This window comes from Mustelus asterias, chromosome 11, assembly GCF_964213995.1.
Source record: "Mustelus asterias chromosome 11, sMusAst1.hap1.1, whole genome shotgun sequence".
Classification (NCBI taxonomy): Eukaryota; Metazoa; Chordata; class Chondrichthyes; order Carcharhiniformes; family Triakidae; genus Mustelus; species Mustelus asterias.
In genome coordinates, this window is record NC_135811.1 from 102,664,537 (window position 1) to 102,786,771 (window position 122,235).

Here is a 122,235-nt window from a genome sequence, read left to right on the forward strand (position 1 = left end):
TTACTATAAATAACAAATAACAGTGGATCCAGAACTAATCCCTGAGGCACACCACTAGTCACAGATCTCTAGATTTAAAAACAACCCTCCACAAACACCCTCTGTATTCTGTTGTCAAGCCAATTTTGTATCCAATTGGCTACCTCACCCTGGATTCCGTGAGATTTAACCTTATGCAACAACCTACCATGTGGTACCTTGTCAAAGGCCTTGGAAAAGTCCATGTAGACAACGTTGACTGCACTGCCCTCATCTACCTTCTTGGTTACCCCTTCAAAAAACTCAATCAAATTTGTGAGACATGATTTTCCACTCACAAAGCCATGCTGACTGTCCCTAATCAGTCCTTGCATCTCTAAATGCCTGTAGATCCTGTCTCTCAGAATACCTTCTAACAAGTTACCCACTACAGACGTTAGGCTCACTGGTCTGTAATTCCCAGGCTTTTCCCTGCAGACCTCCATAAACAAAGGCACAATATTTGCCACTCTCCAATCTTCAGACACCTGTGGCTGTCGATGATTCAAATATCTCTGCCAAGGGACCCGCAATTTCCTCCTTAGGGATACATTTCATCAGGTCCCACAGATTTATCTACCTTGATGCGCTTTAAGGCTTCCAGCACCCCCTTCTCTGTAATATGTACACTCCTCAAGACATCACTATTTATTTCCCCATGTTCCCTAACATCCATGCTTTTCTCAACAGTAAATACTGATGAGAAATATTCATTTAGGATCTCACCCATCTCTTGTAGATCCACACATAAATGACCTTGTTGACCCTTAAGAGGTCCTACTCTCTCCCTAGTTACTCTTTTGCCCTTTATTTGTTTGTAGAAGCTCTTTGGATTCTCCTTTGCCTTAGCTGCCAAAACACTCTCACGTCCCCTTTTTGCCCTCCTGATTTCTCTCTTAACTCTACTCTGACAACCTCTATACTCTTCAAGGGATCAACTTGATCCCAGCTGCCTATGCATGTCATGTGCCTCCTTCTTCTTGACCAGGGCCTCAATATCCTGAGTCATCCAAGGTTCCCTACTTCTACCAGCCTTGCCCTTCACTGTAAAAGGAATGTGCTTACCCTGAACCCTGGTTAACACACTTTTCAAAGCCTCCCACTTTATCAGACGTCCCTTTGCCTGCCAACAGACTCCCCCAATCAACTTTTTAAGGTTCCTGCCTAATGCCATCAAGATTGGCCTTGCCCCAATTTAAAATGTTAACTTTTGGGCCAGACTTATCATTCTCCATAGCTATCTTAAAACTAATGGAATTATGGTCACTGGCCCCAAAGTGATCCCTCACTAACACTTCTGTCACCTGCCCTTCCTTATTCCCCAAGAGGAGGTCAAGTTTTGCCCCCTCTCTAGCCGGGCCATCCACATACTGAATGAGAAATTCCTCTTGAATACACTCAACAAATTTCTCTCCATCCAAGCCCCTAATGCTATGGCAGTCCCAATCAATGTTGGCAAAGTTAAAATCCCTTACTATTACGACCCCATTTTTCTTGCAGCTATCTGTAATATCCTTACATATTTGCTACTCAATTTTCTGCTGACTATTTGGGGGCCTGCAGTACAAAGCTATCAAAGTGAACTCTCCCTTCTTATTTTTCAGTTTTACCCATATAGACTCAGTGAGTGAACCTTCAGAAATATCCCCTCTCAGCACTGCCGTGATGTTCTCCCTAATCAAAAACGCAACTCCCCCTCCTCTCTTACCTCCTGTTCTGTCTTTCCTGTAGCATCTACCCTGGAACATTGAGCTGCCAGTCCTGCCCCATCCTTACCCATGTTTCAGTAACAGCTATAATATCCAAGTCCCATGCACGCACCCATACCCCTGAGTTCATCTGCCTTACCTGTCAGGCCTCTTGCATTGAAATAAATGCAGTTTAATCTAGACTTCCCTTGCTCTCTGCCCTGCTTTCTCAGACCATCTGTCCGGCCATGTTTTGTACACTCTCCCTGTGTTTTATTTCTCTTAGCCTTGCTGGACCCATTCACTGAGTTCTCCACAGTCTCTGTACTCTGTACTGTGGCCCTTTTTGATTTTTGACTTTGGTTTCTCTGCCTTCCACTTTTCCCTTTACTGCTTTTTCTTTCTGTCCCCACTTTACTTCCCTCTGACTTCCTGCATTGGTTCCCACCCCCCTGCTACATTAGTTTAAACCCTCCCCAACAGCACTAGCAAACACTCCCCTTAGGACATTGGTTCCAGTCCTGTCCAGGTGCAGATCATCTGGTTTGTACTGGTCCCACCTCCCCCAGAACCAGTTCCAATGTCACAGGAATTTGAATCCCTCCCTCTTGCACCATCTCTAAAGCCACGTATTCACCTTAGCTATCGTGACATTCCTACTCTGACTAGCATGTGGCACTGGTAGCAATCCTGAGATTACTACCTTTGAGGTCCTACTTTTTAGTTTAACTCCTAGCTTCCTAAATTCAACTTGTAGGACCTCATCCCATTTTTCACCTATATTGTTGGTGCCTATATGCACCATGACAGCTGGCTGTTCACCCTTCCCCCTTCAGAATGCCCTGCAGCCACTCCGAGACATCCTTGACCCTTACAGCAGGGAGGCAATATACCATCCCGGATTCTCGTTTGTAACCACAGAAACACCTGTCTATTCCCCTTACAATTGAGTCCCCTATCACTATCGCTCTGCCACTCATTTTCCTGCCTTCCTGTGTAGCAGAGCCAACCACGGTGCCATGAACCTGGCTGCTGCCACCTTCCCCCGGTGAGCCATCTCCCCCAACAGTATCCAAAACGGTATATCTGTTTCAGAGGGAGATGACTGCAGGGGACCCCTGCACTGCCTTCCTACTCTTCCTCTGTCTGGTGATCACCCATTCCCTATCTCCCTCAGTAATTTTTATCTGCGGTGTGACCAACTCACTGAACATGCTATCCATGTTTTCCTCAGCAACGTGAATCCATCCACAGCTCCAGAGCCGTCAAGCAGCCTAATAGGAGCTGCAGTTGGACACACTACTTGCATGTGAAGGAGCCAGGGACACGGGAAGGGTTCCCGAATTCCCACATCGCACAGGATGAGCTTGACACAGGACTGGGATCTCCTGCCATGACTTAACCCTTAAGTTAACTTACATGAACTGACTGAGAACATTAAAGTGTAAGATATATTCTGTAACTTGTGTAATTCTTATAAACCTGTAATATATCTGTGAATGTGTAGTGAGAGTGAAGGAGTTGTGTATTTATAAGTAATTATTTTCTTGTTGAGTAAATGTTTTATGCTTTTGTTAAAAGTTAATCAGCAGTCCTGTGACTCTGTGCATCCACATCTCTAAGACAAAAATATAAAAGTTATGGTCTAGTGAGCTGAGGTTCCACTCTGGGGCCTGACTGTCCAGTAATACCATCAGTTGGGACGGTAACACTGCCCAGAGATCCCTCTCCTACTATATTAGGCTATAACTGGCTCTAGTCAGAATAGTTGGGCCAACATTGCCTTATTATTTATTCATGGTGTAATGTGTAAGCCCCATTGATGTTTCTGATTGTTCCTCTTTTGTGGACTATCTAAGTTTCACATGTCTGCTGACATCAACCATTTCCCACAACTTCATGTTTTCGCCACATCGGGCAGCACAGTGACACAGTGGTTAGCACTGCTGCCTCACAGCACCAGGGACCGGGGTTCAATTCCAGCCTCTGGTCTGTGCGGAGTTTGCACATTCTCCCCGTGTCTGTATGGGTTTCCTCCGAGTGCTCCGGTTTCCTCCCACAGTCCAAAGATGTGCGGGTTAGGTTGATTGGCCATGCGAAGTTGACCCCAATGTCAGGGGATTAGCAGGGTAAATAAGTGGGGTTACGGGAATAGGGCCTGGGTGGGATTGTGGTCAGTGCAGACTCGATGGGCCGTTACGTGGTAATCTTGGGTAAGGATTGGTGCAAACTCGATGGGCCAAATGGCCTCCTTCTGCACTGTAGGGATTCTATGGATTCTATGGTATCTCTTAAACATAGAAAAGAAAATTAATTATTTACTCAGACAATACTCAGTCATAACATTCAAGGCTATGGATTGAGTGCTGGAAAATGGGATTAGGTGGGAGGTCAGGTGTTTCTAATGTATCGGTGCAGACTTGATGGGCCAAAGGGCCTCTCCTTCATTGTATGCTTCTATGATTCTATCAGACAAAAGGTCTAGTTTCCGTCTTGGACCAGACATTAACATAACTTTAGGTCAACCGTCTAATCTCACTTCCCATTTTACAACCATTAACCATGCTATAGCATGAGTAATTTTATGAATTTAGCCATTTGTGAACAATCTCCGTTATTGTGCTTTGCTGCTTAGCTTTTAACCATCTAGTTAACCATGAACAGATTTGTGTCATTATTAATCAAATCTGATTATCAGAAACACATCAGTGGCACAGTGGTTAGCACTGCTGCCTCGCTGCACCGTGGACCCGGGTTCAATTCCAGCCTCGGGTGACTGTGTGGAGTTTGCCCGTTCTCCCTCTGCGTACGCAGGTTTCCTCTGGGTGCTCCAGTTTCCTCCTACCATGTGCAGGTTAGATTGATTGGCCATACTAAATTCTCCCTGAGTGTCCCAAGATGTTTTGGTTAGGGGGATCAGCGGGGCAAATACATGGGGTTATGTGGTAAGCCTGGGTAAGGACTGGTGCAAACTCGATGGGCCAAATGGCCTCCTTCTGCACTGTGGGGATTCTATGACATGGATCCTACACCAACAGGGGTGGGGAACATAAAAGTGAAAAAAAAAACAGCTATATTTTCAATGTCTTGCACATTTCTACATTTGGTGTTGTGCTTCTTACTTACACATGGTGACATTGCAAGCCTGACATTAAACTGCAGACCAACCCATAAGGGTGATGTGCATCTCATAAACAAGTCAGCAAGTACCCACTGATACACAGGCAACCTGCTGCTCCATCAATATCAACACACAAAGGATTAAAATGATGGAAAAATCCCAGATAATGCTGGTGCTAAATTTTCCATTTTGATTATCAAATCAAACTTTTATTTAAAATGCAGCATAGGATCTGATTTAAAGGGACATTGTATTTCTACTTGTCCCAAAGCTTTCAGTTTATTTCAAACTGCAAATACATGAAGTGCTGTTAAACACATTAGCAAGTCACTTGATGCCTCCATTCTGTGGATAATGATTTGAACAGTTCCTCCTTTCCCAGACTGAAGGACGTTTCCAGAAGGACTCTTCCATATTTAGCACTGATGTAACTGAATTCCAGTCTTGTGAAATTATCACGTTTATGTCAGGAGAACAACAGACAGCAGAGAGACAGAGGCACCCACATCCATATGTTTTCCCCTGTTTTCAAACCCAGCTGTTTTCCTGTTCCAGTTCCCTGGACCATACTAACGCTGCCGTGCTGTCCATCTGATGTTAAATTGTGAATGGGCCAGAAATTACTCCAATCGCACGTCAGCAAGGTCAAAGCCTGCCAAAAACTTTCAACACTGACTCTATTTCCTATCCTTGGCAATCTGTCCAATGACCAAATTCACTCTGCAATATTTTCAGCTTCCAGACCTACTTTACCTACACCGCCAATGACCCCTTCATTGTGTCTGGAACCTCATGACACAATGGTGAAATTTATGGTTGTTTCTTCAGACTGAATTAATGGCTGGGGGGGGGGGGGGCGGGGGCGCGGTGGTTGGCAGGGTGGGGGGGGGCAATAATTTGCTTTAAGCCTGGTACCAGCTCTCAATGCTTGTTTCACTATGCTAGACCCCTTTACATTTTGAGTTTTCCAAATATCACAGGGCAGATTTTGTGCTTCAGTCATACAGCACAGAAACAGACCCTTTGGCCCATCGTGTCTATGCCGACTATCAAATCCCATATACTATCTCACGCTAATCCCATTTAACAGCTCTTGGTTCATAGCCGACTGAGCCTTGGCGATTTAAGTGCTCGTCTTAATGCTTCTTAGATGTTGCGTGAGTACCTGTCTCCACCACCCTCTCAGGCCACACTCAGTTCCACATTTCCACCACTCTCTGAAACCTTTTTCCTCACATCCCCTCTAAACCACCCTCACCTCCCCCCTCCCACACACAGTCTCCTCTGCTCCAGGGAAAACAAACCCAGCCTACCCAGCCTCTCCGCATAGCTGAAACTTTCCATCCCAGGCAACACCCTGCTGAATCTCCTCTGCAGCCTCTCCAGTGCAATCACATCCTTCCTATAATGTGATGACCAGAACTACACACAATATCCCATCTGTGGCCTAACCAATGTTTTATAAAGTTGGGCCAAGACTTCCCTGCTCCTCTATTCTATGCCCCGGCTGATGAAGACAAACATTTTGTATGCCTTCTTCACCACCCCATCTACCTGGGCTGCCACCTTCAGGGATCTATGGACTTGTATACCAATGAGGGGGGGGCAGCTCCCGGGCATTGCCACCTTGGCAGAACCGGCCTGGGCCCCCTGGCACTACCTGAGGGGCAAAGTGCCAATGCCCAGGGGGCACCTTGGCACTGCATCCTGGTCAGGGGGCAGTGTCAAGGGGGCAGGGCCTAGTGGGGTGAGGCTTGAAGGGGCGGGGCCTCTGGCGGGCATTCACAGGGGGTGCCACTCTGCATTTGGGCTGAGTGAGGGAGGCCAGTGATCGGGGCTGGCCATTGGAATGGAGGGGGTGTCAACCTGCTTGGGGGGGGCGGTGTCGGGACTGCAGGGGGTGGAGCGGTCAGGATTGCGGTGGGTAGGTGGGGGTCAGGGCTGCAGGGGGGGTGGGGAGGATCAGTGGCGTGGGGGTGGTATGCGGAGATCGGGGCTGCGTGGGGGAAGTGAAACATCGAGGCCTGCTGGGGGAGGGGAGAGGGGGGTTGAGGCTGGCGTGGACAATTTTGGGGGCCCAGCGATCAGGCTGTGAGGAAGTTGGAGAGGCGGCATTGCAGGGGTTGCGGGGCTTGCCAGCGATCGAGCTGGCCAACAAACGGGAGGCTGGCAGACTGGGACCACTGCGCATGTGCCAATCTCAGCACTGACAGATCGGCACATGAACAGTTGCTGCTCAGCGCTCTGCTGCCGGTCTCTCTGGTAGGAACGCACCCCGTCCCCGGATTTTTAATGAGATTTTTAATTTTTAATGAGATTCACGCTCATGCACTCTGCAGCGCACAGAGTGTGGGAGATTGATTTTGAAAATACCTCAAGAAACTCAACACCATCCAGGACAAAGTAGTCTCGCGAGCTGAAAATACCAGCGCGATTTACTCCAGTTCTTACGCAAATTTGACACTTCGAAATTTTTTGGGAGAATCGCCCCCCGCCCCCCCCCAGCCCACCCCCCTCCCCCCCCCGCCCCCACCAACAATCCATGCTGACATGCTGATGGACAATTATACTTCCTTTTTAAAAAATTCTGTCATTGGATGTGGGCATCGCTGGCCAGGTCAACATTTATTGCCCATCCCTAGTTGCCCTTGAAAAGTTGATAGATGGTGAGGCACCTTCATGTACTGCTCCAGGCAATGTAGTGTAAGTACGCCCACCGTGCTATTAGGGAGGGATTTCTAGGTTTGTGACCCAGTGACAGTGAAGGAACGGCGACATATTTCCAGGTCAGGATGGTGAGAGGCTTGGAGGGGAGCTTGCAGGTGACGGTGTTCCCATGTGGCTGCTGCTCTTGACCTTCGCAGTGGGAGAGTTTGCAGATTTGGAAGGTGCTGCTACCTAAGGAACATTGGTGAGTTCCTTCAGCACACCTTATAGTTGGCTCACACTGCTGTCACTGTGAGTCAGTGGTGGAGACAGTGAATACTTGTGGATGGGGTTCCAATCAAGTGGACTACTTTGTCCTGGATGGTGTTGAGTTTCTTGAGTGTTGTTGGAGCTGCACTCATCCAGGCAAGTGGAGCGTATTCTATCACATTCATGACTTAGCCCTTCTGGGTGGTGGACAGACTTTGGGGAGTCAGGCAGTGAGTTACTCACTACTGGATTCCTAGCCTTTGAGCTGATCTTGTAATCACAGTATTTATATGGCTAGTCTATAAGACCATAAGACCATAAGACATAGGAGCAGAATTAGGCCATTCGGCCCATCGAGTCTGCTCCGCCATTCAATCATGACTGATATTTTTCTCATCCCCATTTTTTTTTCCCCATAACCCCTGATCCCCTTATTAATCAAGAACCTATCTATCTCTGTCTTAAAGACCTGGCCTCCACAACCTTCTGTGGCAAAGAGTTCCACAGATTCACCACTCTCTGTCTGAAGAAATTCCTCCTCATCTCTGTTTTAAAGGATCATCCCTTTAGCCTGAGGTTGTGCCCTCTGGTTCTAGTTTTTCCGACTAGTGGAAACATCCTCACCACGTCCACTCTATCCAGGCCTCGCAGTATCCTGTAAGTTTCAATAAGATCCCCCCTCATCCTTCTAAACTCCAACGAGTACAGACCCAGAGTCCTCAACCGTTCCTCATACAACAAGCTCTTCATTCCAGGGATCATTCTCGCAAGCTTCCTCTGGACCCTTTCCAAGGCCAGCACACCCTTCCTTAGATATGGTGCTCACAATACTCCAAATGGAGTCTGACCAGAGCCTTGAATAGTCAAAAGCTTTTTCCCAGGGCGGAAGAGTCAATTACTAGGGAGCATAGGCTTAAGGTGCGAGGGGCAAGGTTTAAAGGAGATGTACGAGGTAGGTTTTTTACGCAGAGGGTGGTGGGTGCCTGGAACTCGCTGCCGGGGGAGGTAATGGAAGCAGATACGATGGTGAGTTTTAAGGGGCGTCTGGACAAATACATGAATATTATGTGAATAGAGGGATTTGCTCCCCGGAAGGGTAGGGGGTTTTAGTTGAGTCGGGCAGCATGGTCAGTGCAGGCTTGGAGGGCCGAAAGGCCTGTTCCTGTGCTGTAATTTTCTTTGTTCTTTGTTCTTATACAGCCTCAGAAGTACATCCCTGCTAGTTCAGTTTCTTGTCAATAGTAACCCCCAGGATGTTGGTAGCGGGGGATTCAGTGATGGCAAAGCCACAATGCCACTGACTGAAGAATGATTTGTACTGAGGCTCTGTGTATTTAGTTGATCACAGCCACAGATCTAGATTATACATTTGGTTGACACCGTTCCTGGGCAGGGTTAAAGCAAAAGAGAGATTTGAACATTTTTTAATGATTGTGTGAATATTTTCATAGTTATCCCTGCTTATTCAACAAAAATATAGGTCTGAAATCCAGACATTCGGGTTAGTAATCAAAATTGATTAACTGTGTTGAGAGTGTACATTAAACAAGGGGAGCACTGTCATCTGCTAGATATTAATGGAATGAATCCTTCAGTTTGATGAAAAGGCAGTTAACACAACAGAAAAGGGTGGCACGGTGGCACAGTGGTTAGCACTGCTGCCTCACAGCGCCAGAGACCCAGGTTCAATTCCGACCTCGGTCACTGTCTGTGTGAAGTTTGCATTTTCTCCCCGTGTCTGCGTGGGTTTCCTCCGGGTGCTCCGGTTTCCTCCCACGGTGCAAGGATGTGCGGGTTAGGTGGATTGGCCATGCTAAATTCACCCTTATTGTCAGGGGCATTAGCAAAATAACTGTATGGGGTTACGGCAATAGGGCCTGGGTGGGATTGTGATCGCTACAGACTCGATGGGCCGGATGGCCTCTTGCACTGTAGAGATTCTATGAATTCTACTCTATGAAAAAATCGATACCTTCAGCGAAACAGTAATTACTAGTTCAGTTTAAACTGACATCCAACATGCTTCAATAGTTTTCTTTGCAAGTAACTATCTAATTTTAACTTTGGTTTCTATGCAGAAAAGTGGTTTGTGAAATCGAGTGAACTCTAACCACTTCCAATGCAAAGATCTCTGACTCTTCCTGTATTTATTTTAATTCTGTGCCTGCTTGTTACTAGTTCATTGACCTGTGGAAACGATCTCTCACTGTTTCACAAAGGTTTACCAGGCTGATTCCTGGGATGACAGGTCTGTCATATGAGGAGAGATGAAGCCGGTTACGATTATATTCACTGGAGTTTAGAAGAGTGAGAGAGGATCTCATAGACACTTATAAAATTCTCACAGGGTTAGACAGGGTAGATTGAGAAAGAATGTTTCCAAGGGGGGGGGGGGGGGGGAGGCGGGGGGTGGGGGGGGGGGAGGCGGGGTGGGGGGGCGTCCAGAACTAGGGGTCATAGTTTGAGGATAAGGGGTAAGCATTTTAGGACTGAGGTGAGGAGAAATTTCTTCACCCAGAGAGTGGTGACTGTGTGGAATTCACTACCACAGAAAGTAGCTGAGGCCAAAACTTTGTCTGATTTCAAGAAGGAATTAAGTATAGCTCTTGGGACTAAAGGGATCACAGGATATGGGGGGAAGGCGGGATCAGAATATTGAATTTCACGATCAGCCATGATCAAGATGAACGGCGGAGCAGGCTCAAAGGGCCGAATGGCCTCCTCCTGCTTCTAGTTTCTATGTTTCTAAACTAAGCCTTTATAATCCTGAAGATTATAATCCATTATAATCTTATAAAGATTATAAACCTTTATAACCCTGAAGATGGTGACGCATTAGGAGGGCTGCAGTGCACCGATCCGGCGATCAGGGAGGGGGTGGAAAAACATGCTGCCAATGGGAGGCGTCCCAATGTCCGTGGGGGGAGTGAGGAGGTCTCCCAGTGCAATGTGGCATGGGGCGCCCTTTCAAAATGGCGCCTGATCGCTTTGCAGCTGGGCTCACCGGCATGTTTAGGCCCCGCCCCTCCCAGAACCGGCACGCAACTCACCACTCTCCCAATAAATGGCTAACTGTGGGGCAATGCAGTCAGGTCTGGGCTGGACAGACCAGCACGGAGCGCTCTGGTTTTCCCGCCATTATGACTCTTAGAAAATTGTATCCATTGTTTTCCCTTAACTTTCTCAGCTTTCTGCCTGTTAACATTGGGATTGTGGTCTAAAGAGAAGAGTCGGGGATAGAAAATCTGCACACTTTGCAAAGACTATCCATCAATAATGGACGGCACAGTGGCACAGTGGTTAGCACTGCTGCCTCACAGCACCAGGGACCCGGTTCGATTCCCGGCTCGGGTCACTGTCTCTGTGGAGTCTGCACGTTCTCCCTGTGTCTGCGTGGGTTTCCTCCGGGTGCTCCGGTTTCCTCCCACAGTCCAAAGATGTGTGGGTTAGGTGGATTGGCCATGCAAAATTGCCCCTTAGTGTCAGGGGTACTAGCTAGGGTAAATGCATGGGGTTATGGGGATAGGGCTTGGGTGGGATTGTGGTCTGTGCAGATTCGATGGGCCGAATGTCCTCTTTCTGCAATGTAGGATTCTATGATTCTATGACTCTATAATAAGCTAACTGTCCAAATTTCCATTTGCTACAAAGATTGGAAACATTGTTAATTGTGATGGGGATAGTCTTGAACTTTAAAGAGACGTAGACATGTTGGCGGAATGGGCAAGTGGCAGGTTAAGCCAGATGGAATTCAATGCAGAGGAATGTGAGATGATTCATTCTGGCAGGGAGAATATGGAGCAACAATTTAAAATAAGGGGAGCAACAGTGGGGCTTTGATGTGCATGTACAGTCTGAGGATTCAGGGGAGACCATTTAGGAGGGAGGTGAGGAGACATTTCTTCACCCAAAGAGTGGTGAGCCTGTGGAATTCACTACCACAGGAAGTAGTTGGTGCCAAAACATTGAATGTATTCAAGAGCCAGCTGGATACAGCACTTGGGGCAAATGGGATCAAAGGTCATACGTTAGGAACAAAAGGGTTGTCAGGGAAAAAATCAGACCTCTCAGGGACAAACGTGGGGAATTATGCTTAGAGCCCAAAGAAGTAGGGGAGATCCTAAATGAATACTTTGCGTCAGTATTCACAAAGGAGAGAGATGTGTTGACTGGGAGTGTCTCGGAGGGGAGTGTTGACCCGTTAGCGAAAATCTCCATTACAAGGGAGGAAGTGTTAGGTTTTTTAGGGAATATAAAGACTGACAAATCCCCAGGGCCTGATGGAAGCTATCCAAGGCTGCTCAGGGTGACGAGAGGTGAAATCGCTGGGCCTCTGATGCAAATCTTTATCTCGTCACTGGACACAGGTGAGGTCCCAGAGGATTGGAGGATAGCTAATGTGGTCCCGTTGTTTAAGAAGGGTAGGAAGGATAACCCGGGAAATTATAGGCCGGTGAGCTTGACGTCCGTGGTAGGGAAGTTGTTGGAGAGGATTCTTAGAGATAGGATGTATGCGCATTTAGAAAGGAATAAACTCATTAACCATAGTCAGCATGGTTTTGTGAGAGGGAGGTCATGCCTCACTAACCTGGTGGAGTTTTTTGAAGAAGTGACTAGAATGGTTGACGAGGGAAGGGCCGTGGATGTCGTCTATATGGACTTTAGTAAAGCGTTTGACAAAGTCACTCATGGTAGGTTGGTGCAAAAGGTTGGATCTCATGGTATAAAGGGGGAGGTGGCTAGATGGGTGGAGAACTGGCTTGGTCACAGAAGACAGAGGGTGGTAGTGGAAGGGTCATTTTCCGGCTGGATGCCTGTGACTAGTGGTGTTCCGCAGGGCTCTGTATTGGGACCTCTGCTGCTTGTGATTTATATAAACGATCTGGAAGAAGGTGTAACTGGGGTGTTCAGTAAGTTTGCGGACGACACGAAAATGGCTGGACTTGCAGATAGTGAGGAACATTGTCAGAGGCTACAGAAGGATATAGATAGGCTGGAAATTTGGGCAAAGAAATGGCAGATGGAGTTCAATCCTGATAAATGCAAAGTGATGCATTTTGGTAGAAATAATGTAGGTGGGAGCTATACGATAAATGGCAGAACCATAAAGGATGTAGATACGCAGAGGGACCTGGGTGTGCAAGTCCACAGATCCTTGAAGGTGACGTCACAGGTGGAGAAGGTTGTGAATAAGGTATATGCATGCTTGCCTTAAGAGGACGAGGCATAGAGTATAAAAGTTTGGGTCTGATGTTGCAGTTGTATGGAACGTTGGTTCGGCCGCATTTGGAATACTGCGCCCAGTTCTGGTCGCCACACTACCAGAAGGACATGGAGGCTTTGGAGAGAGTGCAGAGGAGGTTTACCAGGATGTTGCCTGGTATGGAAGGGCTTAGTTATGAGGAGAGATTGGGTAAACTGGGGTTGTTCTCACTGGAAAGACGGAGGATGAGGGGTGACCTAATAGAGGTGTATAAAATTATGAAAGGCATAGATAGGGTGAACGGTGGGAAGCTTTTGCCCAGGTCGGTGGTGACGTTCATGAGGGGTCATAGATTCAAGGTGACGGGGGGGGGAGGTTTAACACGGATATCAGAAGGACGTATTTTACACAGAGGGTGGTGGGGGCCTGGAATGCGCTGCCAGGCAAGGTGGTGGAGGCAGACACACTGGGAACGTTTAAGACTTGTCTAGATAGCCACATGAACGGAGTGGGAATGGAGGGATACAAAAGAATGGTCTAGTTCCTGTTCCTGTGCTGTATTGTTCTTTGTTCTTTGTTATGGGGAAAAAGCAGGATTAGGCTATTGAATTTGATGATCAGCCTTGGTTGTAATGAATGGTAGAACAGGCTCGAAGGGCCAAATGGCCTCCTCCTGCTCCTATCTTCTCTGTTTCTATGTTTCTATGTACATAATTCATTAAAGGTGACAAGGCATGTTGAGAGAGCAGTTACTTAAGCATATAGTATCTTGGACATTATTAATAGGGGCATCGAGTGCATATATGAGTAAGTAGGTCATGTTGAACTTGTATAAGAGACTAGTTAGGTCTCGTTTGGAGACTGCATTCAGTTCTGGGCATCATACTTGAGGAAGGATGTGAAGAGATTGGAGAGAGTGCAGAGCAGATTCTCAGGAATGATTCCAAGGGTAAGCAACTGTAGCCATGAGGATAAATTGAGAGGTCGGGAATGTTGTTCTTGGAGAAAAGAAGGCTGAGAGGAGATTTGATTCAAGATCCTGAGGGGTGTGGACAGGGTAAATAATGAGAGACTGTTGTCACTCAAGAGAGCATCAATAACTAGAAGGCACAGACTCAAAATAATTGGTGGAGGGAGTAAAAGTGATGGGAGGAAAATACTTTCTCTGGAACTCGCTGAGAGGGTGGTGAAGGAGGGCAGGTTCAATCAAGGTATTCAACAGGGCATTGGATTTCTATCTGAAAAGAAAGAATGTGCAGGGAATGCGGCAGGGCATTGGAAGAGCCAGTGCCCTTGATGGGCCGAATGGCCTCCATCTGCACTGTAAAGATTCTGTAATTCCGATTCTCCACATTGGTAATGTACTTGTTAACTTACACTGCTTTTATTGCTTTTATATCATTTGTGTAATGGGATGCCAGGGTCCAATGTATCCAACTAAGGGCCAGCAACAGTTTTATATAAGTTTTATATCGCATCCCCAATATTAATTGTTCCCATCTGTGGCTGTGGTTTCAGCCCCGAAATTCCCTCCCTAAAATTTCTCTGCTCCTTTGCATCCCTCTCCTCATTCAAGACATTCCTTGAAACTTACTTCTGTGACTAAGCTTTTGGTTATCTGTCCTAATATTTTCTTATGTGGCTCAGTGTCAAATTTTGTTTTATAATGATGCTGTGATGGGCATTGGGATGCTTTGATCTGATTTTGATTTGATTTGATTCGATTTGATTTATTATTGTCACAGTGAAAAGTATTGTTTCTTGCGCGCTATGCAGACAAAGCATACCGTTCATAGAGAAGAAAATGAGAGTGCAGAATGTAGTGTTGCAGTCATAGCTAGGGTGTAGATCAACTTAATGCGAGATAAGTCCATTCAATAGTCTGACAGCAGCAGGGAAGAAGCTGTTCTTGAGTCGGTTGGTACATGACCTCAGACTTTTGTATCTTTTTCCTGGTGGAAGAAGGTGGAAGAGAGAATGTCCGGGTGTGTGGAGTCCTTAATTATGCTGGCTGCTTTGCCGAGGCAGCAGGAAGTGTAGACAGTCAATGGATGGGAGGCTGGTTTGCGTGATGGATTGGGCTACATTCACGACCTTTTGTAGTTTCTTGCAGCCTTGGGCAGAGCAGGAGCCATACCAAGCTGTGATACAACCAGAAAGAATGCTTTCTATGATGCATCTGTAAAAGTTGGTGAGAGTTGTAGTTGATATGCCAAATTTCCTTAGTCTTCTGAGAAAGTAGATGCGTTGGTGGACTTTCTTAACTATAGTGTAGGCATGGGGGTTTTGCTACATTGAAGGCACTATATAAATGTAAGGTGACATTATAGTCTTCTCTTCTGTAATATTAAACTTAAAGTTTCATTTATCTTTTCCTTGCTGAACAAAAGGGACATGCGACCTAAACATTTCATCTTTCACTCATCAGGATAGCTCAGCAGAAGTTACCAAACTGGAACATGGGAAACAACAATTTATACTGTATGAGAAGAATGCGCTGATTAGTTGGCAAGTGGACTCTGATTGGTGGAGGTGTTCCCATGGAAACCATAGCCTGGAGAAGTTAGCAGCCCAGCTTTATTCAAATTCAAACCAACTCTGATTGATCGAGGCGCTGCCTTGGGGAATGAACCAGGAAATGATTGTTTTCTGAGTTTCTGTTTGGATGAAAAAGGTGCAAGTTGTGCACGTGTTCTTGCTGAGGGTGGCACGGTGGCACAGTGGTTACCACTGCTGCCTCACAGCGCCAGGAACCCGTGTTCAATTCTGGCCTTGGGTGACTGTGTGGAGTTTGCACATTCTCCTCGAGTCTGTGTGGGTTTCCTCCGGGTGCTCCATTTTCCTCCCACAGTCAAAAGGTGTGCGGACTAGGTGGATTGGCCATGGTAAACGCATGGGTTCACAGGGAAAGGGCAGGGGGTGTGGGCCTCGGTAGGATGCTCTTTTGGAAATTCAGTACAGAATCAATGGGCCGATTGGCCTCCTTCTGCACTGTAGGGATCCCATGATTCTGTCAGGACATTGTTCTGGATGTGAAGAGAACATGCTTTAATGCTTATTTACCTTATATGGTGACCTATCTAAATGCTGCTTTGTTTGTGTCGATAACAGCGTTCTGGACTGTTTGGTTGTATACTTCAATTTTAGATTGGCTAATAAAAATATATACCCGTGAGAAGATGTTCCTATTTCTGTGTATTCCTCTTTTACCCTCGCTAGACAAGGACATCAACAATATTTAAAATATTACCTTTAAAATCTCCTTCTGTTTCTCTTCCATCTGAATGTTTTACATCATCCGATTGCAAAGGATCAGTATTATGTTGCATATTTGCGTTCCAATTTGTTTTCACCCGTGACCTGTTTACTCACTCATTTTATTAAATCCCCAGAGTTAATGTGAATTATTCCATTGATTCAAAGCCAAACCAATAAGTGTTCTCATTCATTCAATGTCAGTGCAGTGTCTATTCACCCATTCAGTTTAATTCCAATCAGTGCCAGTGTTGTTTAGATGCCACTGCAATTGTTTTTGGTGCTTCCTTAGAATCTTACAAGCACAGGAGGAGGCCATTCAGCCCCTCATGCCTATATCAGCCCACTGAAATAGCAATCCAATTTGGGAGCATTACGGAGCTGCTAATGCTTCGAACTTGTTCCATCTTTAATAAGATCGTTGTTCATCTTTCATCTCAGGTCCACTTTTCCATCTGCTCCCCGTATCCCTTGATTCTCTGAGAGATCAAAGATCTATCTTGAATATATTTCCAAATATATTGAAATCCAGCCTTGGATATGCTAATTATTTAGTATAATTTTTAACGTACTATATTGTTGGGGAGGCGATGGCCTCATGGTAAAATTGCTAGACTATTAATCCAGCTAATGTTCTGGGGACCCGGGTTCGAATCCCACCACAGCAGATGGTGGAATTTGAATTCAATAAAAAAATATCTGGAATTAAGAATTTACTGATGACCATTAAACCATTGTCGATTGTTGGAGAAACCCATCTGGTTCACTAAAGTCCTTTAGGGAAGGAAATCTGCCGCTCTTACCTGGTCTGGCCTACAAGTGACTCCAGAGCCACAGCAATGTGGTTGACTCTCAACTGCCCTCTGAAATGGTTGAGCAAGCCACTCTGTTCAAGGGCAACGAAGGATGGGCAATAAATACTGGTCAGCCAGCAATGCCCATGTCCCACGAATGAAGAAAGTAAAATCAAAAATCTATCTTGAATATATTTCCAAATGTATTGAAATCCAGCCTTGAATATACTAATTATTTAGTATAATTTTTAATGTACTATAGTTTACAATCATGTCGTCCTATACCCCACACCTTTCCCCATAAGTTGGAAATTGATCCTTGTATATCTCCAATTAGCCATCGACAGTTCCTGTGGAACATGATTTTGGATAACACCTTAATTAAATATTCATTTGGATACCAAACATGTAAATCTCTTTCCAAACCAAACCCAATAAGTAAACATTTGCATTGCAAAGTCCCTTTGATTAATTTACTTCCTTCTATAGGTCATCATTTCGGTGGTAGGGCAGCAAAAATTCGAAACTATTCAATATTAATTCATTATTTACAAAATTCATTGTTAGTAATGCTCTATAATCAGCCATTATGATTTGACACTCGACCATCTATCAATAGAGATGATTATTCCTCCTCATCCTGCCACATGCATGTCATATTTTTTTCGCTCTTTCTGTCCTTCTGTGGCACTCTTGTCTGTGGCTTATGCGATCCATTACTGCATTCATGTGATTCCCTTTCTCCTGAAGTGATTTGATTTGATTTATTATTGTCACATGAATTAGTATACAGTGAAAAGTATTGTTTCTTGCGCGTGATACAGACAAAGCATACCGTTCATAGAGAAGGAAACGAGAGAGTGCAGAATGTAGTGTTACAATCATTGTCAGGGTGTAGAGAAAGATCAACTTAATGCAGGGTAGGTCCATTCAAAAGTCTGATGGCAGCAGGGAAGAAACTGTTCTTGTGTTGGTTGGTACGTGACCTCAGACTTTTGTATCTTTTGCCCGACAAAAGAAGGTGAAAGAGAGAATGTTTGGGGTGCATGGGGTCCTTAGTTATGCTGGCTGCTTTGCTGAGGCAGTGGGAAGTGTAGACAGAGCCAATGGATGGGAGGCTGGTTTGCGTGATGGATTGGGCTACATCACGACCTTTTGTAGTTTTTTGCAGTCTTGGGCAGAGCAGGAGCCCATACCAAGCTGTGACACAACCAGAAAGAATGCTTTCTATGGTGCATCTGTAAAAGTTGGTGAGACTGTCACCCATTCTCTTCTATACATCTCTCTTCATCTGTGGGTTTATAGTTCCCTTTATCTTCCTGTGTCTCTCTGTCAATCACATTACTTCTTTCCATGCGCGTATCTGTAACTCTGCCTCCGTATCCATATTAGGTCTTTCCCTCTCTATACCTGTGAACTTTGTTGTCCTGAATATCTGCAGTTTTCTCTGTCACTTTATGCACCATGGGAATTTGTCAAGTCTTCTTTGGCAACCTTTGGCTGACAATGACATGGACAGCAAGTTCACATGCGAAATGCCAACAACTCCAGATTTCCCTCCAAATCATCCTGCCTTGGAAATATTACCATTCCTTCAGTATCAAAATCCTAGAACTCCCTCCCTAATAATGAGTATACCCACACCAGAAGATTCACGTGAGGATCACTCACACGGACTTAAAACATTGGATGCAATCTTACCGGCTGTTCACACCATGCTCCCGCTGCAGAGAATTTGGTGCCCAGCCAAATTTCCGTTCACTGCAGCAGGACGGTAAAATCCCGCCGGCGTCAACGATGGTAAGATTCCAGCCATTGACTTTGTTTTGTCTCTCCACAGGTGCTGCCAGGCCTGCTGAGTTTTTCCAACATGTCTCTGTCCCTATACTTAAACCACTTGAGACTGCAGCATCTCAAGAAGACGGCTCATGGTCACTTTCTCAAGGACATCAAATGTTGCCCTTGCCAATTTGAAGGGTATCTCATGAATAAATCTGGTCTTCATCTGTTGAATAGTAAAAGTCACTCGTGGAACCAGGGTTGTTGCTCCATGCACAGCCCTTGGAGATTTGATTTGATTTTGATTTGATTTGATTTATTATTGCCACATGTATTGGGATACAGTGAAAAGTATCGTTTCTTGCGCACTATACAGACAAAGCATAGCGTACATAGATAAGGAAAGGAGAGAGTGCAGAATGTAGTGTTACAGTCATAGCTAGGGTGAAGAGAAAGATCAACTTAATGCAAGGTAAGTCCATTCAAAAGTCTGATGGCAGCAGAGAAGAAGCTGTTCTTGAGTCGGTTGGCACGTGACCTCAGACTTTTGTATCTTTTTCCCGACGGAAGAAGGTGGAAGAGAGCATGTCCGGGGTGCGTGGGGTCCTTAATTATGCTGGCTGCTTTTCTAAGGCAGCGGGAAGTGTAGACAGAGTCAATGGGTGGGAGGCTGGTTTGTGTGATGGACTGGGCTTCGTTCACAACCCTTTGTAGTTCCTTGCGGTCTTGGATAGAGTAGGAGCCATACCAAGCTGTGATACCAGAAAGAATGCTTTCTATGGTGCATCTGTAGAAGGTTCTGACTTTGCACATTTGACAAGGTGAATCAATCCACTGGTCGTTCTCTGATCCAAACAACTTTGGGATTGAATCCTTGGGACCTTTGTCTTATTACAACTCAGCATCAAGAATAGTATCAATTCTTAAGCTTCAATGTAAGAAGCAGCTTGAAAAACATTAAATGTTACATGCACTGTATGAATTCAAATTGTTGTAGGTCGAAGGGTAGCTGGGGGTTATTCCCTTCTTTTTTATGCTATGTTCAGAATTGAAAAGGTGACCGTGAAACCATTGTCAATTGTCGAAAAAAAACCTCACCTGGTTCACTGATGCCCCGTCAGGAAGGAAATCTGCCGTCCTTACCTTTGATTTGATTTGATTTATTATCGTCACATGTATTAACATACAGTGAAAAGTATTGTTTCTTGCGTGCTATACAGACAAAGCATACTGTTCATAGAGAAGGAAAGGAGAGGATGCAGAATGTAGTGTTACAGTCATTGCTAGGGTGTAGAGAAAGATCAACTTCATGCGAGGTAGGTCCATTCAAAAGTCTGACAGCAGCAGGGAAGAAGCTGTTCTTGAGTCGGTTGGTACGTGACCTCAAACTTTTGTATCTTTTTCCCGACGGAAGAAGGTGGAAGAGAGAATGTCCGGGGTGCGTGGGTTCCTTAATTATGCTGGCTGCTTTGCCGAGGCAGCGGGAAGTGGTCTGGCCAACATGTGACTCCAGGCGCACAGCAATGCGGTTGACTCTTAACTGCCTTTTGAGATGGCGTGGCAATCCCCATTAGCTCAAAGGCAATGATGGAAGAGCTACAAATTCCAGCCTTGCCAGCGATACCTACATCCCACAAAATAATTATTTTTAAGATCAAAGTGGTTAGGAAGCTGCAAATTATAGTAAAACCATTGGCCAGAAAACAGTGCACCTGGCACTTTGGTTTCTAATCAGAGTCTCAGCTTCAGTTTATTAGTTTGCCTCCTGAAGCTTAGAAAAATCAGGTGGAGTATTACTGTAACCTTGAAAGTTAAGCGGCAAAATTCTCTTGTTCAATCTCTAGGTCTCCTTATCATTCACCTAGATATTGGGAAGGTAAAGGCATAGTCCAAACAGGAGGGGACACAGGGTCGATTTATAAATGAAGTTCTACAGCTCTCACCAGCTTTTACAGATGCACCATAGAAAGCATCCTTTCCAGATGTATCACAGCTTGGTATGGATCCTGGCTTATGAGGAGAGACTGAGTAGACTGGGGCTATACTCACTGGAATTCAGAGGAATGAGGGGAAATCTTATAGAAACATATAAGATTCTGAAGGAAATAAATAAGATAGAAACAGGGAGGTTGTTTCCACTGGCAGGTGAAACTAGAACTAGGGAGTATGGCCTCAAACTAAGGGGGAGCAGAGTTAGGACAGAGTTGAGGAGAAACTTCCTCACCCAAAGGGTTGTGAATCTGTGGAATTCCCTGCCCAGTGAAGCAGTTGAGGAACCTCATTGAGTGTTTTTAAGGCAAGGATAGATACATTTTTGAACAGTAAAGGAATTAAGGGTTCTGGTGAGCGGGCGGGTAAGTGGAGCTGAGTCCACAAAAAGATCAGCCATGATCTTATTGAATGGCGGAGCAGGCTTGAGGGGCCAGATGGCCTACTCCTGCTGCTAGTTCTTATGTTCTTATTGTTGTAGGGAAAAATCCCTTGTACCAGTGCATTCAAGGAGGTCGAGTCGCAAGGCAAAGTTCAAAGAGTTTTTCTTTATTGTACAATTACTGGGAACCCAGGGAGAACCAACGTAACCAGCTCCGAAACAGTGGCTTGGCCACGTTGATCTCAATCCTTTCACATCAGCTCTGGATCTTTATAGGGATCCAAATTCGAGCGGGAACATTTGATTATGCATTTTTACAATATGTATAAAGTGGTCTGTCGGGTCAGGAAGTTCTCTGGGAGGCTTGTCAATTTGCATTTGTATGGTGTGTGTTTGTGTTAATGGGACTACCTGTTCTTGCCCCGGTGTTTTAATGTGTTTCCCATTATCCCCTCTATGTGTCCCCTTATCTGAATTGACCTCATTGTTTTGTGTCTGTGTTCCCTGCTTGCGAGATTAGGTGTTAATGTCATTTTGTCCTGCTGTGTGTAGGGAGACTTAATCTAATCTTTTATTCCTTTTACCCTAGTTTGTTAAGTTTCTTTGCCTGCCTTGGCCATTTTATTCCTGTAATATTTTATTGATAGTCTGGTTATGCCATATAGCCCACTCTCGGTCTTGACTCGCAGATATCCCGATCTTCCTTGGCCAAAGGCCGGTTTAAAATGCAGCTTCGCGCTGTTGCTGGGCAGAATAAGGGTCTTTCATTGGCTTTGAAATTTAAAGGTCTCTCAGCTGTGCAGAGGGGGTTTGAACGAATATCCATCCGGGTGTTCCCCTTTGCATTGTAGGCACGTTATGAATGGTGCCAATATGGCTTTTGGAAAATTGCCTACTTCATTATGTTCCTGCTCTGACCAAGACCGCAAGAAACTACAAAGGGTTGTGAACGAAGCCCAGTCCATCACGCAAACCAGCCTCCCATCCATTGACTCTGTCTACACTTCCCGCTGCCTCGGAAAAGCAGCCAGCATAATCAAGAACCCCGCGCACCCCGGACATTCTCTCTTCCACCTTCTTCCATTGGGAAAATGATACAAAAGTCTGAGGTCACATACCAATTCGCTCAAGAACAGCTTCTTCCCTGCTGCCATCAGGCTTTTGAATGGATCTACCTTATATTAAGTTGATCTTTCTCTGCACCCTGGCTATGACTGTAACACTATATTCTGCACCCTCTCCTTTCCTTCTCCTCTATGTACTCTATGAATGGTATGCTTTGACTGTATAGCGTGCGAGAAACAGTACTTTTCTCTGTATCCCTATACATGTGACAATAATAAATCAAATCAAGAATATCTAGTGTGAAATCTAATTGTTGTTTTAATTCAGCCCAATGTTTAACATAGGGCATCTATTCAGGGCTTAGAGGATTCAACTCTTCATTCTGAAATTAGGCTTTGGCACTACAAATGCGTGGATTGTCTAAAATTCCCAGTCTGCTATTTTAAGGCGGCCTTAGTTCACTGATTTCCTCTTGAGTGGGCTCGTTTATATCTGAAATGGGAGGAAATTTCAGACATGTGATCCTTTCTTCTCCGCAATTAACTCAGATAAATGCTCAAGTGACGAAGACGAAACTCCAGCTAAACATGTTCAGTCAGGCCCAATGGAGCCTTGGAAAACTGGAGTGCAGAGAGAGAGAGAATGAAGACCATACTGCAGGTCAGGAAATCTCTCCCTAAACTCCACCAGCTCCCTCCCCTCCTTAGAACACTCCTCCAAGCCTACCTCCTCAACCAAGCCTTTGATCATCAGCCCACAGGTCACCCCAAGTAGGCCAATGCCACATTTTATTTGATATCGCTCCTGATTTGTGATCTCTCTCTCTCCAGCAGTCCCTCAAAGTGGGGAAGATACTTTTTAATAAAGTTTATCCAGGGGTATAGGCATCGCTGGCTAGGCCAGCATTTATTGCCCATTTGTAATCATGAAGAGAAAGTGATGATTTTAAATTTTTCTTAGTTTTTAGACAGTGAAATGGGAAACGCATTAGACACTTAAACACATGTAACCCCCTGCTGACCATTATATGGGGGCTACTATTTAAATATTCAATCAACAGGATCCCGAATTCCTAGCGGTTGATGTTGATTTGGCTAATTCCCTGTTTACCCATAAATGTCAGTACTGTAAGTCGGAATATCAAAAATAAATTTAATAACATATCATTAACAGACATAAAACAGTGAGCTCTGATCTTCAACCGTTGGTGCACATATGGGGAAACTCATCCTCCGTAACACATTCGTAGATACTGATCCAGTTGGACTGTATAGTCCCCACCAGTTACTCACGACACCCACACACAGTCCAGGAGAGACACACGTGTGGAAGATGATGCCGCAGGAGGCAGAGGTGCCGCGAGCTATCCGTGCAGCAACGTAGGTCGAGTGCGCTGAATGCTGTCCTCCTCGGCAGTAATGAAAAGAACAGGCAGGGGAACGCCTGGCTGCCTCTCCCTCCAAACCGAATTCTCCCTGCCTGGAAAAAGCTCTCTCTCTTCAGCTCTCTGCCTCTCCAGCTCTGCCTCTCTCTCTGCACTCTTCACTTCCTGGCGCCCTTTATTTTTCCTCCCGCCCCCAGAGCAATCCCATTGGCCCAGCCCACATCACTCAACCAACAGCATCCTGTTCACAGCACCCGCCCGGCAAACAGGACACTGAAGCCCACCAGGGACAAAGAACCCTGGTAACTGTCTTCCCCACAAATTTTCCTCAGTCCCTTACACACATAAGACACTGACAAGGCTAACAGTAAAGGGTTAAATGATTCTTAAGACAAGAGAGCAGCTCACACACATGTGTAAGAGAATTAAACAAGTAACTATGATTTTAAAACATAATGATGATATTCTAAAAGTATTTTAAGGGTTGTATGAATCATTGGTCATTTTGGCCAAAGCAAGTTGCCGAAAGGCATGATGGGAAAGGTGAATAGTTCAGAGCCAATGGCCTGGGATCCCTTTAGTTAGCAGAGCTCATAGCAGAATCTTTCTGGTGAAGGAACACATATTGCAACAATAGTGAATAGGTTCAGTCACTGCCCAGACACAGATTAGATATGCCTCTGGACGCAGGAACATATGTCTATTCAGATTGGCAGTGAGCCGGTGGGTGCATCCACTTTGACCCTTATGGTAGCGGTAGCGTAACCTGGCAATGGGAAAGTAGTTGGAGCCAAGGTGGGAGTTAGCATCTGATTTGGATGGACGAATGAGATACCATTATGCTGAAAGGCACAAAGCAGTTGGTTGAAGTACTTGTCAGAAATTTGTATTGATGTATGCATACTAAATGAAATTAATTTTAAACTAATGAAGGGCAGGAAATCTGATAAAGAAAATGTATGATTGTTCTTTTGTTTTGCTGATAACTTCAGAACTTGTCTGAGAGTTCCGGGTATTCTGTATCTGTGACCATCGAGATACCTTCTCCCACTGATCACTGGTTTTTAATAAAAGGTTTTACCTTTTGTATTGTGACATTGGTTTCCTGAGCCTAATCGCCACCTTGTCGAAAACGCCACTAACACAAAGTGACGGCATGCTGCTGCCTTGGACAATTGCGGTCCATGAATCCATGGCAAGAGCCTGTACATGGGGTTTTGTGATTTGAGAGGCTGTTGAACTGTAGCTACGACACAGTTTTGGTTGGCCAGGGAACTCTCCAACTCTTATTGCCTGCCGAAGGCATATTGGCATAGAATGATGTTGCGAGAAAATTAAGGCAACAAGTATAAGTATTAGATAAATAATATAACAATGGCAAAGACCGATGGAATATATAGCGTAGGAAAGAACAGCTTTATTAACAATGTACAGAGCAAAATTAAGTGACTCAGTAACCTTAGCAACTGCAAATTGTGGTTAGTTGGGTCTATATAATAGAGAACAGATGAAGTTAGAGATTGGGTGTCAGGAAGCTGATAGTGGCTTTTCTATGAAACACGATGTAAGGGCGGCACGGTAGCACAGTGGTTAGCACTGCTGCTTCACAGCTCCAGGGACCTGGGTTTGATTCCCGGCTTGGGTCACTGCCTGTGAGGAGTTTGCACATTCTCCTCGTGTCTGCGTGGGTTTCCTCCGGGTTCTCCGGTTTCCTCCCACAGTCCAAAGTTATGCGGGTTGGGTTGATTGGCCATGTTAAAATTGTCCCTTAGTGTCCTGAGATGCGTAGGTTAGAGGGATTAGTGGGTAAAATATGTAGGGATATGGGGATAGGGCCTGGGTGGGATTGTGGTCGGTGCAGACTCGATGGGCCGAATGGCCTCTTTCTGTACTGTAGGGTTTCTATGATTGATCTACTTACAGATATGTGAAATACAAATTACTACAAGGCCAGATGTAACGATTTTAATCAGGCAATTGAGGTGGACCTGTTAGAATATCAACTCCCTGATTAAGGGTCAAATTGATGGGCCAATCGAGGAGCCTCTTTCTTTGTATTTAACCAGGCGTGTCAGTTCCTCTGGGACTCCGAGTGCAGACCGTTAACCGAAAACACTCTGTGTGCTGCTGTCAGACTTGTAAATAAAAAGATTTCTGTCTCCAAGGACTTATTACACCAGACATATTGGGCGTTGATCATTGTTGTCCTGTGATCGCTGTGCATATGAGTGAATAGAGACAAACGTACGTGAGAGTCAGGCTGTGTATGCTGATTCTGGCAAATGTCCACAGCATTTTACATGCTGATCACCAACCTTGTTTGGCCCATTTATGAACACACATTTTGTGCCCATCAGAGCGGGATTCGAACCTGAAATTTCTAGTTTAGCGTTAGGGAGGCTAACCCACAGTGCCACAAGTCCTGGCTTGGGAATGTGCCACTACTTTAGAGGCACAACTAAATGCAGGTTGTTGCTACAGCCGTGATGACAGCTTCAACTTCTGTCTGGCCAGGCCTCGCTCTGAGAACCTTCTGGGGCTTGGTCTACTTGTTGCAACTTTAAAATAATTACACATGTATAATTGTGTCTCTTGCTGCAGAATCGGTGCACAGGTCTAAACCGGGTGAATTTAGTGGCTGCAGTAATGCCAAGGGGCATTAGAGATAGATCCAGCTCTTGTGGCTAAAGAGATTGATGCACCATCAATCAAGCAAAGACTACTTTGTATGCAAGAACAAATAGGCTTTTATTAGCAAAAGACTTGGAGCACACCCATGCCGATGAACTGGTCCAGACTGATGCAGGGGGGTGGTGAGCAGTCGCCTTTATACCTGGACCAGGGGGGGGGGAGGAGTCCCGGGCAGGGCCGGTAGGGACGTGTCCAGGCATGTCACACACACAGACAATAAGCTAACAGTGGTTTACCACATTCACCCCCTGTTTTTAAAATAGAGTCCGGCGGGGGTGAGGTGGGTGGAACGATATTCACAGAATTACAAATTTAGTCTCTCTGGGGGCTTGATCTGCCGTTGCGACCACCGTAGTGCTGGTTGTGGTGTCGGTTCAGGTGGCCGCGGTGTTGGATCAGGCGCCAGGTCGTAGTCGCTCGAGTCGTCTGTAGTCCCTTCAGATTGTCGGGCGCGTGGCGGCGGCTCCTGGGGCTCAGGAGTGCTGTATACTGGGGCTAGAGGAGCGTGCTGTGGCCTTGGTGCTGTATGGACAACGTTGGGGGTTGGGGCTGTGGGGTTGTGGGTCGTAGTGGTCCCTGGGGCACCTGCGGGTGCCAGATCTCGAATAGAGACCGTGTCCTCCCGCCCATAGGCGTATTGGGGGTTGGCGTGGAGGAGTTGGACCCTTTCGACCAGGGGGTCCAACTTATGGGTCCTCACGTGCTTCCGGAGCAGGACAGGGCCTGGGGACATCCGCCACGACGGTAGTGAGGTCCCCGAGGAGGACTTCCTGGGGAAAACAAACATTCTTTCATGAGGGGTAGCATTGGTAGCTGTGCTAAGGAGTGATCTAATCGAGTGTAGTGCATCAAGGAGGACCTCTTGCCAGCGGGTGACTGGAAGACCTTTAGATCTCAGAGCTAGTAAAACGGCCTTCTAGACTGTCGCGTTCTCCCTCTCTACTTGTCCGTTCCCCCTGGGGTTGTAGCTGGTGGTCCTACTCGAGGCTATGCCTTTGGAGAGCAGGTACTGTCGCAGCTCATCAGTCATAAAGGAGGATCCCCGGTCGCTATGGATATAGCTAGGGAAACCGAACAGGGTGAAGAGGCTGTGCAGGGCCCTGACGACTGTTGTCGACGTCATATCCGGGCAGGGAATAGCGAAGGTGAAACGTGAATATTCGTCAATGACGTTGAGGAAGTATATATTGCGGTCAGAAGAGGGGAGGGAGCCTTTGAAGTCGACGCTTCGGCGTTTGAAAGGGCGGGTGGCTTTTATGAGGTGTGCTGTGTCTGGCCGATAGAAGTGCGGCTTGCACTCTGCGCAGACCTGGCAGTGTCTGGTTATAGACCTGACTTCCTCAATGGAGGAGGGCAGGTTACAGGCTTTAATGAAGTGAAAAAACCTGGTGACCCCCGGGTGGCAGAGGTCGTTGTGGAGAGTCTGCAATTGGTCTATTTGTGTAATGGCACATATTCCCCGGGACAGGGCGTCTGGGGGCTCATTGAGCTTCCCGGGCCGGTATAAGATGTCGTAATTGTAGGTGGAGAGTTCGATTCTCCACCTCAATATTTTATTGTTTTTGATCTTGCCACGCTGCGTGTTATTAAACATGAATGCAACTGACCATTGGTCCATGAGTAGGGTGAATCGTTTACCAGCTAAGTAGTGGTGCCAGTGCCGTACAGCTTCCACTATGGCTTGGGCCTCCTTTTCGACAGAGGAGTGTCGAATTTCAGGGCCTTGGAGGGTTCGTGGGAAGAAGGCCACGGGTTTGCCCACCTGATTAAGGGTGGCGGCTAGGGCGAAGTCAGACTCATCGCTCTCCACCTGGAACGGGATGGATTCGTCTACAGCGTGCATCGTGGCCTTCGCGATGTCTGCTTTGATGCGGTCGAAGGCCAGGCGGGCCTCTGCCATCAGGGGAAAAGAAGTGGATTTGATGAGCGGACGGGCTTTATCCACATAATTGGGGACCCACTGGGCGTAATACGAGAAGAAGCCCAGGCATCTCCTCAGTGCTTTGAGGCTGGTGGGGAGGGGGAGTTCCAGGAGGAGACGCATGCGGTCGGGATCGGGACCGATTACCCCGTTTTCCACAACACAACCAAGGATGGCGAGGCGGTGTGTGCGGAATACGTACTTCTCCTTATTATAGGTCAGATTTAGGAGTGTGGCGGTGTGGAGGAATTTGTGAAGGTTGGCGTCGTGGTCCTGCTGATCATGGCCGCAGATGGTAACGTTATCCAGGTACGGGAAGGTGGCCCACAGCCCGTTCTGGTCTACCATTTGGTCCATCTCACGCTGGAAAACCGAGACCCCTTTGGTGATGCCGAAGGGGACCCTAAGGAAGTGATAGAGGCAGCCATCCGCCTCGAAGGCAGTATACTGGTGGTCTTCCGGGCGGATAGGGAGCTGGTGGTATGCAGATTTTAAGTCGATGGTGGAGAACACCCGATATTGCGCAATCTGATTAACCATGTCAGGTATGCGGGGAAGGGGGTACGCGTCCAGCTGCGTGCAGCGGTTAATGGTCTGACTGTAGTCAATGACCATGCGATATTTCTCCCCAGTCTTAACAACTACTACTTGGGCTCTCCAGGGGCTGGTACTGGCCTCGATGATCCCCTCCCCTAGGAGCCATTGCACTTCGGACTTGATAAAAGCTCTGTCTCCAGCACTGTACCGTCTGCTCTTGGTGGCGATGGGCTTGCAGTCGGGGGTGAGATTTTCAAACAGTGAGGGAGGGGTGACTTTAAGGGTCGAGAGGCTGCAGGTGGTGCGCGGTGGGCGATCTAAGAACTGCTGATTGCAAACGGAGAGCGGGGGAAAAGGCCCGTTATACTCCATGGTGACGCTCTGAAGGTGACACAGGAAATCTAGCCCCAGGAGTACGGCAGCGCAGAGTTGTGGCAGCACGAGGAGCCTGAAATTTTTGTACACTGTGTCCCGTACAGTCAGGGTCGCCACGCAGTACCCAAGGACATCCAGCGAGTGGGACTTTGAAGCCATGGAGATCGTTTGCTTCACTGGCAGTATTGAAAGGGCGTAGCGACTCTAATGAGTCGGCAAGCGCTACAGTCTTTTGTAGGTCCAGCCCACCCTGTTCCAGCAGTCGTTGTCGGATATAGTTTGACCTGATACCCATGACATAGGCATCTCTGATTAAGTCCTCAGTGTTTTGGGCGGCTGTTATGGTCTTACAGTTGCAGGCCCTGCCAAGTGCTCGCAACGCACGCAGGAATTCATCGCCCGATTCTCCTGGCTGTTCGCTGTGAGTAGCCAGAAGATGTCTGGCGTAGATTTCATTAGACTGTTTGTTGTACTGGCCTTTTAAAAGTTCGATCGCATCCTTGTAAGTTTCAGCGTCTCTAATCATCGAGAATACTTGATCGCTTACCCGGGCGTGGAGCACGTGTAGCTTGTCGGTTTCGGTCCGGACGATGGAGGAGGAGGTGGTGAGGAAGGTTTCGAAACAGCGCATCGTGATCGTGTTCGAGGCTCCTACAGCTTGAGGGTCCAATTCGAGTTTGTCGGGTTTCAGTATCTGATCCATCCCAAAACTTTTGCTAATAAAATTGATGCACCATCAATCAAGCAAAGACTAGTTTGTATGCAAGAACAAATAGGCTTTTATTAGCAAAAGACTTGGAGCACACCCATGCCGATGAACTGGTCCAGAGACTGAGGCAGGGGGGTGGTGAGCAGTCGCCTTTATACCTGGACCAGGGGGGGGAGGAGTCCCGGGCAGGGCCGGCAGGGCCGTGTCCAGGCATGTCACACACACACACACACAGGCAACAAGCTAACAGTGGTTTACCACAGAGATCGAGTGATATGCGGCGGAGGGGGAGGAGGCAGAATCAGAATCATGAATTTGATGATCAAAATGAGTGGCGGAGCAGGCTCGAAGGGCCGAATGGCCTCCTCCTGCTTCTAGTTTCTATGGCTGGAATTTTACCACCCCGCCCGCCACGGGAATCGGAGCGGGCGAGGGGCGGACTGTAGGAACGTCCGTTGACCTCGGGCGGGGTTTTACGGTTTTCAGTATGGAAAATCCAGCCCTTACGTTTCTCGTTCCCCCAGGGCCATCCCTGGTGTGAAGGAAGAGCAAACAGACAAAACAAAACACATAGTTGCTGCTGTTGTATAAATTTACTTGTGATAATCAATCTCTTCCGCAAGATTAGAGGATTTTCTTTTTACAAAATATTTGTTTTAAAAATTGTACAGTACACTATTTACATATTAGTGCAGTGGTACATTTTTTTCCCCAGTATTTACAGGAGGTGTGGATGCATTTACATACATATGGATACACAGATGAGTAAACATATGTACATATATACCAGATATACACATTTCATTTTATATAGGCTCACGTGCGCACACAGCTACATAGCATGTGCACACTTCAGTGCGTCTGGGTCAAAATCCTGGAAGAGCCTACCTCACAGTGTTGTGGGAACCCGTTCACCACACGGTCTGCAGCAGCTCAAGATGCAGACCCACCGCTGCCCTCTCGAAGCTGAGATGAGCAACGAATGCTGGCCTTGGCAGCGGACGTTCTTGCAAAATGAATGTGAAGTGAAAACAGACACGCGCGCATAAAGCTCGGTTTTAGAGGCCAGCAGTTTTTGAAATCTTTCGTATTAATGATTGACTCGGGTTATAATCGATTAAGTGCCCCCGTCTTGATATGGCACCATTCATGAAGTGTGACACAAACTAAAAGTTTAAAGGAAGCTTCACTGATCAAATTGAAATTACATTCGCGGAGCTGATGTCCAGTCCAGTGGTTTTCTAGCGCAGAATCAGACCAGACCATATAATGGTTAGGCCACAGGCTGCCCCCCACCAGACACAGCCGGGCAGCATCAGTATCACAGAATCCTACAGTGCAGAAGGAGGCCATTCGGCCCATCGAGTCTGCACATTCCCACCCAGGCCTGATCCCCACAACCCCAAGCATTTACCCTAGCTAGTCCCCCCAGACACTAAGGGGCAATTTTAGCACGGCCAGTCCACCTAACCAGCATATCTTTGGGCTGTGGGAGGAAACTGGAGCACCCGGAGGAAACCCACGCAGGCACGGGGAGAATATGCAGACTCCACACAGACAGTGACCCAAGCTGGGAATCGAACCTGGGTCCCTGGCGCTGTGAGGCAGCAGTGCGAGCCACCGTGCCACCCAGTGGATCCTATGTGGCCCAGAGGCTTATGGCCAACAGTGGGCAAGATGGCTGCCAGGTATTCTCACGGCCACGGATGTCCTACAATCAGAGGATTGTGAGAGAGAGGTCCAAACTTTGCTTTGTGGGCTTTTGGGGTAAGAATCCTGCTCCCTCCTACATAAGCCATAGACCCAAATGAATATTAACCTATAACGTGGCGCAAAGCTGCTTCCTCGTTGCGTTTGCCTGGCAGAAACACACAGCTGCTTCCTACTTGGGCTGTTCACTTAAATTGACATCAACTGGACCCAACATGTACATGTAAAAGGACCCTGTTGCCTGCAGGTTAAAATACACTCCTGTTTACACTCTACAGTTCTCAGGCAAGTAAATAACTTGGCTAATTTTAACTTTCCACCCACTCATTTTCCAAAAATAGCTCCCACATCTACAGCCTCAGACAAGCATGCACATAGACACGTACATATATAAAAACACAGCTACAAACACACGCAGACACATACATGCATACCTACATACACATGCAGATACATACGTACCTACACATGCAGACACGTACGCACATACCTACAATCACATGCAGACACAAACACACGTACCTACAATCACACACAGATATGTGCGCACATACCTACACACGCAGACACACACACACGTACCTACGAACACACACAGACACATACACATGTACCTACAAACACACATACACATACACACGTACCTACGAATACACGCAGACACACACATACACACGTACCTACGAATACATGCAGACACACACACACGTACCTATGAATACACGCAGACACACACACACGTACCTACGAACACACGCAGACACATACACATGTACCTACGAACACACATACACATACACACGTACCTACGAATACACGCAGACACACACACACGTACCTATGAACACACGCAGACACATACACACGTACCTATGAACACATGCAGACACATACACATGTACTTACAAACACACGCAGACATATACATACATACCTACACACACAGATACATACACACATATCTACAAACACTAACAGATGCAAACGCACACCTACAAACACATGCAGATGTGTACACACACACACCTACAAATGCATAGACACGTACACACATGCAGATGCATACACACATAGCTATAAACAAACGCAGATGCGTACACACACAGCTAGAAACACATGCAGGTCCATAAACACATACCACAAACACACAGATGCATAAACACATGCCTACAAACACACAGATGCATACATACATATCTACATACCTGGTCGCCACACTACCAGAAGAATGTGGAGGCTTTGGAGAGGGTATAGAAAAGATTTACCAGGATGTTGCCTGGAATGGAGGGCATTAGCTATGAGGAGAGGTCAGAGAAACTTGGTTTGTTCTCACTGGAACGACAGAGGTTGAGGGGCGACCTGATAGAAGTCTACAAGATTATATGGGGCATGGACAGAGTGGATAGTCAGAAACTTTTTCCCAGGGTGGAAGAGTCAATTACAAGGGGACACAGGTTTAAGGTGCGAGGGGCAAGGTTCAAAGGAGATGTACGAGGCAGATTTTTTATACAGGGTGGTGGGTGCCTGGACCTCACTGCCGGGGGAGGTAGTGGAAGCAGATATGATAGTGAGTTTTAAGGGGCGTCTGGACAAACACATGAATAGGATGGGAATAGAGCGATATGGTCCCTGAAGAGTAGGGGGTTTTAGTTCAGTCGGGCAGCATGGTCAGTGCAGGCTTGGAGGGCCGAAGGGCCTGTTCCTGTGCTGTAATTTTCTTTGTTCTTTGTACAAACACACAGATGCGTGCACACATATCAAGAAACACACTCAGATGAGTACACACATACCGACAAACACACGCAGATGCAGACAAGTACACACATGAGTAAATAGTACACAGTTGAAAGAGGCCAATTTTAGGGGCTGTATTTACTCGTCATATTTTTCCCAAAGTCTCTTGAAAGGAATGTTTTGCTGCTGATTGGAATTAGTCTGACTTTAAAGAGTCTTAAACTTTGCCGCGTTCAAACTGCACAAACATAAAATACAGTTGGAAGTCTAACTAAGTCTGCTCTCAGCGTCAGACTGAAGCTCTCTGGATACCAAGCACACATTTGTGATCCAAAGCTATTCTCGTGACATCTGGATATGAGGGCTATCGAAATGTCAGGGTGAAGTCAGCAGCAGATTATCATTCTGTAAATGGAGAAGGGTCAGCACTCCCAAAGGCTGGAAATACTTGGGTGCGAAGGATTTTAACTTCCAACAGAATCTTAGTTAGGAGCTGCCTAAACACTCTCGCAGGTTACGGTGAGGGGTGGTGGGGCGGGGGGGGGGTGGTTTAGAATTCCATTAAACGTCATGAACAAAGCAAGAGAGAAAGGTATAACTGGTGATAAAATTAATTTGTCAGCTCTTGCTGAATAACACAGTGGCACAGTGGTTAGCACTGCTGCCTCACAGGGTCCCGGGTTCGATTCCCGGCTTGGGTTAGTCGCTGCGTGGAGTTTGCACGTTCTCCTCATGTCTACATGGGTTTCCTCTGGGTGCTCCTGTTTCCTCCCACACCCCAAAGACGTGCGGGTTAGGTGGATTGGCCTTGCTAAAATTGCCCCTTAAGTGTCCGGGGGACTAGCTAGGTTAAATGCATGGGGTTATGGGGATAGGGTGGGATTGTGGTCGGTGCAGACTCGATGGGCTGAATGGCCTCCTTCTGCACTGTAGGGATTCTAAGGAACACCGGCCAAACATTGAATTCTCTATTCAGGTGGAACTGCACTATCCAGGAAAATAAATCTGTGCAGTAACGGTAGTGTAGGAAACATAGCAACAGGATTCAGCCCTTGAGCCTATTCCTTGCTTTTCAATTAGATCATTATCTCTATCTTAATCCCACTTGCCCGCCTTAGTAACCCATCTCTAAATAGCCTTGCCGAATAAAAACGTATTAAATTTAGCTTTGACATTTTCCAATGACGTTTCAGTCTCAACCATTTGCCGGGTGGGGGTGGGGGGAGGGGGGAGGGGGGCAGTTCCAGGTTTCTATTACCATCTGATATTATCAGATTGATGGTATAGATTGAATTTTAAGGTTACCCCCCTTGCTCTGGACTCCTTCACCAGAGGAAATACTTTCTCTCTATCACTGGGTCCGAATCCTGGAGCTCTCTCACTAACAGCACTGTGGGTGTCCCTACGCCACGTGGACTGCAGCGGTTCAAGATGGAAGCTCCCCACCACCTTCTCAAGGGCAATTAGGGATGGGCAATAAATGCTGGCCCAGCCAGGGATGTCCACAACCTATGAACAAATACCTTTTTAAAAAACTACAAGGTTTAATCATTTTAAACACCTCAACTAGATCATCACTTGACCTTCTAAACACAAGGTTTGCATGCACTTATAATTTAATCCCTCCAACTCAGTTATTAGTCCAGTGAATCTGCATTGCATCTTACCAAGGCCAATATATTCTTTCTGTTTATACTACTGAAAATGTTAAAGGGTGAATCTTTAATAATAGAGTGCAGTGCAGGAGGAGGCCCGTTTGAGTCTGCACCGATAACAATTCCACCCAGTTCCTGTCACCGTAACCCCACGAATGTACCCTGCTAACCCCCCCCGACACTATGGGGCAATTTAGCATGGCAAATCAACCTAATCCCGCACATCTTTGGATTGTGGGAGGAAATCGGAGCACCCAGAGGAAACCCACGCAGATACGGGGAGAATGTGGAAAGTCCGCACAGACCGTGACTCAGGGCTGGAATTGAACGCGGGTCCCTGCCGCTGTGAGGCAGCAGTGCCACCGTGCCATCATGTGATGTTCCTTTCGGGAGAAGGGGTGAGGTGCCTGGGTAAGATGCTTTTTCAATGTAGACTGAATGGGCCGAATGGCCTCCTTTTGCACTGCAGGGATTCTGTGGTAAGGTGAGAACTCATTAGCTCTGACTCAAATCAGTTTTCCCAACACAATGTATGGATTGAAAGTGGGACATCTCTTGGTAACTCTGGCAGCACATTAACGTGGCAGATTAACGTGGATGGCACGGTGGCACAGTGGTTAGCATTGCTGCCCCACAGCGCCAGCGACCCGGGTTCGATTCCCGGCCTCGGGTCGCTGTCTGCGTGGAGTCTGCACGTTCTCTCCGTGTCTGCGTGGGTTTCCTCCGGGTGCTCTGGTTTTCTCCCACAGTCCAAAGATGTGCAGGTTAGGTGCATTGGCCGTGCTAAATTCTCCCCCAGTGTACCCGAACCGGCGCCGAAGTGTGGGGACTAGGGGATTGCAGTGTTAATGTAAGCCAACTTGTGACACTAATAAATAAACTTTAAAACAGATGTGGCACTTTATCCAGTTGCATGCTAGGCGTTGGCATTGCGAGCCAGGAATGGGGATTCCAGCGAGAAGCCACTCTGATGCATTTCTCTCCCTCCTCAGGCCGGCCAAAGCAAGGGGCCATTGTGATTTTAACCAAAGTGTCTCATTTCAATGCCACTCTTCCAGCCGGGTGGAAGGTACAGAGGGGCTGCCGACAACAACAGATTGTATGATCCTCACTCCCAGAAAGTGGCGGGATGGCTGGAGGGAATTGGTGCATCTGGGATGGATAGGGAGGCCGTGGACATATGTTGCAAGGAGCGTTTCTGGCCCTCCATAAAGGGAAGTTGTACCCCTATATCTCCAGATCAGCAACACAGGCCTAACATCCTACTCAGAGCCCCGGCTAAAACCAAATCAGAGTCCCAACGTAAGTAAGTTTATTAGTCACAAGTCAGCTTACTTTAACACTGCAATGAAGTTACTGTGAAAATCCCCTCGTCACCACACTCCGGTGCCTGTTCGGGTACACTGAGGGAGAATTTAGCACGGCCAATGCACCCTAACCAGCACGTCTTGCAGACTGGGAGGAAACCGGAGCACACGGAGGAAACCCACGCAGACATGGGGGGAACATGCAGACTCTGCACAGACAGTGACCCAAGCCGGGAATCGAACCCAGGTCTCTGGGCTGTGAGGCAGCAATGCTAACCACTGTGCCACTCAGGTTCAGTAATTTCCCGATTCGCCTTGTCCATGAATTCTCAGCCACTCACAGAGAATGGCAAGGATCAAGTTAAATGCAGCAAGCTCATTTTTACCTACCCAGCCACTTAGTTAACCTGGAGTTTAAAGTTATGGATAAAACTGATCGGACTTCCAGCCTGAAGAAGGATCAAGCGGAAAAGCATTAGGAATGAGGAACTGAATGGGTAAAAAGGAAAATGATGAGGTTTGGGGCAGGGGCAAGATAGGTTTGGTAACTCAGCTGCTTCTTTGGTTATCGTACTTCAGGATTACCCTCCGACCCTGAGCTATTTATTGGACCAGCCCCATTTCCAATGCTTTTGTTGAAGATCCTACTTTTCTGATTGGTTAGTTGTCAATGGTCATGTGATTACCTCTGGCTACAGTCCTATACATAAATTAAATGTCCACGTGTTTCCAAACGCAGCCAACCAGCCAGACTCAACCAACTGAGACAAGTGAATTCAAGTGACGGACAAGCCAAGAACCTGAAAACCCTACTGATTAGAATTCGAGCTCTTCATTGCTCATTTTACCCAGCCATTAACAGCAGTCTAAAGATATTTTGACTCAAATGTGCGTGTTTCCTATTTACTTCGGATTCTTCTGGCACTCAGTCATCTTAAGTTTGAGGATTCCTTTACTGTGCATTTTTAGAAGATGATGGAATTCCGTTGGCATGGAGTGGACGGATGGCTTGGGCAGCTGATTGTCAAAGTAGTGATGTGACATGACCTTGCCTTCAATATTCTTTGCAAAGGGCCAGAACCCATAAATCCACACCTCTTCACAAAGTTCCAGTGCAAGACTCACAATGATGAGGCCGGTGGAGAGGCGTTTCACCTGGATGCCCCTCGCGCCCCAAAACTCGGTCAAGTGCTTTAAGTACATGGGATTGAAAAAGACAACTTTCTGCTTGGCCTGAAAGTCCTGCAAGGTATAAAGAGCCCTGAAGCTGCGTCCCGTGTTCGTAGTGTAGGAGAAAGCAGGTAGAAGGAGAAGAGCATCATTGTAAACAATCAAGTTTGTGAAAAATGGTCTCCTCCGGTCGTGGAGTTCTGAATACCTGTTGGAGAAAACACGCGTTGTTACTTCACAACATCTTTACCAATTCAATAGGTAGCTTTCTCTTTCTTCTCCTTTTCCACCAGCATCACTCTCTGCCCGCAGCCCCCCCCCCACCCCGCCCTTCCACTCCCCTCCAACACCCTGGCATCCAACACACCACATTCCACACTCAAAGTGATAGCAATGCTAACTATTTCTAAGCCTCTATCCAAATCTATTAGACACAACCAAGAAAGTGATTCCTAGTCTGTGCACTGTGACTGCTGTGTAGGCCCTTCTACAAACAACGTCAGAGGGACCATCTTTCAGAGGAGAGATTGAGCCAAGGTCCTTCTGTCTGTGTGAAAGGTCCTGTAACACAATCCTAGTATAATAAGTAAGCTCTCTCACTCTCTCTTATTTCAATTTCATCTGTGCAGGTTAGGTGGATTGGCCATGCTAAATTGCTCCTCAGTGTCAAGGGGATGATCAAAGTAAAGGTCAAGGGTTACGGGGATAGGGCCTGGGTGGAAAAGTGTGAGGTTATGCACTTTGGAAGGGGGAATGAAGACATAGACTATTTTCTAAATGGAAATCAGAAGCACAAAGGGACTTGGGAGTCCTTGTTCAAGATTCTCTTAAGGTTAACGTTGCAGGTTCAGTCGGCAGTTAGGAAGGCAAATGCAATGTTAGCATTCATGTCGAGAGGGCTAGAATACAAGAGCAGGGATGTACTTCTGAGGCTGTATGAGGCTCTGGTCGACCCCATTTGGAGTATTGTGAGCAATTTTGGGCCCCGTATCTAAAGAAGGATGTGCTGGCCTTGGAAAGGGTCCAGAAGAAGTTCAAAAGAATGATCCCTGGAATGAAGAATTCGTGGTATGAGGAATGGTTGAGGACTCTGGATCTGTACTTGTTGGACTTTAGAAGGATGAGGGGGGATCTTATTGAAACTTACAGGATACTGCGAGGCCTGGATAGGGTGGACGTGGAGAGGATGTTTCCACTAGTAGGAAAAACTAGAACCAGCGGCCTCAGACTAAAGGATCGATCCTTTAAAACAGAGATGTGGAGGAATTTCTTCAGCCAGAGAGTGGTGAATCTGTGAAACTCTTTGCAGCAGAAGGCTGTGGAGGCCAGGTCATTGAGTGTCTTTAAGACAGAGATAGATAGGTTCTTGATTAATAAGGGGATCGGGGTTATGGGGAAAAGGCAGGAGAATGAGGATGAGAAAAATATCAGCCATGATTGAATGGCGGAGCAGGCTCGATGGGCCGAGTGGCCTAACTCTCCTATGTCATATGGTCTTATGGAATTGTTGTCATAGGCTCAACAGGCCGAATGGCCTCCTTCTGCACTGTAGGGATTCTATGATTCTATGCCAAATTTCACCCTATGGCCAGAATTTTCTGATCTCGTAAGTCCCACCACCACTGACAGCGAGACCGGAGAATTTAGCATTCAGCCAAATCTCCATTCACTGCGGCGGGACCGGAAAATTCCATCCGCGAGTGAGGTCAGAGAATTCTGGCCTATACATAAAGTTTAACATTGAATTTTTAGTGTCACAAGTTGACTTATTCTTCAATGAAATAACTGTGAAAATCCCCTGGTCGCCACACTCCAGCACCTGTTCGGGTACATGGAGGGAGAATTTAGCATGGACAATGCACCTAACCAGCACGTTTTTTGGACTGTGGGAGGAAACTGCAGCTCCCGGAGGAAACCCACGCAGACATGGGGAGAACGTGCAGACTCTGCACAGACAGTGACCCAAGCCGGGAATCGAACCCGGGTCCTTGGCGCTGTGAGGCAGCAGTGCTAACCGCTGTGCATATGCATATGCAGATGCAAGCCCAGTTACTTATACAATGCTTTGAAACCTTTATTATCATAGAATATCATAGAAACCCTACAGTACAAAAAGAGGCCATTCGGCCTATCGAGTCTGCACCGACCACAATCCCACCCAGGCCTTACTCCCATATCCCTACATATTTACCCAACTAATCCCTCTAACCTATGCATCTCAGGACACTAAGGGGCAATTTTTAGCTTGGCCAATTAACCTAACCCGCACATCTTTGGACTGTGGGAGGAAACCGAAGCACCCGGAGGAAACCCACGCAGACACGAGGAGAATGTGCAAACTCCACACAGACAGTGACCCAAGCTGGGACTCGAACCCAGATCCCTGGAGCTGTGAAGCAGCAGTGCTAACCACTGTGCTACCGTGCCGCCCTTATTGACTGATGGGATTTACTTATTATTTTACCAGCCTGAAATACTGAAACTGAATGATCCCATGGAATATTATACATAAACAACCACCAATAAAGACCCAGGTGACTCGAGTAGATCTAACTCTTCTTACTGTGTTTCTGGTTTCAATCACACAATCACCAATTAAAGGATGCCTTGTGATTTTTTCATGGATTCCTACTACTCACAAAGGCCCTCTTTGTCAGTTAGCCACTGGACAAACAGTGACCCATCCTTAAATTTGCTCCTTATTTTGAATAATGAAGGAGCACTGAGCTTATCCCTGATGTTTACTCCACGGGTTAAATCGGAATCTCTTTTGGTGTGGCAATCCCGACATCCTAATGTGTGCCAAAACATTTATTTTTCCTAATTTTCCCATGGAATGTGGGCATCACTGGCAAGGCCAGCATTTGTTGCCCAACCTAAATTGCTCTCGAACAGAGTGGCTTTTAGGTCATGGGGCAGTTAAGAGTCAACCACATTGCTGTGGGTCTGGAATCACATGTAGGCACGGCCGGGTAAGGATGGCAGATATCCTTCCCCTAAAGGTCATCAGTGTATTACCTTGTCCCAGTTACACAACCCACCAACTACCCCTTGGCCCAACAGAAACAATGACAGTATCTGACAAGAGGCAGCTGGTGAAGGTGCCCACTCACTTCTCCGCAATGATGCTTGGATTTGCTGTGACCAAATTAGTTTTTGTTCCCACGTCTTGGCTGAACACCCCATCTATAGGAGGGAGGTTGCACCTGGAAAAGAACATGAACACTCAGTTGAAGAACTCCGCAGAATGGCTGCTATTTGGGAGCTGGTCACGGTGACTCCGTCAAACTGTAAAGTTATATTCACCTCTCCGTGAGTGTCCCGTGAATGCCAACTAGCATCACGGGAGTCTTTCAGTCCCGGACCATCACAGAATGTGAATGTAACGCAGGGTGAGACAGAGCTGTTGGATGTTCAGTAATGTCCCCACCTCTCATCATCAAAAATACATCTCCACTGACCGCGCCCTCTGCAATTTCCCAACTGTACTTGGTAATTATAATTATAGAAACAGGATTTGGCAATTCAGCCTCCCAAATCCACTCTGTAATTCAGTAAGATGGCGGCTGGGCTGCAGCTTAACCCCATTTACCTGCTTTGCCTCCATACCTTTTTATACCCATGATGTGGAGCTGCCGGCGTTGGACTGGGGTGGGCACAGTAAGAAGCCTCACAACACCAGGTTAAAGTCCAACAGGTTTATTTGGAATCACGAGCTTTTGGAGCACTGCTCCTTCATCAGGTGAGTGGAGGTTAGTTCGCAAACATATGCCGTTTTTGTGAACTAACCTCCACTCACCTGATGAAGGAGCAGTGCTCCGAAAGCTCGTGATTCCAAATAAACCTGTTGGACTTTAACCTGGTGTTGTGAGACTCCATACTTTTATACCCAGAGCAATCAAAAACCTCCTTTGTCATTCTAGGTGGTAGACGCCCCAAGTTTGGAAGGTGCTGTTGAAGGAGCCTTAATGAGTTGCTGCAGTTGTAAATGGTACACACCGCTACCACTGTGTGTCAGTGGTGAAGGGATTGACTGTTTGTGGATGGGATGCCAATCAAAGAACAAAGAACTATACAGCACAGGAATAGGCCCTTCGGCCCTCCAAGCCTGCACCGATCATGTGTTCCTAACTAGACCATCCGTTTGTATCCCTCTATTCCCAGTCTGTTCATGTGGCTATCTAGATAAGTCTTAAACGATCCCAGCGTGTCCGCCTCAACCACCTTGCTTGGTAGTGCATTCCAGGCCCCCACCACCCTCTGTGTAAAATACGTCCCCCGCATATCTGTATTGAACCTTGCCCCCCTTACCTTGAACTTGTGACCCCTTGTGTTTGTCATTTCTGACCTGAGAAAAAGCTTCCAACTGTTCACCCTATCTATCTATGCCCTTCATAATTTTATAAACTTCTTTTAGGTCGCCCCTCAACCTCCGTCTTTCCAGGGAGAACAACCCTAGTTTACTCAATCTCTCCTCATAGCTAATATCCTCCATACCAGGCAACATCCTGGTAAACCTTTTCTGCACTCTCTCCAAAGCCTCCACGTCCTTCTGGTAGTGTGGTGACCAGAACTGGATGCAATATTCCAAATGTGGCCTAACCAACGTTCTATATAACTGCAACATCATATGCCAACTTTTATACTCTATGCCCCATCCAATAAAGGCAAGCATGCCATATGCCTTCTTCACCACCTTTTCCACCTGTGCTGCCACCTTTAAGGATCTGTGGATTTGTACACCCAGATCCCTCTGTGTGTCTATACTCCTGATGGTTCTGCCATTTATTGTATAGCTCCCCGCTGCATTAGATCTACCAAAATGCATCACTTCGCATTTATCTGGATTAAATTCCATCTGCAATTTCTCCGTCCAATTTTCCAGCCTATCTATATCCTGCTGTATTCTCTGACAATGTTCATCACTATCCGCAACTCCAGCAATCTTCGTGTCGTCTGCAAACTTATTGATCACACCAGCTACATCTTCCTCCAAATCATTTATATATATCACAAACAGCAGAGGTCCCAGTACAGAGCCCTGCGGAACACCACTAGTCACAGACCTCCAATCAGAAAAAGACCCCTCCACTGCTACCCTCTGTCTTCTATGGCTAAGCCAGTTCTGTACCCATCTAGCTAGTTCACCTTTGATCCCGTGAGATTTAACCTTTTGCACCAGCCTGCCATGAGGGACCTTGTCAAATGCTTTACTAAAATCCATGTAGACGACATCCACGGCCCTTCCCTCGTCAATCATTTTTGTCACCTCCTCAAAAAACTCAAGCGGGTTGTTTTGTCTTGAACGGTGTCAAGCTTCTTGAGTGTTCTTGGAGCTGCATTCATCTAGGCAAGTGGAGAGTATTCCATCACAGTCCTGACTTGTCCCATCAAGATGGTGAGCAGACTTTGGAGAATCAGGAAGTGAGTTACTCACCATAGAACTGTCAGCCACTGACCTGCTTTTGGAGCCACTGTTTATATGGTTGACCTGGTTCAGTCAATGACGACACTTAGGACTTTGATGGTAGGGGGATTCAATGATGGTCAATGTCGAGGGGAGATACTACTTGCTGCCGGAGATAGTCATTGCCTGGTGCTGATGTGGCACAAATGTTACTTTCCACTTAGCAGCCGAACCTGAATATTGTTATGGTTCTGCTGCAGAGGGACACAGGCAGCTTCAGTATTGCAAATGGTCCTTAATATTGGACAATCAACTGCAAATATCCCTACTGCTGACCTTATGATGGAGGGGGGGGGGGGGCATCAATGAAACAGCAGAAGATGGTTGGGCCCTAGGACACTCCCCTGGGGGACACCTGCAATGATGTCCCGGGATTGAGATGACTGATCCCCAAATATCACAACCATCTTCCTTTGTGCCGGGCACGACTCCAACCAGTGGAAAGCTTCCCCCCTGATTCCCTTCACTTCAAATTCACCTCCTTGATGCGACACCGTGTCAAATGTTAATGTCGAAGGCAATCACTCTCACCTCACCTCCCGATGCCCCACTGCAGCACTGAGGGAGTGCTGCGTTGCTGGTGGAATCATCTTTCGGATGAGATGTTAAACCGAGGCTCCCTGTCCGCTATGTCCCAATCAATATTTATCCCTCAATTAGCACCGCAAAAAAAACAAATGATCAGTTTTGTGGGGCCTCGCTGTTTGCAAACTAGCTGTGGCACTTCCTGCATTATAATAGCGCCCACACTTCGGTAAACACTTCATTAGTTCTAAAGCAAATTGGGGTAACCCTAAGGTTGTGAAATACAAATCCCTCTCTCTTTCCCACTTTACAATGTCGCACAGAAATAAAACCACTCGAGAGTTTCAGGCTTTTGAAATCTTGTGTCAGAATCTATTCTGATTTTAGTACAGAGAATCCTTGTTTGCACAGTGAGACACTGACATTCCAGTACAGCAAAGCTCTGCGCTTTGTTTTGTTGCTCTGAGTTTTAATTGTTGGTCCTGTTCCCATCCCCCCCCCCCCCCCCCCTCCCCCCCGGAACACAATCTGGTGAATGGGCTCATTCAGTCGGCAGAGCCAATCGGAATGCCTCGTTTGTTTCTGTGACACCTTACCGGAAAACGAAATCAGCCTGATCGATTTCAGCCCCGCAGCTGCTATTGGCCAAAATCCCGCCGTTGCCAATGACAGCGCATCGCTTGTACCGCCGACTGCTGAAGGATGATTCCTGCAAAGCAAGGACAAGCCATCAGAGCAGGCGAAGGTTACTCGGCCATTCCTGTTCCAACAATCCACAATTAGACTGCACTTTCAACATTAAAATGCATCACCAGACGATTCAAAGGAGCATTCGCGAACAAAATCTAACAGCAAGCCACGCAAGGGCATTTCAGTCCATCACGCAAACCAGCCTCCCACGCATTGATCCCGTCTATACCTCCCGCTGTCTCGGGAAAAGCAGCCGGCATAATCAAGGACCCCACGCACCCCGGACATTCTCTCTTCCCCCTTCTTCCGTCGGGAAAAAGATACAACAGTCTGAGATCACGTACCAACCGACTCAAGACAGCGCCAGGGACTCAGGATCGAGCCCCGGCTTGGGTCAATGTCTGTGGAGTCTGCACGTTCTCTCCGTGTCTGCGTGTGCTTCCTCGGGCTGCTCCAGTTTCCTCCCACAGTTCAAAAGACGTGCTGGTTAGGGTGCATTGGCTGTGCTAAATTCTCTCTCAGTGTACCCGAACAGGCGCCGGAGTGTGGTGACTCGGGGATTTTCACAGTAACTCCATGGTACAAAACTCTGGTGCGGCCGCACTTGGAGTATTGCGTACAGTTCTGGTCGCCGCATTATAAGAAGGATGTGGAAGCATTGGAAAGGGTGCAGAGGAGATTTACCAGGATGTTTCCTGGTATTTAGAGAGAAGAAGGTTAAGAGGTGACTTAATAGAGGCATACAAGATGATCAGAGGATTAGATAGGGTGGACAGTGAGAGCCTTTTTCCTCGGATGGTGATGGCTAGCACGAGGGGACATAGCTTTAAATTGAGGGGTGATAGATATAGGACAGATGTCAGAGGTAGGTTCTTTACTCAGAGAGTAGTAAGGGTGTGGAATGCTCTGCCTGCAACAGTAGTGGACTCGCCAACATTAAGGGAATTTAAATGGTCATTGGATAAACATATGGATGATATTGGAATAGTGTAGGTTAGGTGGGCTTTAGATTGGTTTCACAGGTTGGCGCAACATCGAGGGCCAAAGGGCCTGTACTGCGCTGTAATGTTCTATGTTCTATTGTAGTATTAATGCAAGCCTACTTGTGACACTAATAAATAAACTTTAAACTTCTTCTCTGCTGCCATCAGACTTTTGAATGGACTAACCATATGTGAAGCTGATCTTTCTCTACACCCGATCTGTAACTGCAACACTATATTCTGCACCTTCTCCTTTCTTTCTTCCCTATGTACTCTACGAATGATATGTTTTGTCTGTATAGCGCGCAGGAAACAATACTTGTCACTGTATACCAATACCTGTGACAATAATAAATCAATTCAAATTAAATGTAAGAACAGGTGATCTAAAACCTGGTTAAAGAGGAGGGGTTTGAAGAGCACCTTAAATAACAAGAAGTGGAGAGATTTTGGACTTCCTTCCAGGGAATTCCAGATATTAGGGTCCAGGCAGCTGAAGCATGGCCACCAATGGTGAAGTGATAAAAATCATGGATGGACCAGGGGTTGCCAGTGTGCAGAGATCCCAGAGGCCCGAGAAGGATGCAGAGAGAGGGAGGAGCAAGAACACGGAGGGATTTGAAAACAAGCAGGATTTTAAAAAATCAAATATTGCTGGACCAATGTAGGGAGTCTAAAACTAGAGGGCATAGGTTTAAGGTGAGAGGGGAAAGATACAAAAGTGTCCAGAGGGGCAATTTTTTCACACAGAGGGTGGTGAGTGTCTGGAACAAGCTGCCAGAGGTAGTAGTAGAGGCGGGTACAATTTTGTCTTTTAAGACCATAAGACCATAAGACATAGGAGCGGAAGTAAGGCCATTCGGCCCATCGAGTCCACTCCACCATTCAATCATGGTTGATTTCAACTCCATTTACCCGCTCTCTCCCCATAGCCCTTAATTCCTCGAGAATTAAAAAGCATTTACCCGCTCTCTCCCCATAGCCCTTAATTCCTCGAGAATTAAAAAGCATTTAGACAGTTACATGGGTAAGATGGGTAGAGAGGGATATGGGCCAAATGCAGGCAATTGGGATTAGTTTAGGGGTATAAAAAAAAAGGGCGGCATGGACAAGTTGGGCCGAAGGGCCTGTTTCCATGCTGTAAACCTCTATGACTCTATGAGTGAGTGAGCACAGGGCGTGAATTGGTCAGAGCATTGAGTACAGGAGTTGGGTCGTTATGTTACAACTGTACAAGACATTGGTAAGGCCACATTTGGAGTACTGCGTACAATTCTGGTCATCCCGCTACAGGAAGAATATTATTAAACTGGAAAGGGTGCAAAAGGACGTTACTGGGACTGGAAGGTTTGAATAATAAGGAGAGGCTGGGACTTTTCTCCCTGGAACGTAGGAGAATGAGGGCTAACCTTATAGAGATTTATAAAATCATGAGGGGTATCGATAAGGTGAATAGCCAAGGTCTTTTCCCCAGGGTAAGGGGAGTCTAAAACTAGAGGGCATAGGTTTAAGTTGAGAGGGGAAAGATTTAAAAGGGACATGCGGGGCAACCTCTTAATGCAAAGGATGGTGTCTATATGGAAGGAGCTGCCAGAGGAGGTGGTAGAGGCACAATTACAACATTTAAAAGACATTTGGATTAGTAAATGGATTGGGAAAGATTTAGAGGGATTTGTGGGCCTCCAGACAGTAGCGGTGGAAGAATGTTTTTCAGAATGGAGATCTGTAGCGAGTGGTGATCCGCAGGGATCAGTGCTGGGACCTCTGTTGTTTATCGTATATATAAATGATCTGGAGGAAAATGTGGGTAGTCTAGTAAGCAAGTTTGCGGATAACATAAAGTTTGGTGGAGTTGCTGATAGTGCCGGGGATTGACAGAGGATACAACAGGATATAGATAGGTTGGAGATTTGGACACAAAAATGGCAGATGGAGTTTAATCCGGACAAATGCGAAATGATGCATTTTGGAGGATCAAATTTAGGTGTGAATTATACTGTAAATGGCAGAACCCTTCGGAACATTAACATACAGAGGGATCTGGCATGTAGGTCCACAGTTCCCTAAAAGTGGCAACACAGGTGGCCAAGGTGATTAAGAAGGCATATGGCATGCTTGCCTTCATCAGCCAGGGCATTGAGTACAGGAGTTGGCAAATGATGTTGCAGCTATGTAAAACCTTGGTTAGGCCGCATTTGGAGTATTGCGTGCAGTTCTGGTCACCACACTACCAGGAGGACGTGGAAGCTTTGGAGAGAGTGCAAAGATGGTTCACCAGGATGTTGCCTGATCTCGAGGGGGTTGGTTATGAGGAGAGGTTGAATAAACTAGGATTGTTTTCACTGGAAAGACGGAGGGTGAGGGGAGACCTGATAGAGGTCTACAAAATTATGAGAGACTTAGACAGGGTGGATAGTCAGAGGCTTTTTCCAAGGGTGGAAGTGTCAAAAACAAGGGGGCACAGGTTCAAGGTGAGAGGGGGCAAGTTTAAGGGAGATGTGCGGGGGGGAGGTTTTTCACACAGAGAGTGGTGGGTGCCTGGAACGCACTGTCAAAGCAGGTGGTGGAAGCAGGCACATTAGCAACATTTAAGAGGAATCTAGGTGGGTACATGAATAGGGAGGGAATAGAGGGATACGGATCATGTAAGGGCAGAAGCCTTTTTTTTTAGTTTCGTTAGGGCATCATGATTGGCACAGGCTGAGCTGTACTTTTCTTTGTTCTTTGTTAGTTGGGCCAAACGCAGGCAAATGAGACTAGTTCAGTGCAGGAAACCTGGGTGACAAAGGGCCCATTTCCGTGCTGTATATCTCTATGACTCTATGATTCTATGAGACTTTTGTGAGAGTTAGGAAACAGGTAGCAGAGCTTTGGATGAGCTGGAGTAAGAGGATGATGGAAAACTAAAGGCTGGTCAGGAGAGCTTCCCGCTAACCTGGGAAGGAGTTAAGCCTAATGCGCCATAAATGATAGTGAGGAAATCCTGCCCCAAAATAAATAGGACTAAATATATTTTGCTCATTAGCTCATCCAATTGCGGCACGCTGGCACAGTGGTTAGCACTGCTGCCTCACAGCGCCAGGTACCTGTGTTCGATTCCCAGCTCGGGTCACTGCCCGTGCGGAGTCTGCACGTTCTCCCCGTGTCTGGGTGGGTTTCATCCGTGTGCTCCGGTTTCCTCCCACAGCCCGAAAGACGTGCTGGTTAGCTGCATTGGCCATGCTAAATTCTCCCACAGTGTTACCCGAACAGGTGCCAGAGTGTGGCCACTAGGGGATTCTGACACAGAATAAATTAACAAATAAATAAATCCCAGGCCTCCCTGCCCCAGCTAATAAATTTGGCCAAAGCCAAGTTGCTCCTTGACGGTTGAAACTGAGGGAAAGTGGCGGAGTGGGCCAGTGGGTCTTTCCTTCCTTCCTTGTGTGGAGGCAGTCCACTGAGGGTATGTCAGATCCCTTTAGCTTGTGCACTCAATGTGCTGTAACATGCAGCGAGACAAGGGCAATTTCAACATCTGCCAAACTGACACATCTGGGCTGGAAAAAAAAATGCAGCCTCGGATTCTTTCCACGAAACAAGCAGCCGTGTTGAAAGAGGCACAGGAAAGGTTTCCCAACATTGCAGTGCAACCTTTTGTCGGGAATAAAACACTTTTGCCAACTACAGAACGGTGGGGCCCTGTCGAAAACGCAGCTCCTACCTTGGGAAAAATAGTAAAAATGGGCTGAGTGATTTTCAGTTTCTTCTTGGGTTCAGCATCATATGTGAGCTCCGTCCCCATTGGCGTGTTCTTCTGAGTGACCAGGCAGTCGTCCACAGCATTACAGCACCTCTTTAGCTCTGATCTGAAAAACAGGCAGATATCAACAATCAGCCAACACTAGTTTCACGACCGTGTCAGGTCTCCGCGATCGCCTTTGTACAGAGGAAATGAAAGGAGGTCAGAACGAAAATATAAACAGGAAAAGTCTCACCTTAATTTTCTATCTAATTTCCACCTCCAACACTGTTCCAACCCCAAGATCAATGTGAACTCAAATACCACCACCTCGCCTTCGGATGGGGCTTTTTTTTCAAGAACTTTCAGACTCAGCATTCATGTCAATAATTTCAGATCATAGCCATCGCTTGCATTTCCTCGGACAGATGGTGCTGACAATGGTTTTACGGTAACCATTTATACTCACTCCCCCCCCTGCACCATCTTTACTCATTCCGACACCCACAAATCGCACCATTATCCTTTCCATCATTTAATCACTGCTGTCCTCCAGGCTGTTGCAGGCTTTGATGTCAGCCTTTAAATTGACCACAACTTTAGACTTCAAGTAACCAGAACAAGTCACGGAGTTCTCTTAACCAGCTGTTCTAAGGCAAGCTATGTAACGAGACACAGGTCAGTGCCAGTTACGAGCCAGAGCCCAGAATTCAGGAATGCTCGTGTAGTTATAGGTTCACATTCGATTACAAGTAATCAGCATATAACAATCAAGGTATAGGAGATATCTCTATCCACTCACAGTTATTGATTAAGATTACATCATTCATAAGATACGGACATTAAAATCAATCACAATCACCTCACACTCGCTTAATTATAATATCCAATCAGTGTGAAGATTTAGTTATCAGTGATGTCCCAGTTTGCTTTGGTCTCGAACTTTAAATCTAAAGTTGTGATCAATTTAAAGTCTGACATCAAAGCCTGCAACAGCCTGGAGGACAGCAATGATTAAATGATGGAAAGGATAATGGTGCAATTTGTGAGTGTTGGAATGAGTAAAGATGGTGCAGGGGGGGAGTGAGTATAAATGGTTACCGTAAAACCATTACCAGTCACAACTCGTGGTACACATCGGTACCAACGACAAAGGTAAGAGAAGGGACGGGGAATTAAAGCAGGAATTAAGGGAGCTAGGGTGGAAGCTGAGAGCCAGGACAAACCATGTGGTCATCTCTGGTTTGTTGCCGGTGCCACGTGCTAGCGAGTTGAGGAACAGGGAGAGAGTGCAGATAAACACGTGGCTGCAGGGATGGTGTAGGAGGGAGGGTTTCAGTTACATGGATAATTGGAGCACGTTCTGAGGAAGGTGGGACCTGTACGAACAGGACGGTTTGCACCTGAACCAGAGGGGCACCAATATCCTGGGAGGGAAATTTGCTACGGCTCTTCAGGGGGGTTTAAACTAAATTGTCAGGGGGATGGGAAAAGGAGCTGTAGTCCAGAAGCTAGTATTGAGTGTAGTGAGGTATTGAGGAAGATATCAAGGTTGCAGGAGTGTACCGGCAGACAGGAAGGTGGATTGAAGTGTGTCTACTTCAATGCAAGGAGCATCCGGAATAAGGTAGGTGAACTTGGAGTGTGGTTTGGTAGTTGGGACTACGATGTTGTGGCCATTACGGAGACATGGTTAGGACAGGGACAGGGACAGGAATGGTTGTTGGAAGTTCCAGGGTATAGATATTTCAGTAGGAGTAGGGAAGGTGGTAAAAGAGGTGGAGGAGTAGCATTGTTAATCAAGGATAGTTTAACGGCTGCAGTAAGGCAGTTCGAGGGGGATCTGGCCACTGAGGTAATATGGGCTGAAGTTAGAAATAGGAAAGGAGCGGTCACGTTGTTAGGAGTTTTCCATAGGCCCCCAAATAGTAATAGAGATGTGGAGGAAGAAATTGCAAAGCAGATTATGGATAGGTGTGGAGGTCACAGGGTAGCTGTCATGAGTGACTTTAACTTTCCAAAAATTGATTGGAACCTTTATAGGTCGAATAGTTCTGATGGGGCAGTTTTTGTACAGTATGCGCAGGAGGGTTTCCTGACACAATATGTGGATAGGCCGACAAGAGGTGGGGCCACATTGGACTTGGTACTGGGTAATGAACCGGGCCAAGTGTTAGATTTGTTTGTAGGAGAGCACTTTGGAGACAGTGACCACAATTTGGTGTCTTTCATTATTGCAATGGAGAGGGATAGGGCCATACGGCAGGGCAAGGTTTATAATTGGGGGAGGGGTAATTATGATGGGATTAGGCAAGAATTAGGGAGCATAAGATGGGAACAGAAACTGTCAGGGAAAGGCACAAATGAAAAGTGGAGCTTGTTCAAGGAACAAATACTGCGTGTCCTTGATAGGTATGTCCATGTCAGGCAGGGAGGAAATGGCCGAGTGAGGGAACCATGGTTCACAAAAGAGGTTGAATGTCTTGTCAAGAGGAAAAAGGAAGCGTATGTAAGGATGAGAAAACAAGGTTCAGTTGGGTCACTTGAGGGTTACAGGGTAGCAAGGAATGAGCTAGAAAAAAGGCTTAGGAGAGCCAGGAGGGGGCATGAGAAATCCTTGGTGGGTTGGATGAAGGAAAACCCCAAGGCTTTTTACTCATATGTGAGAAATAAAGGAATGACCAGGGTGAGGTTAGGGCCGGTCAAGAATAGTAGTGGGAAATTGTGCATGGAGTCAGAAGAGATAGGAGAGGCGATGAATGAATACTTTTCTTCAGTGTTCACCAAGGAGAGGGGCTATGTTTTTGAGGATGAGAGTGTGATACAGGCTGATAGGCTGGAGGAGGTAGATGTTCTGAGGGAAGATGTATTAGCAATTTTGAAAAACATGAGGGTCGATGAGTCCCCTGGGCCAGATGGGATATATCCTAGGATTCTTTGGGAGGCAAGGGATGAGATTGCAGAGCCTTTGGCTTTGATCTTTGGGTCCTCACTGTCCATGGGGATAGTGTCAGAGGACTGGAGAGTGGCAAATATTGTTCCTCTGTTCAAGAAAGGAAATAGGAATGACCCTGGTAATTATAGGCCAGTTAGTCTTACTTCGGTGGTCGGTAAGTTAATGGAAAAGGTCCTGAGGGATAGGATTTATGACCATTTGGAAAGATGCAGCTTAATCCGGGATAGTCAACATGGATTCGTGAAGGGTAAGTCTTGCCTCACAAATTTGATTGAATTCTTTGAGGAGGTAACTAAGTGTGTAGATGAAGGTAGAGCAGTTGATGTCATAAACATGGATCTTAGTAAGGCGTTTGATAAGGTTCCCCATGGTCGGCTCCTGAAGAAAGTAAGGAGGTGTGGGATAGAGGGAAATTTGGCCGATTGGATAAGTAACTGGCTATCTCATAGATGTCCCAAGGCATGGTACATTGGGGAAACCATGCAGACACTACAACAACGGATGAATGAACACCGCTCGACAATCACCAGGCAAGACTGTTCTCTTCCTGTGGGGGAGCACTTCAGCAGTCACGGGCATTCAGCCTCTGATCTTCAGGTAAGCGTTCTCCAAGGCGGCCTTCACGACACACGACAGTGCAGAGTCGCTGAGCAGAAACTGATAGCCAAGTTCCGCACACATGAGGACGGCCTAAACCGGAATGTTGGATTTATGTCACGTTATCAGTAATCCCCACAGCTTGCCTCCTGGGCTTGTAGAATCTCACTAGCTGTTCTGTCTGGAGACAATACACATCTCTTTAACCTGTGTTTAATGTTCCCTCCACCCACATTGTCTGTACCTTTAAGACCTGGCTGGCTGTAGGATTCGCATTCTAATCAGTATTCTGCAACTTGATTTTGTCTGTTTGCACTGTTTGAGAGCACTACATCTGACGAAGGAGCAGTGCTCCGAAAGCTTATGGTATTTGCTACCAAATAAACCTGTTGGACTTTAACCTGGTGTTGTGAGACTTCTTATCTCATAGAAGACAGAGGGTGGTGGTGGATGGAAAATTTTCTGACTGGAGACCAGTTACCAGCGGTGTACCATAGGGATCAGTGCTTGGTCCTCTGCTATTTGTGACATTTATCAATGACTTGGAGGAGGAGGCTGAAGGGTGGGTCAGTAAATTTGCTGATGACACTTCTAATTCCTGATGACTTTTTTTTAAAAAAAGCTATTATCCAATTAAAACTAATTCAACGGCTTATGCTTAGGGAGCTTTTACGCAGATTATTGAATTCACATGCTCTTGCTGCTGTGTGCATGATCAATTCCATGGGTTATACTCTTTAGAAATGGGCACCCAATCAGAAAATAGAAACTGATTGGAAAATTGGGAATAAAATTACTTTCCTCTTTGTCCCTCCCTTCTTCACTTGTGTGCATGAAGCATTCATGGATTGGATATGATAAATATTAGGGGTAAGAAAAGCTGTATCCTTTGCTGTGCTATAACAGTAGCAATGTGAATGGGGAATTCTAGGTAATGTCTTAATTTCTGTCACAAAATATCCCCAACTGACCAAGAATCAGCCTAATGTTACCATAATTCCTTAGGAGTGTACAAGTAGAGCGCAATTAAGTAAACCTATCATTTTGGTTTTCTTTACAACAGTAAAATAGAGCAGCTATATATACTGTTCTTTTAAAAAAAGCTTCTTCTGAGATTCTTAAATCTGGAGAGGGGAAAAGGTGGCCTGAAAGTGAGGATTTGTGGTTTATACAAGAAAAACCTGGTAGGGCCTGGGTGGGATTGTGGTCGGTGCAGACTCGATGGGCCGAATGGCCTCTTTCTGTACTTTAGGGTTTCTATGATCTTTCGATGATCTTTCTATGACACCAAGTGGATGAGGTGGAGGGCTGTTGTAGGCTGCAAAGAGACACTGATAGGATGCAGAGCTGGGCCGAAAAATGGCAGATCGAGTTTAACCCTGATAAGTGCGAAGTGATTCATTTTGGTAGGACAAATTTGAATGCAGATTACAGGGTCAACGGCAGGGTTCTGAGGAATGTGGAGGAACAGAGAGATCTTGGGATTCATATCCACAGATCTCTGAAGGTTGCCACTCAAGTGGATAGAGCCGTGAAGAAGGCCTATAGTGTGTTAGCATTTATTAACAGGGGGTTTGAGTTTAAGAGCCGTGGGGTTATGCTGCAACTGTACAGGACCTTGGTGAGACCACATTTGGAATATTGTGTACAGTACTGGTCACCTCACTATAAGAAGGATGTGGAAGCATTGGAGAGAGTGCAGAGGAGATTTACCAGGATGCTGCCTGGTTTAGAAGGTAGATCTTATGAGGAAAGATTGAGGGAGCTAGGGCTTTTCTCTTTAGAGCGGAGGAGGATGAGAGGCGACTTAATAGATGTTTATAAGATGATGAGGGGGATAGATAGAGTGGACGTTCAGAGACTATTTCCTCGGGTGAATGTAGCAGTTACTAGGGGGCATAACTATAAGGTTCATGGTGGGAGATATAGGAGGGATGTCCGAGGTAGGTTCTTTACTCAGTGAGTGGTTGGGTGTGGAATGGACTGCCTGCTGTGATAGTGGAGTCGGACACTTTAGGAACTTTCAAGCGGTTATTGGATAGGCACATGGAGCACACCAGAATGATAGGGAGTGGGATAGCTTGATCTTGGTTTCGGATTAAGCTCGGCACAACATCGAGGGCCGAAGGGCCTGTACTGTGCTGTACAGTTCTATGTTCTATATCACTTTTTCCAGTTCCAGGTGACTAATTTAATGAATTCTCTCAGACTAAAGCCCTTGGTGTTTATCTGTGAAGACTTTTATAAGGACCCATTTTTTCTCATAGCTATGATGTGATTAAAGTCAAAGAGGTTTACAGCATGGAAACAGGCCCTTTGGCCCAACTTGTCCATGCTGCCCTTTTTTGTAAACCCTAAAGCTAGTCCCAAATGCCCACTTTTGGTCCATATCCCTCTATACCCATCTTACCCATGTAACTGTCTAAATGCTTTTTAAAAGACAAAATTGTACCCGCCTCTACTACTACCTCTGGCAGCTTGTTCCTGACATTCTCTGTGTGAAAAAATTCCCCCTCTGGATGCTTTTGTATCTCTCCCCTCTCACCTTAAACCTATGCCCTCTAGTTTTAGACTTCCCGACCTTTGGGAAAAGATATTGACTATCTGGCTGATCTACGCCCCTCATTATTTTATAGACCTCTTGCAGGCCACCCCTCAACCTTCTATGCTCCAGAGAAAAAAGTCGCAGTCTATTCAGCCTCTCCTTATAACTCAATCCATCAAGTCCCGGTAGCATCCAAGTAAATCTCTTCTGCACTCTTTCTAGTTTAATAATATCCTCTCTGTAATAGGGTGACCAGAACTGTACACAATATTCCAAGTGTGGCCTTACCAATGTCTTGTACAACTTCAACAAGACGCCCCCAACTCCAGTATACAGTGTTCTGATTAATGAAACTAGCATGCTGAATGCCTTCTTCATCACTCTGTCCACCTGTGACTCCACTTTCAAGGAAATATGAACAAGTACCCCTAGATCACTTTGTTCTGTAACTCTCCCCAACGCCCTACCATTAACTGAGTAAGTCCTGCCCTTGTTCAATCTACCAAAATGCATCACCTCGCACTTATCTAAATTAAACTCCATCTGCCATTCGTCAGCCCACTGGCCCAACTGATCAAGATCCTGTTGCAATCGGAGATAACTTTCTTCACTGTCCACCAATCTTGGTGTCATCTGAAAACTTACTAACCATGCCTCCTATATTCTCATCCAAATCATTAATATAAATGACAAATAACAGTGGATCCAGCACTGATCCCTGAGGCACACCGCTGGTCACAGGCCTCCAGTTTGAAAAACAACCCTCTCCAACCACCTTCTGACTTGTGTCATCAAGCCAATTTTGCTAAGCCTTGCTAAGGTCCATGTAGACAACATCAACTGCACTGCCCTCATCTACCTTCTTGTTTACCCCTTCAAAAAACTCAATCAAATTTGTGAGACATGATTTTCCACTCACAAAGCCATGCTGACTGTCCCTAATCAGTCCTTGCGTCTCTAAATGCCTGTAGATCCTGTCTCTCAAAATACCTTCCAACAACTTACCCACCACAGATGTGAGGCTCACTGGCCTGTAGTTCCCAGGCTTTTCCCTGCAGCCCTTTGTAAACAAAGGCACAACATTTGCCACTCTCCAATCTTCAGGCACCTCACCTGTGACTATCGATGATACAAATATCTCTGCTAGGGAACCAGCAATTTCCTCCCTAGCCTCCCACAATGTCCTGGGATACACTTCATCAGGTCCTGGGGATTTATCTACCTTGATGCACTTTAAGACTTCCAGCACCTCCTTCTCAGTAATATGTACAGTCCTCAAGACATCACTATTTATTTCCCCATGTTCCCTAACATCCATGCTTTTCTCAACAGTAAATACTGATGAGAAATATTTATTTAGGATCTCACCCATCTCTTGTGGATCTGCACATAGATGACCTTGTTGATCCTTAAGAGGTCCAACACGCTCCCTTGTTACTCTTTTGCCTTTGATCTATTTGTAGAAGCTCTTTGGATTCTCCTTTGCCCTATCTGCCATAAAAATCTCGCGTCCCCTTTTTACCCTCCTGATTTCTCTCTTAACTCTATTCCTGCACCCCCTATCGTCTTCAAGGAATTCACTTGATCCCAGATGCCTCTGCATGTCATGTGCCTCCTTCTTCTTGACCAGGGTCTCAATATCCCGAGTCATCCAGGGTTCCCTACTTCTGCCGGCCTTGTCCTTCACTCTAAGAGGAAGGTGCTTACCCTGAACCCTGGTTAACACACTTTCCAAAGCCTCCCACTTACCAGATGTCCCTTTGCCTTCCCACAGACGCCCCCAATTAACTTTTGAAAGTTCCTGCCTGATACCATCAAAATTGGCCTTGCCCCAATTTAGAAGTTTAACTTTTGGGCCAGACCTATCATTCTCCATAGCTATCTTAAAGCTAATAGAATTATGGTCACTGGTCCCAAAGTGATCCCTCCCTAACCCTTCTGTCACCTGCCCTTCCTTATTTCCCAAGGGGAGGTTAAGTTTTGTCCCCTCTCTAGTTGGGCCATCCACATACTGAATAAGAAATTCCTCCTGAACATACTTTTTAAAAGTGATGTTTAAAAGTGTGTGAATATTAATCCTTTCACAGGCTCTCACAGGCCTGCCTGCAGATTCCTTCCTTCTATCCGTCTCTACCCATCCACCCACCACATTTTCCCTGGCTCTGCATCAGCAGGCAAAACATCTCTAACTCTTGTTCTAGCAACAGGTCAGTTCCTTGAAATGTTAACTCCACAGATGCTGAGTGTTTCCGGCCTTTTTTTGTTTTTAATTTCCGATTTGCCTTTGTGTGAATTTGAACAAGGTGCATGATTCAGGATCAAGCTGAGCTGCGTCCAGAGAGGGAAAATATTTTGATCCCTTTATAATCTCTCCCTCAATGTCAGTGAAACAAAGGTAATCGTCATTGACTTCGGGAAGCCTGGTGGAGGACACGCTCCTGTCTACATCAACAGTGATGAAGTGGAAATAGTCAAGAGCTTCAAGTTTCTCGTGTCCAGATCACCAACAATCTGTCCTGGTCCCTCCACGCCGATCTATAGTTAACACAACCCACCAATGCCTCTACTTTCTCAGGAGGCTAAGGGAATTTGACATGTCCTCTACCATTCTCACCAATTTTTACAGATGCACCATAGAAAGCATTATTTCTGGCTGTATCACAGCTTGGTATGGCTCCTGCTCTGCCCACGACCGCAAGAAACTACAGAGAGTCGTGAATGTAGCCCAGTCCATCACACAAACCAGCCTCCTGTCCATTGACTCCGCCTACGCTTCCCACTGCCTAGGGAAAGCAGCCAACATGATCAAGGATCCCACGCACCCCGGACATTCTCTCTTCCACCTTCTTCCGGCGGGAAAAGATACAGAAGTCTGAGATCACGTACCAACCAACTCAAGAGCAGCTTCTTCCCTGCTGTCACCGGACTTTTGAAAGGATCTATCATATATTAAGCTGATCTTTCTCTTCACGCTATCTGTAACTGCAACACTCTATTCTGCACCCTCTCCTTCTCCCCTATGTACTCTATGAATGGCATGCTTTGTCTGTATAGTGTGCAAGAAACAATATTTTCCACTGTATCTCAACACGTGACAATAATAAATCAATTCAATTCATATTGATAATGTTGCTTGTGATGAATAGACTGGAACTTGGTTTGGAGCTGTCACCAGCAAGGTGAGTTGTAGGGGATCCACAGGGGAAGTGGATACTTTTTTTGCAGTTCCTGGATGCACACTTTGGGAGATAGGAACCTAGAATCCCTACAGTTCAGGAGGCCATTCAGCCCATCGAATCTGTACCAACAACAATCCCACCTAGGCCCTATCCCCGTAACCCCACATATTTACCCTACTAATCTCTCTAACCTATACATCCCGAGACACGAAGGGGCAATTTAGCATGGCCAATGCACCTAACCCACACATCTTCGGAGCGTGGGAGGAAACCGGAGCACCCGGAGGAAACCCACACAGACACGGGGAGAAGGTGCAGACTCCACACAGACAGTGACCCAAGCCGGGAATCGAATCCGGGTCCCTGGCGCTGTGAGGCAGCAGTGCTAACCAGTGTGCTACCGTGCCGCCCAATCTCTTCTTCTCCATTAAAATATAAGGGAAGGGAAGGTGGAGGCCATTTAGCTTCTCCAGCTGGTTTCTCCAGCGCCGAGAAGCCCGCTAGTATAAAGTGGAGACATCCCAACAGTGTGACAGCGCAACAGCAGAAGAATTGGAAAACCATTTAATAAAGACACACATTGAGGAATACACTGGGTTGGTGCCGTGAACAAGATGTGGGGGCCTCTGTTTAAACTCAAGCGCTCCTTTCTTCGCCATGTTACTGCTATTTGACCTGCGCTCACCTTTAACCTGTCAACACTGGTTATGGTCCCAACTCTGGTTGGACATTTTCTGGAACATATCTACTTGTGATCTCCTGTCTCCGACTGCTCTACCCAGTTGGAAGATATTTCTTTTAGCCCACTCTTGTTTTTTTTTGATAGGCGGTCAAAGCAATTGAAGAGAAAGGTCACACCGTTTTTAAATACTCCCCCTCACAGCACCAGGGACCCAGGTTCGATTCCCGGCTTGGGTCACTGTCTGTGTGGAATCTGCACGTTCTCCCCGTGTCTGCGTGGGTTTCCTCCGGGCGCTCTGGTTTCTTCCCACAATCCGAAGATGTGTAGGTTAGGTGGATTGACGATGCTAAATTGGCCCTCAGTGTCCCAGGATGTGTAGGTTGTGGGGGATTAGCAGGGTACATGCATGTGGTTATGGGGATAGGGCGGGTGTTGGGGGGGCGGATAGGATGGTCTGTTGGAAAGTCAGTGCAGATGGGCCGAATGCAGGGACTCTCTGATTCTCAGTGCTTCCCCCTTTACGTGCAGCAACTAATGAAGAAGCAGCCACAGGTGTTCCCAACGAGGGAGATGAGACAAGGAGGCAGCAGTCCAAGATGATGAGCGGACCATGAGCCCCCTCTTCATCCGCCACCAATGTTCCTTGCAACATCATGTAGGGAAATTCAGCCTGGACATTGCGCAGAATTTCCAGGATACCAGTTGCTCCTGGTGTCAAGGCCTTTTATAATGTCAATAGTGACTCAGTGGGGAGCACGCTCAGGTGGCGGCGTGGGGGTAATGTCACAGGATTAGTAATCCCCAGGCCCAGGCTAATGCTCTTTGGACACAGGTTCAAACCCCAAACCCCAGAAGGTCCCTTTGTTCTTCGGAACTTCCCAGTGTCAAACTTTGCATAGCATACTTCCTTGTCGAATTACTCCTTCCAAAGTGTATCACTCACACTTTTCAGGGTTAAATTCCATCTGCCACTTATCCGCCCATTTGACCATCTTGTCTATACATTCCTCTAACCCAAGACAGTCAACCTCACTGTTAACCACCCGGCCAATCTTCCTCCAGTATTGTAAGATGCAATGATTCTTTGTAGGGTTAGAATCAAGTTTAATGCTCAGGATCATGAGATTGAACAACCTGCAAAACAAGTCAGTGCAGCGAGCCTGGCACTTGTATGGACCTGCCAACAGATTAACAGCTTCAACAAGACTGCTCCTTTCCAAATTCTTATTTCATAACATTTCTATGCGGGATGTGGTTAAAATTAGAACACGCAGGCAAAGTACAACAAGCCGAAGAGAGAAAATACAAAAGCTAAAGTTTCAGGCTGGGACCCTTCATCAGAGTTCTGGAGCGCCTATTTAAAAATACAACTCAGATGCACCAGGTTTACTAAATCTCCTCAATTATGTATCATTATGCTTATAGTTACTATTCGCTGGTCTCAACAGCAAACAATACTGTTTTTGGGGTGCAGAGTTACGTAGGTGATAATTTCACCAATGCACTGAGTTTGTAAACCCTATCTAAGTGTTGAACAAACTGGCAGAATCCCTGTAGAAAGAAGAAGGTTAACCTGATAGAGATCGTTAAGATTATGGAAGTGATTGATTGGGTTTCCTTAGAGGGCAGCACGGTGGCACAGTGGTTAGCACTGCTGCTTCACAGCTCCAGGGTCCCGGGTTCGATTCCCGGCTCGGGTCACTGTCTGTGTGGAGTTTGCACATTCTCCTCGTGTCTGCGTGGGTTTCCTCCGGGTGCTGCGGTTTCCTCCCACAGTCCAAAGATGTGCGGGTTAGGTTGATTGGCCAGGTTAAAAATTGCCCCTTAGAGTCCTGGGATGTGTAGGTTAGAGGGATTAGCGGGTAAATATGTGGGGGTGGGGCCTGGGTGGGATTGTGGTCGGTGCAGACTCGATGGGCCGAATGGCCTCCTTCTGCACTGTAGGGTTTCTATGATTTCTATGAATAGGTGGGATTATTCAGCCTCGTTTGAGCGAGACTGGAAAATCCCACCCGAGGTCAACGGACATTTCCATTGTCCGTCCCTTGCCCGCTCCGATTCCGTGTTGGGAGGGGTGGAAGAATTCCGGCACGTGGGTGAGATTTTCTAGCCCTTCCGACTGGCAGGTCTTCCAGTCTTGCCACCCCCCACGATGGGTTCCAAGGCAGTGGGACAGGGGAGCCACGCAAAACGCGGTTGACATCAGCGGGACTGGATCCCCTCGGCGACCAATAGCTTCCTCCATCGGAGAATACGCTGTGGGTGGGGCGGTAAAACCCCGCCCCACGTTTCCAGTTTGCAGGCAAGTCCAGAGTGTAGGGCGATAAATAGAAGATAGTCACTGATAAACCAAATGTGCTATTCAGGAGGAACCCTTTCCCAAAGAGTGGGAACTGTATAGCATGTCTGTAAAACATGCAAGAAACAATACTTTTCACTGTATACTAATACATGTGACAATAATAAATCAAATCAAATCAAATCAAACTTGCTACCACCAGGAGGTGAGGCAAATAACATGGATGAAGTCAACAACGATTTATATTAAAACAGCTCAGTTAACTCAATGAAATATCCCAGAGTCCTTCACTGGAGCAATATACAACAAAATATGACATCCAGGCACATAAGGAGATATTAAGTGACATGACCAAAACCTTCATCAAAAGGGAGCATCTGGTGGCACACTGGTTAGCACTGCTGCCCCACAGCGCCAAGGACCCGGGTTAGATTCCAGATTTGGGTCACTGTCTGTGTGTAGTTGGCACATTCCCCCCATGTCTGCGTGGGTTCCCTCCGGGCGCTCCGGTTTCCTTCCACAGTCCGAAAGACGTGTTGGTTAGGTACGTTGGCCATGGTAAGTTCTCCCTCAGTGTACCCGAACAGGTGTCGGAGTGTGGCGACTTGGGGATTTGCACAGTAACTTCATTGCAGTGTTAATGTAAGCCTACTTGTCACACTAATAAATAAACTTTTGTACCCTGTAAGGGGACAATCTGCCGGGAGGATCACATGACCCGGGTAACCAAGGGAGGGGGAATCATCCTAGCAAGCCTGGGCTCCTGTATCAGTTCGATCCTGGAAGCTGGCTGGCAGCCTTGAGGCTGCAAGCCTCTGTATTGTAGTTACGTGGAAATTAACATTGCGGTTGTTATTTACCCAACTGGTGAACAGGAATTATGACAGCGTCTTAAAGGAAGAAAGCTGGTAGAGTCGAACGGGTGTAGGAGGGTATCCCAGAGCTCAGGGCCAAGGCAACCCCACCAAACTGTCAATGCACAAGAAGACAGAATTAGAGGAGCCCAGATATCTCAACAGACTGTTGGATTGAGTTGAATTAGAATCATAGAATCCCTACAAAGCAGAAGGAGGCCATTCGGCCCATTGACCCAGAACCGACCACAATCCCACCCAGGCCCCTATCCCCATAACCCCATGCATTTACCCTGTCAATCCCCCTGAAACCAAAGGGCAATTTAGCATGGCCAATCCACCTAACTCACACACCTTTAGACTGTGGGAGGAAACTGGAGCACCCGGAGGAAACTCACGCAGACACAAGGCGAATGTGTAAAGTTCACATAGACAGTGACCCTAGACCGGAATTGAACATGGGTCCCTGGCGCTGTGAGGGAGCAGTGCTAACCACTGTACCACCGTGCCAAAAGGGAATCTAAATGAAGATGAGGTAGAAAAGAATAGAAGGATATGATAGAAAAACAGAAATTGCTGGAAAATCTCAGCAGGTCTGACAGCATATGTGGAGAGAGAATAGAGTCAACGTCTCGCGTCTGGATGACCCTTTGTCAGAGAAGGATATGGTGATGAATTTAGCTGGAGAGGGATATGGAGAGGGAAGTATGGAGCGTGGAAGGACTGGCGTGGATCTGCTAAAGCAAAAGGCCTGGTTCTCCACTGTAAACATTTTGCCATATTTCATTAAAGATCTTAAAAGATTTCACTTGCACTTGTAGCCCTGGGGTGGTACCTGAATTCTTTGACTGCGGGCTCCTGTTTGGACCACTGGCATTTCTGAAGCTCTGTGATATGTTTAATAGCGTCTTCCTCAGTCTGCCTGCAATTGAATGAGAGAGGAAAAAAAGTGAGGGGCCCGGAGAGAATAACATTACTGATTTCTTCAGAGGTGCACACAGACATAAGCAGTTCATTTGAGTTAGGCTGTCAGCAACAAAGGACAAAGAAGAGTCTGAAAATGGGCAAGATTCCAGCGACTCCACAAGTAACATTCTTTCCCCTAAATTGCAATTTCTTCCCTGGGATGTGGCATTGACACTCAACAGAAGCAGCCAGGGTGAAGTTGCTTATTTCAAAAATATTTTTTTTTTCCCTCAGATAAATAGCTAGTTGGAAATGTGATTGTGGGTTGGAGGAAGAATGATAGGGTTAGAAGCTCATATATGACAAGCAGAGGCCATAGATTTGAGATAATTTGACAAGCGAGGGAGAGGTACAGAGACAATTTTGTTTTTATGCAGCAAGTTATTTTGATCTGGAATGCACAGCCTGCTGGGTGGTGGAAACAGATCAAACAGTAATTTTTATAAAGGGAAGTGGATAAATACTTGAAACATTTACAGGGCCAAGGGGAATAAACAGGGGAGTGGGTCCAGGTGGGATGGTTCCTTAAGTGAGTCAGCATGGGCACAATGGGCCGAATAGCCTCCTTCAATGCTGCAGCATCCACTTTATTGCTACCACAGCATGGTGGCACAGTGGTTAGCATTGCTACCTCATAGCGCCAGTGAACGAGGTTTGATTCCCGGCTTGGGTGACTGTCTGTGTGGAGTTTGCACATTCTCCCCGTGTCTGCGTGGGTTTCCTCCGGGGGATCCAGTTTCCTCCCATAGTCTGGAAGACGTGCTGGTTAGGTACATTGGCCGTGCTGAATTTTCCCTCAGTGTGTCCGAACAGGCACCGGAGTGCGGCAACTAGGGGATTTTCGCAGTAACTACATTGCAGTCTTAATGTCAGCCTACTTGTGACACTAATAAATGAACTTAAAAGATTCTGTGCTGCTTGATTGGATTTTGTTCTTCAAAGTACAACAGGCCAGGGTAAGTGGTGAAATGCAAGGAAGAACAGATGCCCAGCAATTTTCCACAATTCCCATTGGAAATCAGCGAGTGTTCAACATAAGTTTCCCTGGGGTGATTAATGAGTTTGTGGGAAGTGAATGATATAGGGTCAGTGGTAACTGGCCGGTGGAAGGAGTGCGATTGATTGGTCAAAAGGCTTGTCCTTATCCTACTGTTATCAAATTAAAGTTTATTTATTAGTCACAAGTAGCCTTACAATTTAAATATATGTTCTTCCCGGATTTCCAATAACTTGCTAAAGTAGTGTTCTTGCTTAAATATACTGTTCTTCTGCATTCCATCAATTTCACCATCCATTAAAAAATTCCACCTCTGGATTCGGACAAACATTCATTGAGCAGAAACCTCTATGACTCTATTTTAGACAGTTACATGGGTAAGGGGTAAGATGGGTACAGAGGGAATGGGCCAAATGCGGGCAATTGGGACTAGCTTCGGGGTTTAAAAAAAAGGGCAGCATGGACAAGTTGGGCCGAAGGGCCTGTTTCCATGCTGTAAACCTCTATGAGCAGAAGCTTGTGCAACATTCTACCTCATTCTGTTTATCACTCCACAGATGCTGCCTGACCCGCTGACAGAGATTTTCCAGTGTTTCCTCTTTTCATTGCCTTTGTGCTTTCTGTCCAATGTCCAGTTAGTTTCATGAGTTGCTCTTCAGTAGGATCAAAACCACAAGCTTCACTCCCTTGAAAATGGCTCCTGCTCCGACCAAGACCGTAAGAAACTATAAAGGGCGGTGAATGTAGCCCAATCCATCAGGCAAACCAGCCTCCCATCCATTGACTCTGTCTACACTTCCCTCTGTCTCAGAAAAGCAGCCAGCTCAAGAACCCCGCGCACCCTGGACATTCTCTCTTCCACCTTCTTCCGTCGGGAAAAAGATACAAAAGTCTGAGATCACGCACCAACCGACTCAAGAACAGCTTCTTCCCTGCTGCCAAGCATGGACGTACCCTATGTTAAGTTGATCTTTCTTTACACCCGAACTATGACTGTAACACGATATTCTGCACCCTCTCCCTTCCTTCTCCCATAGGCGCCGGAGTGTGGCGACTAGGGGGTTTTCACAGTAACTTCACATGCGGCACGGTGGCACAGGGGTTAACACTGCAGCCTCACAGTGGCAGGGACCCGGTTTCGATTCCCGGCTTGGGTCACTGTCTGTGTGGACAGCGGCTGGCAATTCTGCTCTGAGTAATTCGCCTCCTCAACACCCGCCCCCCCAAAATCCAGTCCACCATCTCTCCATTTGCCTGGATGAGTCAGCTCCAAAAACACTCAAGAAGCTCAACACCATCCAGGACAAACAGCCCATTTGAGTGGCACTGCATCCACCATCTTTAATATCCATTCGCCCCACCACTGACAGAGTGGCAGCAGTGTGCACTATCTACACAATGCACTACAGCAATTCATCCAGCCTCCTTCAACAGCGCCTGCCAAACACATCACTTCTACCACCTACATGGACAAAGCAGCAGATACATGGGAACACCACCACCAATCACTCACGCAAACCAGCCTCCCATCCATTGACTCTGTCTACACTTCCCGCTGCCGAGGCAAAGCAGCCAGCATAATTAAGGACCCCACGCATCCCAGACATTCTCTCTTCCACCTTCTTCCTTCTGGAAAAAGATACAAAAGTCTGAGGTCACGCACCAACCGACTCAAGAACAGCTTCTCCCCTGCTGCCATCAGACTTTTGAATGGACTTACCTTGCGTTAAGTTGATCTTTCTCTACACCCTAGCTATGACTGTAACACTACATTCTGCATTCTCTCCTTTCCTTCTCTATGAACGGTATGCTTTGTCTGTATAGTGCGCAAGAAACAATACTTTTCACTCTATGTTAATACATGTGACAATAATAAATCAAATCAAATCAAATCACCTGGAGATTCCCCTCCAAATCACTCACCATCCTGACTTGGAAATATATTGCCATTCTTTCATTGTCGCTGGGTCAAAATCCTGGAACTCCATCCCTATCAGCATCACCATAAGACCATAAGACATAGGAGCAGAATTAGGCCACTCGGCCCATCGAGTCTGCTCCGCCATTCAATCATGGCTGATATTTTTCTCATCCTCCATTTTCCTGCCTTTTCTCCATAACCCCTGACCCCCTTATTAATCAAGAACCTATCTATCTGTGTCTGAAAGACACTCAATGACCTGGTCTCCACAGCCATCTGCGGCAAAGAGTTCCACAGATTCACCACTCTCTGGCTGAAGAAATTCCTCCTCATTTCTGTTTTAAAGGATCGTCCCTTTAGTCTGAGGTTGTGCCTTCTGGTTCTAGTTTTTCCTATTATAGCATTGTGGGTGTACCTACACCACGGGGACTGCAGAGGCTCAAGCAAGCAGCTCACCACCACCTTCTCAGGGGCAATTGGAGATGGGCAATAAAAATGCTGGACTCGCCAGCGATGCCCACATCCCATGAAATAATAAAACAAAACACCCTTTTAGCCACATAACCATCTTCAGAACGTTGACCACTTCTGCACTTTCCTCTGTTCTGCCACCACTAACTTATTTATCCATACCATTTCCTCCCTCAGAGTTTACTATTCTGATACTTTCCTTCCTGACTTCTCTCCACCCTCCTTGCACACCAACTTGTGAAAAACTCTTGCTACACATAGTCAATTGCTACAGAACTTGAATACTGCTGGAAAAGGGGACATGCTATTGAAACCTTTTTGGGGCGATTCTCCCATTCCGACCCGCTAATTCCTTTGGCAGGTCGTGTCGTGAGATGTGCACGTGCGCCGATTTGCGGGATCCGCGCATGCGCTCCTGACGCATACGCGTCTCCCACCACCAGAAATCGGGCGCGGTCAGGACCACGCAGGAAACCAGCAGGAACACCAGGTCAGTCATTTTAATCTCTGTTTAACGTAATTAGAATGTCATTCTCTGACATGAATAGCCACCCCCCCTCCCCCTCCACAAGCTCACAATTGTGACCTCTGCATTGCATAGAGGTGGGAGATTAGAGTCTGAACTTCTACTGAAAAATCAATTGTGATTTACGCCATTTTTCCCAAGAATTCAGCACCTAGAATTTTTTTGGGAGGATTGCCCCCTTTATCCTGCGCTCATCAGAACAGTTCAAAAAATAAACCAACTGTAAAGGGAACAATAATTTATACTGCATGGGAAGATCGGTTGACAAGCGTACTCTGATTGGTAACTGTGTTGCCATGGAGAATGCAGTAAAAAACAGTTAACTGCCAAGCTTTTGTTTCAAATTCAGACCAAGCAGGTCTACTCTGATTGGTCAAGTCACTGCCATAGTGCATGGGAAATGAACCAGGGAATGGCTGCCTCCCAAGCTTTAGTTCGTTGGCAAAGGCATACTTAATGAGGACACAGGAGATGGTAATGAATGCAAATAACATTCATGTCACGCGATGGGGAGTCGATGGCCTAGTGGTATTATCGCTAGATTACTAATCCAGGAAACTCTGCTAGTGTTCTGGGGACCTGGGATCAAATCCCACCACAGCGGATGGTGGAATTTGAATTCAATTTAAAAGAAATCTGGGAATTAAGAATCTACTAATGACCGTGGAACCATTGCCGATTGTCAGAAAAACCCATCTGGTTCACTAATGTCCTTTAGAGAAGGAAATCTGCCGTCCTTACCTGGTCTGGCCTACATGCAACTTCAGAGCAACAGTAATGTGGTTGATTCTCAACTGCCGTCAGACGACCAGGGATGGGCAATAAATGCTGGCCAGCCAGTGACACCCGTGTCCCACGAATGATTAAAAAAAACTAGTCTGCAGGATACCTGACCCACCATTCGGTAAATTGCAAACTATTTTCTTGCTGGTGGGAAACTAATTTTTTGGCTCCCACTAAATTCTCTGTTCCCACCTGCCCCGAAACCCGCTGTGTAGTAAGGAAAACTCCACCCTTAGCCTCAGGAGACTGCTTGCCCCTGAAAGGGGTTAGGCCTCCAATGAGACTACCTGGAAGACCTCCTGCAATGTCAAATCCCGAGACTGAGATGACTAACCTGCAACAACCACAACCGCAACCATCTTCCCTTGTGTGAGAAGCATGACTCCAACCTTTCGCTCTCCCCCATCCCGATTCCCATTGACTCATTGGATACAAGGAGAGGTGGCTAGATGGGTAGAGAACTGGCTTGGACATAGAAGACAGAGGGTAGTAGTCGAAGGGTCTTTTTCCGGCTGGAGGTCTGTGACCAGTGGTGTTCCGCAGGGCTCTGTACTGGGACCTCTGCTATTTGTGATATATATAAATGATTTGGAAGAAGATGTAACTGGTGTTATCAGCAAGTTTGCGGATGACATGAAGTTGGCTGGACTTGGGATAGCGATGAACATTGTCAGACAATACAGCAGGATATAGATAGGCTGGAAAATTGGGCGGAGAAATGGCAGATGGAATTTAATCCAGATAAATGCGAAGTGATGCATTTTGGAAGCACTAATGTAGGGGGGAGTTATACAATAAATGGCAGAGCCATCAAGAGTATAGAAACACAGAGGGACCTAGGTGTGCAAGTCCACAAATCCTTGAAGGTGGCAGCACAGGTGGAGAAGGTGGTGAAGAAGGCATATGGTATGCTTGCCTTTATAGGATGGGGTATAGAGTATAAAAGCTGGAGTCTGATGTTGCAGCTGTATAGAACGCTGGTTAGGCCACATTTGGAGTACTGCGTCCAGTTCTGGTCGCCGCACTACCAGAAGGACGTGGAGGCTTTAGAGAGAGTGCAGAGAATGTTTACCAGGATGTTGCCTGGTATGGAGGGTCTTAGCTATGAGGAGAGATTGGGTAAACTGGACTTGTTCTCCCTGGAAAGACGGAGAATGAGGGGAGACCTAATAGAGGTGTACAAAATTATGAAGGGTATAGATAGGGTGAACAGTGGGAAGCTTTTTCCCAGGTCGGAGGTGACGATCACGAGGGGTCACGGGCTCAAGGTGAGAGGGGCGAGGTATAACTCAGATATCAGAGGGATCTTTTTTTACACAGGGAGTGGTGGCGGCCTGGAATGCGCTGCCAAGTAGAGTGGTGGAGGCAGGCACGCTGACATCGTTTAAGACTTACCTGGATAGTCACATGAGCAGCCTGGGAATGGAGGGATACAAATGAATGGTCTAGTTGGATCAATGAGCGGCACAGGCTTGGAGGGCCAAAGGGCCTGTTTCCTGTGTTGTACTGTTCTTTGTTCTTTGACTCCAGTTTTGCTTGGGCTCCAGACTCCATCAAACGGTGCGTTGAGGAGGGCGACATGGCGGCACAGTGGTTAGCACTGCTGCTTCACAGCGCCAGGGGCCCGGGTTCAATTCCGGCCTTGTCCGTGTAGAGTTTACACATTCTCCCCGCGTTTGCATGGGTTTCCTCCGGGTGCTCCGGTTTCCTCCCACACTCCAAAGATATGCAGGTTAGGTGACTGGCCATGCTAAATTGCCCCTTAGTGTCCCAGGATGTGTGGGTTAGAGAGATAAGTGGAATAAATACATGGGCTTGCAGGGATAGGGCCTGGGTAGGATGCTCCATCAAAGTGTTGGTGCAGACTCGATGGGCCGAACGGCCTCTTTCTGCACTGTAGGGATTCTATGATTTCATGATGTCACTGGCAGTCATCCTCACCTCACGTCTGGACCTCAGCTCTTTTGTCCATGTTTGAACCAAGGCTGTAATGAGGTCAGGAGCTGAGTGACCCCGCCAGAACCCAAACTGAGCATCAGTCAGCAGGTTATTGCTGAGTAAGTGCTGCTTGATAGTGCTAATAATAACACTTATATCACTTTACTGATGATTGAGAGTAGATTGATGGGAAGATAATTGCCTGGGTTGGATTTGTGCTGTTTTTTCTGTACGGGACATCCTTCAGCAATTTTCCACATTGCCGGGTAGATGCCATTTCTAAATATCACATGGAGTGAATCAAATTGGCTGGAGACTGACATCTGTAATACTGGAGGCTTCTGGAGGAGCCTGAGATGGATAATCCACTTGGCACTTCTAGCTGAAGATTGTTGCAAATGCATCAGCCTTATCTTTTGCACAGATGTGCTGGGCTCCTCCATCATTGAGGATGGGGATATTTATGGAGCCTCCTCCTCCAGCGAGTTGTTTAATTGTCTACCACCATTCACGACTAGATGTGGCAGGACTGCAGAGCTCAGATCTGATCCATTGGTTTTGGGATCGCTTAGCTCTATCTATTACTGGCTGCTTATGCTGTTTGGCATGCGTATGGAGCTGTGTTGTAGCTTCACCAGGTTAACGCCTAATTTTTAGGTATGCCTGGTGCTACTCCTGCTGTGTCCGCCTGCTCTTTTAGCATGAATTTAGCATGGCCAATGCACATCCAACTAGCACATCTTTGAACTGTGGGGGACCTGGAGAGTTGGTGTAGACTCAATGGGCCAAATGGCCCCTTTCTCCATTGTAGGAATTCTGCGGCAGTAGGTTTTTACTTCTTGTTGGCCAGAACACAGAGAACTCACTCCCTGCCACTTTCTGAATAATGGCAATGGATTTTCACTCCTTCACACCACCTCCTCCCTTGCTCCCCAAGTACCTAATCTTAGCCCCCAACTTTTCCCTGATCGACTTGCTGCTCCCCATCTTCCAGCATGAAATCCTCCAAACCTCAGTCTAAAGTCTTGTTCAAAAGGACAACCTCCCAAGCAACACTCCACGTCCCTGTCCTTGAGTTTCAGCTGAGCTTTGCTCTCGTGTGTATGTGCGTGTGCGTGTGTGTGAGCGTGGTTCAAAGATACATCTCTTCCCCAGAGTGTCATCAACTAAAGCGAAGGCTACATTTGAAAAGCTCAATTACTTTCAACTAACGATCTGTTGTTACCTAATTAAATTTCTTCCTGATTTATTCCCAGGACATTGGTATTACTGACGAGGCAAGCATCATATAGGCCATCCCTAGGTACCAAGAGAAGGCGGTAATGGGTCCTCTTGAACCACTGATAAGAAATTCGATATGATTGAGTAATTTGCTAAACCACTTTATAGAACAGTTAAAAATTAACTACATTGGTGTCACATAGGTATCAAACCGAGTATGGACAATGACTTAAAAAAAAATGAGAATTGGACAACACCATAATCAATTTTACTGATACCAGCTTTTATTTCCACACTGTGTAAGCTGAATTCATATCCTATGACTTTGCTGAGATTCGAACTCATGTTCTTGGGATTATCAGTCTAGGCTTCTGGTAACATAGTCACAGTGCCACAGTAACACAGTTTATTTGTTCATTTATTAGTGTCACAAGTAGGCTTACATTGACATGCAATGAAGTTACTGTGAAAATCCCCGAGTCACCACACTCTGGGTACACTGAGGGAGAATTTAGCATGGCCAATACACCTAACCAGCACGCCTCTCGGACTGTGGGAGGAAACGGGAGCACCCGTTGGAAACCCATGCAGACACGGGGAGAACGTGCAGACTCCGCACAGACAGTGACCCAAGGTGGGGATCAAACCCAGGTCCCTGGCGCTGTGAGGCTGCAGTGCTAACCCACTGTGCCGCCATGTTCTTCATGCAGACCATATCCTTTATATTATTTAGCAGAGAGGAGAAAATTAGGTGGAATATTCATCTCTCTACTATACACTTTTAAAGTGTACACTGTCTGTATAGAAAAAGATTTGGCCTTATGTAATCATTTTATTGGACTGTAGAACTTTTTTTTTTCTGCTTCAAGAAATAGAAACATAGAAAATAGGGGCAGGATGATGCCATTCGGCCCTTCGAGCCAGCTCTGCCATTCAACATGATTGTGGCTGATCCTCTATCTCAACGCCATACTCCAGCGCTCTCCACATATCTCTTGACACCTTTAGAGTCTAGAAATCTATCTATTTCTTTCTTCAATACATTCAGTGGTATGGCCTCCACAGCTTTCTGTGGTGGAGATTTCCACAGGTTCACCACCGAGTGAAGAAATTTCTCCTCATATCCTGAGACTGTGACCCCCTTGAACCCCACCCCCAACCAGAGGAAACAACATTCCTGCATCCAGTCTGTCCAGTCCAGCCCTGTCAGAATTTTATGTTTCAATCAGGTCCCCGCTCATTTTTCTAAGTTCCAATGAAGACAGAGCAGTTGACCCAATCTCTCCTCATACAACAATCCCGCCACACCCCAGCTATCAGTCTGGCACTGCCATAACGTGTGGGGGTAGGGCCTGGGTCGGATTGTGGTTGGTGCAGACTCGATGGGCCGAATGGCCTCCTTCTGCACTGTAGGGTTCTATGATCCTTTGACTGCACCCTAGATATTATCTTTATCCAAAACCAGAAAATGACACCTGACATTCGATTGTGAATTTTTAATCTAAGATAAAGGCAAAATAGTGCTGATGCTGGAATCTGAAATGTGAACAGGGTCATTCAAACTCGAAGCATTGCTCTAATCTCTCTCCACACATGCTGTTCGACATGCTGAGATTTTCCAGCATTTTCTGCTTTTGTTTGTGAATTTTTAACCGTTGCTTCCTATCAGTTACCCTTAGTTTGTCTGTGTGTTATTCATGGTTCACTTGGGAGCATCCTCACCGGAGTCAGAAGGCTGTGGATTCAAGATCCACTCCAGAGACTTGAGCACAAAACTCTAGGCTGCCTCTCTAGTGCAGAGTAAGCGCATGATCGGAGAATTCATCATTCAGATGAGACATTGAACCGAGGTAGGTGTAAAACGAATCCCACAGCACTATCTTGAAGAGCCGGGGTCGTCAATATTTATCCCTCAATCCTCACCTGATGAAGGGGCAGTGCTCCAAAAACTCATGCTACCAAATAAACCTGTTGGACATTAACCTAGTGTTGTGAGACTTCTTACTGTGCCCACCCCAGTCCAACGCCGGCACCTCCACATTATCCCTCAATCAACAAATGACCGAAATATTATCACATGACCTGTTATCACGTCACACTGAGGTTTGTGTGAACTTGCTGTACTAAAAACTGGTTGTCATGTGTCCTGCATTAGAGCAGTAACTATACTTCAAATATACTTTATTCAGTGTAAATGTCTTTGGGATGTATTGAAGTTATGAAAGGCGCTATATAAATATAAGTTATTCTGTGTGTAAACAGGCGTCTCTGAATGACTCGACCGATTTGGGTCTGGAAGACAATGGGTGAGAATTTCCGGCCGCTCTCGCTCCAAGACCGGCAAATCCCACCTGAGGTCAATGGGTCCATTACATGGTCCCCCACCCAAACCCCAGCCTGTTACGATTCCCGTGTCAAGCAGGATGGGAAAATTCCACCCCATGTTTCTCCAAACTCTCATCGTCCGGAGAGAATGAAGCAAAACTGACCTCTTGATGGTGTTGTCAGCAAGTGGCACTCCTCGATTTGTGTGCTTGTTCGAAAATCAACAAAGAAGGGATTGCTCAACCCTGTTTTTATGCAGACCGTGTCTCTCTGATCTGATGCTGGAACAGAACATGATGCCAAGTCCCCCAGGTTGGATGTGAAATGATCCTTACACAGGGCATGCTGTCCATTGCAATAACATCCTCGTGTGGGTGAGTATAGCAGGCTTGGGAGGGAAAAAGTGACTGGATCTATGGTGGCACACCACTACTGGAGATCTCCTTGTGTCTCTTTTAGATCTGTTGTAGACTAGCTGATAGCCAACATTCGCCAAAATTTAACGTTGCCCTATCATTCTAATTGGCACCCAATGCAATGTCTCAACAACTGCACTGTTTCACAATTACACTGTAAGCCAATTGCATTGTTATGGTCAGATGATAAGTTTAGTTTAGTTCATTTATTAATATCACAAGTAGGCTTCCATGAACACTGCAATGAAGTTACTGTGAAAATCCCCCAGTCGCCACAATCCGGCGCCTGTTTGGGTACACAGAGGGCGAATTTAGCATGGCCAATGCACCTAATCAACACGTCTTTTGGACTGTGGGAGGGAACCGGAGCACCCGCAGGAAACCCACGCAGACACAGGGGGAGAATGTGCAAACTCTACACAGACCCAAGCCAGGAATCAAACCCAGGTCCCTGGCGCTGTGAGGCAGCAGTGCTAACCACTGTACCACCGTGCCACCCTAAGCACTGGCTCATGTAAAAATGGACCCAGCTAGAACACTGGGGTGTAGAAGGACTGAATGGTTCTTTCACTCCACTGAGCCATCTGAAGAATAAACCTGCCTAAGGTAACAGGCTAGTATTAGACTCATTTTTTGATGGAGTTAACATGGTAGAAGGCAAATAAGATGGGACTCTCGTTCATTGCCATCCAGCAGTTCTAAGCTTCTCTTTGTCTTGTCTCCAAATTTCACATAATAGTGAAGTTATTTATGTTGGGATTCTTATCCCTTATGCTGTTAGGTATGTTTGAGTCAGATAGCCCTAATCATCATGATGACAATGATACACGTTGTTAGTGAGAGGAAATTGGCATGTTTATGGGAAGGGAGAATTATTTTTAAGTTTATTCATTAGTGTCACAAGTAGGCTTACATTAACACTGCAGTGAAGTTACTGTGAAAATCCCCTAGTCGCCACATACCGGCACCTGTTCGGGTACATTGAGGGAGAATTTAGCATGGCCAATGCACCTAACCAGCACGTCTTTTAGACTGTGGGAGGAAACCGAGCACCCGGAGGAAACCCACGCAGACACGGGGAGAACATGCAGACTCCGCACAGACAGCCACCCAAGCCGGGAATCAAACCCGGGTCCCTGGCGCTGTAAGGCAGCAATGCTAACCACTGCGCCACCGTGCCACCCATGGACCCAGTTATGGATGGAAACACAGAGTAACTTGGCATGTGTTTAACAGAGGTCAGATTCTGCTCCCTGGTCCTATGGACATGGATGGCTGCTGGTTTGAAGCCAGGCTCAAGAGAAAATGGTACAACAGAGTGTGGATACTTCTACTGGACCCATGCTACTCTGGTACATTATCGTAATGGCAGTCATAGAGTCATAGAGGTTTACAGCATGGAAACAGGCCCTTCGGCCCAACTTGTCCATGCCGCCCTTTTTTTTTAAAACCCCGAAGCTAATCCCAATTGCCCGCATTTGGCCCATATCCCTCTATACCCATCATACCCATGTAACTATCTAAATGCTTTTTAAAAGATAAAATTGTACCCGCCTCTACTACTGCCTCTGGCAGCTTGTTCCAGACACTCACCATCCTCTGTGTGAAAGGATTGCCCCTCTGGACACTTTTGTATCTCTCCCCTCTCATCTTAAACCTATGCCCTCTAGTTTTAGACTCCCCTACCTTTGGGAAAAGATATTGACTATCTACCTTGTCTATGCCCCTCATTATTTTATAGACCTCTATAAGGTCACCCCTCAGCCTCCTACGCTTCAAAGAAAAAAGTCCCAGTCTATTCAGCCTCTCCTTATAACTCAATCCATCAAGTCCCCGTAGCATCCTAGTAAATCTCTTCTGCACTCTTTCTATTCAATAATATCCTTTCTATAATAGGGTGACCAGAATTGCACACAGTATTCCAAGTGTGGCCGTACCAATGTACAACTTCAACAAGACGTCCCAACTCCTGTATTCAATGTTCTGTCCGATGAAACCAAGCGTGCCGAATGCCTTCTTCACCACTCTGTCCACCTGTGACTCAACTTTCAAAGAGCTATGAACATGTACCCCTAGATCTCTTTGTTCTGTAACTCTCCCCAGCACCCTACCATTAACTGAGTAAGTCCTGCCCTGGTTTAATCTACCAAAATGCATCAGCTCGCATTTGTCTAAATTAAACTCCATCTGCCATTCGTCAGCCCACTGGCCCAATTGATCAAGATCCCGTTGCAAACTTTCTTCACTGTCCACCATGCCACCAGTCTTGGTGTCATCTGCAAACTTACTAACCATGCCCCCACTTACTAACCATGCCAGTCAAAGAACACAGGGACAGAGCACCCTACCCACTCTTCCAGCTGCAGTCTGTCGGCAACTGTAGAAATGTGGCTGAAGGTAACAATGAATTGGGTGAGTCAGAAATAAAATTGCAAACTTTGAAGAGATAAGAAAGTTGGTTCTGAACCTAATCAGCATTTGCATTTGGAATTTGCTTGCAAGAAAGCAAGCCAGTTGAGAAACAACAAAAGGATGTCTCACCATTGAATGGGAGATGATGTAATATCGTTGTAAATCTTCGCACATCCTGTTAATTTCTCTTGCCAGAAGTCCTGCACCTGACTAAATAAAATAAAAGTTTTGTTAACTGGAGAACCAGGTTGCAGGTGTGTAATCACTAACTTAGTACATACAGTATTCCGGGGAATTCATATTGTAAACTATAACCCTGAACTCTCAATTCCCAGGTTTCTGGCCAAGCTATTGTGGGAGCGCAGTGAAGTGGAAAGGAATGTTGATGATTCGATGCTTCGTAAATTCGGCTGGCTTGTGGGAGCCTCCTCTGCCATCTTGGATTACATGGAATGGGCAGCTGACAAGCACAAAATGGCTTCTTCAAAGGGAGAAGAACAACTCAGGACTGTGGAAACTCTTATGCTGCCTTAACGATTGGACTTTGTGCTAATTTCAGCCAGGCGGCATTATAATTGGCAATGGTTACTTGAAGGTGGCAGCTGAGGGCAGCAAGTACCACTGGGACTGTTATTTCCCAACACGGTTCAGCGCCTCGAGGAGATTTAAACCACAGAGGCAAAAGCAAGAGGATTAAATAAGCCACAAATGTCATATTGCACCTGCTCAACACATCACCTCATACCACAGTGATAGTCCATAGATTTAAAGTATTTCAATACATTACAATGAATGAACATACAGGGGGTGAAATTGAACAAAGTCAATAGAATTGAATATTGGGGAGATCGATACCATATGAGCAACACTCTTCAGTCTCTTGGGTCTCTGCCAATGTCCAATTCTCAGGAGACTAAGGTAATTTGGCATGTCCAATATGACTGTCACCAATATTTACAGATGCACCATAGAAAGCACCCTTTCCTGATGTATCAAAGCTCGGTATGTCTTGGCTCCTGCTCTGTCCAAGACCGCAAGAAACTACAAAGGTTTGTGAACGTAGCCCAGTCCATCACTCAAACCAGCCTCCATCTACACTTGACTCCATCTACACTTACCGTTGCCTCAGAAAAGCAGCCAGTATAATCAAGGAACCCATGCACCCGGGACATTCTCTCTTCCATCTTCTTCCATCGGGAAAAGGATACAAAAGTCTGAGATCACGTACCAACTAGCTCACGAACAGCTTTTTCCGTGCTGCCATTAGACATTTGAATGGACCTACCATACATTAAGCTGATCTTTCTGTACACCCTAGCTATGACTGCAACAGTATATTCTGCGCCCTCTTAAGAACATAAGAACATAAGAAATAGGAGCAGGAGTAGGCCATCTAGCCCCTCGAGCCTGCCCCGCCATTCAATAAGATCATGGCTGATCTGACGTGGATCAGTACCACTTACCCGCCTGATCCCCATAACCCTTAATTCCCTTACCGCTCAGGAATCCGTCCATCCGCGCTTTAAACATATTCAGCGAGGTAGCCTCCACCACCTCAGTGGGCAGAGAATTCCAGAGATTCACCACCCTCTGGGAGAAGAAGTTCCTCCTCAACTCTGTCTTAAACCGACCCCCCTTTATTTTGAGGCTGTGTCCTCTAGTTTTAACTTCCTTACTAAGTGGAAAGAATCTCTCCGCCTCCACCCTATCCAGCCCCCGCATTATCTTATAAGTCTCCATAAGATCCCCCCTCATCCTTCTAAACTCCAACGAGTACAAACCCAATCTCCTCAGCCTCTCCTCATAATCCAAACCCCTCATCTCCGGTATCAACCTGGTGAACCTTCTCTGCACTCCCTCCAATGCCAATATATCCTTCCTCATATAAGGGGACCAATACTGCACACAGTATTCCAGCTGCGGCCTCACCAATGCCCTGTACAGGTGCATCAAGACATCCCTGCTTTTATATTCTATCCCCCTCGCAATATAGGCCAACATCCCATTTGCCTTCTTGATCACCTGTTGTACCTGCAGACTGGGCTTTTGCGTCTCATGCACAAGGACCCCCAGGTCCCTTTGCACGGTAGCATGTTTTAATTTGTTTCCATTGAGATAGTAATCCCATTTGTTATTATTTCCTCCAAAGTGTATAACCTCGCATTTATCAACGTTATACTCCATTTGCCATATCCTCGCCCACTCACTCAGCCTGTCCAAATCTCTCTGCAGATCTTCTCCGTCCTCCACACGATTCACTTTTCCACTTATCTTTGTGTCGTCTGCAAACTTCGTTACCCTACACTCCGTCCCCTCCTCCAGATCATCTATATAAATGGTAAACAGTTGCGGCCCGAGTACCGATCCCTGCGGCACGCCACTAGTTACCTTCCTCCAACCGGAAAAACACCCATTTATTCCGACTCTTTGCTTCCTGTCGGATAGCCAGTCCCCAATCCACTTTAACACACTACCCCCAACTCCGTGTGCCCTAATCTTCTTCAGCAGCCTTTTATGGGGCACCTTATCAAACGCCTTTTGGAAATCCAAAAACACCGCATCCACCGGTTCTCCTCCATCAACCGCCCTCGTCACATCTTCATAAAAATCCAACATGTTCGTCAAGCACGACTTTCCCCTCATGAATCCATGCTGCGTCTGATTGATCGAACCATTTCTATCCAGATGCCCTGCTATCTCCTCTTTAATAATGGATTCCAGCATTTTCCCTACTACAGACGTTAAGCTGACCGGCCTATAGTTACCCGCCTTTTGTCTCCTTCCTTTTTTAAACAGCGGCGTAACATTAGCCGTTTTCCAATCAACCGGCACTACCCCAGAATGCAACGAGTTTTGATAAATAATCACTAACGCATCCACTATTACCTCTGACATTTCTTTCAATACCCTGGGATGCATTCCATCCGGATCCGGGGACTTGTCCACCTTCAGTCCCATTAGTCTACCCAGCACTGCCTCTCTGGTAACATTAATTGTATTAAGTATTTCTCCTGCTGCCAACCCTCTATCGTTAATATTTGGCAAACTATTTGTGTCCTCCACCGTGAAGACCGACACAAAAAACGTATTTAAAGACTCAGCCATATCCTCATTTCCCACTATTAACTCCCCCCTCTCGTCCTCCAAGGGTCCAACATTCACTCTAGCCACTCTATTCCTTTTTATATATTTATAAAAACTTTTACTATCATTTTTTATATTAATTGCTAGCCTAGCTTCATAGTCTATCCTTCCTTTCTTTATCGCTTTCTTAGTCTCTCTTTGTTGTTTCTTAAATTTTTCCCAATCACTTGTTTCTCCACTATTTTTGGCCACTCTGTACGCAGCTGTTTTTATTTTAATACTCTCCTTTATTTCCTTCGTTATCCACGGCTGGTTCTCCCTTTTCTTACAATCCTTGTTTTTTGCTGGAATATATTTTTGCTGAGAACTGAAAAGGATCTCCTTAAAAATCCTCCACTGTTCCTCAGCTATCCTACCTGCCAGCCTGCTCTCCCAGTCTACCTTAGCCAATTCATCCCTCATCCTATCATATTTCCCTCTGTTCAAACAGAGGACACTGGTTTGAGACCAAACTTTCTCCTCTTCCATCTGAATCAGAAATTCGACCATATTGTGGTCACTAGACCCAAGAGGGTCCTTCACAATAAGATCCTTAATTCTACCTACCTCGTTACACAATACCAGATCCAAAATAGCTCGTTCCCTCGTCGGTTCCGTAACATGCTGTTCAAGGAAACTATCCCGACAGCATTCTAAGAACTCTTCCTCCATTCCACCCTTACCGACTTGAGTCTGCCAGTCAATGTGCATGTTGAAGTCCCCCATGATTATTGCCGTTCCGTTTTTACACGCATCCCTTATCTGCTTGTTTATAGCCCTCCCTACCTCAACATTATTATTTGGGGGCCTATATACCACACCTACTAGTGTCTTTCTCCCTCTACTATTCCTCATCTCTACCCATAATGATTCCACGTTTTGTTCCTCAGAGCCTATGTCATCCCTCAGTACTACCCTGATATTATCTCTTATTAATAGCGCGACCCCACCACCTTTTCCTTCCTGTCTATTCTTCCTAAACGCCTGATACCCCTGGATATTCATCTCCCAGTCCTGGTCACCTTTCAGCCATGTTTCTGTAATGGCCACCAGATCGTACCCACTTGTGCTGATTTGCACCATCAACTCATTCACCTTGTTCCGAATGCTTCGTGCATTCAGGCAAAGTGTCCTTATTCCAGCTTTTATCTGAACCCGCTTTGATGAGTCGCGAACACCGTCTCCCTCTACTCCCTTATCTAAATTACCGCCTTCATTCACTTGCACCCTCTCCTCTACCATTAATTTTGTAATTCCCCTTACCCCTGCATCCTCCCCCCCATCAATTAGTTCCTTGATCCTAGTCAACTCTTCTAGCTCCCCTCCCCCCTCTTAGAACATAGAACATAGAACATAGAACATTACAGCGCAGAACAGGCCCTTCGGCCCACGATGTTGCACCGACCAGTTAAAAAAAAAACTGTGACCCTCCAACCTAAACCAATTTCTTTTCGTCCATGAACCTATCTACGGATCTCTTAAACGCCCCCAAACTAGGCGCATTTACTACTGATGCTGGCAGGGCATTCCAATCCCTCACCACCCTCTGGGTAAAGAACCTACCCCTGACATCGGTTCTATAACTACCCCCCCTCAATTTAAAGCCATGCCCCCTCGTGCTGGATTTCTCCATCAGAGGAAAAAGGCTATCACTATCCACCCTATCTAAACCTCTAATCATCTTATATGTTTCAATAAGATCCCCTCTTAGCCGCCGCCTTTCCAGCGAAAACAATCCCAAATCCCTCAGCCTCTCCTCATAGGATCTCCCCTCCATACCAGGCAACATCCTGGTAAACCTCCTCTGCACCCTCTCCAAAGCCTCCACATCCTTCCTGTAATGTGGGGACCAGAACTGCACACAGTACTCCAAGTGCGGCCGCACCAGAGTTGTGTACAGTTGCAACATAACGCTACGACTCCTAAATTCAATCCCCCTACCAATAAACGCCAAGACACCATATGCCTTCTTAACAACCTTATCTACTTGATTCCCAACTTTCAGGGATCTATGCACACATACACCTAGATCCCTCTGCTCCTCCACACTATTCAAAGTCCTCCCGTTAGCCCTATACTCAACACATCTGTTATTCCTACCAAAGTGAATTACCTCACACTTCTCCGCATTAAACTCCATCCGCCACCTCTCGGCCCAACTTTGCAACCTGTCTAAGTCTTCCTGCAAACTACGACACCCTTCCTCACTGTCTACCACACCACCGACTTTGGTGTCATCAGCAAATTTGCTAATCCACCCAACTATACCCTCATCCAGATCATTAATAAATATTACAAACAGCAGTGGCCCCAAAACAGATCCCTGAGGTACACCACTTGTAACCGCACTCCATGATGAATATTTACTATCAACCACCACCCTCTGTTTCCTATCCGCTAGCCAATTCCTGATCCAATTTCCTAGATCACCCCCAATCCCATACATCTGCATTTTCTGCAGAAGCCTACCATGGTGAACCTTATCAAACGCCTTACTAAAATCCATATATACCACGTCCACTGCCTTGCCCCCATCCACCTCCTTGGTCACTTTCTCAAAAAACTCAATAAGGTTAGTAAGGCACGACCTACCTGCCACAAAACCATGCTGACTATCACCTATCAATTCATTACTCTCCAAATAACTATAAATCCTATCCCTTATAATTTTTTCCAACATCTTGCCGACAACAGAAGTGAGACTCACCGGTCTATAATTCCCGGGGAAGTCTCTGTTCCCCTTCTTAAACAATGGGACAACATTCGCTAACCTCCAATCTTCTGGTACTATACCAGAGGCCAACGACGACCTGAAGATCAGAGCCAGAGGCTCTGCAATCACTTCTCTTGCCTCCCAGAGAATCCTTGGATAAATCCCATCCGGACCAGGGGATTTATCTATTTTCAGACCCTCCAGAATATCCTGCACATCCTCCTTATCAACTGTAATACTGTCTATTCTACTCCCTTGCAACCCAGTGTCCTCCTCAGCTATATTCATGTCCCCTTGCGTGAACACCGAAGAGAAATATTGGTTCAATGCTTCACCAATCTCCTCCGGTTCCACACATAACTTCCCTCTGCCATCTATAACTGGCCCTAAACTTGCCCTAACCAACCTTCTGTTCTTGACATACCTATAGAACGCCTTAGGATTCTCTTTAACCCTATCCGCCAAAGTCTTCTCATGTCCCCTTTTAGCCCTTCTAAGCTCGCTCTTCAACTCCCTCTTAGCCAATCTAAAGCTTTCTAGTGCACTACCCGAGTGCTCACGTCTCATCCGAACATAAGCCTCCTTTTTCTTTTTAACCAACAAAGAAACTTTTTTGGTGCACCACGGTTCCCTAGCCCTACCAATTCCTCCTTGCCTGACAGGGACATACCTATCACAGACTCGCAGTAGCTGCTCCTTGAAAAAATTCCACATGTCGGACGTTCCCAGTCCCTGTAATCTCCTAGTCCAACCTATGTTTCCTAATTCTCTCCTAATAGCCTCATAATTACCCTTCCCCCAGCTAAAACCACTTTCCTTCTCCCCTATGTACTCTATGAACAGTATGTTTTGCCCATATAGCGCACAAGAAACAATACTTTTCACTATATCCCAATACATGATAATAATAAATCCAATCAAATTTAATCTTAAGCTTGCGTATTTAGGCATTTTTGTATCTGATTGGAATCATTCCGGTTGAATTAATTGCTCACTGTGACAAGTTTTTAAATAATCTTTACTTTTTATGATACATAGTAATAAAGAAGGTGAGCTGGCAGTAAGATATGCAGGTTAGGCTGATTGTACGTGCTAAATTGCCCAGTCCAGGTTAGCAGGGTAAATACATGGGGTTATGGGAAGAGGGCCTGGGTGGGGTGGGTAATAACCTCCGAAAGACGAGCTGGTTAGGTGCATTGGCCATGCTAAATTCTCCCTCAGTGTTCCCGAACAGGCACTGGAGTGTGGCGGCTAGGAGATTTTCACAGCAACTTCACCACAGTGTTAATGTAAGCCTCCTTGCACACTCCAAAGGTGTGTGGCTTAGGTTGATTGCCCATGCGAAATTGCCCCTTAGTGTCAGGGGACCAGCAGGGTAAATACATGGGGTTACAGTAAAAGGACCTGGGTGGGATTGCTGCCAGTGCAGACTCAATGGTCCGAATGGCCTCCTTCTGCACTGTAGGGAATCTATGACTACCACAGAAAGTAGTTGAGACCAAAACGTTGTGTGATTTCAAGAAGAAATTAGATATAGCTTGGGGCTATTGGCTAATGGGCTCAAGGGATATGGGGGGATGGGGTGAGGGAGGGGAAGGTGGGATCAGGGTATTGAATTTGATGGTCAACCATGATCAACATGAATGGTGGAGCAGGCTCGAAGGGCCTAATGGCCTCCTCCTGCTTCTATTTTCGATGTTTCTATGTTGAATTTCTTTGGCCTTTTACCGATAGGGTGGTTGGTCCAATTCCAGGTCGTGGTGAGGATCTGCTTCCTGGAAGCTTTAGAGGCCATTTGGTACTAGAAACGTGGGAACTTTGCGGACAAATGTCTCTCCTGTAAAACCAATAACATCCTCAGACAACAGACATTAGGGCACTGAAGCATTTGAAAGGAAACTGAACCAGTCCGTCACAAAAAAACAGAAGTATGAATGAGTTGTGAGAAAGAAAAATGGAAGATAGTCACATCACACTTTAAAATGGGATTGAAATTGTAGAACGCAGGTGACTAAATATTGATCCGACGAATATGTTCACTTACAATCCTCCATTCCATAGGCTTAAAGTATTTCAATACTTTGCAATGAGTGAATATACAATGAGTGAAATTGAACAAAGTTAATAGAATTGAATATTGAGGGACATCTGTAACACATGAGCAACATTATTCAGTCTCTTGCATCCCTGCCGAGGGAAAATTCTCAATTGGCTAAGGTAATTTGGCATGTCCACTATGACTCTCACCAATATTTACAGATGCACCATCGAAAGCATCCTTTTCTGATTTATCACAGCGTGGTATGGCTCCAGCTCTGACCAAGACTGCAGGAAACTACAAGGGTTGTGAATGTAGCCCAGTCCATCACTCAAACCAGCCTCCCATGCATTGACTCCGTCTACACTTCCCGTTGCCTCGGAAAAGCAGCCAGCATAATTAAGGAACCCAAGCACCCCGGACATACTCTTTTCCATCTTCTTCCGTTGGGAAAAGGATACAAAAGTCTGAGATCACATGCCAACTAACTCACGAACAGCTTCTTCTCTGCTGTCATCGGACTTTTGAATGAACCTACCATACATTAAGCTGGTTTTCTCTACACCCTAGCTATGACTGTAACACTATATTCTGCACCCTCTCCTTTCCTTCTCCTCTATGTACTCTATGAATGGTATGTTTTGCCTATATAGAGTGCAACAAACAATACTTTTCACTGTATCCCAATACATGATAATAATAAATCTTAAATTTGTATACAAAGGCATTTTGTATCTGATTGGAATCATCCAGTGAATTGTCCCATGTTAATCAGTTTCTAAATAAACTTTATTTTGTGATACACAGTAATAAAGAAGCTTGTTCAAAGTGAGGTGACAGTAAGTTGCGCAGGTTAGCTTGATAGTCCATGCTAAATTGCCCCTTAGTTTCTGGGAGATTTGCAAGGTAAATACATGGGGTAATGAGAATAGGGCCTGCATCGGATTGTTGTCAGGCTGGATGGGTGGAATGGCCTCCTTCTGAACTGTAGGGATTCTACGATCCTATGATTCCAGTACCAGGATTATGTGGGTGTTGCTAGTTTTAATATGCTGGTGGAAAACTGTGCTGCCTATGAACTAGCTGGAACTTGCTGGGGCAGGTTATTGTGTGACATAGAACATAGAAAAACTACAGCACAAACAGGCCCTTCGGCCCACAAGTTGTGCCGAACACATCCCTACCTTCTAGACCTACCTATAATCCTCCATCCTATTAAGCTCCATGTACTCATCCAGGAGTCTCTTAAAAGACCCTATTGAGTTCGCCTCCACCACCACTGTCGGCAGCCGATTCCACTCGCCCACCACCCTCTGTGTGAAAAACTTACCCCCAACATCTCCCCTGTACCTACCCCCCAGCGCCTTAAACCTGTGTCCTCTCGGAGCAGACATTTCCACCCTGGGAAAAAGCCTCTGAGAGTCCACCCGATCTATGCCTCTCAACATCTTATACACCTTTATTAGGTCTCCTCTCATCCTTCGTCTCTCCAAGGAGAAAAGACCGAGCTCCCTCAGCCTATCCTCATAAAGCATGCCACTCAATCCAGGCAACATCCTTGTAAATCTCCTCTGTACCCTTTCAATCTTTTCCACATCCTTCCTATAGTGAGGCGACCAGAACTGAGCACAGTACTCCAAGTGGGGTCTGACGAGGGTCTTATATAGCTGCATCATTATCCCCGGACTCCTAAACTCAATCCCTCGATTGATAAAGGCCAGCACACCATACGCCTTCTTAACCACCTCCTCCACCTGCGGGGCCGATTTCAGAGTCCTATGGACCCGGACCCCAAGGTCCTTCTGATCCTCTACAGTCCTAAGAGTCTTTCCCTTGATATTATACTTCTTCATCCCATTTGACCTACCAAAATGGACCACGACACATTTATCTGGGTTGAAGTCCGTCTGCCACTTGTCCGCCCAGTCTTGCATCCTATCTATGTCCCTCTGTAACTTCTGACATCCCTCCAGACTATCCACAACCCCACCAACCTTCATGTCGTCGGCAAACTTCCCTCCGCTTCCTCATCCAGGTCATTTATGAAAATGACAAACAGCAAGGGTCCCAGAACAGATCCCTGGGGCACACCACTGGTGACCGACCTCCATTTAGAAAAAGACCCATCTATACCCACTCTCTGCCTCCTTTGGGCAAGCCAGTTCTGGAGCCACCGGGCAGCAGCCCCTTGGATCCCATGCCCTCTCACTTTTTCTAGAAAGTTTTCTAGACATGCCTGATTGGTTAGACATTGTCCTGCACATTTCATCTCAAGTGTTTTGCCTTAGAAATTGCTGAAAGTGTGATTGATAAAGGCGCAGCGACTGCAAGAGTCATGTGACATTAGAACATAGAACATTACAGCGCAGTACAGGCCCTTCGGCCCTCGATGTTGCGCCAACCTGTGAAACCAATCTAAAGCCCATCTAACCTACACTATTCCAATATCATCCATATGTTTGTCCAATGACCATTTAAATGCCCTTAATGTTGGCGAGTCCACTACTGCTGCAGGCAGAGCATTCCACGCCCTTACTACTCTCTGAGTGAACAACCTACCTCTGACATCTGTCCTATATCTATCACCCCTCAATTTAAAGCTATGTCCCTTCGTGCTAGCCATCACCATTCGAGGAAAAAGGCTCTCACTGTCCACCCTATCTAGTCCTCTGATCGTCTTGTATGCCTCTATTAAGTCACCTCTTGACCTTCTTCTCTCTAACGAAAACAACCTCAAGTCCCTCAGCTTTTCCTCATAAGACCTTCCCACCACACCAGGCAACATCCTAGTAAATCTCCTCTGCACCCTTTCCAATGCTTCCACATCCTTCCTATCATGCGGTGACCAGAACTGTACGCAATACTCCGAGTGCGGCCGCACCAGAGTTTTGTACAGTTTGTAAGTTTTAGGGCAAATCCTCCATGATTAAAGAACCCAGGGATAAGGAAAATGGCCGGTTGGTTGTCAGGCCACATGAATATGCAAGAGGCTGGGAATAACGAGAAGGTCGAGACAGGGATGATCTAATCAACAGGAAACAAAGGAGAAACCATGGCCAGCAGACGAGGAGTAAATAGCACAGCAGCAAGACAATGAGAACAGAGATCATTCCATCCACGGACAACATCAAGACTCAGCTCGCTGATGGGATTCCAATCAGGCTGACTCAGAGAACATTTAAAAGACATTAAAATATCAATTAAGGGCGGTCCCGACAGTTCCAGCCCTTTTGTTCCAGTCAATCAAAACTGCCAATGATCAGAAACTGTTTTGTGTGAGAGAATCACCGGTTCAGGTTTTAAAAAGGGCAAGTAAGCTCTGCTCTCTCTCTTTCCTCACCCTTCTCCTGTTCCTGCCTGCCTCTCGTTCGTCTCCAGCACGCAGCCCAAAGCCCACTGAGTAATTTAAACTAGGATTGTGAGTATCCTCTGGTAATTCGCGAAGTTCCTGAGATCATCATAGTGGATGAGGCTTTGGGGAAAGGAGGGGGGGCGGCTTTTGCATGCACCTTTCATAGTTTAAGACACTGGTAAACTTGTGTAAAGTAAGCATTCCCGTTGTGCCCGTTTTAGTATTCCTTCCATAGCTATAGTCTTATAGAGCATAAGGCATTGTGTGTTGTTTTCCTGGCGTTTGGTGATCTTGACCTTGATGTTTTAACAAATATATATATATATCTTTGACTTCCATTGGAGTCCATTTTGATCTTTTCAATTTCTCACCAACGATCTCTGACCAAGTCACAATATTAAATATCCCTTACCATAATTCCGGAGTCTAGAACTGAGGGTACCCTGGGCGCTTCGAAACCGCCCACTCAGGAAAGGCTGCCAGGTAGTGGATAGGCAGCAGTTTCCTTTTCTCTCTCTTGGGAGCGCTACACTAGTGAAGTAGGCGCAAGGTGGCCGTTGTTCCATCGGCGAGAGAGAGGATCACCCGAGCAGTGGTGGGGTTTGGACAATCGGTGTGCCAAGCCCAAAGTGAGCCCGTTGGGTGGAGTTAAAAAGGGGATCCCGCTACAAGCTGCAACATGACCTCCTGACTTCGAAACTCTATCCCTCTACCAACAAAAGCTAACACTCCGTACGCCTTCTTAACAACCCTATCAACCTGAGTGCCAACTTTCAGGGATCTATGCACATGGACACCCAGATCTCTCTGTTCAGCCACACTACCAAGTATCTTACCATTAGCCCAGTACTCTGTAATCCTGTTACTCCTTCCAAAGTGAATCACCTTACACTTTTCTGCATTGAACTCCATTTGCCACCTCTCAGCCCAGCACTGCAGCTTATCTATGTCCCTCTGTAACCTGAAACAACCTTCCGCACTGTCCACAACTCCACCGACCTTAGTGTCATCCGCAAATTTACTAACCCATCCTTCTACGCCCTCATCCAGGTCATTTATAAAAATGACAAACAGCAGGGGCCCCAAAACAGATCCTTGCGGTACACCACTAGTAACTGAACTCCAGGATGAACATTTCCCATCAACCACCACCCTCTGCCTTCTTACAGTAGCCAATTCCTGATCCAAACCGCAAAATCATCCTCAATCCCATGCCTCTGTATCTTCTGCAATAGCTTACCGTGGGGAACCTTATCAAACGCTTGACTGAAATCCATATGCACCACATCAACTGCTTTACCCTCATTCACCTCTTTGGTCACCTTCTCAAAGAACTCAATAAGGTTTGTGAGGCACGACCTACCCTTCACAAAACCGTGTTGACTATCCCTAATCAAATTATTCCTTTCTAGATGATTATAAATCCTATCTCTTATAATCCTTTCCAAAACTTTGCCCACAACAGAAGTAAGGCTCACTGGTCTATAATTACCAGGGTTGTCTCTACTTCCCTTCTTGAACAAGGGGACAACATTTGCTATTCTCCAGTCTTCTGGTACTATTCCTGTAGACAATGATGACCTAAAGATCAAAGCCAAAGGCTCTGCAATCACCTCCCTAGCCTCCCAGAGAATCCTGAGATAAATCCCATCCAGCCCAGGGGACTTATTTATTTTCACACTTTCCAAAATTGCTAACACCTCCTCCTTATTAACCTCAATCCCGTCTAGTCCAATAGCCTGTATTTCAGTATTCTCAACAACATTGTCTTTTTCCTGCGTGAATACTGACGAAAAATATTCATTTAGCGCCTCTCCTATCTCTTCGGGCTCCACGCACAACTTCCCACTACTGTCTTTGACTGGCCCTAATCTTACCCTCGTCATTTTTTAATTCCTGACATATCTATAGAAAGCTTTAGGGTTTTTCTTGATCCTACCTGCCAAATACTTCTCATGTCCCCTCCTGGCTCTTCTTAACTCTCTCTTTAGGTCCTTCCTGGCTAACTTGTAACTCTCAAGCACCCTAACTGAGCCTTCACGTCTCATCTTTACATAAGTCTCCTTCTTCCTCTTCACAGAGATTTAACTTCTTTAGTAAACATTCTTTAGTAACTTCGTTAGTGAAGGATGAGACCAATAGCGTAACCCTTTAATGACTTTGATTTAAGGATTGACAATGAGGAGAACAGAGGAGTGATCGAGAATGAATATGAATTAGAGTGGGCGTATTCAATGTCAAATCCAAAGGCATTTTTGTACCTGATTGGAATCATCCCAGTGAATTAATTGTTCCCTGGTAACCAGTTTTTAAATAATCTTTACTTTTTATGATACACAGTAATAAAGAAGGTGAGTTGGCAGTAAGGCACGCAGGTTAGGTTGATTGTCCATGCTAAATTGCCCATTAGTGTCCGGGAGGTTAGCAGGGTAGATACATGGGCTTATGGGAATAGGGTCTGGGTGGGATTGTTGTCAGTGCAGACTCGATGGGCCAAATGGTCTCCTTCTGAACTGCAGGGATTCTATGATTCCAGTGCCAGAATTGTGTGGGTGTTGCTAGTTTTACTATGCTGGTGGAAAACTGTGCTGCCTATGAACTGGGCGGGTTATTGTGTGACATGCCTGATTGGTTAGACACTTTCCTGCACATTTCACCTCAAGTGTTTTGCCTTAGAAATTGCTGGAAGTGTGATCGATAATTGAGCAGCGACTGCAAGAGGCATGTGACGTGAGTGAAGGATGAGACCAATAGCGTACCCCTTTAATAAGTTTGATTTAAGGATTGAGAATGTGGAGAATAGGGGAGTGATCGAGAATGAATATGAATTAGAGTGGGCGTATTCAATGTCAAATCCAAAGAGAGAAATCAAGAGATGGAAAGAAGAAGCGATAGAGAGGAATAGAAAGAGAATAAAATTTAAATTTTACATTTTTGATATCTCCAATGCCTGAAGAACTGTTCACCTTCCAGGCCAGAGGGGTTGACTGGCAGTCATTATATAGCTCAGAAGTTACTTACTCTATTAATTACTAGTCCTCGTATTCTGCAGTGAGGTTAATAGGCAACTGATGCACAAATGCAGCAAATTCATGAACATTATGTAGATATTGTTGTTGTGAAGCTCATGGAGCAACACCAATCATCCAGCAATTTGTCACAAGTCACAATTCATGGGTATCTCTTCCTCCTTGCTGACTAATTTGCACAATTATCAAAAGCAGCCTGGGCCATTCACAAAGAGTCATAGTCATAGAGGTTTACAGCATGGAAAATGCCCTTTGGCCCAACTTGTCCATGCCGCCCTTTTTTTTAAACCCCTAAGCTAGTCCCAATTGCCCAGGTTTGGCCCATATCCCTCTATACAAATCTTACCTATGTAACTGTCTAAATGCTTTATAAAAGAAAAAATTGTACCCGCCTGTACTACTACCTCTAGCAGCTTGTTCCAGACACTCACCACCCTCTGTGTGAAAAAATTGCCCCTCTGGACACTTTAATCCCTCTCCTCTCACCTTAAAATTATGCCCTCTAGTTTTAGACTCCCCTACATTTGGGAAAAGATATTGACTATCTAGCTGATCTATGCCCCTCATTATTTTATAGACCTCTATAAGATCACCCCTCAGCCTTCTATGCTCCAGAGAAAAAAGTCCCAGTCTATCCAGCCTCTCCTCATAACTCAAACCATCAAGTCCCGGGGGCATCCTAGTAAATCTTTTCTGCACTCTTTCTAGTTTAATAATATCCTTTCTATAACAGGGTGACCAGATTCCTACTGAACCGTTCAAGCAATACATTTTCTTCCCGTTTCTCTCCCCTTCAAACCTTCTGTGTAACTATCAGCACTGTGGATGTGGAGATGCCAGCGTTGGACTGGGATGAGCACAGTAAGAAGTCTCACAACATCAGGTTAAAATCCAACAGGTTTATTTGGAATCACGAGCTTTCGGAGCGCTGCTCTTTCATCAGGTGAGATGAATGGTATATTTCACAAACACACAATTTGGTTTGCAAAATCTTACTAACTGTCCTGGCTTGAGACAACTCACACCTCTTCAACCTGTGATAATCGCTCTCCCCACTCGCACTGTCTGTACCTGTAAAGACTTGATTACCAGTAAAGACTCGATTACCAGTAAAGACTCGCATTCCAACCATTATCTTGCAATTGTGTCTCTGTCTATATATGCTGTGTTTGTGAAACCTACCTCTCCACTCACCTGATGAAGGGGCAGCGCTCTGAAAGCTCGTGATTCCATGTAAACCTGTTGGACTTCAACCTGTTGTTGTGAGACTTCTTACTGTATCAGCACTGTGGTCAGCGCTCCCAAACTCTGACCCACTGGGATCGGACTTTGCGCCATTTCCCCAGGCGTCATCTGCCAAAGTAGAAATCCAACATCACTGCTCACCTGTAAGTGCATGTGTCGCAGCCTTTGTCACCTGATTTCTTTTCGCTGTCATTTATTTTCTTCACTTCAGTGTCATTCATTTGTAACCTCGGACCTAATATCTTCAGTTTCAACAGCTGATCTATGGGGCTGGAAGAATAAAGAACCACTAAGCCAGTCATAACAGCAACAAAGCATCAATGACAATGATTTCCGTGCTGCGATTTTTTTCCTGTGTTGTATCCAGCACAGGCATGAAAATATTCATAAAACTAGAGATTTTTATTTGAAAAAGCAGACACCCAAAGCTGTTTAAAATGGTCGGGCCACATCATGTGACTAGGCAGCATGGCACTCCAGTCATGAGACACACGAAAATATCTAATGACATATGGGACGCAGTGGTACAATGGCATTGTCACTGGGCTCGTGATCCAGAGACCCAAGGCAAGATCTGGGGACCCGGTTTCAAATCCTGCCACGGCAGACGGCGAAATTTGAATTCAAGTGGAATTAAAAGTGTAATGATGACCATGAAACCATTGTCGATTGTCATAAAAACCCATCTGGTTCACTAATGTCCTTGAGGGAAGGAATTCTGCCGTCCTTACCTGGTCTGGCCCACATGTGACTCCAGACCCACAGCATTGTGGGTCAACCCACAGCACACGGACTGCAGCGTTTCAAAAAGGCAGCTCACCACCACTTTCTCAAGGGCAACTAGGGATGGGCAATGAATGCTGGCCCAGCCAGCGATGCCCATGTCCCACGAATGAATTTTTTTAAAATGTGGTTGACTTTCAAATGCCCTCTGAAATGGAGGGCGGTTAGAGATGGACATTAACTGCTGGGCCCAGCCAGCGAGCGATGCCCACATTCGGTAAAATGAATAAACAAAAAAAAATCATAGCCATTTGTGAAATTCACATGCCGTTTGTTAAGGAGGGCCTGTCAGCAGACAGGACAAGGAACAATGGAGACATCAAAGCACAGTGGGTGTCAGATGAATATGAAATGGATCTCTTCGGGTTTTCAGTGGATTGTGATGGCCCCTCATCCCAAAGACAAAGGACCACAGGGATGCTTACCCGTCTAACACACTATCTTATTTTGAAAAGTACTTTAGAGTTGTCACAGGTCACATGGGAAAGCCAACCATGTTTTCCACCCGCTTTCAAAAATATAACGGCAGAAGCTGTTCTAAAACAGAGACCATCAGAGATTGACCATCTACATCAATGAAGCAGCTGCAAGGCTAACCACACAGATAAGGTACAACCATGCCTTGGAAGTGGGAGTTCGATTCCTTCTTGGTTACCCCTTAAAAAAAAAACTCAATCAAAATTGATGAGACCAATACCGTAACCCTTTGATGACTTTGATTTAAGGAGTGAGAATGAGGAGAACAGAGGAGTGATCGAGAATGAATATGAATTAAAGTGGGGGAATTCAATGTCAAATCCAGACAGAGAAATCAAGAGATGGAAAGAAGAAGCGATAGAGAGGAAAAGAAAGAGAATATAATTTAAATTTTACATTTTTGATATCTCCAGTAACAATTCAGTGCCTGAAGAACTGTTCACTTTCCAGGGCAGAGGGGATTGATTGGCAGTCATTATATAGCTCAGAAGTTACTTACTCTATTAATTACTAGTCCTAGTATTCTGCAGTGAGGGTAATAGGCAACTGATGCACAAATGCAGCAAATTCATGAACATTATGTGGATATTGTTGCTGTGAAGCTCATGGAGCAACACCAATCATCCAGCAATTTGTCACTAGTCACAATTCATGGGTATCTCTTCCTCCTTGCTGACTAATTTGCGCAATTATCAAAAGCAGCACACTGTCTGGGTGGAATTTGCACATTCTCCCCGTGTTTGCGTGCGTTTCCTCCGGGTGCTCCGGTTTCCTCCCACAGTCCAAAGATGTGCGGGTTAGGTTGATTGGTCATGCTAAATTGTCCCTCGTGTCGGGGGGGTTAGCAGGATAAATAAATAAATAGGGGTTATTGGGATAGGGCCAAGGCAGGATTGTGGTTGCTGCCAGCCCGATGGGCTGAATGGTCTCCTTCTGCACTGTAGGGATTCTATGATTCTATGGGAGGGCTATTCCCCCCAAACATGTGTCAGCTTCAAATGCCCCTAAGAGTTGACCTCCTGGGAATTTCAACTACAAGAAGCTTCACTGCTTCCTGAGAATCGTCTACTTTCAAAAGGCCTCCACTCATCAATTAGAAAAATAGAAACTAGAAACAGGAGTAGGCCATTCGGCCCTTCGAGCCTGCTCCGCCATTGATTTTGATTCATGGCTGATCATCAAATTCCATATCCTGATCCCACCTTCCCCCCACTTCCCTTGACTCCTTTAGCCCCAGGAGAAATTACAGGCCTATATAAAGAGTTCTGGGGACCTGGGTTCAAATTCCACCACGGCAGATGGTGAAATTTGAATTCAATTAAGAAAAGATGTCTAGAATTAAGGATCTACTGATCACCGTGAAACTGTTGCCGATTGTGGGAAAACCCATCTGGTTCACTAATGTCCTTTAGGGAAGGAAATCTGCCGTCCTTACCCAGTCTGGCCTACATGTGACTCCAGAGCCACAGCAATGTGGTTGACTCTCAACTGTCCTTGGACAACTAGGGATGGACAATAAATGATGGCCAGCCAGTATTGCCCATCTCCCACGAATGAATAAAGAAAGAGAATGATATCATTTCAGATTGGAAACGTATTGTTTTTCCCTTCATTTGTACCCAATCTTTATATGTGTAAGATGTCACATTTAAAACCCCAGGGCAAATGTATTCTAATAAATAATCTTTGTTTTTAAATTCACAGAAATATACTGCTGGAAATCATTAAATTGGGATAAATCAGTGGAAGGGTATGAAAACATACTGTCCTTGCACATTAGAGCACTTTGATCACAGACAAGAACGTAACAGCTACAACAACAACTCGCATTTCTATAACACCTTTAATTAAGTATAAGAAAAAAAATACTTTAAATTTATATACTGGCATTAACATAATAATTCATATGAGCGTTGCAAAACAAAGCATGGCACCAAGTCACATGAGGCGATACGAAGTTGGATGACCAAAAGCTTGCTCAGAACTGTCTTAAAGGGGGAAAGTGTGGTAGAAAGGTGCAGAGATATAGAGCAGGGATGGGGGGACTTGCAGGGTCTCAGGGGCTAAGCAACTGACAGCACTAGCATCCTAAGTGGTACACAGGAGCTTGTTACCGAGCAAAATCTGACAATGAACTACATGAAGACATGTTAAGACGGCAAAGAGGTAGCTTTTAAAACAAACGTTTTAAAGGTGGAGAGGTTTAAGGAGTGAATAGAGCAAATTTCACTTAGGGCACAAACTGATGAAGGTGCGGCCACCAATGTGCACCAATTAAAATGCGCAAAGTAATGGTGGAGCAACGAGATCTCCGAGGGTTGTAGGGAGTTACATACTGGAGAACATCAAGGCCATGGAAGGATTAGAATTGTTAAAATAGAGACGTTTATAAAATCATTCAATGTACATTGTTGTTAACCAAAAGAGAAAATGCTGGAAAATGCCAGCAGGTCTGGCAGCATCTGTAAGGAGAGAAAAAAGCTGACGTTTCGATGGCCCTTTGTCAAAGCTACAATGTTGTTAAGGAAGGCAATGGCCTAGTGGTATTATCACTAGACTATTAATCCCAAAACCCAGCTAATGTTCTGGGGACCTGTGTTAGAATCCCTCCATGGTAGATGACGGAATTTGAATTCAATAAAAAGTATATGGAATTAAGTATCTATAGATGACCATGAAAACATTGTTGATTATTGGAAAAAACCCACCTGGTTCACTAATGTCTCTTTAGGGAAGGACATCTGCCGTCCTTACCTGGTCTGGCCTACATGTGACTCCAGAGCAATGTGGTTGACTCTCAACTACCCTCCAAGGGCAACTAGGGATGGGCAATAAATGTTGGCCAGCCAGTGATGCCCATGTCCCCCAGGATAAATAGTAAAATGTTTTGTCATGGGTCTACTACTTCCTTTTCCTGTTTCTTTTTCTTTTTAAAAATACGCCACTTCATCAATGTATCAGGTTGCTCATAGTGGGTCACGGAAGCTCAAATAATCCCCACAAATGGTAAAAAAGAGTAGAACATTCAGTGGAATCTAATATACATGGATCAAGAATGAAATCTAAAACTAGAATCTCTTGAAAAGGCAGTTTGATATAAGAGCTTCCCAGGGCGGGGAGAAAGCTGGAAACTTCATCCTTTCCCTTCCTTCCATCAACCAACTGGGCTCCAACAGCAAGGATAGTTTGCTTTATAAAACAGCAATGGTGCATCCCATCCCCCCCTCCACCTCCACCTTTACTATGTTTAGCCTAAATACAGGCTGCAGGTACCTCCCATAACTGTTATCATCCTCTCTGTAGACCAGTGCAAACCAGATAAGCCAATGTACACAGACTGTGACTGCACACTGCACACCAAGCTGGGCATTATCCCAGTTGAGCACACAGCCCTTTCCTCCTCCCTGGAACAGGTGTACAATATGTGTGCCATGTGTATAGCCCCACAGCAAAGCTGGCTGCACCCCAGGAATGTCTGCACTCTCTCACTCTTGACCGTTTGTATTCTCTAACTCAAACCTGCCCAAACCTGCTGGCTCAAGACCAAAGATTCTGACTCTCAATGAGATCGCCCATTGCCCTGATGACTGGAAACTACACGGTCTCCCTTCCCACCAAGCCCACCCTCCACCCCCCTCACCTCACTTCATGAGTCTCAGTGCAACCCATCCCTCTTGTGCCACAGTAACACCCCGCCCCGAGCACCACCTATCCTGTGTGTATCCCATCCTGTTCATACATAGAATCATAAAATCCATACAGTGCAGAAGGAGGCCATTCAGTCCATCGAGCCTGCACCGACAACGATCCCATCCTGACCCCATGTATTTATCCCACTAGTCCCCCTGACACTAAGGGAGAATTTAGCATGGCCAATCAACCTAACCTGCACATCTTTGAAGTGTGGGAGGAAACCGGAGCATTCGGAGAAACCCCTCGCAGACACGGGGAGAATGTGCAAACTCCACACAAACAGTGACCCAAGCCGGAAATTGAACCCGGGTCCCTGGCACTGTGAGGCAGCAGAACTAACCACTGTGCCACCCAAAGGTGGTATCCCACTCACACACTTGTTGGTTAGTGCTTCAGCTTCCCTTATCGAGCTCCAAGCTCCCACCCCCTCAGTCTTTCCTCTACCCCCTTGCAATGCCTTTCTCCCCCTTTGCCCCATGTGTCCATTATCCTCCCCCCCACCCCCCACCCCTTCTCTCTACCCCCAGGTTGAAATGCTAGTATCTTGTTTGCCCTGCCTGAGTACCACTGCATGGCGTTGTCCTTCAAAACAACAGAGTCACCCACCGGTAGCAGACCAAACCCATACCATCAGCAATGTGGCATTCCACTGGTATCACAACGAGGCCAACACAGCACTTGTCAAAGAGGCTATGAACATTACACTCACCTCAAAGTCATGAGCAAAGTGAGGTCTGACCACTGCAGGCCACTCTTTTACAAACATGATTCAGAACGGTGTGATTTCCTGCTGGCGTGACTGGAAGGTGCCACGTAATTCCAGCAAGAAGCATACTTAATGAGGATTCATTCATTCACGATCGAGGTGTACAAGAGTATGAGAGACATGGACAGAGTGGATAAGGAGCAGTTGCTCCCCTTGGTTGAAGGGTCAATCACGAGGAGACATAGCTTCAAGGTGAGAGGCAAGAGGTTTAGAGGGGGGAATGTGAGGAAATCCTTTTTTACCCAGACGGTGGCGAGGGTCTGGAATGCGCTGCCTGGGAGGGTGGTGGAGGTGGGTTGCCTCACATCCTTTAAAAAGTACCTGGATGAGCGCTTGTCACATCATAACATTCAGGGCTATGGACCAAGTGCTGGTAGATAGGATTAGGTGGGAGTTGAGGTGTTTCTAATGTGGCAGTGTGGACTCAATGGGCTGAAGGACCTCTTCTGCACCGTATGACTCTACGATTCAGGAGATAATAATGAATGCAAATGATATTCACATCATTAATCAGCGGGATAGCTGACCCGCCATTGGGTAAATTGCAAACTATTTTCTTGTTGATGGGGATCCGATTTTTTGGCTCCCACTAGATTCTCCGTTCCCGCCCGCCGGAAAACCCGCTGTGTGGTGCGGAGAATTCCGCCCGTGGCCTCTGGCGATAGCTCACAGTCCCAGTCCTGTTCACTGCGGCTTCTGGCGCTGTAGAGACTAGAGAGTTGCCGGCCAATCAGATTCCTTCCGAATGATGGGTGGAAGTCCAGTCTCCAGCTAGTTAATGCAGATTGGGGTGTGAGATGGCAGTGGGGGCGGGGCAGTATTGACGGGGATGTGTTTGCCATCGACTCCTGGGATGGCAGGAGGAAAATTCCACCAATCTAAAAATCCTGACCCCTGAACCTGGAAATTCTCAATGCTGCCTTACATATAGTCGAAAAAGAGAAAGACTTACATTTACATTGTGCTCTTCACGAGCACAGTGCTTTACATTCAATAAAGTGCTTTTGAAACAGTACTTTATCACGTTAAAAAAGCCTCAAAGTGTTTCATTAGCCTACCATCAATGTCAAGTCAAACAGTCCAAAGAGCCAGGAGATAAATGACCACTTCGATTTTGCACAGTATTGATCAAGAGGATTTTTTTTTTGTTTGTTCATGGGATGGGGGCAGCACTGGCAAGGCCATCCCCAATTGCCCTCGAAAAGGTGGTGGTGAGCTGCCATCTCAAGCCGCTGCAGTCCATATGGTGTGGGTGCACCCATAGTGCTGCTGGGGAGGGAGTTCCAGGATGTTGACCCAGGTAACAGTTCAAGGAATGATGATACATTTCCAAGTCAGGAAGGCATTTGGCTTAGAGGGGAAATTCCAGGTGGTGGTATTCCCATGCGTCTGCTGCCCTTGTCACTGTAGGTGTCGCAGGTTTGGAAGACGCTGTTGAATGAACTGCACAATGTTCAGCACCATTCGCGACTCCTCAGATCCTGAAGCAATCCATGTCCAAATTGGATCAACATTTGGACAATATCCAGGCTTGGGCTGACAAGTCACAAGTTTCACATGGGCCACAGAAGTGCCAGGCAATGACCATCTCCAACAAAACAGTATCCAACCATTGCCCTTTGACATTCAATGGCTCTACCGTCGCTGACTTCCCCCACTTTCAACATCCTGGGGGTTACCATTTAGCATGACTGATGCACCTGACCAGCACATCTTTTGGACTGTGGGAGGAAACTGGAGCACCCGGAGGAAACCCACGCAGACACGCGGAGAAGGTGCAAACTCCACACAAACAGTGACCCAAGTTGGGAATGGAACCCAGGTCCCTAGCGCTGTGAGGCAACAGTGCTAACCACTGTGCCGCAAGGATGACATGTATATACAGGTTATTTATGGAATATAGGGGAGAAAGAAGCAGGTCCATTGTTCCTCAATTTAGTTATTGTTACCATAGTGATATTTTATAAAAAAGCAGAACATTGGTTTATATGCATTAATTGAGAAAATCCAGATTTGATGTGCATGGATTAGCACACGTAATCTGTGAATTTGTATAGCAAAGAATATCTGTTCAGTATCATATTACATTGCAGATCACGACCCAAACTGTTTTTAAAAATCCTTTCATTGAATGAGGTCATCATTGTCAAGGCCAACACTTCTCTCCACTTCTTCCTGGAACAAATAGTTACTATCCATCACAACACACCCCCAACTGGCTATCTCCCAAAACAATGCTTGCTTTAACTTTGTCTTACTTCCTTCAACTAAAGGTGTGGCTATGGGTGTCTGGATGGGTCCTACTTATGTCTGTCCTATTGTGGAGTATGTGGAACATTCCTTGTTCCAGTCCTACTCTGGCCCCCTTCCACACCTCTTCTGTTACATCGATGATTGTTTTGGTGCCGCTTCCTTGTCTGAAATTGGAAACATTTATCAATTTTGCTTCCAATTCCCACCCCTCTCTCACTTTCACATGCTCCAGCTCTGGCATTTCCCTTCCCTTCCCTGACTTCTCTGTCTCCATTTCTGGGAATAGACTGTCCACCAATATTCATTTAAAGCCCATCGACTCACACAGCGACCTCAACTACACCTCCTGACACACTCTGCTTCCTGTAAGGACCCTATGCCGTTCTCCCGGTCACATCTGTTCTGATCACATGCCGATCACATCTGTTCCAGTGATGCTATCTTCCATAACAGTACCTCTGACATGTCTCCGTTTCCTGAGCTGAGATTTCCCTGCCCCCACCATGGTTGTCAGGGCCCTCAACTGTGTCCGATTCATCTCCCACACTTCTGCCCTCACCCTTTCTCCTCTCTCCCAGAACCATGTATGGATTCTATGGATTACCCTCGTCCTCACTTTACACCCCACCAGCCTCCAAACTCAAAGGACCACCCTCTGCCATCTTGGCCAACTCCAGCATGATGGCACCACCAAAGACATCTTCGCCTGCCAGCATTCTGTAGGTGCCATTCCCTCCCTGATACTCTGGTCCACTCCTCTATCACCCACAAAACCTCATCTCCTTCTCTTAAATTTGTGATATAAACCTCTTTCAGACATGTCTTTCGGACTGTGGGAGGAAACCGGAGCACCCAGAGGAAACCCATGCAGACACGGGAAGAACGTGCAGACTGCACACAGACAGTAACCCAAGTTAGGAATGGAACCCGAGTCTCTGCCACTGTGACACAGAATCATAGAATCCTACAGCGCAGAAGGAGGCCATTCGGTCCATCGAGGCTGCACCGACTACAATCCCATCTAGGCCCAATCCCCATAACCCCATGCATTTACCGTAGCTAGTCCCCCCGACACTAAGCGGAAATTTAGCATGGCCAATCCACCTAGTATGCACATCTTTGGACTGTGGAAGGAAACCGGAGCACACGGAGGAAACCCACGCAGACACGGAGAGAACATGCAAACTCCGCACAGACAGTGACCCAAGTTAGGAAAGGAACCCGGGTCCCTGGCGCTGTGAGGCAGCAGTGCTAACCACTGTGCCGCCATGGCTGCATTTTTCCACATGGTTAGTAGCTATACGGACACATTCACACCCTGAGGTGTGTGGCTACAAATGAGTCTTACATGGGTCAACTTTGTCTTTGAGGAACATTATTATTCGTTGCAACACAAGTCATTAAGCAGAGTCAACAAAACAGATGACAGGAAAGATGATGGATAAATACTTGATGAGAAATAAAATTATACAGCAATGAAGACAGTGCAACGGGATGGGGTTAAATTGGATATCTCGATCAAAGAACCAGCAGAAACACGGGCCAAATAGTCTACTGGGTTGGACTGGAAAGTGTGAGTTGCTCAATGTCAGATGCAAACATTAATTTACCCGAGTCAACAGTCAGCCAGTACCATGCAATACAAAATACTGCCGTGCCCAGTATAGGAATGATTGCATGTTATTAACCAGCACCCATTATATTTTAGGAAACATGTTATCAGTGAATACATAAACAGACATTTGCAGCGTTGCACTCAGTAGAGAGATAGACTCCGTGTTTAGTGGCTGAAGTGGAGGTGAGAGACTATCACTAATAGATTACTTAGACTGAGCAACAGCCCTTTAAGAAAACCAAAAATATAATTAATGTTCTCCTAGTATTTAGATCTCCCGCACGCAAATGGCATGGCCTGCCTGAGATATCAGGCACCTATTCTGTTGCCACACCTCCCTCAAATATTGCCCGGTAACCAATTGCTTGGAGGCGCACCAGCGGGTTCCCATGGTGGCATTTCATCTAAATGTGTCTCTTATCACGGTGGCTCTCTCATTCCCCTGATGGTACGGTCAAGGTCAGAAACTGGTCGGAGCTGGCAGCATCACATGCCAGTTACCCCTGCAGTTCCTCCAAGAAATGATGTGAGACAGTGCCCCACAACCCCCTTAAAAAGAAACAAGACACTTTCTTTAAATTAGAAATCTTCATCCAAAAGCTCAAGAGGAGAATATAAAGAGCCCCTTGAAGAGGGGAGGGAAGGATTTTTTTTTCGTTTTGTAAGTGAACAGGAGAGAACAGCGCACAAATGTGGGCGTTTAAACCAAAAACTTTCCGAAACAACAGTTCCCCATTCAGTGGCCGGGGGGGGGGCGACACCCTGGAAATGCGAGGGAAAGACTTGTTTGGTCTCTGGGAACTACTGAGTGCCGCAGGAAGGAGTTTGGAGAAACATTTCTGCACTGGGTCGTGGCTATACCCAACTGCAAAGCCCACTGTATTCTCCAAATCGGCTTTGTATCATTTACCCCTGTCTCTACACAAAAAAAAACTTAGCGACAAGCTACAGACTGCAGTAAATGTCAACGCGTTTCTGTGATAGAAAATCCCAATTCTAAACCGACCCCTGGTTCACCGCCACGAGAAAGGACTTTTTAAGGTTAAAAAAAAAAGAGAATGACATACCTGGAAATGAAAGTTTCTTCGAACCTCATAAACATTGCATACAGAAGAAAGCAAATCGCGAAGCTTAACAGCCTTATTTTCCAGGTACATCTGAAAGCGGCCATAGCAGTCACAACGCTTCGTTCAAGTCTGCAGCAGGCAAAATTAAAATGTTTCTCAGGATAAAGGCAAAACACTGCGGGGGATCAAGAACAAGAAAATGCTGGAAAATCTTAGCAGGTCTGACAGCATCTGTGGAGAGAGGGACAGAGTATAAAGCCTGTGGGGTCTGGGTGACCCTTCCTCGGAAGCCCTGCTGTGTTCCGTTTCTTAAAAACGGTTCTTCCCCCACTCCTCCTGCCCCTCTCCCCCAGGAAATAAAGGCACATCAGTGGTTCGCGGGGAAGGTGAGAAAACGTGAATCTCAGAGGTTGAGACTTTCCAATTCCTGGTGCATTTTGGCCTCCTGCCACTGGTGTTTTTTTTTGCTGTATCCTCTTCCCCCCTCCCTCTCGATAGGTGCAGCCGGTGCCAAGCCCCAGGAGAATGTCCTATCATGGGATCAGTCAGTGGCTCTCCTTTACCCGCATCATCGCTGCAGCTATTCCCAGGTACAGCCGGCTGCTGCGAGGATGAAATTGCTACCGAGAAATTACAACAGCGAGATTGCTACATTGCAGTGCGGGGGAGCCAAGCCACATCTGTCACCGTGACACCGCTGTCAGAATTAGATCCCCGTTAACTCACATCGCCCCCCTCGAGGTATCATCTCTTTCATTGTTTCCCCAGCAAGGTCAGCCTCGGTGACACATCGCCAAACCAATCGTCGCCGCGTTTTGTGTATCATTTCTCCTGCTGGAGCCAATGGTATGGAGGGAGGTGGGACTTCCTATTCCCCGGTGCTGACAGTAATCTCCAAACACAGCAATCTCCCCAAACCTGCGGGGAGCAGGTGATATTCACAGACATTTTCTGCTCCTCAAAATCAGGTCCCAGTGCAGGGCAACTTGAATTCTTATCCCATTTATCCCTAATGTGCAGCATTAAACTTCCAACAAAAACACCAGTTGTTAAGAAGATGCAGAATATTTATTCATGGTCCCAGATGATCACATGCATCGATTTGACCTGAAGATAAGCCACACCTGAGGCGAAGGTTGAGAAGGTTAGTCTTCATGAATAACAGCACAGGAGTTTTTATATATGTTTTTTCATTCGTGGGACACAGTTGTGGCTGGCTGGGCCAGTATTCATTGCCCATCCCTAGTTGCCCTTGAACTGTGTGCCTTGTTACACGATTTTAAAGGTTAAGGTTATTTTATTAGTGTCACTCGTAGGCTTACATTAACACCGCAATGAAGTTAATGTGAAAATCCCCTCGTCGCCACACTCCGGCGCCTGTTCAGTTACACTGAGGGAGAATTTAGCATGGCCAATGCACCTAACTAGCATGTCTTTCGGACTGTGGGAGGAAACTGGAGAAATCGGAGGAAACCCACGCAGACACGGGGAGAATGTACAGACTCTGCACAGACAGTGACCCAAGCCGGGAATCAAACCCAGGCCCCTGGTGCTGGGAGGCAGCAGTGCTAACCACTGTGCCACCATGAGGGCACAGTAAGAAGTCTCAGGTTAAAGTCCAACATTATCTCTCTCTCTCCATTCGCACTGTCTGTACTTGTAAAGACTTGATTACCTGAAAAGACTTGCATTCCAATCATTATCTTGCAATTGTGTCTTTGCCTGTTTATGCCGTGTTTGTGAAACCTACCTCTCCACTCACTAATGAAGGGGCAGAGCTCCGAAAGCTCGTGATTCCAAATAAACCTGTCGGACTTTAACCTGGTGTTGTGAGACTTCTTACTGTTGCTCATCACAGTCTAATGCTGGCATCTCCACATCATGGCTACCATGAGGTCAGCTGAGAGTCATCCACATTGCTGTGGCTTGGGAGTCATGTGCAAACTCCGAACAGACAGTGAAGCAAGCAGGAAGTCAAACCCGGGTCCCTGACGCTGTGAGGCAGCAGTGCTAACCACTGTGCCCCTGTGCTACCCCTGTATGCGTGTGTGTTTCTGTGTTTATGTTTGTGTGTGTTTGCATGTATTTGTGTGTATGTGCATGTGTGTGTGTTTTTGTATGTATGCGTGTGTGGCTATGTATGTGTGTTTGAATGTGTGTGCGTGTGTGTGACAGACAGACACTGGATGGAATAATAGTGGGGGGGTTGGCTGCTGGAAACAAAATCAGCAAGGAGCTTACATGTTTTGGACTGACCCACCCCGTAACCATAGAACACCGTAGGGTGCATTAACAAGGGCTGAGTGAGACTTTCCCACCACCCCTCCCACTTAGGTTTCGGCTGCACTGGGAGGGCATCAGTGGCAGCTGTGGGGACTACAGAACAGGACAAAAACCAAATCCCACTAAACCCTGAAGAAGGTAAATCCAGGTCTCGAGCCATGAGGATTGGAGAGGTTAGGAAGAAGGATGGGTGGGTGCACATGGAAGAGAGCAGGTATGCAGAAAGTCGAGGTTTGACCTTAGGGGTGGCTTCCCTGCAATCAGCAAAGGCAGTCCTGCCTGGTGATTGTCGAGTGGTGTTCATTCATCCGTTGTCGTAGCGTCTGCATAGTTTCCCCAATGTACCATGCCTCGGGACATCCTTTCCTGCAGCGTATCAGGTAGACAACGTTGGCCGAGTTGCAAGAGTAGGTACCATTTACCTGGTAGATGGTGTTCTCAGGTGAGATGATGGCATCCGTGTCGATGATCCGGCACGTCTTGCAGAGGTTGCTGTGGTAGGGCTGTGTGGTGTCATGGTCACTGTTCTCCTGAAGGCTGGGTAGTTTGCTGCGGACAATGGTCTGTTTGAGGTTGTGCGGTTGTTTGAAGGCTAGCAGTGGGGGTGTGGGGATGGCCTTGGCGAGATGTTCGTCTTCATCAATGACATGTTGAAGGCTCCGGAGGAGATGTCATAGCTTCTGCACTCCGGAGAGGTACTGGACGATGAAGGGTACTCTGAACGCTGTGTCCCGTGTTTGTCTTCTGAGGAGGTCGGTGCGGTTTTTCGCTGTGGCGCGTTGGAACTGTCGATCGATGAGTCGAGCACCATATCCTGTTCTTATGAGGACATCTTTCAGCATCTGGAGGTGTCTGTTGCGATCCTCCTCATCTGAGCAGACCCTGTGTATACGGAGGGCTTGTCCGTAGGGGATGGCTTCTTTAACGTGTTTAGGGTGGAAGCTGGAGAAGTGGAGCATCGTGAGGTTATCCGTGGGCTTGCGGTACAGTGAAGTGCTGAGGTGACCATCCTTAATGGAGATGCGTATGTCCAAGAATGCAACCGATTCTGGAGAGTAGTCCATGGTGAGTCTGATTGTGGGATGGAACTTGTTGATGTCATCATATAGTTGTTTCAGTGATTGTTCACCATGAGTCCAAAGGAAGAAAATGTCATCGATGTATCTAGTGTATAGCATCGGCTGAAGGTCCTGTGTGGTGAAGAGGTCTTGTTCAAACCTGTGCATGAAGATGTTGGCATATTGAGGTGCGAATTTGGTGTCCATGGCTGTTCCGTGTGTCTGGATGAAGAACTGGCTGTTGAAGGTGAAGACATTGTGGTCCAGGATGAAGCGGATGAGTTGTAAAATTGCATCTGGAAACTGGCAATTGTCGGCGTTGAGTACTGAGGCAGTTGCAGCAATGCCATCGTCTTGGGGGATGCTGGTGCAGAGTGTCGAGACATCCATTGTGACGAGGAGTACGCCTGGTTCAACTGCCCCATGTGTGCTGAGTTTCTGTAGGAAGTCCGTAGTGTCGCGATAAAAGCTGGGGGTTCTTTGTACAATGGGTTTCAGGATGCCCTCGACGTAGTCGGAGAGGTTCTCGCACAAGCTCCCATTGCCCGATACGATGGTGTGTTTGCCTTGTGTATCTTCGGGAGGCAGTAGAGATCTCCACTGCGGAGAGTACGTGGGATGAGAGCACAGAGGGTGCTCTGAAGGTCCGGATCAAAGGTCTTGATCAGTCTGTTGAGTTGACGGGTGTGTTCTTTGGTCGGATCTGTGGGTAACTGTCTGTAGTGTTCCTCGTTGTTCAGTTGCCCATACACTTCTTTGCAGTAATCCCTTCTGTTCAGTATGATGATGGCCCCTTCTTTGTCTGCTGGTTTGATGACAATGTTGCGGTTGGTCTTGAGAGCGCGGATGGCGTTGCCTTGTGCTTGGGTGATGTTCGGGGCTGTCTTTATGCCATGGCAGCGTATTATCAGGTTTGAAAGTCTCTCTGAACTTGCTATCCTGCCAGCAATGGGAGAGATGTGAGGGTTTGTGTAATTCAAATTCACTCCCTGTCTCAGGGTTCTTCTTCACCCTCACCCACACACTGACATGCAAACATACTCACTCTCACAATGAGTGAAGGCAAGTGAGTAAGCAGTCTGAGACTGGGAGTGAACCAGATACACAAAGTCTTATAGGAGGGAATGAACGAACTGAGTCTTCAGAGACCATGTAGAACTTCAACAAAATGCTTTATTCAACATGCATGAGAGAGAGCAGAACTCATGGCTGTAATTCCAGCTTGCTTCTGAGCTACTCTGCTAATCAGAGGTTCTTACATATTCTTATACTTTTTTGTGTTACGAAGTACTACATTTCGATTAGGTCATCAGACTTCAAATATGTTAAAGTTCTGTTTTGATCACATTATGCTGATCCATTGTCCTGTGTACCTTAACTTTAATCATTTTTCTGGAGATATCCTACCTACCTGTTTACAATATAAAGGGGTTTGTGTTTGTCAAACCGATTTCCTTGGTGTGTTAATTGTCCCCATCTCCCTGACACTTGATTAGTTTTCCAGAGATACAATGGCTCCTCTAGACATTGTGGAGCCTTGATAAGATATCCTTGATAAGATATCAATTTTCTTATTGTTGCTGTAACCTCGGAAAGATCTCACCTAGGGGTGTGACTGTGCTATCTGGGATATGGTCATTTGTCACATCTGCCCACAGTGAGTGTTTAACCCTTTCTATTCATTCCACTCCAGCTGCAGCCCACACTCCCTGGGTTTGCCCTACTACAGTTTCAACATCTCACACGCTAATAGCCATCTTTATGCATTAGAAACTTTTAAACATTATCAATTTATTGCTTGACATTGTTTTTTATGGTCAGCTGGTTGTTTCTCTTCAGATCTTATCATTTTTCCTTTGTTGAATTCATATGTTCCAAAACTTATCTTTTCAAAATTAAAAATTGTATATTGCGCCACCACCCACCCCCGCCAACTTCCCCCGACACACACAGACAATAATGTTGGACAAGCCTGGCCAGTATATTAGATGAAGACAAGGAGGATTGCCCGTGAGTTCTGATGAAAGGCTCCAGCCTGCAACAGTAACAAAGTATTTTCTCTCTTGACAGTAAGTAGTTTCATAACATCAGGTTAAAGTCCAACAGGTTTATTTGGTAGCCTGAGCTTTCGGAGCGCTGCCCCTTCATCAGGTGGCAGGGTTGTGTGGTATCATGGTCACTGTTCTCCTGAAGGCTGGATAGTTTGCTGCGAACATGGTCTGTTTGAGGTTGCGCGGTCACTTGAAAGCAAGAAGCGGGGGTGTGGGGATGGCCTTGGCGAGATGCTCATCTTCATCGATGACATGTTGAAGGCTCCAGAGAAGATGTCGTGGCTTCTCCGCTCCGGGGAAGTACTAGACGATGAAGGGTACTCTGTCCGCCGTGTCCCGTGAATGTCTTCTGAGGAGGTCGGTGCGGTTTTTTTGTTGTGGCGCATCTGAACTGTCGATCGATGAGTTGAGCGCCATATCCCATTCTTACGAGGGCAACTTTCAGTGTCTGTAGGTGTCTGTTGCATTCCTCCTCGTCTGAGCAGATCCTGCGGAGGGCTTGTCTGTAGGGGTGGAAGCTGGAGAAGTGGACCATCATGAGGTTATCTGTGGGCTTGTGGTACAGTGAAGTGCTAAGTTGACTGCCCTTGATGGAGATGCATTTGTCCATCGTGTCCATCGACACGGATACCACCATCACATGTGAGAACACCGCCCACCAGGTACACGGTACATACTCATGTGACTCGGCCAATGTTGTCTACCTGATACGCTGCAGGAAAGGATATCCCGAGGCATGGTACGTCGGCAAGACCATGCAGACGCTACGACAATGGACGAACGGATACTGAGCGACCATCACCAGGCAGGAATGTTCCCTTCCTGTCGGGGAACACATCAGCAGTCAAGGGCATTTAGCTTCCAATCTTCGGGTAAGCGTTCTCCAAGGTGGCCTTCAAAACACACGACAACACAGAGTCGCTGAGCAGAGACTGATAGCCAAGTTCCACACACACGAGGACGGCCTCAACTGGGATCTTGGGTTCATGTCGCACTATCTGTAACCCCCCACGACTTGCCTGGGCTTGCAAAATCTCACTAACTGTCCTGGCTTGAGACAATCCACACCTCTTTAACTTGTGATTATCCCTCTCTCCACATGCATGTCTGTACCTTAGAGACTCGATTACCTGTTGAGACTCACATTCCAACCATTATCTTGCAATTATGCCTTTGTCTATATATGCCGTGTTTGTGTGTGGGTGGGTGTGTGTGAGTGTATGTGTGTTTATGTGTGTGCGTGTGTGTGAGTATGTGTGCGTGTGTGTTTATGTTTGGGTGTGTGTGTTTGTGTGTGCGTGTGTGTGTTTATGTGTGTGGGTGGGTGTGTGTGTGTGTGTTTATGTGCATGTGTGTGTGTGTTTATGTGTGAGTGTGTGTTTATATGCATGTGTGTGTGTGTTTATGTGTGAGTGTGTGTTTGTGTTCATGTGTGTGTGTGTTTATGTGTGTGTGTGGGTGTGTGTGTGTGTTTATGTGCATGTGTGTGTGTGTTTATGTGTGAGTGTGTGTTTGTGTTCATGTGTGTGTGTGTTTATGTGTGTGTGTGCATGTGTGTGTGTGTATGGTTATGTGTGTGTGTGTCAAAGTGTGTGTGTGTTTATGTGTGTTCATGTGTTTATGTGTGTGAGCGTGCGTGTGTTTATGTGTGTGTGTGTTCATGTATGTGTTTATGAGTGTGAGTGTGTGTTTATGTGTGTATATATGTGCGTGTTTGTTGTGTATCTGTGTGTGTTTGTCTGTATGTGCTTATGTGTGTGAGTGTGTGTGTATCTCTGTGTGTGTTTGTCTGTGTGTGTGTGTTTATGTGCGTGTATGTTCATGTGTATGTGTGTGTGTTTATGTGTGTGAGTATGTGTTTATGTGTCTGTGTGTGTGTGTTTATGTGTGTGTGTGTGTTCATGTGTTTGTATGTTCATGTATATGTGTGTGTGTGTTTATGTGTGTGAGTGTGTGTTTATGTTTGTGAGTGTTTATGTGTGTGTTAGTGTGTGGGTGGAAGGGTGTGTGAGAGTGTGTGTGTGAGAGTGTGTGTGTGGGTGGGTGGGTGGGCGTGTGTGAGTGTGTGTGTGTTTATGTGTGTGTGTGTGTATGAGTGTGTAGGTGAGTGTGTGTATGTTTGTGTGTGTGTGTGTTTATGTGTGTGTGTGTGTATGAGTATGTGTAGGTGTGTTTGTGTGTGTGAGTGTCAGCGTGTGTGTGTGGGTGAGTGCATGTGAGTGTGTTTATGTGTATGTGTGTGTGTGAGTGTGTATGTGTGAGTGTGTGTGAGTGTGGGTGGTTGTGTGTGTGTGTTTGCGTGTGTGTGTATTTATGTGTGTGTGTTTATGTGTGTGTGTGTTTGTGTGTTCATGTGTGTGGGCATGTGTGTGTATTTATGTGTGTGTGTTTATGTGTGTGTGTGTCTGTTCATGTGTGTGTGCATGTTTGTGTGAGTGTGTGTGTTCATGTGTGTGTGTTTATGTGTGAGCGTGTGTGTGTGTTTGTGTGTGTGTGCTTATGTGTGAGTGTGTTCATGTGTGTGTTAATGAGTGTGAGTGTGTGTTTATGTGTGTGTTTGCGTGTGTTTGTGTGTGTGTGCTTGCTCATTGTTCCACTGGAGCAAGCAGAGAGGGAGTGATTGGAGGCAGGAGTGCTGGTGAGAGATTGATTGAATTAATTATTTATTTAATTAGTCAGTTAGTGTGTGGTTTTTTTTGGCCTTTACTTTTGTAGTAGTATTTTTCTTAAGTTTAAAGTGAAAACTGGAAGTGGGCTGCTAAGGAGTCTGGGAAGGGTTTTTTAAGCGCGCGAAGTATAAAAGGTAGGCTGCAGTATACAGCGGGCAGGGAGTGTGTGGGAAGCAGAGTGTGAGCTATAAGGGCTTTGGCTCACAGGGCTTTGGGGGACAGGGCGAGGCAAGGTAAGTTATTTTTATCCAAACCTATATAGGATAAGGGTAACTATGAGTGATAGGCCAGTTCGGTGCTTCCGGTGTGGGATGTGGGAGTTCCTGGAAACACCTAGCCTCCCGGAGGTTCACATTTGCACCAGGTGCGTGGAACTGCAGCTCCTGAGGGACCAGGTCACGGACCTGGAGCTGCAGATTGCTGACCTTGGTCTAGTCAGGGAGAATGAGAGAACAATTGACATGAGTTATAGGGAACTAGTTACACAGGGGCATCGGGAGGAAGACACGTGGGCCACAGTTAGGAGGAGTAAAGGTCAGAAGGGTAATGTACCAGAGAGTACTCCAGTGGCTGTCTCTCATAATAGGAAGGGCTCGGCGACAGGTGTGAGAGGGGAGGGGAGTGAGCAATTAGTGGAGGGGTTACCTGTGGTTGTCCCACTCCAAAACAAGTATATTGTTTTGGATAGTGTGGAGGAGGATGACTCTCCAGGGGTAAGCCACAGTGACCAGGTCACTGGCACAGAGTCAGGCTCTGTGGCCCGGAAAGGAAAGAGAGGGGTTAGGAGAGCAATAGTGGTGGGGGATGCGTCGGTTAGAGGCACGGACAGGCGATTCTGTGGGTGCGAACGGGACTCCAGGATGGTAGTCTGCCTACCTGGTGCTGGGGTCATGGATGTCTCCGAGCGGATAGGAGGCATCTTAAAAGGAGAAGATAAAGAAACGGATGTCGTTGTACACATTGGTGCAAATGACGTAGATAGGAAGAGCAGGGGGATCCTACGAGAGCAATTCAGGGAGTTGGGAAATAGACTAAAAAGTAGGGCCTCCAGGGTGGCCATCTCTGGGCTGCTCCCAATGCCTCGTGCCAGTGAGGCTAAGAATAGGGAGTTAGTACAATTGAATGCTTGGCTAAAGGACTGGTCCAGGAGGGAGGGCTTCATTTTCCTAGATCAATGGGAAGTTTTCAGGAGAGGATGGGACCTGTACAAGAAGGACGGGTCACAACTAAGTTGGAAGGGCACGAATATCCTGGCTGGGAGTTTTGCTAGTGCAGTTCGGGGGGGTTTAAACTAGTATGGCAGGGGGGTGGGGATCAAAATATTAGGTCTACAAGTGTAGAGGCTGGGGACGAGCTTGGGGCTGGGACAAGGCTGGCAAAGAAGAAGAGCACTCTGGGGGAGGATGACCTCACTGGGCCTGGAGGTCTGGAGTGCTTATACTTCAATGCAAGGAGCGTAGCAGGTAAGACAGACGAACTTAGGGCCTTAATGCTCACGAGGAATTTGGATGTGGTTGCGGTGACGGAGACTTGGTTGAAAGAGGGACAGGACTGGCAGCTGAATATTCCGGGGTACAAGTGTTTTAGGCGAGACAGAGGAGGGGCCAAAAGAGGTGGGGGAGTAGCAGTATTAGTTGGAGAGCATATTACAGCGGTGCAGAGGGAGGACAATTCAGCGGGGTCGTGTAACGAGTCACTCTGGGTGGTGCTTAGAAACAGGAAGGGCGCAGTCACTATGTTGGGGGTATACTACAGGCCCCCCAACAGCCCAAGGGAAGTGGAAGAACGGATATGTCAGGAGATACTGGATAGGTGCAGGAAAAATAGGGTTGTTGTAGTGGGAGACTTCAATTTCCCTGGTATAGACTGGAAATCGCTGAGAGCTGGGACTCTGAATGGGGAGGAATTTGTAAAATGCGTACAGGAGGGTTCTTTGGAACAATATGTAGATAGCCCGACTAGAGAGGGGGCTATACTGGACCTAGTACTGGGGAATGAGCCCGGTCAGGTCTTCAAAGTTTCGGTAGGGGAACATGTGGCAAATAGTGACCACAATTCTGTTCGCTTTAGGATAGTGATGGAAAAGGATGAGTGGTGTCCCAAGGGTAAGGTGTTGGATTGGGGGAAGGCTAACTTTAGTGGGATTAGGCAGAAATTGGCAGCTCTTGATTGGGAGAGGCTGTTTGAGGGTAAATCCACATCTAGCATGTGGGAGTCTTTTAAGGAACAGTTGTTAGGGCTACAGGACAGGCATGTGCCTGTAAAAAAGGATAGGAAGGGTAGGACTCGAGAACCGTGGATAACCAGGGAAATTGAGGGACTGGTCAAAAAGAAAAGAGAGGCGTATGTTAGGTCCAGGCAGCTAAAAACGGAGGGAGCTCTGGAGGAGTACAAAGAAAGTAGGAAAGAACTCAAACGGGGAATTAGAAGGGCAAAAAGGGGTCACGAAATGTCCTTGGCAGACAGGATTAAGGAGAATCCCAAGGTATTTTATTCATACGTTAGGAACAAAAGGGTTGTCAGGGAAAAAATCGGACCTCTCAGGGACAAAAGTGGGGAATTATGCTTGGAGCCCAAAGAAGTAGGGGAGATCCTAAATGAATACTGCGGTGAATGGGTAGGTTGATTGGCCAGGCTAAAATTGCCCCTTAGTGTCCTGGGATGCGTAGATTAGAGGGATTAGCGGGTAAAATATGTCGTGATATGGGGGTAGGGCCTGGGTGGGATTGTGGTCGGTGCAGACTCGATGGGCCGAATGGCATCTTTCTGTACTGTAGGGTTTCTAAGAATTTCTAAGAATACTTTGCGTCGGTATTCACAAAGGAGAGGGATGTGTTGACTGGGAGTGTCTCGGAGGGGAGTGTTGAACCGTTGGAGAAAATCTCCATTACAAGGGAGGAAGTGTTAGGTTTGTTAGAGAATCTAAAGACTGACAAATCTCCAGGGCCTGATGGAATCTATCCAAGGCTGCTCAGGGAGACGAGAGATGAAATCGCTGGGCCTCTGACGCAAATCTTTGTCTCGTCACTGGACGCAGGTGAGGTCCCAGAGGATTGGAGGATAGCTAATGTGGTCCCGTTATTTAAGAAGGGTAGGAAGGATAACCCGGGTAATTATAGGCCGGTGAGCTTGACGTCCGTGGTGGGGAAGTTGTTGGAGAAGACTCTTAGAGATAGGATGTATGCGCATTTAAAAAGAAATAAACTCATTAACGATAGTCAGCATGGTTTTGTGAGAGGGAGGTCATGCCTCACTAACCTGGTGGAGTTTTTTGAAGAAGTGACCAGAATGGTTGACGAGGGAAGGGCCGTGGATGTTGTCTATATGGACTTTAGTAAAGCGTTTGACAAAGTCCCTCATGGTAGGCTGGTGCAAAAGGTTGGATCTCATGGGATAACGGGGAAGGTGGCTAGATGGGTGGAGAACTGGCTTGGTCACAGAAAGAAGTTTAACAACACCAGGTTAAAGTCCAACAGGTTTATTTGGTAGCAAAAGCCACACAAGCTTTCAGAGCTGCAAGCCCCTTCTTCAGGTGAGTGGGAATTCTGTTCACAAACAGAGCATATAAAGACACAGACTCAATTTACATGAATAACGGTTGGAATGCGAATACTTACAACTCATCAAGTCTTTAAGAAACAAAACAACATCTTTGCAACAATCGCTTCTCTGGCTAACAGATACTTAAAAATGAGAGCTACTGCAGTTTCTCCCTCAATAACCTGGTCTGCCATTTTTCTGTCTAGCAGTCCTGCAACCCCCGTATGCTGGTTCCAACAGTAAAAGTGCCCCAACTCTCTCTCTCTCTTATCTCCTGTCACTGATACTGCTCCAGCACCGTCTGTATTGCTGTAGGGTCTCGTAGTGGGGTCCCAGTGGGTCTCTTCTCCTGTGCTCCCCCAACTATTCCTGACACCTCACGCTTGGTCTATTTTGTGTTGTCTTATTGGGATGTGTGCTGGTCTTTTAGTGGGTTTGTCGGCCCCTGTCCCCAGCCCCTTTAAGTACAACGCCTCCCGCTTGGCCACCACCTCCACTAGCAAGGTTGATCCGTTACCCCAAAAAGGGAGTTTCAGTTCCCTGGTACCCTGCTATGGACTGTGGTGTTCCCTACAGACGAACAAGGTTATCAAAATCCGCCCGGGTCCCTAGTGGATTCTCCGTCGCCGTGTCTCTTGGTCAGGATGGATCGGGTCCCCTCTTCCTCAACACTTACACATATGTATCTGTTATCAAAGCCCCTGTTATAATTAGTAACTGTATCGACTCTGAGGTTGTTCGTCCCTTCAGAGTCTGTGTTGTTACCCGATTTACACTGTCCGTGCCTTGCACCCTGAGTGCCTGTGCCTCTTAGCGCCCGCTTCAAAACCCAACCTTAGCGTGGGAGATTTCTCCTCTTAACGTCCAGTTTAGGGTCGGGCACCTTGAGTCAAGCACTCCCTTGTCCTATTGCCTTGGCACAGACAGCGGTTTCATTTACAATCCTGGGTTAGTTACACCAATTAGTTCTGCATGTGGTTCTTATCTTTATATTAGTCTTACTTCCTTATTCCCGTTATCAAATAGCCCAAAACCTGTTATCTTTACCTTTGGTCCTCTATTTCTATTAAAGTTACTTACCTTCTTCCACGCGGTCGTTCTGACCTGTACCTCTTTAGTGCAGAATTCTGTCTCAATTTTAAAAACTTAGGCAAGATTATGCAGTTCTACAAGACAACAATATTTAAAACAGACAGTGTGTGTGTGTGCGTTTGTCAATGTGTTGTGTGTGTGTGTTTGTCAGTGTGTGTGTGTGTGTGTGTATGTGAGTGTGTGTGTGCGTGGTTGTGTGTGAGCGTGTGTATGTTTATGTGAGTGTTTATGTGTGTGCGTGTATGTGTTTGTGTGTGTTATGTGTGAGTGTGTGTTCATGTGTGTGTTTATGTTTGTGTGTGTGTATATGCGCGTGTTTGTGTATGTATCTATGTGTGTTTGTGTGTGTTTGTGTGTGTGTGGGAGGGTGTGTGTGTGTAGGCCTGTGTGTGTTTCTGTGTGTGTGTGTGTGTGTGTTTATGTGTGTAAGTGTGTTTGTGTGTATGTTTGTGTGTGGGTGAGTGGGTATGTGTGAGTGTGTGTGTGTGTGTGCGGGTGAGTGTGTGTGTGAGTGTTTGTGTGTGTGTGAGTGTGTGGGTGTGTGTGTATGTGAGTGTGTGTGTGAATGTGTGTGTGTGTTTGTGGGTGTGTGTGAGCACGTGTATGTTTATGTGTGTGTTCATGTGTGTGTGTATTTTTGTGTGTGTGTGTGTGAGTATGGGTGTGTGTTTATGTGCTTGTGAGTGTGTGTGCGTTTGTCAATGTGTACGTGTGTGTTTATCAGTGTGTGTGTGTATTTATGTGAGTGTGTGTGTGTGTAATGTGTGTGTGGGGGTGTGTGTGAGCGTGTGTATGTCTATCTGTGTGTTTACGTGTGTGTGTGTTAATGTGTGTGTGTTTGTGTGTGTGGGGAGGTTGTAAGCCGGTGTGTGTGTTCATGTGTGTGTGTTGATGTGTGTGAGCGTGTGTGTGTTTATGTATGTGTGAGTGTGGGTGGTTGTGTGCGAGTGTGTGTGTGTTTAAGTGTGTGAGCGTGTGTGCTTATGTGTGTGTGTGCTTATGTGTGTGTGTGTTTATGTGTGTGTGTTTATGTGTGTGTGTGTGTATGTGTGTGTGAGTTTATGTGTGTGTGCGTGTGTGTTTGTGTGTGTGTGTGTTTATGTGTGAGTGTGTGTGTGTGGGTGTTCATGTATGTGTGTGAGCGTGTGTGTGTTTATGTGTGTGAGTGTGTGTGTGTGGGGTGGGGGGGGTTGTAAGCCTGTGTGTGTGTTTATGTGTGTTTGTGTATGTCTGTGTGTTTATGTGTGTCTGTGTGTTTATGTGTGTGTGAGTGTGTGTGTGCGAGAGTGTGTGTTTGCGTGTGTGTAGGTGGGTGTGAGCGTGTGTATGTTTATGTGTGTGTGTGTTTATGTGTGTGTTTGAGTGTGTTTATGTGTGTGTGTGTTTATGTGCATGAGTGTGTGTATCTGTGTTTGTTTGTCTGTGTGTGTTTGTCTGTGTGTGTGTGTATGTGTGTGTGTGTTTATGTGTGTGTTTGTGTGTGTGTGTTTATGTGTGTGTGTGTTTGTGTGTTGAGTGTGTGTGTTTATGTGTATGTTTGTGTGTGGGTGGTTGTGTGTGAGTGTGTGTGTGCTCATGTGTGTGTGTGTGTACGTATGTGTGTGAGTGTGTTTGTGTGTGTGTGTTGTGCGTTCGTTTGTCAGTGTTTGTGTGTGTGTGTATGTGTGGGTGGTTGTGTGTGAGTGTGTGTGTTTATGTGTGTGTGTGTGTACTTATGTGTGTGAGTTTTTGTGTGTGTGAGTGTGTGTTTATGTGTGTGAGTGTGTGTGTGTGTGTTTGACAGTGTGTGTGTGTTTATGTGTATGTGCGTGTGTGTGTTTATGTGTGTGGGCATCAGTGTGTGTGTGTGTTTATATCTGAGTGTGTGTTAGTGTGTTCATGTGTGTGTGTGTGTGTGTTTATGTGTGTGTGCACTTGTGTGTATGTTTATGTGTGTGTGTATGTTTATGTGTGTGTGTGTGTGTGTTTGTGTGTGTGTGTGTGTGTGTGTTTATGTGTGAGTGTGTGTGTGTGTGTTCATATGTGTGTTTATGTATGTGAGTGTTTATGTGTGTGTGTGTATATGCGCGTGTTTGTGTATGTATCTATGTGTGTTTGTCTGTGTGTGTTTGTGTGTGTGTATGGGGGTGTGTGTAGGCCTGTGTGTGTTTCTGTGTGTGTGTTTGTCAATGTGCGTGTGTGTGTGTGTTTGTCAGTGTGTGTGTGTGTGTGTACGTGAGTGTGTGTGTGTGGGTGTGTGTATGTTTATGTGTGTGTTCATGTGTGTGTTTGTGTCTGTGTGTGTGAGTATGTGTGTGTTTATGTGCTTGTGAGTGTGTGTGTGTGTTTATGTGCATGCATACATGTGTTTATGTGTGTGTGTGTGAGCGTGTGTATGTTTATGTGTATGTGTGTTTCCATGTGTGTGTGTGTGTGAGTATGTGTGCGTGTGTTTATGTGCTTGTGAGTGTGTAGGTGTGTGTCTGTGTGTATATTTATGTGTATGTATGTGTGTGGATATGTGCGATTGTGTGTGTGAGCGTGTGTGTGTGATTGTGTGTGTATGTGTGTGGTGTTTATGTGTGTGTGAGTGTGCGTGTGCATGAGTGTGTGTGTGTGTGCTTATGTGTGTGAGTGTTTGTGTGTGTGAGTATGTGTGTGTTTGTTGGTGTGTATGTGTGTGAGTGTGTTTGTGTGTGTGAGTATGTGTGTGTTTGTTGGTGTCTGTGTGTGTATGTGATTATGTGTGTGCGTATGTGTGTGTGTTTATATGTGTGGGTGTGTGTGTCTTTATGTGTGTGTGTCTTTATGTGTGTGGGTGTGTGTGTATGTGTATGTCTGTTTGTGTGAGTGTGTGTGTTTATGTGAATGTGTGTGTGATGTGTGTGTGTGCGAGTGCATGTGAGTTTGTGTGTATGTGTTTTTATGTGTATGTGTGTGTGTGTGTGTGTGCGAGTGCGTGTTCATGTGTGTGTGTTTATGTGTGTCTGTGTGTATGTATGTGTTTATGAGTATGTGTGTGTGGATATGCGTGAGTGTGTGTGTGTTTATGTGTGTGTGTTTATGTGTGTGTGTGTGTTTGAGTGTGTGTGTATATGTTTATGTGTGTGTGAGTGTGTGTGTGTGTAAGTGTTTATGTGTGTGTGTGTATGTGTGTTTATGTGTGTGTGTGCGTGTGTGTGTGAGTGTGTGTGTGTTCATGTGTGTGTGTGAGTGTTTATGTGTGTGTGTATGTGTGTTTATGTGTGCGTGTGAGTGTGTTCATGTGTGGGTGTGTGAGTGTTTATGTGTGTGAGTGTGTGTGTGTATGTATGTGTTTATGGGTATGTGTGAGTGTGTGTGTGTTTCTGTGTGTGTGAGTGTGTGTGTGTGTTCTTGCGTGTGTGTTCATGCATGTGTGTTCATGCGTGTGTGTTCATGTGTGTGTGTGAGTGTTTGTGAGTGTGTGTGTGTGTTCATGTGTGTGTGTGTGTTTCTGTGTGTGTGTGAGTGTGTGTGTGTGTTCATGTGTGTGTGTTCATGTGAGTGTGTTTGTGAGTGTGTGTGTGTGAGTGTGTTCATGTGTGTGTGTGTTTAAGTGTGTGAGTGTGTGTGTGTGAGTGTGTTCATGTGTGTGTGTGTTCGTGTGTGTGAGTGTTTATGTGTGTGTGTGTGTGAGAAGTTTATGTGTGTGTGTGTGTGTGTTCATGTGTGTGTGTGTGTTTATGTGTGTGTGTGTTTATGTGTGTGAGTGTGTGTGTGTATGTATGTGTTTATGGGTATGTGTGTGTGGATATGCGTGAGTGTGTGTGTGTGTTTATGTGTGTGTTCATGTGTGTGAGTGTGAGTGTTTATGTGTGTGAGAGTGTGTGAGAGTGTGTGTGTGTGAATGTGTGTTTATGAGTATGTGTGTGTGTGGATATGTGTGAGTGTGTGTGTGTTTATGTGTGTGTGAGTGTGTGTGTTTATGTGTGTGTGAGTGTGTGTGTGTGTTTATGTGTGAGTGTGTGTGTGTGTTTATGAGTGTGTGTGTGTGTGAGTGTGTGTGTGTTTATGTGTGTGTGAGTGTGTGTGTTTATGTGTGTGTGTGAGTGTGTGTGTGAGTGTGTGTGTGTTTATGTGTGTGTGAGTGTGTGTGTTTATGTGTGTGTGTGAGTGTGTGTGTGAGTGTGTGTGTGTTTATGTGTGTGTGTGTTTATGTGTGTGTGTGAGTGTGTGTGTGTTTATGTGTGTGTGAGTGTGTGTGTTTATGTGTGTGTGTGAGTGTGTGTGTGTGTTTATGTGTGAGTGTGTGTGTGTTTATGTGTGTGTGAGTATGTGTGTGTGGATATGTGTGAGTGTGTTTATGTGTGTGTGAGTGTGTGTGTTTATGTGTGTGTGTGAGTGTGTGTGTGTGTGTGTTTATGTGTGAGTGTGTGTGTGTTTATGTGTGAGTGTGTGTGTGTTTATGTGTGTGTGTGTGCGTTTATGTGTGTGTGTGTGTGAGTGTGTGTGTGTGAGTGTGTGTGTGTTCATGTGTGTGTGTGAGTGTTTGTGTGTGAGTGTGTGTGTATGTGTGTGTGTGTGAGTGTGTGTGTGTTTATGTGTGAGTGTGAGTGTGTGAGTGTGTGTGTGTTTATGTGTGAGTGTGTGTGTTCATGTGTGTGAGTGTGTGTGTTCATGTGTGTGAGTGTGTGTGTGTTTATGTGTGAGTGTGTGTGTGTTTATGTGTGTGTGAGTATGTGTGTGTGGATATGTGTGAGTGTGTGTGTGTTTATGTGTGTGTGAGTGTGTGTGTTTATGTGTGTGTGTGTGTGAGTGTGTGTGTGTTTATGTGTGAGTGTGTGTGTGTTTATGTGTGAGTGTGTGTGTGTTTATGTGTGTGAGTGTGTGTGTGTTTATGTGTGAGTGTGAGTGTGTTCATGTGTGTGTGTTTATGTGTGAGTGTGTGTGTTCATGTGTGTGAGTGTGAGTGTTTATGTGTGTGAGTGTGTGTGTGTATGTATGTGTTTATGGGTATGTGTGTGGATATATGTGAGTGTGTGTGTGTTTATGTGTGTTTCTGTGTGTGTGTTTCTGTGTGTGTGTTCATGTGTGTGTGTTCATGTCTGTGTGTTCATGTGTGTGTGTATGTGTTTATATGTGTGTGTGAGTGTTTATGTGTGTGTTTATGTGTGTGTGTGTGTGTGAGTGTTTATGTGTGTGTGTGTTCATGTGTGTGTGTGTGTGTGTTTATGTGTGTGTGAGTGTGTGTTTATGTGTGTGTGTGAGTGTTTATGTGTGTGTGAGTGTTTATGTGTGTGTGTGTTCATGTGTGTGTGTGTGTGTTCATGTGCGTGTGTGTGTGTGTTCATGTGCGTGTGTGTGTGTTTATGTATGTGTGAGTGTGTGTGTTTATGTGTGTGAGTGCGTGTGTGTGTATGTATGTGTTTATGGGTGTGTGTGTGTGTGGATATGTGTGAGTGTGTGTGTGTGTGCTTATGTGTGTGTGAGCGTGTGTTCATGTGTGTGAGTGTAAGTGTTTATGTGTGTGTGTGAGTGTGAGTGTGTGTGTGTGAGTGTGTGTGAGTGTGTGTGAGTGAGTGTGTGTGAGTGAGTGTGTGTGAGTGAGTGTGTGTGAGTGTGTGAGTGTGTGTGTGTGTGTGTGAGTGTGTGTGTGAGTGTGTGTGAGAGTGTGTGTGTGTGAGTGAGTGTGTGTGTGAGTGAGTGTGTGTGTGTGTAAGTGAGTGTGGGTGTGTGTGTGTGTGTCTGAGTGTGTGTGTGTGAGTGTGTGTCTGAGTGTGTGTCTGAGTGTGAGTGTGTGTGTGAGTGTGTGTGAGTGTGTGTGTGTGTGAGTGTGTGTGTGAGTGAGTGTGTGTGTATGAGTGTGTGTGTTCATGTGTGTGTGTTTATGTGTGTGTGTGTTTATGTGTGTGAGTGTGTGTGTGTGTGTGTATGTACGTGTTTATGGGTATGTGTGTGTGGATATGCGTGAGTGTGTGTGTGTGTGTGTGTTTATGTGTGTGTGAGTGTGTGTGAGTGTTTATGTGTGAGTGTGTGTGTGTTTATGTGTGAGTGTGTGTGTGAGAGTGTGTGAGTGTGTGTGTGAATGTGTGTTTATGAGTATGTGTGTGTGGATATGCGTGAGTGTGTGTGTGTTTATGTGTGTGTGTTTATGTGTGTGTGTGTGTTTGAGTGTGTGTGTATATGTTTATGTGTGTGTGTGTGTGTGAGTGTGTGTGTGTGTAAGTGTTTATGTGTGTGTGTGTGTGTATGTGTGTTTATGTGTGAGTGTGTGTGTGTTCATGTGTGTGTGTGAGTGTTTATGTGTGTGTATATGTGTGTTTATGTGTGCGTGTGAGTGTGTTCATGTGTGGGTGTGTGAGTTTTTATGTGTGTGTGTGTATGTATGTGTTTATGGGTATGTGTGAGTGTGTGTGTGTTTCTGTGTGTGTGAGTGTGTGTGTGTGTTCTTGCGTGTGTGTTCATGCATGTGTGTTCATGCGTGTGTGTTCATGTGTGTGTGTGAGTGTTTGTGAGTGTGTGTGTGAGTGTGTTCATGTGTGTGTGTGTGTGTTTCTGTGTGTGTGTGAGTGTGTGTTCATGTGTGTGTGTTCATGTGAGTGTGTTTGTGAGTGTGTGTGTGTGAGTGTGTTCATGTGTGTGTGTTTAAGTGTGTGAGTGTGTGTGTGTGAGTGTGTTCATGTGTGTGTGTGTTCGTGTGTGTGAGTGTTTATGTGTGTGTGTGTGAGAAGTTTGTGTGTGTGTGTGTGTGTTCATGTGTGTGTGTGTGTTTATGTGTGTGTGCGTTTATGTGTGCGAGTGTGTGTGTATATGTATGTGTTTATGGGTATGTGTGTGTGGATATGCGTGAGTGTGTGTGTGCGTGTTTATGTGTGTGTTCATGTGTGTGAGTGTGAGTGTTTATGTGTGAGTGTGTGTGAGAGTGTGTGAGAGTGTGTGTGTGTGAATGTGTGTTTATGAGTATGTGTGTGTGGATATGTGTGAGTGTGTGTGTGTTTATGTGTGTGTGAGTGTGTGTGTTTATGTGTGTGTGTGAGTGTGTGTGTGTTTATGTGTGAGTGTGTGTGTGTGTTTATGAGTGTGTGTGAGTGTGTGTGTGTTTATGTGTGTGTAAGTGTGTGTGTTTATGTGTGAGTGTGTGTGTGTTTATGTGTGTGTTTATGTGTGAGTTTATGTGTGTGTGTGAGTGTGTGTGAGTGTGTGTGTGAGTGTGTGTGTGTTTATGTGTGAGTGTGTGTGTGTGTTTATGTGTGTGTGAGTGTGTGTGTGTTTATGTGTGTGTGAGTGTGTGTGTTTATGTGTGTGTGTGTGTGTTTATCTGTGTGTGTGTGAGTGTGTGTGTGTTTATGTGTGAGTGTGTGTGTGTTTATGTGTGAGTGTGTGTGTGTTCATGTGTGTGTGTGTGAGTGATTGTGTGTGAGTGTGTGTGTATGTGTGTTTATGTGTGAGTGTGTTCATGTGTGTGTGTTTATGTGTGAGTGTGTGTGTTCATGTGTGTGAGTGTGAGTGTTTATGTGTGTGAGTGTGTGTGTGTATGTATGTGTGTATGTATGTGTTTATGGGTATGTGTG

General features: G+C 46.1%; 1 protein-coding gene across 4 annotated transcripts; it reads right to left on the reverse strand.

The window, feature by feature from the left end:
* Window positions 1-30,405: 30,405 nt before the first annotated feature.
* LOC144500746 (alpha-2,8-sialyltransferase 8F-like) lies at window positions 30,406-102,790 on the reverse strand. Of its 4 annotated transcripts, none has more exons than XR_013499005.1 (9): window positions 102,032-102,790; window positions 91,519-91,647; window positions 76,007-76,087; window positions 62,737-62,823; window positions 48,772-48,916; window positions 43,992-44,104; window positions 40,517-40,609; window positions 32,348-37,611; window positions 30,406-32,313 (listed from the first exon to the last, which is right to left on the reverse strand). XR_013499005.1 is itself a non-coding variant. In XM_078224142.1 (8 exons), exons 1-8 carry the CDS (start codon window positions 102,133-102,135, stop codon window positions 37,137-37,139), a joined length of 1,227 nt encoding a protein of 408 aa, XP_078080268.1. In that variant the 5' UTR covers window positions 102,136-102,790; the 3' UTR covers window positions 30,406-37,136. The 4 variants fall into 4 exon arrangements, 2 of the variants coding, with proteins under 2 accessions (XP_078080268.1, XP_078080270.1); XR_013499006.1 differs by having other exon boundaries at window positions 30,406-32,151; window positions 32,344-37,611; XM_078224142.1 differs by having other exon boundaries at window positions 30,406-37,611.
* Between the last annotated feature and the right edge of the window lie 19,445 nt (window positions 102,791-122,235).

What these genes read in the sequence shown, in the direction of transcription:
- LOC144500746 (XM_078224142.1), bottom strand. Translation starts at nt 102,135, where the DNA reads ATGGCCGCTTTCAGATGTACCTGGAAAATAAGGCTGTTAAGCTTCGCG. An exon ending in CCCGCAGTCAAAGAATTCAG is followed by an intron (nt 48,917 to 62,736) that starts GTACCACCCCAG and finishes CCTGTTTTTCAG; the next exon opens with ATCAGAGCTAAAGAGGTGCT. An exon ending in CCAAGCATCATTGCGGAGAA is followed by an intron (nt 37,612 to 40,516) that starts GTGAGTGGGCAC and finishes TTTCTCCAACAG; the next exon opens with GTATTCAGAACTCCACGACC.